At 44.5% G+C, this 121,896-nt stretch overlaps 3 protein-coding genes across 3 annotated transcripts; 2 read left to right on the top strand and 1 right to left on the bottom strand.

The window, feature by feature from the left end:
- Positions 1-50,150: 50,150 nt before the first annotated feature.
- Positions 50,151-62,497, bottom strand: C20H17orf67 (chromosome 20 C17orf67 homolog). Its single transcript, XM_075014835.1, has 4 exons — positions 62,432-62,497; positions 61,612-61,712; positions 52,129-52,248; positions 50,151-50,652 (listed from the first exon to the last, which is right to left on the bottom strand). Exons 1-3 carry the CDS (start codon positions 62,484-62,486, stop codon positions 52,132-52,134), a joined length of 273 nt encoding a protein of 90 aa, XP_074870936.1. The 5' UTR covers positions 62,487-62,497; the 3' UTR covers positions 50,151-50,652; positions 52,129-52,131.
- A 6,756-nt stretch (positions 62,498-69,253) lies between these two features.
- DGKE (diacylglycerol kinase epsilon) lies at positions 69,254-100,736 on the top strand. The gene is made up of 11 exons (XM_075014442.1): positions 69,254-70,255; positions 81,441-81,600; positions 85,924-86,043; positions 87,064-87,207; positions 88,894-89,051; positions 89,429-89,480; positions 91,333-91,446; positions 92,872-92,943; positions 95,159-95,286; positions 95,597-95,708; positions 96,030-100,736. Exons 1-11 carry the CDS (start codon positions 69,798-69,800, stop codon positions 96,219-96,221), a joined length of 1,710 nt encoding a protein of 569 aa, XP_074870543.1. The 5' UTR covers positions 69,254-69,797; the 3' UTR covers positions 96,222-100,736.
- An 8,950-nt stretch (positions 100,737-109,686) lies between these two features.
- LOC142023607 (meteorin-like protein) lies at positions 109,687-121,508 on the top strand. Its single transcript, XM_075014738.1, has 4 exons — positions 109,687-109,838; positions 112,545-112,954; positions 116,099-116,158; positions 121,100-121,508. The coding sequence occupies exons 1-4, from the start codon at positions 109,744-109,746 to the stop codon at positions 121,414-121,416; spliced, it is 882 nt and encodes a 293-aa protein (XP_074870839.1). The 5' UTR covers positions 109,687-109,743; the 3' UTR covers positions 121,417-121,508.
- The last annotated feature ends 388 nt before the right edge of the window (positions 121,509-121,896 follow it).

Raw genomic sequence — 121,896 nt, forward strand, 5'->3', positions numbered from 1 at the left:
GATGTCAGAAGGATCGGAGCCAGAGGTGGTTTGGTAACGGGCGTCTCTGTGTGAATCTCCCTAGACTGCTGAGCAGTCAAGGAGATTATATTCTTAACCGTTGGAGCTGTTTACACATACCAAGCAGCAGTGACTGCCTCTTTGTGGCGAGTTGTTTACATGAATTTATTTTGGGAAAATTCCATTAGACGGGACCAAGATTTTTTCATAAATCATTGAATCTAGCTTGTGTACTGATAAAATCTGGTTAGTCGTTTATTCTTTCGGGCAGTGTTTAGCTATGTGTGTTCATTATATGGAAGGAGTAGCCGACACGAGTGGTATAAGAATAATGGACTGCCTCTGCTTTGCGGTTGTGGACGGTTTGCTTTTCTGGGTAGAACTGTGCTAGAAAATCTTACCCATCTGATACGATTCACTACAGCTACGTCTACACGTGAATGCTACATCAAAATAGCTTATTTTGATGTAGCAACATCGAAATAACCTGTTTCGATGAATAGCGTCTACACGTCCTCCAGGGCTGGTGCTGTCGACGTTCAACGTCGACGTTGGGCAGCACCACATCAAAGTAGGCGCTGCAGGGGAGCGTCTACACGCCAAAGAGGCCCACATCGAAATAAGGGTGCCAGGAAAAGCTGCAGACAGGGTCACAGGGCGGACTAGCACTTCCGGGTCAACAGCTAGCCGCTCCCTTAAAGGGCCCCTCCCAGACACACTCAGCCTGCACAGCACGCGGTCTGCAGAGCCACAGGCACGCACACCCCGTCGAAGCAGTATGGACCCTCAGCAGCAGCAGCAGCAGCAGCAGCAGCAGCAGCAGCAGCAGCACCCAGAGGTCCACACAGCCGCCCCTGCAGGAGCAGTGCTCGCCCTGCTCAATGCCATGAAGGAGTCAGCTGATCACCTTCTAGTCACAGAAGAAGAGGACCTGCCCCCAGGAGAGGAGGAAGCAGCCCCAGACCCTGCTGTCCTCCGCCCCCCTCTCCCCGCTGCACACGCCGCCGGCTGTGGAGCTACCCCACGAGCACCGACCAGTGGGAGCGGCTGGTGCTCAGCAAGTGGGACAATGACTGCTGGCTCCAGAACTTTCGCATGAGCTGGCAGACGTTCCTGGAGCTCTGCCAGTGGCTCACCCCCGCACTGAGGCACCAGGACACCACCATGCAGCGTGCCCTCACGGTCAAGAAACGGGTCGGCATCGCTGTCTGGAAGCTGGCCACTCCAGACAGCTACCGATCCGTGGGGCAGCAGTTTGGCGTGGGCAAGGCCACCGTCGGGGCTGTCCTTATGGAGGTAAGAGGATCCACGAGGGGGGGAGCCCTGGGGGTGGAGGGAGCCCTGGGTGTGGAGGGAGCCCTGGGGGGGAAGTGCCAGACACACCCTGCACACCCCTCACTGGTGCTCTCCCATGTCCTTCCCCTGCAGGTCGTCCACGCAATCAACGCCCTGCTCCTCCACAGGCTCGTGCAGCTTGGGGACCCGGATGCCGCCATCGCGGGGTTTGCCAGCCTGGGCTTCCCAGATTGCTTCGGGGCTCTGGATGGGACCCATAACCCCATCCGAACTCCAGAGCACAGCGGAGGACGCTTCCTGAACAGGAAGGGCTACCATTCGGTGGTCCTCCAGGGCATGGTGGACAGCCGGGGCCGCTTCCTGGACATTTATGTTGGCTGGCCTGGCAGCACCCACGACACCCGGGTGTTCAGGAATTCAGGCCTGTGCCACCGGCTGGAGGCGGGGACCTACATCCCCCGCCGGGAGATCCCGGTGGGGGACACCACCATGCCCCTCTGTGTCATCGCAGACGCGGCATACCCCCTCCGGCCCTGGCTCATGCACCCTTACACGGGCCACCTGTCAGCCAGCCAGGAGCACTTCAACCTGCGCCTGAACCACGCGCGCCAGGTGGTTGAGTGCACTTTTGGCCGCCTCAAAGGGTGCTGGAGGTGTCTCCTCACCCACCTGGATGCAGGCCCCACCAACATTCCCCCAGATTGTGGGCATGTGCAGCGCACTCCACAACCTGGTGGAGAGCAAGGGGGGAGCCTTCTTTCAGGGCTGGGCTGTGGAGGCTGGCAAGGCTGACGTGCAGCCACCCGCTGCCCCCAGTCGCCAGGTGGACCCCGAGGGGATCCGGGTCCGGGAGGCCCTGCGGGCCCATTTCGACCAGGCCGCGGGGTGAACACTGACAGGCCCCCCACTGCACCCCCCCCATCCTCCACAACACTCCCAGCCCCCACCACAGAGCACCCAAGAGCACACCCCCCCACTTTTCTTGCAAATAAAAATAGACCTGTTGTTTTTGAAACCACAAAACAGTGAATTCTCTTATTATTAATACAAATGTATATATATATATATATATATATATATATATATAAAATAGTGAAACAAAAGGGGGGAACTATTTACATGGGGGGGCAGGTATCATAAAAGAACAGGGGTCTAACACAAACTATATACAAAATAATGAGGATATGTACAAAGGGGGGGGCGCCACGTCCTGGGCCCTGCACCCCCTACTGTCCAGCGCCTGGGGTTGGCGGGCGCAACCCTTGCCTCGGCCTCAGCCCTGGCTGAGGCTGGCTGGGGGCCGGGTGAACTGGCAGATACGGCCGGCGGGTGTCAGCAGGCCCCAGGTCCCCCTTGGCGGAAGGCCCCAGGGTGGCAGATGGCGGTGGGACGGTGGGTGGAGCAGCGGGTGGAGCAGTGGGTGGAGTGGGCAGGGCAGGCACAGCGGCGTGCAGCGCAGCATGGGGGGCCAGGTAGTCCGCTATGCACTCAAAAGTGAGCATAAAGGCCCCCCATGCCTCCTGGCGCCAGGCCAGCGCTCGCTCCTGCAATTGCAGGCGCCACTCGTCCACCCGCAGGTGCCGCTCCGACACCTCCAGCTGCCGCCAGAGGGTTGTGAGCAGCTGGGGGTCTGTCGCCGTCCTCTGGTGGTGCTGGGTCCGCCGTCGGCCCCACCCTGGGGCTCGTTGGTGCTCCGCCAAGGGGCTGGCCTGCAGCGATGGCCCCAGTGGACTCTCCGTGACCACGGACACCTCGCCAGCGCTCTCTGGGCCCTCCGATGGTGCAGCTGCGGAACACAGGGGGGGAGAAGAGTGGAGACAGCCGTTAGTGTGGCCCCCAAGCCATGGCCCTTGTCCCCCCACCCCTCTGCTTCTGGTTCCCCATCTCCATCCCCGGGAGATGCTGCTGTTGCTGATGGGTGTCCCACCCCCACCCCGGGCGACCCTAGGTTCCACTCCCCCAATCCCCAGGGATGGGGCACGGCACTGTCCTGCGGGGGGGGCAGGGGCTGATGCACTCTTCTGAGGGACTTGCCACTGCTGTCCTTGGGGCCATGGTCGTCTGGGCATGTGGAGGGCCCTGGTCATGTCTGTTGTCCCCGCCCCTCAACCCCAGGGGTGTGCACCGGGGGGATACATACCTGACGGTCCGCTCCCACGGTCGGGGGACACCCTCTGGGCAGATGCCCTGCTGGAGCTCTGGGATGGCAGAGCGATGTGCAGCCCCCCGTCGCTGGAGGAGAACTCTCCTTCCTCCTCCTCTGGTATCCCAGGGGTGGGCTCCTGGGGGGACTCCTGGGGTGCAGGGCTTGCCTCCAGGGCGGACTCCGCCTCCGGGGCCTGCTGGGGCTCGTTGGCCGAGGTGTCAAGGGTGGCTGGGGGGAGGGGGTGTACCGGGGTCCAGGATGGACCTGAGCTCCCTGTAAAAGGGGCAAGTGGTGGGGGCGGCCGCAGATCGGCTGGCCACATCCTGGGCCCGGGCGTAACCCTGCTGCAGCTCCTTAACCTTACTCCTGACGTGGTCAGGAGTGTGGGCAGGGTGACCCTGGGCGGCCAGGCCCTCGGCCAGCCGAGCGAACGCATCCGTGTTCCGCCTCTTGCTCCCCATTACCTGGAGCACCTCCTCCTTGCTCCAGAGCCCCAGCAGGTCCCGGATCTCGGCCTCCGTCCAGGAGGGGCCCCGCTGCCTCTTCCAGGGCTGGCTGACAGGCTGGGAGCCCTGGCTCCCCTTGGGGGAGGTGCCCTGGGGGTGCTTGAGGGGCTGGCGGGTGGCCATCGCAGAGGGGGCGTGTCTTGGGGCTGCAGGGAGGCGTGCAGGCTAGCCGTGTGTTACTGCTGCTGCCTGTACACGCTCTCAGCTTCCTGCACAGGAAGGCAGGGGGTGGGGAGCTTTAAGGGGCCACTGCACACGGCGACCATAGAGCTCAGGGGCTGGAGAGAGCGTCTCTCAACCCCTCAGCTGATGGCCGCCATGGCGGACCCCGCTCTTTCGATGTTGCAGGATGCGGATCGGCTACACATGCCCTACTTTGATGTTCAACGTCGAAGTAGGGCGCTATTCCCATCCCCTGATGGGGATAGCGACTTCGACGTCTCGCCGCCTTACGTCGATGTCAACTTCGAAATAGCGCTTGCCACGTGTAGACGTGGCGGGCGCTATTTCGAAGTTGGTGCAGCTACTTCGAAGTAGCCGGCACGTGTAGACGCGGCTTAAGAGTCACAGCTCTACTAGGTGCGCTACTTCTGGTTAAGTGAGTCATCACACATGCACACACACCGACACACCCACCCCTCTCCACCTTCAGACAGATGCTGGACCCATCCTGTGTTGGGCTCTCTGTTGCTATGACGAGTTTATCAGGGCTAGCTGAATGGTCATTGCTTCCTTTGGCGAAGAAGAACCATTGCTGTTAGATCCTAAATCCACATGTCAGCTAGGGTGGAGTCTTTGCTGGAAATTACTCCTAGCCCAGGTTTAAGGGTGACATGTACTGGGTAGAGTCATGGGCAACTGTCATAATTGAACTCAAACTGGGAGAAAGTCACCCAATTTGTTTGCATTCATGCTTAGCGCCAAATATTGACAGACTGACAAACCTTTCTTTGAAGCTGGCTCACTTTTTCAGAGGACCCAGATTTCATTCTCGAGTATTGGATAGAAAGAACCATCTTATAATTTGCAACAAAAAAGGTTTAGATTGGACATTAAATTTTCCTAACTGTCCGTGTGGCTAAGCACTGGAATAAATTGTCTAGGGTGCTTGCAGAATCTTCATCACTGGAGATATTTAAGAAGTTAGATAAATATCTAATGGGGTGATCTGGATGGTGCTTGCTCCTGCCTTGGGAACGGGGGACTGGACCTGATGACCTCTTGTGGTCCCTTCCAGTTCAATGATTCTATGATTCTACTCTGAGGTTGGTTTTTGTATGTAGTTTGACTATTCATACTGGAATGCTAGGTACTTTCCACAAAGTCTTCCAGACCTTGCTCTCACTAGCCCTTGCTATAGGCATTGAATACAACTCCAGCCTCGCTAACAATTATGATGCAGTAGCTGCCATCTGTTGCTCTGGATTAAAATAGGCCACCACTTGCCTGGCTAAACTATCACACTCTGACATCTCTAGATTGATGACTATTTTGCTGGATTTGGGGGCAAGGGGATATCATGCTTCCTTTGGGTGATTGTAATGGATGACGTGATGGATGGGGGGGCTGCAACCCCTTTTCGAGACGTCCCAGTATTCAGTTCAGTCAAATGCCTGTAAGGGTTAAACTGAGAGAAAATGGGGTCCCTAAAAATCTCCAGAAAGTATTGGTTAGGTGCCAGGTGAACCAATGGGAAGAGAGGGGGATTTTTAATTAAAGCAGCGATTTACCTGCCTCTGCCTGAGAGGAAATGAGCCAAGAACCAGTTTGAGCTTTAGAAAAGAGATATTCAGGCCAATGTGATCAGGTTAGGATTTTTAATTTGGGGTTTGGTTTGCAGGACTTCCCAGGCTGATGTACCCCTTGTACACTGTAACCTGTAACTGAATCCCAGAGAAGTGATCCTCTGCGTTTTAATCAACGTTTTCTAGTAACACCTGGAAACCAAGAATAGTTACCCACTATGGCTTCTTTGTTTTGTTAATAAAATGTCCTTTTTAAGGCTATGATCTGATTCCTGAGTCCTAGAGGAAGGTCTATGTGTATGTGCCTGGGACTGAGAGGTCCACTATTAAGGAATTGCAGTTTGCTTTCAATCTCTTTCCTAACGGAGGGTTAAGAGCTTGGGGTCAGCCCACAGGGAGACATCCCAAGTATGTCTCCGTGGGTTCTCAAAGGGGGGGGGGGGCTGCACTTGGCAGGTGGCAGCATTTCACCCCAGGTCAGGGAATCTGTGACCTTGAGGAGTTTTTTTTTAAAGCAGAAGCCTATAGTGGCAGGGTACTTTTAAGTTCTTGCAGGCTCCTGCCCTCTGCACTTAAAGTGTCAGAGTGAGGAACCAGCCTTGACAGATGGGGGGATACTTTCTTTTGAGCCAGCTCAGGTTTTTTTTGTAATATCCCAGCTGGAAGAATAGGGGTTGAACCTAGAGATTCAAGGTATGCCTGTGGAGCGCCTCAGTTCAGGGATGTCCAAAGCAAAGTACATCCAAACCCACCAAGTAACCTTGAAAATCCATCCGTAATCATGACCATCATCATTGGTGAGCTTGCAATTGGTCTCTACCACAGATTTACATATGAGCCTGAGATGACTCAGGGGTCTAATCCTGGGTTCACAGGTACACCCACAGTAAGTACCAACATTTCTGAGTGGGTCAGCTGCCTGGCGTGGGGGAGTTAATTCTTTTTCCTTCCTTTTCTCTCCCTCTTCTCAGCTTTGGGGGCAAAGCACTTCTCACAACAGGCCATTCCCTGATGGTCCTCAGACAGGACCTACTTGTGAGCAATTGCTACGTTAGACATCTAAAATTCCCCTGACACTAGAATTCCGCAAGTAGCCAAATCTCACCCTCTCCCCATTTCTTTCCCCCTCCACCGCCCCACACACACAGTGCTGCTCTGAGCCACCTTGTCTTGTGGCCTCCGTGTCCTACAGCAGCCACCTGGGGAAAGAAAAGAACACAGCCACTCAGGCAGTCTTTGGAAACAACAACTGAAACAAATGCAGGCGAAGGGTCTGATCCTGCAACAACTTGCTCAGCAGGCTAATCCTGACCCATCCGAGCAGTCCCATTGAACCCAGTGAGACTGAAGGGGAAGGCAGTGCAGGACTGGGCCCTAATATGAGGTTTAGTTTTGTCGGAGTAAGATTACCCCCTGTGAGTCACTTGTTCTCTCTCCTGCCCTCACCATTTTAAGTCCTGAGAAGGGGGCCCATCAGAACACTGAGGGGCTGGTCTTCTTGCTGAGCAAGGAAGGGGAGGACCCGAAACCTCCCTCCCCCGTGTTTGGTAGGAAGTATTTCCTGTTCACAGCCATGTTACCACATGTGTGACTGAGCGGGAACCTCAGTGCCACAAAACTTCACCACAGGATAAGGAGCCCTGGGCTGTACTCATGCTCCAGAACATGGTCAGAGCTAAGAGGCCTAGACGTGGTTAGGAGCAGAGTTCCTTGCAAGCCCAGCACTTGGGTGTCTGCCCAGGAGAGATTCAGGTCTGCCCAGCTGGTTAGAGAGTGCCCACAGCCATCCCCAATGGGCAGCATGTGTGTCTATTGGTGGTGCACATACACACGTCTTGGTGCATATAATAAAATGTATTCCACCCATGATGGGAACCATGAGCGGAAACACTGGTTAGGTGGGAACCTCCTCACATGACTATAGAAAGAGCCATTGCGGCTCCTCCCTCCCTTCAGGCCTCCATCTGAACCATTCTGCACCCTTCCCTGCAGGCAGCTCCAGCAACCCTGAGCAGGCAGGAATGACCAGTATTTGAGTCCTTTGAAAAGTTTCAGGCAAGGGCCATGTAAATCCCTGAGTGCAGAAGAGCTCATGTGACCCCACTGCTTAATGGGCCTTCCCCCCACTCTAATTTCTTGGTGCTCAGCTTGAATGTCCAACAGGTGGGAATTGGGTTCAGCATCCTAGTTAACAAAGCCATAGTTCTTCTGCCCTCATGCAGAAAGGACTTGGGTGACCCAGCTTTGGTAGCATCCACTGAGAATTCTGGTGCAGATCCAGCCTCAGCACAGGAAGCCCCTCTGAAACTCTCACTAACAGTACCAGGAACCTGCCCTCTATCTCCCCAGGAACATAGTTCGCTCTCTGCTGCCATCTCTGACATCCCCCGACACCCAGTCCAGCACACACAAGTGATGACTGTGAATTAGATACTGTTGCCTCCCCGTGAGGGGCTCCACTGCGCTCAGTAATTGACTGTGCTAGAGAGAGATAGGTGTGTTCCGAGCCAGAGCCTTATAACCAAAGCCCCCATTCGTAAGCAAACTGCCTCATGGCATGTTCTTGTAGCAAGTTAACTGCAAGCCCACTGGAGTCATCTGACACAGCTGAGTAAAACAAACTATCTGTAAACATGTGGCAGACCCAACATTCATATGTAAATGAAGATTGCGGTACACCCATGGCACACGTTCAATATCTTGTGGCAAAATCACAGTGTATCTTTAGCAGATGTTTTAATAACACAGCCCCTCTTTCCCTGCTCTCTCCTACTGTCTCCTGATCCTTTCTCGTTCTGTGCTCTGCTTTTTCTCCCCTTGTTCTGTTACCTTCTCTTGTTTCTTCTCCCACTTTCTGTCTCCTTGCAAGTTCTCATCTTCTCCTGTTTCTCTGCTAGCTCTCATCAGTCACACATCTATCAAATAGATCTTGGCATCAGTCATTTATAGCATACATGATCCAAGATGCAAAGTTCAGCAGTGTTCAGAACTTTGGTTTGGTCCATTTTGGACATGGGGCAAAGTATTTGCTGGTGTGAATTGGCAGAACTCCTTTGAAGTCAATAGAGGTGTGCCAATTTACATCAGCCAAAAACTTGATGCACAAGGAGCCAAAAGGAAAAAATGGGGATGCAGATTTGGATGCTGAATCACTTGTCTTCCAAGTTCCCAGAGGTGTTTTAATCCAGGGTTTCAGTTTAACCCAATCTCACCCTTAACCTGTCCTCAAACGTGTCCCAGATAATGCTGGAATGCAGTCACCTGTGGGATAGAAGGCAGAAACATGCCACCATACTCAAAAGAGAAGCTGTGACCAACGCCACTGGCAAACACTGAAAAGCACCATGAGATATTTTTGAGAACAAGAAGTCCTGTGGCACCTTACAGACTAACAGATATTTTGGAGCATAAGCTTTCGTGGGCATAGACCCGCTTCATCAGATGCTGAAGCAGGTCTTTGCTCATGAAATCTTATACTCCAAAATATCTGTTAGTCTATAAGGTGCCACAGGACTTCTTGCTGTTCTCCAAGATACAGACCAACATGGCTTTCTCTCTGATACTTGTCACCATGACATATTTGACATTCCCACAGATAAACCAGGACCTCATTCAATCTGAAACACTCAAACAGACTGAATGGCACGGAGCTCAGTTAACCTGCCTTCCTGCGATGTTCAGTTGGCTGTGTCAGAATCTGCATCCTTGTATTTTTGGTTCAGTGCTTATGACCATAAGCAGCCCCATATCGCTTACAGAAGTATGGGCTGTCAGCCTCACAAAACTGAGATGCCTCCTGGGGAAGCTGAGGAGTGGTAAGAATTGGAGTGAAAAAAGAACTGGAAAGACATTTGTAAAAAGACAGTGAATCCCTTCAAGCCACGGCCTCCTTTTAGCCCCAGAAACATATGTAGCTAACCTGAGCGTAATCATTTGGAGGAGACAGATTTTGATTGCCCCCAGAGCCAATCAAGAGGGAGAGGACAGGAGGGCCATTTGGCCTTGCCCTCGAGCTCAAACTTTATTTAAACCCTTGTACTGCAGGTGGAGAATAGTCATCTACAAGTTTCCGACACTGTCTTGGGACAAAACTTCTAGCTGAACCCAGGAGTATTCTAGTTGTTGGCCTTCTATCTCAGTAAATCTCCACATTGTCCAAGGTCTTCCTCTTTTGGTGTTTTCCTTGTGGGTTCCATTTGAGAGCTTGACAGACTGTGCTAAATGATGGTTTTCTGAGAGTGTGGCCTAGCCATCCCCCCTTTCTTCTCTTATTTTGAATGTCAAGTGGTTCTTGTCTGGCTCTGTTCCAAAGTGCCTTATTTGCAACCAAGTTTTGCCATTTGATGTGAAGGATCTACCTCAGGCATCTGTTTATGGATGTCTGTAGCTCGTGATTTGAAGACTTTTTGGTATGCCAGGTCTCACATCCATACAGATAGGATAACATGAATGATTCATAGGTCAGTCTGGGGACAAACTCAGTCAAGTAAACAGCCCCCAGAGTTAAAAGTTTTAAAGGTTGGCCAGAGAACTTTTCCCCCATAGGCCAAGAAGGACACAGAGGAATTGGGGACAAAGAGAAATGAGATATTCAGACTGGCACCTGCCCTGCTCCAGAAGTAGATGTTGTCCAATCAGTCCGTGGGAGGGTCGGGTTGGAAGGCCCGTTGCTGGCACAAGCCATAAGGCAGTAGTCCTCACACTTTTTTTTTTCACGGACCACTTGAAAATTGTTGAGGGTCTTGGCGGACCACGTAATGATTTTTCCAAATGTTGTTTGTACTGTGAGCTAACTAATGTAATGCACTTTGGATAAAGGTGCTTTATAAAACCCCCTTCCTAACTAATTTTTATTGTCCTACAAATGAAAGCACATGCCTCATGTTTTCACATCAGTAGAGAGTTCTCCCTCACCACTACACTTCAGAGCTGAGACTAAGAAGGAGGGCTGTCTCTCCTGGTGGCAGCAGCCCTGGAGCTGGGGAAAGATGCCTCATTCTCTAGCCACCACAGCCCTGCACATCCCAAATTCCCTCCACCCTCTCTTCTCACCCTACTACCCACCACCTACTTTCTATACCCCCCCTGCAAGACTAGCACCTCACATTACATGTGCATCTTTTCCAGGATCCAGGCACCTAATTAGCTAAGCCATGCCTGTGAGCCTTCATTCTATCCAGCATGGCTGCCCAGGTGCACACCTTAGAAGGAACTGTCGATGGACCATGTTACTAGAGTGAGCAGACCACCATGGACCACAGTTTGAGAACCTTTGCTGCAGTGATTCCCACCCGTTCCCATAACAAGGGACACTTCAGTGAAACAAACAATTCCATGGTACGCCCACTTTTTTCAGCTGAATCCTTTGCTCATAAATATCCTGTTTACTTACATTACTAGTGGAGCTGCGCTAAATCGAACAATCAGGACTACACTTTTGACCTTGGTACTCCTTGCAGTCACAAGGAGTAAGGGAAGTTGATGGGAGAGTTTATCCTGTCAACTGCCCACTGAGGGGACAGCAAGAAAAATTGATTTAGGGTATGTTGACTCCAGCTACACAAGTCACATAGCTGGTGTTGTGTATCTTAAATCGATTTTCCCCCAGCAAGTAAACCTGGCCTAAATGCTACTGCAATAGAAATAACAATAATTAAGGACAAACGATTACATTCTCCAGCTGCAATCAATAGCTGTCTGCCTGAAATGTTGGTGTTTGGCCCTTCTGAGAGCAAATTTCTGATGTCTCCAAAGTTCAAATCCTCTGAAGACAGGGGAGGAAACATTTTAGCTTTGTAAAGAAGAATCAGACTAAAGACAAGTAACTGCAATAAAACTTGCCAGCAAATGAAACACAGAACTTGCAAAAACCCAAACTACAAAACTGGGGGGAGGGGTTCTTCACAAATCATTTAAACATAAGTAAAATATCTGTAGTTCCTACTGTTGAAATCACCCTAAGGAATAAAAATGCAGTGAATCATGGGTATTTTATTACTAGTTTGTGTGTCTATCTGATGGCAAGCATCAATGGCTTCCCTTACAGAAGGTACCCTGAGGGATTGAAGAATGTGGGGAATAGCTTACTAGTTTCTGTGTCTGTCTAAGGGCAAAAATCCATGTTTTCTCACAGAAGATACTGCTGCAGCAGTAACGCACGGGCAGCACTTTAGCGGCCGTGTTTGACTTTTGGGTGGCAAATTATAAAGCTGGATTGAAATTTCCTCACTGAGGAAATGGCCCATTGTGCCCACAAGCCCTGCTGGGTGGCATGTTAGCTGGCACCTGAGGGGCAGAACCCTTGCCATTCAGGCCAGCAGAGCTGGATATTGCCTGCAGTATTTAAGGATGGGGATATGCTTATTTGTAAATAGCCAATGAAGAGAAGTAAGAGACAGAGTGTGTGTGCCAGGAAAAGAAATCCACAGAGTTTAGCCAAAGGAGCAAAGCTCAAATACCCACTGGAGTCTACAATTCGCACCGCCCCATGGCCACAAGTGTGGTGTTCTGGAATCACCCTGGGTCCACAGTGCTTGACAGAGACCCTTTTATTTCGAGACCACTTCCAACTGGCTCTGCTTAACACAGCATGGGCTTCTGCCACGCCACTCCCCTGGACGCCCTGTCTGGGAAGCTAGCCCACTTAAAGGTACAGTGAGCCCTGGAAGAGAGAGTCCTCGCCCTGGACATCTAATGTGTGACTTCGTGAAGGAGTGTTATATCAAATCACCTCTGATTATTAATATGGCAATAGTGCTGAATCTGGGGCAGAATTGGTGTGCCATGCTCAGCTGGCGCACCTTCCTCAAGGGGCAGAAGTGTGAGCAGCCTCACCATCTGCCAGAGCATAGGCCTGTGCATTTCCACCCAAAGGCTGCAGGAGTTGGGCTCATTCCCTCACAGCCCTGCCCCCCACCCCACCTCCCCCCTAAAGACAAGTCACTTACAAGAAAAGTGGCTAGCCAAGAAAATACTGAACTGGCAAAAACCCATTGTTCCCCATTGACAAAAGGTGCCGATTATAAAAGAGTCTCCAGGGGGCAGCTGTGTTAGTCTGTAGCTAACAAAAAAAAAAAAACAGAAATAAAACCACTTTAAAGATTAACAATTTACTAACTAATAAATAAAACTGTTAGACTATAAAATAGGCTTTTTCTTAACCGATCACTTCAATGTAAAAAATCTGTTGTTCCCATATTTATCTTGTATCATCATCATCATAAATACATTTTGCATTTGTCCTTCCCCTCAGAGCCAAGAACCTGGGTCATTGAGCTGTCTGAATGCAAAGGCAGTGGAAGGGCCACCCTGAGTCTCCGTGGCACATAATAAAGTCCTCCAAGAAGTGCAGAACCTCTAGGGGGCCTACAAGGGACTTCACACGATTCTTATAATGATGATGATACGCATCTTGATCATTGATTGGTTGCTTTCCAAATCACACCCAGAGTCGCAAAATGGCATCTTGCAGCAGCAACAGTATAGCCAAGTCTACGGGACAATTTCAGGTCCAAGACAAGTCTGTCAACTCATGATTGACAGTGGAGTGGACTGCTCCCCTGGGCTCTGACGTCCGTTATCTGCTGGCAAAGCGTACTTGGAGAGGTGTAAAAGTCTCTGAGCATAGCAGGTCGCAAATGATCTCAGAGAAAGTCACTTGCCAATGAGGCAAAAGCTACAGGTTGAGCCTTTCTCATCCAGGACCCTTGGGACCTGACCAGTGCCAGATGAGAGAATTTGCCAGCTCACAGGAGGTCAATATTGTCTAGCAGCATTACCAACACTTCCACTGCTGACTGGGCTTTTAGAAGATATTAAGGTGTAAATTACAGCTAAATAACAGCACAGAACACTGAGAGCCAGGACTGGTGGCTGTAAACAAAATTTATGGGACCACAGGAAACTTGGCCACACCCATTGTAAGGGGTAAACCCAGATACCTAACATCATGCCAATTATGGATGTTGCTGGACAACAGAATTCTGGATTAGAGAGGTTCAACCTGTTCTTTCTCTGGCCTATTCCCTCTGGGTTCTGATGCACTTGACTCTCCACTTTGAGGTTCAAAGATGAGGATGTGGGATGGTGGCTGGTCAAATACAACATCACCCCTAGGGAATGGCTTTCTGGAGAGTAGATTTTTACTCACGTTGCCAAATGAATAGCCCATGCTTTTTATTTAGTTTATAGGTGCTTTGGAGTCCAGTTTGTCTCTGGCTAACAGCATCTATTGTAACTTTGCAGCCTGCCTGGAGCAAGAAGCCCCAGGAGCGATCCAATGAATGAATTGTGATTCAGAGTCTAAATTCCTCCCCCTGCTCCCTTATTACTTGGGAAGAAATAATTTACTTTGCGTAATATGTGCCTGATCAGCAAAAAGGAGGCAGAGTCATGATTCCTTCCACTCATCTTATCTCTCTGTCCTCCCTTCCCACCACTTGTTTGCCATGAGGCAAGTGTCTCTGCTCATCCCCATATCCGCAGGATGTAGTAAGAGCAGAAAAGTTGCTCAGAGGGCTGTGACAATCCATTCGTGGGGTTTTGTACTGCACTTGGTGCAATATGGCTCCATCTAATTTGAGGGCTTTGTGCTACTGTTACAGACATGATAACTAGCACTAAATCCTGACCAGAGGATGTTGTGAAGGCCAGGACTTTAATAGGGTTCAAAAATTCATGGAGGTCCATCAATGGCCATTAGCCAGGATGGGTAGGTACTTAGCCTCTGTTTGTCAGAAGCTGGGAATGGACGACAGGGCAGGGATCATTTGATGAGTGCCTGTTCTGTTCATTCCCTCTGGGGCACCTGGCATTGACAACTATCAGAAGACAGGTACTGGGCTAGATAGACCTTTGGTGTAACACAGTATGGTTGCTCTCTTGCTTGTATGTAAATATCTTTGTGTCTCATGAATCCCATGGGAAATGTGTCCCTAAATCCCTTTGTTGTTTTTGAAACACTCCCCTTTCCTATGCTAGGACTACCCTCTGCACTGAGAACTGTGCCAAGGTCCGCATGGTTGTCTATGTCAGATCAGAGCTTTGCTTCTGCTTACCCTTTCCAAATACCAAAATGGAATTTAAAAAACAATCTGTGTGATTGCCTCACTCCTCCTGCAATGTTTTCTTATTTTTCCTCTCCTTTCATGGAGACATGGAGTGCCTCCACACTCTCATTGTGGTTACTCGCATTTTCCTTGGCTGTTTATGTGAAAGATCATAAAAATATTTGGTGGGTGAAAGAGAGAGATGAAGATCACTTTGGTGGTCTGCTGTAGCGAGAGTGTTTGGAAAGGCTGGAGGTTTTGCTTTTTAATCTAATAAAATGCACAAGCACTTCGCTGACAGAGAGGGGCACACACCAAATTCTGCAGCTTTTTCATATTTTCCTTGTAATTCTTATTTTTTTAACACAGAGGAGTCTGAATGTATCAGGTGCAACTGTAAGTAACCACAAGCAGTCCTGTGGCACCTTGGAGCCTAGGGTTACATCTACACTGGCTGGGACAATAAGCCTGCTCAGGGTTGATCTTCCGCGCTTCAATTTCATGCGTCTAGTACAGATGCACAAAACTGACTTCTCAGGGGCTGCAATCAACCCCTGTGCTGCTTGCAAGATGCCAGGACTAAGGGAGGTCAATGGGAGAAACTCTCCTGTCAGTCTTGCTCAGTATGGACAGCCAATAAGCCAAGCACAGATAGGTCAGTTCTAACTATGCAATTGCCATAGCTAGAATTGCGTATCTGCTATTGACTTACTTTCTCTAGCGTAGACATAGCCTAACAAATTTAAGGTGCCACAGGACTGCTTGCTATTTGTGATGCTACTGACTAACATGGCTACCCCTCTGAGACTGTAACTAGGAGAGCCATGGTTTAATTGCCTCTCACCATTCTGACAAGATTAAGTAAGCCTCCTGATCTGGCAATCAAGCCATGGGCATATGAAATTAATAAGGTTCCGTGAGAAAGGAGAGGGAAGGTTCTTTTATGGGAGGACACAAATGTGACTCCCCCTATCAAAACGGGCAGATACCCAGGAACAGAAACTGACCTTGTGGGTCTTTGGATCAGGCACAGTAAGGGAAGAATAGATCCTCCAAAGATAACAGGCTCACCATCGGGGGATGGGAGCAAAGAGATCAGTTGCCCCAGAGCCCTGGCCCCCTTCGAATCACCATCACTGCACCAGGTGATCTGCGCAGCTCTGAGGGCTTGGGGGTGGAGGGAACGATGCAGTCCAGGCAGCATGGAGGCCGGCTGAGCCAGCCCTGCCCCTGGAAACCAGGACCCCTCACACTCTCCCCAGAGGCCGACGGTGACTGTTGGTCCCAACTGCCCCAAAGGGATAGACGTAAGTTTTGTCAGCAGTTAGTGACTGAAGAAGATCCCTGCATAGCTTGAAGGCTTGTCTCTTTCACCTACATACTTTGGTCCAACAGAAGATACTACCTCATCCACCTCGTTTCCCTAATATACCGGGACAAACACAGCTACACCATCCCTGAGACCTGATTATAAAGACAGACAAATGGAGACTTAGGTGAACCAGCTATTTTGTTCAGGTTCTCAGTGATTCTGTCCAATGTTACTTAAGGAAAGGAAAATGATTCAATATTCTTCATATGAGTTTATTAAAATCAATAAATCTGCACAATTAAAATCAGGAAAACTACTAACAAATGAAGAATTAATACTATTCAGTTGCTTAACTAAAATAAAAATTAACCAGACAATGCATTAGCAAAGGTACAGAATTAATATCAAATCATCAAATCTTGTATATCATAGCACATAATCCATTCTTACAGGCCCTAAACAAAAGTCCAAGAAGGTGCAAAGGAAAATAAAGAGTTGACCCACCACTACCTTTCACAATGGTATTATTGTTTAGCACAGACATACCTAAGTCACCTGAGCTCAATAATTGTGTCCCATGTTTCTGATTCGTGAACTTAATGGCAAAGATCTGACTCCTTAGAGAGCAGAACCATTGCTAGCTCAGCAAGCAGAGAAGCACCCGCAGGGCAGTGTCTAAGCTAGTCGTGTTTTGGGGCTAAGAATCATTGCTGTTTTGGTTTGTGTCCAGGCTAATACCAAAGAGAATTCTGGGAGAAGTCAAATTCCCATAATTCCTTGCAAAACACCCACAAGGACCCTGGGGCTATTTCCAAGTCAGTCAGGCTTTCAGGTACTGAGCAAACAAAGATTTAAATCCAGGGCTGATTCAGTCCGTCAGTCATCTCCTGTGGTTGAGATACTTTGCTTGAGGAGTGGGCAGGGGGGCACAGACTTGGCTGATATTTGAATCCTGACCCAGCACTGTAATCTGGTTCTCTCTGTACTGGAGTCAGACCCAATGGCCTGGATCCAAACCACCGTGAAATTTAGGAAAATTCAGATCGGAAGCAGAATCTGGGTCTGGATTTGAATTTAACAGTCTGGGTTCATCTCTGACAATAAATACCTTACATTGCCCTATATTGATTAACTGAAGCTGGAAAAGCCTGAGGCTGGCCACTACCATGGAGAGGGAGGCAAAATGTTCAGGACAGGGACTCTGGTGTGGGAAGCCCAATGAGGCAGTGCAGTGAAGGGAATACAGCAGCAGAACATATGCTGGTGCTTGGCGACTTTGCGCTTCATCTCACTCAGAGACATGCTGAAAAATTCCGCTTGGAGCAGCCAACTGCATCTGCCCTTGTCCCTATCTGGCAAGCATTAAAATTATTTCCTCTGCTAAAAGACTCTTCACTGAATGGAGAACCAGTTTGGCAGCGAATTAATGCTGTGTCTGGCACTGGAAGCATCAAAAGCCAGAGCAGCTGCTACAGTATCATGTTCTGGGTGAATAAGGGCGGGTAAAAGAAAGCAGAGTGGAAAGCAGTAATTGTGTCTCTAATGTCCCGCAGAATTTGTCTCTTTCATGGACCTAATGGAATGCTGCTCTGAATGTTTCTCTTAATGACTGATTTCAAAACAGGCCACGATATCAGCCAAGAGTTCAGCTGGAAATGATGATGAGTGGCAATATGGATAGTGTATTAGTCACGCGTCTCTACCCACAAGTTCAGAATTATCCCTTGATACTTTATCTAGTTGTCGAGTGTCTATTCTCAGCGCCACCTAATTAGTACCCAGGCAGGCCTATGTTTAAAACACTGCATCAGTATCAATGCTCTCTCCCATCTTTTCCATCCATGGGCAGAATAAATTTTGTTATGTGCACCAAGGCACATGCCCACGTGTACCACCAATAGAAACACATGCCGCTGGCTGGGGGGCACTTTGCTAATCAGCTGGGCAGCACCTGAATCTCTCCTGGGCAGTCACCCAAGCGCTCAGCTTACCGGGAACACTGATCAGCACAGATGCAGCTCAGCTGCTGAAGCACTTTAATAAAAACACTCAACTCTCCCAGGAGAGAGCTCTCTTAATAGCCCAGTTTGTGCATATCCACAGAGGGCAGTAAGTCGCGATACCGGTGGAAGAAGCTCTCCTGCTGACACACTTAGGTTGGCGTAACTACATCACTCAGCTGTGTGGATTTTGCCCACCCCAGAGTGGTGTCGTTATAATGAAGTAATTCTGTAGTGGAGACCTGTCCTCAGTGATGTTTGTCTCATGTCATAATATCATAGTCTTGCTTGATGCCCACTCTAGGTAAAGGAAATAACTGTATTGCTGCCTGACTAATCATTGTAATTTACCTAACCTAATAGTAAAGTTATATGTACTTCTCTAAGCACAGAGAAATCAAGTAGTTTAATGACAGATGTTACCTCAACCATCTTGTCTCAATAACATTTCACAGCATTTCTAATTTACTCTTTGCTTCGACATTTGGACAATAAATACAAGTGAACTTTCAGTTTTGTGCACATAAGGACCATCTTTTTTGCTCCTTATTTCACAGGTCTGGCTAGGCACTGAGGGTGGGCAGGGGAGGAGGGAAGCAGTGGCGCTTCCACAAGTGTCATCCACAAAATAAGCTCCCCCACTTGAGGCGTGAAAATGAAACACCTCTCCTGCTAGTAGTGGTGTACAAACCTCTGGAACTTGCTTCCACACAGAGTGCAAAGGAGCCTGAATCTGATGACTTTCTGGGCATGCCACAGACACCATCTGTTTGACAGAGGTTTGGAAAGGGCTGTGTGCATGTTCCCAGAATATGTGGGGTGGTGGGTGTGGAATGGCTAGCTACCTAGGCATGTTGGCTTGGCTGAACTGAGTTATTGGTTGATGTTGAAGTGTTTGTTTGTTAGCACCATTGGGAAGATTGATTAAGTCATTGTGTCCCTAATGAAGCCCCTAGAGCCTATGTATAGGCATCTAGTTTACCATTTAAAGCTAAAGAGAGAAAATGAACAGTTTTAAAAGTACCTTTGTCTTGGCCTTTGAGTGCTTCAGGAGAGACATCTAGGGCTTGATGTTCAGGGAGGCCAAGGACCAGCTTCTTCTCTTCACTTCAGTGAGATCATCACCTCTGAAAATGAAATGTCTCCAGCTGAATTCCCAAAAAGGGAGGGACCCCAAAGGAGTGAGTAGGGACCTGTGAAACATCATGTAGGGCCAGAGTTGAGAGCAGAACCCAGCTGACTTCAAGGATTCCAGTCTCACCCCCAGATCTCACTAGCTAATGGGGGAGGGGAGATACCAGCACATCCTTCACTATAGGGGTGAGCTTTTGTGAGGTATATTCTGTGTCTAACCCTTTTTCGCTACCATCCACACTTCCCGGCCTCTGACTAACATACGTTTTTTTTATTAGCCACTTCGTCTGGCTCCTCTGGGCTTAGAAAACTATGAGTATTTATTTCAGGAGGCTGTAAAGCTCTTTTGCTGCACTGGCTGCTTTCTGATTCCAGGCGAACACCATCATGTGAAAGAACCTATTCAAAACATCCATCACATTCCCATCCGTGTAATTTATGCAGGCGGGTTTATACTGTAACTTCACATATCAGCTCTCCTCTGTGCCCAGATTCATTTGCTCTCATAGCAGACAGCTGCTAAAGTGGTAACATACATAACACCCATCTCATGCTGGAATTGTATTGTCCCTTGGGGGCAAGGGGGGTTTTGTTGTCACTGCCACAAATAAAAATGCTGACAGAATATCAGGAAGATTAAAAACCTTTGCAAATGTCAGTGCTTCAGACCACACGGGCCAACCTGAACTGTTGCTGAGTAGTATCTTTTTCCTCCTACAGCCCCGCTGATTTCAGTGGGAATATCAATGAGTAGGAGTATCAGAATCTGGCCCAAAGTGAAATTGATCTGTCTGGGCTACACTGCAAACTCCTCACACATGGAATCATAGAACACTAGAACTGGAAGGAACCTCGAGAGGTCATCGAGTCCAGTCCCCTGCCCTCACGACAGGACCAGGCACCATCTAGACCATCCGAGACAGATGTCTATCTAACCTGCTCTTAAATATCTCCAGTGATGGAGATTCCACAACACCCCCACCCCAGGCAATTTATGCCAGTGTTTAACCACCTGAACAGTTAGGAAGTTTTCCCTGTTGAGGAGCAGCTACTTGCACAAGCATTATTTGTGTAAGTGCTTACCACGGTGTGGAAGAGACTCAGTCTGGCCTGGGAAACAATGTCTTTCTAGCTGTCAGCGCACATGCTCTGAGTGCTGAGAATGCAGACCCATTTATGCAAGCGGAAGAATGGCCCAGCACGTTGGGCGCTAACCTAGGCTTGGAAGATGTAGGTTGAATTCCCTGCTCTGGCTTTGGGCAAGTCACTGTGCCTCAGTTCCCCACCTGTAAAGGAGGGTGAATAGCACTTCCTGATCTGCTGGGGTGCAGTGGAGATAAATGCACTAAAGAGGATGAGTGGCCCAGATACCATGGTGATGGGGGCCCAGTTAATGCCTTAGATAGTTTATCTAGCTTGAGTTTCCCTCCGATTCCTTTCACGTTACAGCAGCTCTGCGTTTCAACCTTCTTTGACAATCTTTATAAGTACTATCAACTACCATTTACAGCATCCTGTCAAACACTCTTGAATGGGATGTTTCAATGTGGTGATGCCCTGCTTCACAGCTAACCACTGGGGTGTGGGGGTAAGGTTTCTCCTCTTCCTCACAAGAGCAGAGGCCTTCTCTGATCCATTCTGACAAGCTTCCCAACAGCCACCCAGCTGTTACTGTTTCCAGACGCTGTTTGTCCTGGGAATCCTTTACCCACCTCTGCCAGAATAAACACACAGTTTGCTGGGCTGCTTTCTCTCCCAGCTTACTCATACTTTCCCTGCCATTGCTCCCTTGCCCAGCCTTCCTACTCCCAGCATGTCAAATTAATGCAAATGGCTTGTTTATCCATCCCCAGCACACCTCTTTACCACCATGGGAGGAACCCACCCATTAGGTTCCAAAGGCCAGTCTCCCTGAGCTATAGAAGGTATTTTTTTCCAAAATGTCCAGCAGCAAGGCCCAGGGATTCCTCCCCATGTCAGTGTGCCATTGTCTTAGGGCCTGCTCTTACTGAGGCTCAGCTAGGGCTTTAACTATATGCCTTGAGTAAGGGGCAGCGCAGAGGTGTGCTGCCTGCTGAGAAACAGACAGTGGCACATAGAGTCACATTGCGGTTGCTGGGTTTCCCCCTACTCCTGAGGAAAGCAATCTCTTCCAGCCTGGGCGTGGCAGAGATTACTCCCTGTAGCAGAGTGCTAGTGCAAGAGCACCTCATCAGCCCTTGCCCTGTCAGCTCCAAACAAGGGAAAGAGATCGGGGCTGATGTAAAGGCCTGATGCCAGCCTGAGTATAGGGAACACCTGCGGCTTGACAAGCCAAAGGTTATATAGACTGGAAAGGTGGCAGAAAGATGGGCAGTGAGGGAACTGGAGATCTCCTGGCTGAGGAGTGATGCTGCCTATATACAGGCAAAAAGCCCACTGTATAGTTTAGCACTGCTGGTGGGACAAACTTGGGTGAATAAAGACACAGGTGTTGCACAGCCCTGAGATCTCTCCAAGTCTGATCTGAGAGGGCACCCAGAGCTCAAGAAGTAGCAGGAGGGACTGGTTGCACACCCTGTTACATGCCCTATTCCATCCCCGGTCATTGGCACAGCATGAGTAGGGAATCAAGCCAAATCACCACCCGCTCTCTGCCTCCTGCTGGCCTATTCACCTGCATAAGATGGGGAGTAGCAGCCCCACTTGGTCTCTTCTCCCCCAGTGCATTAGCCTTCTATATGAGTAGCCAGTGCAGGAGATATTTCTCTTGCATGTGCATGGACCGTAAATTATCTTGCCTGCTGATGAGGTATGTTCCAGGCTCAAGCCCTTAATATTGGCCATTTTGTAGCACTCTTAACTACTTTTGCCTTGAACTTGATTAATTTTAAAATGTATATTAAAGCCAGTGGGTTTGGGGTGTATAGTGCCAACCTACCACCAACGAAAAACTCTGCTGGGGTAGATTTTGCCTAAGGAACTGTGAAACCAGCAAGGGTGCATACAAATCCAGATGTAGGACCCAGGCACTGTTGACTGAACTTAAAGCAGAAACTTTGGGGTGTCTCTAGCAAAGACGCAAATCTTCTGGGCTGAATTTTTCATGCTGGTTTAAGGTTTATTACCAAGCTGGTGATGGGTCTCATGGGCAGAGCAAATACTTGGGAACCTACTGCACAAAACAGATGGCCTACAGATATCCACAGGTTTCAACTGGTCTCGCACCTGAGCACAAACAAAATCCAAAGGGGCTTGAGGTCACATGAGCCAGAAGCAATGCTTGGAGTAGTCAGAATAGGCAGTTCTGCAAGATACTTGACAACCACCTCACCAGAAAATGTGCATTACGTCATTACTCGCTGCCACTCATTGGCTTAGGGCACACAATTCCATGTCCATTTTGCATAATCTCAGATGCCAGCACTTCTCCCAGACTGAAACCAACAAAATAAGTTTATCAAAACCCATGAGAACCAATCCTAGGAAGTCACCCAGTGCTACTGATAGTTCTGCTAATCCAGGTCAGATTCTGCCATGCTTATCAATCCTGAGTAGCACCTTACTTTAACAGTAGTGCTGTTCATTTCAAGGAACATAATACTTAGTAAAAGGAGTAGCAGAACCTACAAATACAAATTTGTTTTTCTTGCGGGAGAGCGATAACGTGTTCACTTCTTGGCGTCACCTGGCCATAAATTCAGAGGTGACAGGTACAAATCATGGGCAAATCATCAATAACAAGAATTAAGTATGGCCCTAGTATGAAATCTTCTTGGTGTGCTACATCAGGGCTTTTTCCACAGCTGTTATTTCCACTTGTTATCATTTGGGATGCTGTGATTGATCCTGGGAATTCTCCAAAATGTGCTCCACTGAGAAGGGCAGGGCAACCTGATGTGGTTTTTTTTTAAAGCTGTTTAAGACCCAAACCATTTAAACACAAGAAATAGGGATCACCAAATGAAATTAATAGGTAGCAGTTTTAAAATATGCAAAAGGAAGTACTGGGTCACAAAATGCATGGTCAGCCTGTGGAACTCCTTGCCAGAGGATGTTGTGAAGTCCAAGACTATAACAGGATCCCAAAAAAGAGCTAGATACATTGATGGAGGACAGGTGCATCAATGACTATTAGCAAGGATGGGCAGGGATGGAGTCCCCAGCCTCTGCTTGTCAGGAGCCAGGAATGGGCAACACAGGATGGCTCAATTGATGGTTATCTGTTCTGTTCATTCCCTCTGGGACACGTGGCATTGGCCCCTGTCTGAAGAGGATACTGGGCTAGATGGACCTTTGATCTGATCCAGTATGGCCTTCTTACATGTTTTTAAACAAGATATTTGAAAATCTTTCTACTTTGTTCTTACTGATTAAGTAAGCAAAAATAGGCCTCTAGTAATCCTCATTCGGAAGGGTCTCAAAATGCTTCCCAACAGGTTATGAACCAGCTCTTCAGCTGATGTAAACTGACTTTTAAATCAATGCATCTACATCCATTTAAAACAGCTGAGGATATGGCCCTGTGACCAGAAATTCCTGATTAAAAAAAGATGTCCATTGAATCCTGGTTTCTAATTCTAGTCACAGAGTACCCCTGAAATCCATTTGACAAATTCTGTCACACTCATTCATGCTGATTAGTACCACACTCCTAGTAGAGATGGTAGAATCTGGGTCAGTGGGGCTACCTGTGGAATTAGTTAACTAACTGTGACTAGGGTGATCAATATTATCTTTCTCTGGGGCCAGTGGTCTCATTCTTAGTTACATTGATTACTGTATTGACAGTAACAAGCATCATAAAGTTATTCACATGATAGAATTGACATATATGCAAACAGAAATCAAGAATGATAAAGCACATCTTCTTCAGGGTTTTGAACAGAGCGGGTCAAAACTGACACATTTTTTGAAAGAAAAAAATCATTAAAATGTTTTTGGCATCAAAAACTTGCTAAATTTCAAATGTTTTCAAGCCACTTCCCTGAACTACTCTGTTCTGTCAGTTACTTGACTTTTTTAGGAGTTAATTGCTTTTCTTTGTTGCATTTTATTTGATTTGTACAATCCATAAACAGGTCAGGCTAGGAACATTTAGCGCACACTGAATCTGTTACATGTCCTTTCACATCCAGGTCCAATATGCTGCTTCACATCTTCTCTAAAGTTGTATTTTGATGCAGCATTTCTGTCCTGCTCTATTATATTGAAGCACGAGGCAAATACTGAGGAAAGAAATATTGACAATGTGCAGGTTGAACCTCTCTTGACTGGCACTATTTCATTCGTCAACATCCATAATCTGGCACGATTTTAGTTCACCCACTGACCACTTATAATGGATGCGGCCAAGTTTCCTGTGGTCCCATGAAGTTTGTTTACAGTCACCAGTCCTGGCTTTCAGTGTTCTGTGCTGTTATTTAGCTCTAATTTACCCCTAAATGTCTTCTAAGAGCCCAGTAAGCAGTGGAAGCGTTGGCAATGCTGATAGACAATATTGAACTCTCATAGTCCAGCAAATTCTCTCATTCAGCACTGGTAAGGACCTGTGGATGCGAACCTAGAGGGGTTTTACCTTTAGTAGAAAAGACAGGTCTAAAGCCCAAATTACTTTAAAATGCCACCTTCATTTAAAACACAGTACCCTATTCCTTGAAACTCAATTGGTAGCAGATTTTCATGATGAAGAGTTAGGTAACAAAATGTGAACTTCTCTGCCGGCCAATCCTTTGACAAACTCTTAACAGCACATTAGCCCATGCATACAAGCCCTGAAAGAGGGAATGTCTGCCAGAGTAGAACTTGTGACCTGTGCCATTGGGGGTTCTCAAACTTTTCCATAATGCGAACCACATCTTAATATAGAGTCTTGTCAGCCAGCTCTTTGTGGGCCATGAGCAGCTGGTCCAGAGACCACCACTGGAGAACTTTCAGTTTAGGGAATAAACACTATGGATAAGACAAACTCCATGGACATGTTGCTTTTTAGCAGCCAATCCATTTTCCTTCTTTCTCTGCCTGCTTGTCTACTCTGCTCTCATCAGAGGGAAGATGCTTTCTGGCTTACTAGAAAGCAATAATTCTAGAGGCCAGATGGAGGGACAGCTCTATTCTCCAGATGCAAGAGGGATGTCAATAGGCCCAAGGGAGGCTGAGGGGGAATGAAGATGGGGGTATGTAATTTACACCACCTCATGCATCACCACTGAATTTAGCCCCAAATGATCCACACGCTGAGTAACTCTTGTGTCCAACCAATAGATTTTTACCTGTTTTTATTGCAACAACATAAATCAGGCTCAGGTACATATGAAGACTTCACACCAGTGAACTAAACCTTTACACTGGGGTGGCCAACCAGCTACAGACTAAGAGCCAAAATAGCTGTGGATAGAAAGCAAAGAGCCATATATTACATATATATATATATACATATATGTAGAGAGAGAGAGAGAGAATACATAATCTAGACAGAAATATATTATGCAGCTCAATGCCCTCACCCATCTCCAGAGCCTGGCACCCCCTGCCCTCCACACTAACCCAATCCTCCACCTGTCCCCCAGACCCAGGCACCCCCAGCTCCCTCCCATCCTGCTGTAACACAGTGCTGGCAACTCACCACCGCCACTGCCACACTCTTCTCCCTCCAAGCGCTGGGGCAGGGCACATGCACATGTAGCGCCCAGAGGCACCGAGACCTCATACTAGGGTGAGTGAAGTCTCTTCTCTACAGCCTTGATTGAGAGGCAGCTGGCCTTTAGCTCATGTGGTGGAGCATAGGGCTTTAGTTCCTCTGATTACAAGTTCAATCCCTGGTGCTAGTGACCTGGGTCTGTCAGCATTACACACAGAGCAGTTATGAACACTCCCAGTGTGTCACTCTGAGCAGGAGCTGCATTTCATCGCTCAACAAGCCACAGGTTGGCCACTCCTGCTTTACACAAACCTGGTAGGTGTATAATAACAGAGAGGTACCATGTTAGTCTGCATTCGAACAAAACAAAACAGCAGTCATGTAGCACTTTAAAGACTAACAAAATGATTTATTAGGTAATGAGAGGTCCAAAAAATTGCAATAAAAATTGACAAATCAAATACATAGAATTGAAGGAGCAGGGTGAGGGAATGTCATGTCTTGCCTGAGATATCTTAGGCAAGATACTTAATGTCCACCCCGCCCCTCCAGTTCTGTGTATTTGACCTGTCCGTTTTTATTGCAATTATTTTTGGACCTCTGTTCTATATAACTGAGTCTGGACTGGAAGTTCTATAGATCTGCAGAAGTGGGTCTGTCCCACGAAAGCTCCTCACCTAATAAATCATTTTGTTAGTCTTTCAAGTGCTACATGACTGCTGTTTTGTTCTGGTAGGTGCGGCAGGGCTCTGAAGTGATGAGGTCAGGAAATTTTCCCAGGCCTTGAAGGGATGTGGTGAATATATCAGGTGGCTCTGAGGGTCTCTTACAGGGTATTTGATTCACAGAAAATTTTTTGCATTTTTTTTAAATTCTCTATTGTCAGGGCTGTGACTACAACCCCAACACCCGTTTCCCTGATGCCTGCTAATGCACTTACAGCCTGGGGAGGGTCTGGGTGGCCCATGAAATCTGGGATCTGTGCAGTGTTCCCAATAAGTAGAGCACTTGGGCAGCCTCCTAAGAGAGATTCAGATACCACCCAGCTAATTAGCAGAGTGCCTACAGTGGGCAGCAAGTGGTGCACATCCATAGACGCCTCAGTGCACAAAGTTTATTCCACACACGAGTGGAAAAAATTAGAGGGAACAATGGATCTGATTATTGTTAAGGTGATCTAGTATGAAAGGCATTCCTTATGGGATTTTTACCGCACTCCCATTTATATAACCTCTAATCCTCCTGCTGATTAGGCCTTATGGCTTATCCAATAGCTCTGTTCTAGCTTCGTCTCCTAACTCAAGCTGGATGAACTGAACTGGGCTTTTTCTAGAGCTCCCGCCACACAACCTGAGATTAGATGAAAAAAGCGGTCATGTCATACTTTAAAGACTAACAAAATGATTTATTAGGTGATGAGCTTTCGTGGGACAGACTCACTTCATCAGATCTGGGTGTTCTGATAAAAGTAAACTGGCAAGATGAGAATTTAACAGAAAGGTAGAAAAAAATGAAATGAAAACTGACAAATCAGCTACACAGGACAGAGGGAGGAGGGGCAAAAGAGTGGGGAAGAGGGGGAAGAAAATTACTTAAAAGCAGTCCTATAGCACTTGCAGTTTGTTTTGCAAGGATATAGACTAACATAGCTACCTCTCTGTGACTATAAACCTGTGACTAGACTGAGTCACTCATGTGGGTTGTAGCATATCGCCATCTTGTGGTCCCTAAAATTATCTCTCAGGAAGTAGACTAGGGAAAGACCTGGAGAAAGGATGTTCGAATCAGGATATTGAAGCCTTTTTCCTCCATCTGCTTATCACATTGTTGAGTAAAAGCATTTCACTGACACTAGACAGCCCAGGTTTTCTTGGGAATGCTGCACCGTCCTTCAGTTAGCATGACAATCAGGATTACCATTTAAGAAAGAGGACACCCCTGAGAAGGAGTACATGTGTATCCGTATCTATCAACTCCCATTGTATTAATATGTTATAGTATATCTAGTACATGAATACAGTGGGAGTTGGTAGATACGGATACAGATGCACTCCCCCTCAGGGGTGTCCTCTTTTTGGAAAGGTCAAATATGGTAATCCTAATGACAACAGGCATAAAATAAACCCTTCTGCAGATATTCATTTTGCTGTCCAGAGCATTACAGCTCTGCAGGGGTCAAGAAGTGATTCCTCCATTACACAGTTACATAGTTGGCCTGTCTCATTCCAGTGCAGGATCCTCACTGTTCCTGAAGAATCTCACATTGACCCTTCTCAGAGCAAGAAACCAGAAATGACAGACCACTGGTCTGACCCACTAGGACGAAACTTCCCTATAATGCCAGCATGGACCATCCACTTTTCCTCTGAAGCAGGAGGCAGTTTCTCTGGAATAAGACAACATCAGGTGTCCTTTCACCCTGACTTTTGCCCTTGAATCCACAGATACAAACAGCCACAAGTTTCACAAATACAAATGACTTGTTTTTTTTTTTTAAAAAAAAAGAGAGAAATGGGGGAAAAAAAGCCTCCCTTCTAGCTGCAGCCTGCCTAAAATTAGTTTGGGGTTTACTAGGCGTATTGACTTCATGCTGCGAATGCTGAGTTACTTTCTGTGTTAAAAAAATATTATTGTTTACCTAGCTGTTCTTCGGTGAGAAATGCATGTCTGTTTCTTTAAACGGCGAGAGCTGTAGGCAGACAGAGCGGCTCCCAGGTTGTTTGCCGCCTGTGGGGGGGGCAGGGGAGGGAGCGGAGAGAGATGGAGAAGAGAGCATCCTGTTGTTGAGTAGAAAGGAGACAGACAGATGGACAGACAGCAGGAAAGGGTCCCCCCAGACAGTTGCAAGACGCGCCCTCTCTCCAGCCCCCTTCTTGGTCCACTGCCTTCTCCATTTTAAATGCAAGCCCTGAGTTTTCCCAGCACAGCCCAAGATAGAACAGGTTTATTAGCGACAAGAGATCTTTCTTCAGCCCCACTCTGTGGGGAGCGATATTTCTGTGCAATGGAAGGGTCACAACAGACCCAGGCATTTAGAAAGATTTTATCCAGAAGATGGTATTATGACTGGTTCATAATTTAAGTCTCTGTTTATTTAAGCACTTGGGGGTTTAAAAAACCAAAAAAAAAATCCCCTCTGCATGTCACATCTGTGCTCTGGGAGCATGTGATCTAGATGGAGCAGCATGCTGCAGAGTCACAGCACCAGAGTTAGGGAAAGTGAGTGACTTTTGGATGGGGTTGACATTAGAATCCATCACCACCACCCCCAACCCAACATACACACACAGTCTCATCCTAAATTGCTCTGTCCATTCGAATGAATCTAAAAAGCCAAATGAAAAGCTCAAAATAATGGCTAAATTTCCCTTTCCCTCCCCCCAAAAGAAAATCCATCAATCAACATCGAGGTTCAATCAAAACTCAGCCCAGAGTTCATTCCTATCTTGGTCCCATGAAGTTCATGCACAACTCAGCCTAAGGTTCCCTATTTCATATCCCACCTCCTCCTATCGCAGCCCCATGGGTGTCTGTGTATCTTGGACTCCCTCCAACTAAAGCCCCTGGTGCTCAAAAATTTTGAAGAATGAAGTTCTGGCTCTGGGGTTTGTAATAAAACTGTCAGTCAAGACCTTCTGTGAAGTTTAGAGTTGTGTTTCAAAATCCCTTTGGAATCTCCATATTTTCAAACTTTCTGAGGTCACTTCTAAAGTGGTAGGTGCCTTGTTTTCCACGTCCGAATTTTGAGAGAGCTACTTTTTTGCACCCATGTGGTAACAGCTATTTCATGCATGTTAAATGCACGTGTGCCTGTGACTCAGGGCTCCAGGTACCTAATTTGTGCTTCGATTTGTACAACCAGATAATTGTCCAATTCAAATCTGCATTGTTGGATATATAAAATTGGGTCAGTCATTTGAGAGGTTTGACTAAGATCCGTTTGAAACCATATTCTGGACCAAGTTCTCGACTGACGGGAGGAACAGCAGGCATATAAACATGTGGGGTTCTTCCAGTTGCACAGACTTAACTCCAGTCTTGACTAGATTAAGATATTTTACCAATTGATATGTTGTTGCTTTGTTATTTGTGTTACCCAGCACCTGTGGGTCACTGTGATGGACCATGACCTTATTGCATTAGGTTTTGTGCAGTACTCATACTGTTAGTCTGCTGTGCAAAGCAGTCCAGGTAGTGCTGAGAGCAACAGTTGAGTATGACTAAATTCCACAGACAGATTTGTGTGATTGCACGTGCTCAGCTGTTTGTATAACTGCAAGAGCCTTTGAGAAATTTCATACACGAGTTAGGTATTGTATGTGGGCTTTCAAGCATGTGAATTGAGCTGGGACAGGACACACTGCAGTAACTGGTAATCCCCTGGATTTTTAACATCTACATCAGCTATATAATTTACCCATCCTTGTCCCAATTTTGGTGCATATTACCACTGATATAAATTTAATTGCTAGGTGACTATGGGTATCATCAGGCCTGCCAGTGGAGGGAGCAAAACGGGCAATTGCCCCAGGGCCTAGCAATTCAAAAGTGCCTGGGCCACGTCACCAGAGCACCAAGTGTCATGCTCCAGGAAGTGCTGAGGGCTGGGGGTGGGGGAACGCAATGCAGTCCAGGTGGTGCTGAGAGCTGGCTGGCCCTGCTTCTTGTGCCAGAGGCCCCCCTTGCCCAGGGCTGTTTGCTTCTCTGGATATCAAGAATCTCAGAGTGCACCAGAAGGACAAGGGCTTTCTTGTTATGTTTGTATAGCACCTGCCCCAATGGGGCATCTGTAACAAAAATAAGAAGGAACAAAAATCCAAGCATAAGGGAATGTGAACAAAATGGGTATAAGATTTTTTCTAGTACTTTCCTTTTCTTTCTTTCTTTCTTTCTGCACTCATCCACACACTCACCATGCTGCTTACCAGCCCCTGGTAGGGCAAACACAGCAGAACAGTGCAGCTGAAAATGAAAAGCTCATTGGTCTTGAAACAGACTAATCTTGTCTAGGAGGAAATGAGTTTCTTGCTGTCATTTCATACATTTAAAATTGTGTTTCATTGAGGGCAATATATATTTGAAGCAACCGTATTTAGTGGTCTCTCTTGTCTAGGTGGTTTGTTTCCCTGCATGTGTAAGTTACTGCATGGGCTACAACATTACAATAAATTTCTCTCTTGGCTTAGCTATGACTTTCTGTGGGGATAGGCATCCTACTGCTGGGAACCTAAAGTCAGAGGTGGCAAAGTCACAGGGATGGAAAAGATTAGAGGGAACACTGATAACCAGTCACCTTATTCCTCTAATATCCTCCCCGCATCAGCAGAACCCACATAGCAGGGAAAGCAGTCACTACCTAATCCAAGCAGGCAGTGAGGAAACTAGGAGAAACCTTGGCTCGAAAACCCCACACTCCATACCCATCACCAAGGCCAAAGAACTGATGTAGACCAATTCTCCCAGGAGCAAGGGGGAAGAAGGGACCAGGCTGTGAATCTCAACATCACAATCCTGTTCCTTCCCTACTCATGGGCCAGCATTTCTAAGTGCTACCACTTAACTTTGACTACATTGTATGATTGAAATAAAGGAGTCACAGATACAGTAATGTTACTTGCACTCAAATGGAGATATTTAAACGCAGTACTTCCTCAGCGCAAAGAAGGTGGCTTCTTGTCCACTTAAGGCAGGAGTCAGCAACCGAAATAGCAAGAAAAAGCATTTTTTCCAATTCAGTAAAAAACTCAATAATTCAAGAACCACAATGCATATGAATACAAGGTGGTCCTTAATAAATAGCATCAAACCATACTTTCTGTAACCCCTATTTAAAGAACAGAACACACGCAATGATTTGTAATGTGATACATGTTAACTGCACGACATTCACAAACTTTTTACATTTTCTATTTCCTCGCACTTTATGTGTGTGTTTGTACCACTGTCGTCTTAACTTTCCCTCCAAAACTTTCTATCTCTTTGGAGGAAGCTAGGGGGAGTTATCCAACATTTCATGATCATATATCGTTTATTATTTAGGTATGAGTTGTTTGGTTTTGGGCTTTCAGATGTTCACCATTCATTGAAAATAATTGGCGGGGGGGGTTGTTTTTTAGCTTTGCAATTATAGCATTGGGAGCCACAAAGTCCTTAAAGAGCCACATGCAGCTCAGCAGCTGCAGGTTGCAGACCCCTGACCTAAGGGATTTCAGTTTTCAAGTTCACCCTGTAGCAAGCTCAGTACCTTCAAATGCCACCTATGAAACATTTTCTGCCCAGGAGCCGTTTTAATATTTTAAATGTTTTTCTCCAGAGCTGCAGCAGCTGCACAATGTTAAATAAAAGGCATTTTTTCTCTCTGTCCCAGGGAAGCTCTGAACTCCCAAATGGTAAATAAGGAGGAAGAAAGAAAGAAAAAAAAGTTTTGTTCCTGCCTAAATTTCAAATATTAACACACACACACCCCAAATTCCCTCCAGGGCTATAGATTTGATGTTAGCAAAACTGCCTCTTTTGCTGAGAGGCTCTGAAACGGTCGGGGTTTAAGAATGAATTACTCCAGTGAGAAAGCACATTTCTGCAGCGGGGCTGCTCCAACTCCAATTCAGATCCATCTCATGTTAAACTATGGACTTGTGTCTTGTAACTTGGAACAGTTAAAACAGGCTGTCGAGCTTGCTTGCTTTATTTTTATTTTGCTTTTTGTGGCATTGGAGGGTGAGCCCAGAGTTTTGATTGTGGCGATTGTAAGGGCAATGTAAAGTTATCATCAAAGGGTCTGAATTATGGCAAGCTAAGTCCCTAAGCACACCTCACATACTATCCCAGGGCCCCTCCCATTCTTGGAGTGGTGGTGGGTTTCAGACTTTAGGGGCACTTAAGTCCCTAAAGTCTTGAGACACCATCACCAATGATGAGGGGGCCCTCATCATCAACATCCCGTCCGGGCTGTCCAGCCAGGCCCCATCCATCCGTGCCTCGCCCGACTTACTGGAGGGACCCACAGGGAGGTGGCTTGCACGCCAGCCACCCCAGGGACTGGGGAGGGGGCACTAGGTCCTGCCCAGGGTGGCCGCAGCCCTCCCACATGGCCACCACCCCGGGGCCTGTGGACCCCAGACAGCCACATTCTCTGGGCCTGAGCAGGGGGCCTATGTGCGGCACTCAGCACCACAGACCAGGACAGCATGACAGGCCGGCCAACTGTGGAGGGACCAGGGTAGACCCATGCAGGGAACCTCAGGACATGGGCATCACAGGACACCCGGGGGAGGTGGGGAACAAGGTTCTGTGCCTGAGACCAATGGCCCCCTCTGCTCTCCCCTTCTGTCTCCACAGATCCTGCAGCCAGCCGCCAGACCAGCCCGACCATGGAGGGTGAAAGCGAGAGGCCCAGAGCCTGTGCCGTCCCTGTGCGGGCCACCGCTGGGGTGTCCACCAGTGCCACCAGGGTGGGGAGGAGGAGATGGGAGACACTGCCCACACCACAGCACTGCGGGACCTTTCTGGCGCATTGCAGGAGTGGCTGGCCATGAATTGGCAGGCCTGGGACTGGGTGGCGGCCAACCTTGACCGTGGTTGGCTGCCTGGACCCAACTGCTGCCCCAACGCCACCCACACCTGCAGCCAACCCTCCCGGCCCCATCCGACTATCCCCCATCTGCTGGTTACCCACCCACCCCTAACCTGTCCACCTTTGACTTCCCCAGTCCCCCGGTTGGCCTCCCACTCTCCAACCCCACCCCCCCGTATGCCCTCCAACCCCACCCCCACAACAGCGACCCCCCATTACCTCTTCCACCTCCCTGTAAAAGGGATACCCCCAGCCCCCATTACCTGTTCCACCTCCCTGTAAATAGGTGCCCCCAGCCCCCGTTACATGTTCCACCTCCCTGTAAATAGCTGCCCCCAGCCCCCATTACCTGTTCCACCTCCCTGTAAATAGATACCCTGTAAGTAGTTGCCTTAAGAAATGTGGTTGCACACAAGTATGTAAATTAAAGCGTTTATTTTTGTGTTCTACCTAGTGTCCCCTGTCCATGTGTGGTGGGGGCTGGGTACAGGGTGGTGGTGTGTGTGTGCATGTGTGTGTGCATGCGGGATGGTGGTATGTGTGTGCAGGGTGGGGGGTCACTATGGCTCCCGCTCAAAGGCGTGGCACAGGGCTTCCCAGATCCGCACCCCGTCCTGCTGGGCCAGGCGGCACGGGGCAGCAGGAGGTTGCTCGTATCTGCGCTCTGGCTCAGCAGCCCACCCCTGTACAAATGGCTCATTCTTGGTCTCGGCGAGGTTACACAGGATGCAGCAGGCCCTGACCACTGCTGGGACATTGGCCAGGCCCACCTCCAGCCTCATGTGGAGGCACCTAAAGCACCCCTTGAAGCAGCCAAACGCCAGTTCAACATTATTGTGGGCCCTGTTCAGCCACTCATTAAAATGGTCTTGGCTCATCTGGGTGTGCTCTGTGTATGGCCTTAAGAGCCAGGCCTGCAGGGGGTAGGCTGCATGTGCCACAATACAGGGTGGCATTGTGGTGTCCCCGACAGGCATCTCCCAATGAGGGATGAAGATCCTCTCGGCCATGCGGCATCCTCGCCCCAAGTTCTGGAGCACCCTGGCATCATGGGTGCGCCTGGAACAGCCCACACAGATGTCCTGAAACCGGCCGTTAGCATCTATGAGCGCCTGCAGGACCACGGAGTGGTAGCCCTTGTAGTTTACATAGGCCTCACGACTGTGCTCCGGGGCCCTATGGCAATGTGGGGTCCAGGGCCCTGAAGCAGTTCAGGAAGCCCAGCTCCTGGAAGCCCTTCATGGCATCATCCAGGTCCCTGACACAGACCAGCTGCCACAGAAGCACCTTGTTGATGGCATGGACAACCTGCAAGGCGGTGGGGGGCACGGTCATGAGTGTGGCCTGGGATGCAATGTGCACACCAGTCCACCTCCCCACCCGACCCCAGTGGGGGATGCCCCATCGGTCCCCAATAGTGCCCCTTGCTGGGGCACCCCCCGCCCCCTGCTCCCTGCATACAGTATGAGTGTGACCCAGCCATGGCTTACCTCACTGAGGATGACCCCGATGGTGGCCCTGCCCACCCCGAACGGGTGGCCAACAGATCAGTGACTGTCCGGGTTGGCCAGTTTCCACAGGGCGATGGCCACCCCTTTCTGCAGGGGGAGTGTGGGCCTCATGTGGGTGTTGCGGTGCTGGAGGGCTGTGGCACAGCTCCAGGAATGTCCCCTTGGTCATCCAGAAGTTCTGTAGCCACCAGTCATCGCCCCAGTCCTCCAGCACCTGCTGGTCTCACCAGTTGCTGCTTGTGGGTAACCTCCACAAGTGGCAGATGACCCGGGGGACTGGATGAGGACATCGTGCCCTGAGGACGGCCTCCAGGAGGGTGGCTGTTAGGATGGTCACCCATAGCCGCTGGTGCACAGCAGCCAGGACCTCAGCTAGTGCACCAGCCACAGCCTCGATGCGGGGAGAGGGCAGCTCAGGGTCCATGGGGTGCCGGGATGTCTCCTCATTCCGCTCTCCTTGCATGCCTGGGGACGTGATGCTGGCCCTCAGCATGTACGGGCTGCATCATGGGGTGGGGGGGCCCTTTAAAGGAACAACGGGCGGTGACCCCGGAAGGGCTTGTCTGCCATGCGACCCTGCCCGCAACACTTCCTGTGCCTATACTTTTGAAAGAGCGCCCTAGGTCATGTGGACACTCTTTCGAAATTGCACTTGGGGCCTTTCGAAAGAGCGGATCGCACCTTTGGTCACCATTTACCTGTGTGGATGCTCCCTTTCAAAAGGACAGCTTTCGATGTTCCATTTCGGAAGGCGTCCTTTCGAAAGGGAACTGTAGTGTAGACGCACCCTAACAGACTCTGACCCAAATCGAAGTGGACAAGGAAGGATTATTAGCCCTACGATCCAGTGCTGCAATAGCTCCCCTGCCCTGGGAGCAGTGTTTCCCTGCAAGCTGAGTATTGGGCAGCTGCCCAAGGGAGATTCAGGTGCCACCCAGCTGACTAGCAGCAGCATGTGTTTCTAGTTGTGGTGCACATCGCACATGCCTTGGTGCATATAATAAAATTTATTCCAGCCATGAATGGAAAATATTAGAGGGAACGCTGCCTGGGACTACCGCACAGGAAGAATTATTCATGTGCTTAAATTCTTGTGGGACTGGGACCTAAGCAATGTTGTTTCTAACTTCCAGTTCAGGCTATTTGTTCTGAAATCAGTGATGGTTTGTTGCTGTGGTATTCCAGGTTTTTTCTTCCATGTGCCTTGGTACATTTGACAGATGCTTCCTAAAAACAGTGGAATGACAGCACAAAATAGTGTAGCATGGTGCAGGAAAGCAAGCACAGAATAGCATGGGTATAGAATAGCATGGAACAGATTTTTATGAACAATTCTTTGTAAGTCTAGTTCTTGACCATGTGGCCAGTCCATATATGGCCAAAGATGGTCATCTGACCCCCATGGTTTGCATTCTGTGCTGAAATCTGTCCTTATTTAACCCTAAATACATGTCAGTATGTTTCCGGGAACTTTTTGCTTTGTGAACATAACAGTTTAAAGAACTTTTTTAAAGCCAGCGTAGTTTCATGTTTAGAAGTGTGAGGCACCCAACACATCCTACTCTGAGTAGGGTTCTTTGATCGGTTGTGATGCCGCATGAATGGTAAATATATCCTCAGACTCAGAGTAAATACTCCATGGCAAGTAACTCAGGTCTAAAGGAGTAAATTTTACACAAGTTGGCCACAGACGCCTTGTCATTTCCCAGTAATTAAAGGGTCTTCCATTGGACCTATAAATTTATCACACTAGTATTCTTCCATGACTACAGAAACAGACTGACCCTGTTTTGATAGTGTTCCATTCCCTGCAGATAACAAGAGCTCCATGCTGTTCCTGTGCTTACCACAGCACCTATAAATTGAGAGCAAAACCCTTTTTGGTGCTGATCTCAGTGTCAGTCCTTCTGTTTTACCGATGTGTATTTTTTCTCCAGACACTTGATTAGATCCTCTGCCAGAAAAAAAAAAAAAGCCTTCCCATGTGCTGTCCTAGCTACTCAGAGGCATGGAAACCATATCTCCACGCCCAGCTCACTGCAGTGGAATCCAAAGCAAGCACCTTTCTCCCATTAAGTACACAGCGGGTTACTCAGCGTTGTGCAAGATGCATAACTCCTGTTACAAGATTGTCTGGTTTAATATCTAAGCTCAGATACCTTGGTGTACTTGACGTGATTCCACTCAAATCGCTAGTACTATTCTGGCTTTATCCTCAGTGACACTGAGCCTTGAACTTGCCCCTTATTTGTAGGGCTACACAAGATCTTGTTACATCCTTCCCTTCCTTACAAGACTGAAGGGCACATTTCCCACTGGCTAGCAAAGGGGTTTGTGTCAGCATAGCAGGGAGGGGCATAATTTGAGATATGTTCTGTTGGCAGGTGGGGTGTACTCTCCACACTGAATAAAGCTGAATCTGTAATCCCAGAGCATCATATCACAAGGGATAGGTTGGGGTGGGACACGTTCAGGGTGGGGCCAGAGAATCATAGGATTCTAGGGCTGGAAGGGACCTCAGGAGGTCACTAGTCCAGCCCCCTGCCTGAAGCAGGATCGACCTCATCTAAATCATCCCAGCCATGACTATGTCAACCCAGGACTTAAAAACCTCTAGGGATTGAATTTCCACCACCTCTCTAGCCAACACATTCCAGTGCTTCACCACCCTCCTGGTGAAATAGTTTTTTTCCTAGTATCCAACCTACACCTCTCCCTCTGCAACTTCAGACCATTGCTCCTTGTTCTGTCATCTGTCACCACTGAGAACAGTCTCTCTCCATCCTCTTTACAGCCCCCTTTCAGAAAGTTGAAGACTGCTATCAAATCGCCCCTTAGACTTCTCTTCTGCAAACTAAATAAGCCCAAATCTCTCAGCCTCTCTTCATAGGTCATGTGCTCCAGACCCCTAATCATTTTCATTGCCCTCCGCTGAACCCTCTCCAATGCATCCACATCCTTTCTATACTAGGGAGCACAGAACTGGAGACAATACTCCAGATGAGGCATCACAAGAGCCGAGTAGAGGGCAATAGTAACTTCTCTGGATCTCCTGGAAATGCTTCTCCTAATGCACCCCAATATGCCATCAGGCTTCTTGGCTACTAGGGCACACTGTTGAGTCATATCCAGCCTCTCCTCCACTGTAATACCCAGGTCTTTTGCTGCTGCACTACTACTTAGCCAGTCAGTCCCCAGCCTGTAACAGTGCTTGGGATTCTTCCATCCCAAGTGCAGGACTCTGCACTTGTTCTTGTTGAACCTCAAATTTCTTTTGGTTCAATCCTCCAATTTATCTAGGTCACTCTGGACTCTATCCATACCCTGCAATGTATCTACCTGGCCCCCTACTTTAGTGTCATATGCAAATTTGCTGAGGGTGCAATCCATCCCCTCTTCCAGGTCATTAATAAAGATATTGAACAGTACTGACCCTAGAATCAATCCTTGGGGCACTCCACTTGAAAACAACTGCCAACCACACTGAGCCACTGACCACTACCTGTTCAAGCCTGTTTTCTATCCATCCTACAGTCCATGTATCCAATTCATACTTCCTTAACTTATTGGTAAGAATGTTGTGGGAAACCGTATCAAAAGCTTTGCTTACGTCAAAGTATATCACATCCATTGACATCCCCATGTCCACAGAGCCAGTTACCTCATCATAGAAGCTAATCAGATTGGTCAGGCATGACGTGCCCTTGGTGAATCCATGTTGACTACTCTTGGTCACTTTCCCCTCTTCCAAGTGCACCAAAATGGATTCCTTGAGGATTCCCTCCATGATTTTTCCAGGGACTGAGGTGAAGGCCTTTCTACTTTCTGTGTCTGTGGTTCCTCATTTGATGTTGGCCAAGACGGCAGCTGTCACACCAGGAAGTGAAGACAGTCCTCTGATTTAACTCCTGGGCACTACTGCTTCATTAAAATACTTGTAGTAAGAAACAGGCTTGAAAAATTTTGAAGACCAATGCAAACCCTGATGCTGCAAACACTCCAGTATGTGAAACACATTACTTAGCTGAGTAGTTCTCCTGATTATTGGTACTACTCACATGCATGTGTCCAGGATTATGCATTTATAGGGTAAGATGTAGTCCTGGGCTCTGCTTCTGTGTCTCTTACTGTTATTCCACCTGATTAAACATTCCAGCTGCCACAGGAGCCAGGATGGTATGTGTATTGCCTGGATGTTATGCTTCTGATTGGCCAGACAAGATGCAGACCCCATTCTGATCTCATTCTTACCAGCGCATCTCAGAGGTCACTCCAGTGAAGCAATCAGAGCAGAGCGTCATATGGCTTGAGGATCACTGCACACCTTCCCAATCACTATGCAAGGAATGTTTTCTGTACAAGGCAACTACCTGCCCTGATTATCTCTATCCCGTGTCTTGACCTCTATTCTGCAGTCATCTCACTGGGCTTTAACAACAATAATGTGGGCAGTCATAGTCCACAGGTAGTGAAGGAGATAGGTATCAGTGAAACTTCAGAAGACGGAGAAGATTGAACCTGCCCCTGCCCTCTCTTTTTATAACAGACTGAATTATAACTCCAGGCAACTCAGACAAGTTTGAGGTTTGGGACATCCCTGGACCTGGATGCTCTTGGCTGGATGCTGACTAAAGACTAACTGGCAAACCCATTTGATAAAATAAGATAATTTACCTTAATGCAGAATTTAATTAACCTTTTGTCATTTTTTATTTTTGTACACAAAGAGCCCGGGCCTATATTCTACCTGATAAGCTCATAATCCTGAAGGCATGCATGTGGGTAGTCCCATAATCAGTAGTACTATTCAGGTAAGTAAAGTTATATACATGAATATTTACAGAATCCAGGTTTGTGTTGGTCTTTAAAACTATTCAGCCTATTTCTTATGACCTTCCAGACCTAAAAATCAACTAAAATCTCTGCAAAGTTCTCAACATTTCTAATCATTTGTCAGACAACTCAAGACAAACTATTCTCACAAGTAGTAAAAGAGAGATAGCCGAGCTAGTCTATATACTATCAAAACAAAAAAGCGGTCCAGTAGCACTTTAAAGACTAACAAAATAATTTATTAGGTGATGAGCTTTCGTGGGACAGACCCACTTCAGATCATAGCCATACCAGAACAGACTCAATATTTCAGGCACAAGGAACCAAAAATAGTAATCTAGGTTGACAAATCAGAAAAATATCATCAAGGTGAGCAAAACAGAGAGCAGAGGGTCAGAAGCGGGGAGGGGAGTCAAGAATTAGATAAAGCCAAGTTTGCAAAAGAGATTTTCTAGCTCTTTCTCTACCCCTTAACACAAGTTCAGGTCATCTTCCCAATCTGTGGCTGTTTCTTTAAATTGAGACTTAAAAGCAAAGTCCACTCTTGGCTTTTTAGGTCATGAAAGGATATGGGTTCCCCCAAAGTTTTAGCTAGATTCCCACTCAAGCAATCACATTCCATCAACCTACATGCCCATTGGTGTTGTCTATACATAAAGTACCCAAGAACAGCATAACTGCATTTGGAATAATCTGTCCTTCACAGGCATTGACTCATAGCAGACTGTACAAACTAAAGCTACAAATTCTGAAAAATAACTTTCCATAAACACTAAGTCCAAATTTTTAAATGCATTTGCTTTGGCTATGTTCGTGCCTCTTTTGTGTTTGCTTTTCACAGATGTTCTAGGATGGGATTTTAAATGAATCGAAGCAACCAACTGACAGACTGGCTTTCAGTGGGAATTGGACTCACTTGAAAATTCTGCCTCAAGCAAGTAAGCATTCCTAGTGCAAATACTCATGAAAGGAGAATAATGTCAAGTAGTCAGAGGATTTGAGGAAATCGTGATCTGCACACAGTCCATCTGCAAACAAACTAACATTAATGGAATAAGTTAGTTATGACTTGTTTGTCTAGCACTAGTCCAAAGAGACCCATTAGGGCACATATGAGGCATTCTAGTGGATGGGATTTTCAACTTTGGGGTCATGACCTGGTTCGCTACAATCATGACCATCCTCCGTTTTTGTAGCTAAATGGGAGGAGGTGCTGAAAATAGAATCATAGACTCAGAATACTAGAACTGGAAGGGACCTCAAGAGGTCATCAAGCCCAGTCCCCTGCCCTCACTGGCAGGACCAAGCACTATCATCCCTGTTAGATATGTATCTAACATATTCTTAAATATCTCCAATGATGGATATTCCACAACCACCCTAGGCAATTAATTCTAGTAATTAATCACCCTGACAGTTAGAAAATTTTCCTAACATCCAATCTAAGCCTTCCTTGCTATAATTTAAGCCCTTTGCTTTTTGTCCTGATAAGGAACACAGGTCCTAAAACTTTTTTTCTTTGTAATATAATGTTACAGAATAGCAAGTTTGCAAATCAGTGCTCTAATGTAGTGTTCCCTGTAAGCTGAGTGCTTGGGTGGACACCCAGGAAAGATTCAGTTGCCACCCAGCTAATTATTGGAACACACAGCCAGCAATGTGTGTTTCTGTGGTGGTGCACATATGTTGGTGTGCACAACAAAATTTATTCCATGGATGGATTTAAAAAAATAGAGGGAAGGCTAGTGCTATTTCAGGACTTGTCTACCTGACACCCTGTTCTAGACTGCAGAGCTGTGGGCATGTGCATTGTAGTGCCCTGTAACATGCTCCATGCTAACTGCCCCCTGTTGGCCCTGCCCAGTGTTCCTCCATGTATACCAGCACAGTCCTGTCGAAACACAATAGTGTCAATGCACATTCAGTACCTTTTTGAGTTCACACCATCAGGGTCCACTCAGGAGCGTTAGAACACAACATATTAGCAAGGCCAGCAATTCACACCCCCATAGTCTAGAGTACCGTGCCGGACTGACAAGTCCTAAATCAAGGGACAGCAAACCCTGGGTAGCTGTGCCAATAGCGGCACTTGAGCCGATTTTCATCAGCACATAAGGCAGGAGCTCAGCTCCACCCCTCTTCCATCCTGCAGTCAAGAGCTTGCTCAAAGCCTGTGGAATTGCAAAACACCAGCTAATGCTCCCAACCACCACCTACACAGTAAAGCTCTGCATCTTCATTTATTTAGTAATGAAGCTGTTGTAAGTAGCACTATTAATGACTTTAAAAAGTATCACCGGTACTCGGACAGTACATAGAGGTCAAAGGGTCTAATTTCAGCACGTCACCTCGGAAAGGTTGCTGACCCCTGCCCAAAATCATCTCCACTGTAATTCAGATCACTACAGTTATCCTCCACTTTCTGTCTTGAACCACTGTGTGGTGTAGGAGTGCAGCGCTAAGCAATTGCTCAGCTCAACCCAGGAGTGAGGGGACTCTGCTACCTAGAAAATTATTGTCATATAACGAAAGAGGTTTGTACAGTCAGAGCCCAGACCCACAAGATTTTAATACAAGCCACTAAGAAGGGAGCTTGCTGGATTAGACCTGAAGGTATGTCTACACTGCAGATAGGAGCATATCTCGGGGGTGGGGGGTTAGACAGACCCATGCTAACTCTGCTCTCATTAACATGCTAAAAATAGCAGGGTGGACATTGCAGCATAGGCCAGTTGCCTGAGCCTCCTAGATCCAAACTCAGATAGCCAGTCTGAGCTGCTGCCTATGCCGCAATGTCCACATTATAATCATCTCTAGCCCCTTAGCTCATGCAGAGCAGTGAGTCTGTCTGCCTTAGTTGGGAGACATGCACCCAGCTGCAGTGTAGTCCAATGATAACCTGCTTTGAGATCAGTTGGGAATAAAGGTTTTATGTAAATATGAGATTATCATTATCTTTTAATTGCATAGAACTTTCCAACTCCCCCATCACAAAACAAGAGCCACTTTTACATGGACCCGCCTGACGAGAGCAGCTCTTTCTCAATATGCTGGTTGTTGGTAGTGAGGCCACATCTATACTTCGGGAAGACTGGCCTGGTCATGGTCAATCTTCCAGAGTTTGAAGGGTCTGGTAGAGACATGCAAAATCAATCTGTTTCAGGCTGGCAGTCGGCCCCTGTACTCCTTGCTGTTGCAAGGAGTAAGGAAGTCAACAGAGGACATGCTCCCATTGACCTCCCTCAGGGAAGACAGTCAAATAAATTGATTTGAGATATGGTGATTTTAGCTATGCAATTGCTGTAGGTAGAATTGCATATCTGAAATCGACTGTACTGCCTAGTGTAGACTTGGCCTAAGTCACATAATTTCAGCAGCAGCTGAGATCTTGACTAGGGAAGTTTGTTGTCCGGTAAGAAGGACATGGAACTAAGAACAGGGTCCTGAGTTCTACTCCAATAGTTCTTCCACTGACTCTGAGTGATTTTTGAGCCAGTCATTTTGGGTTGCATTTCCTAAGGGAGTTGGCTCCTTTGAAAATTCCAGACATAATCTTTCTTTTTCCTAGTTCCTTCGTGTAGAAATGGAGGCTAGTAATATTTCGCTACCTATTTCACAAGGATATTGGGACTTTGACTGGAAACTGTTTGGGGCAGAGACTGCGTTCTCTCTAGGTTTTCCATCCGGGGTGGAACAATTTTTGTTATGTGCACCAATGCATGTGTGGATGTGCACCACCAAAAGAAACATGCACTGCCCACTGTGAGTGTCTGTGGGAACTTTGCTAATCACTGGGTGGCACTTGAATCTCTCCTGGGAGGCCAACCAAGCACTCAGCTTACAGGAATACTGGACACAGATGATCTTTTTGATATATGTATGTACAGTACCTGGCATCATGGAGCCTCAATCTTTGACTGAGGCTTCCAAATGCTATCAAAATTTCAATATTATAATAAATTAGAAATATAATCATACCACACTTTGAAAATGCAAAGCTCTCTACTTTTGGTGCTATTCTGCAGCATAGATTTAATAACGGAGTCCTGAAAATGGCACAATGTGAATCCATTCCGGGGGCAAAGATTTTAACAGGAGCACAAAATGGCATCTCTGGAATCTCGTGTCAAAAAGTAAAAGGTAACGGTAAATACCCACAAGCTGCTACAGTTCCCATGCAAAAGGCACAAAATGAACCATTCAAACATTCTTTTTTATGGCATTGCCACTGGCACCAAGATGTGACCAGAGTTAGACCCACAATTAAGCCCATATTCACAGGAATCTTGGATCCAAAGTGGAGAAATGTTTAACCGCTCTCTATAGGTTTGGGTTGTTTAAAGAGAAAAGTGACTTTTTATTTCAGTATCTGAACCCTTTCGGAAAAGGGTGCACACGAAAACGAAAAAAATGTAACCAGCAAAAGTGCCTTTCAAATGAAGTCTGTGCTCCAGTTTGGTATGCAGAAACAGTGACATCTAGTGGCCAGTTTGCTCTGCACACTGGTCTGACTATGCCCTGAATGTGCTTTTCTACCAACAATCATTCCAGTTTCCTGTCAGAGAAGGCAAAATGGGATCAGGAATATTGAGTATAAAACAAGTTAAACAAGCCATAAAACCAAACAAAAACATTGTGTTCATTTCTTGCCTACTTGAAAGTTTCCCATAAGTCTTTCCAAGTCTCTCTTGTGAGAGCTGCTGCAAGCCATCTCTTCAGCTGAGCTTTCCATCGCCGGCGTTGGCACAGCACTCCGCGTTCACCGTCCTTGTTCGTGTTGGGTTTAACTGGGCTAGCAGATGTCCCCTCATTGCTCAGGGCTTTAAGGGAAGGAGTTTTTTGAAAAGAAATGAAAAACGTACCTGCTTTTCTTCCCAATGATAGTATTTTTCAAAACTGAAGAGAAAGGAAGGCTGGACTGAGGTCTCAGACATGAGGAGGGGCAGGAGGGAAGTAGCTTAGGGCAGAAGTCAAGGCAGGTGGGAGCTACAGAAGTTAGGACAGGAGACTCAGGGCAGGGGGGTTTGGAGGTGGGGGGGTTACCAGGGCTGCCCATGGCAGTGAGGGTGGAGCTGCTCCAGTAGGTGGCTTCTCCTTCCTCCCAGAGGGCCAGGGCAATGGTCTGTAGACAGCGACTCCTCCTGAGGTTGTGGGGGGAATCTGGGGCCGCATGCTCATCAGGTGGTGGCTTGAGCTCTACGGGCTGGCCCTGGCCTGAAGCATGTTTGGAGCGTAGCATTCTGGGAACGGTCCCTGGCTTGCTGCTGCTCCCTCCTCAGCCTACAGCTGCTCCAGGGGTTGGGAGCTTTGCTTGGGGGGCAGTGCACCCCCCCATCCTACAGCCTGTTGGGTGTGGGGGTGGCACTCTGCAGGCTGCCCTTAGTTTCCAGCTACCTCCCCCCAACCATGCAAATGGCCTTGGGGGCAGCACTTTGGTAGCCACCTCCTTCCTGCAGCCAGTTTGTCAGGGTGCCCTAGAGGCTGGCCACACTTCAACGGCTGCCCCTTCCCTCTCCTTCCCCTCCTCCTTGACCTACAGGTTGTGGGGCAGTAGGCTCTGGTGACCCCCCCCAGCTGCACCCATGGCCTGCAGATTGTCAGGGGGCAGGGTCCAGGTGGCTCTCCCATCCCTCTATCTTCCCCCCACATGCACACCATGGTCTGCAGGCTATTTAGGAGAAGCCATGCTTGAGGGGGCAGCCCCCCCCCACCAGTTGCCAAGGACATGGCCTACAGACTGCCTGGGGGGTGGGGCAGGTTCTGGAGGCTGCTCCCTCCAACTGCCCACACTCACGGCCTGTGGGCTATCTGGGGGGCAGACTTTTGGGGCTCCCCTCCCTCCAGTTCCCCCCTCCCCGATATGATATGTATATGTTTAGTTCCTAGGCCACATCCTCAGCTGATGTACGTCCATTGACTTCAGCAGAGCCATGCCAATGTGTATCACCTGAGGACCTAACTTCTAAAATCCACAGAAGTAGGCTGAAAATTATCTGTCATCAAAGTTTCTTGACTGAGTTCATCTTCATTGCATTCAAAGTGTCTAACACAAATTATCAAAGTACGTAAAGACACTGTTGTGACCCAGTCTGGTTTCCTCTCTCCTTCCCTTTAGGCTATCACACTTAATTCTCCCCTTCTTTCTGTTTTCTCTCCACTTTTTCCACCTGCTCAGATTTACTGTAAGATTTCTGGTATTTTGTACCTCTCATCAGGCCAGGAACACCTGCAGAGCAGCACCTGTATTTGTCATCAGTTCTGTGTCCAATCCAGTCAGAACCAAAGTCTACAGATGCATGTGACAGGGAGTTCAGTTTAGTAAAGTATTTGGAACTTTGGAACTCCGGAAAGGGTTATGCAGGTTTTGGTTTGTGTTTTAGTGTCAATGTGGGTTGATTTATCTTTCTTCTGCTGTCCCATCCCAGTTGTGCACCAAGTTAATGAAAACTCAGAAATCAGACCATCTATACATGCAAAAGGAAACAGCCCAGGACGTTCCCTCTTAGATAATGGTAGAAGGGCAGTATTCAACAAGCTGAGAATCAGAAAAATTAAGTTCCATTTCTAGCTCTGCTACTGATTTGCGTGTAACCTTGATTGTGTCACTTTACCTATCTGTTGCCTTGTCTTTGCTTGCAAATAGAGGTAAAATGCTCCTTACCTACCTTTGGAAAGAGCCTCAGATAAGAATTACTATCTTGTCTATTATATTTTATTCAAATTTATAACGTGCCCTGATATCCACTGTTACCTGTAAGTTACACGTTTGTAAGGCTTCTTTTTTTCTTTAAACCCTTGTACTCCAGGTGGAGCATAGGTCATGTACAAGTCTCCTCTGCTTCACCCTGTCTCAAGATAATACTTCTAGCTCACCCCAGGAGTACCCCAGTTGTTGTCCTTCATTCTCAACAGATCTTTTCCACATTGTGTGAGGTCTTCCTCTTTTGCATTTTCCTGCTGGTTCCATGTGAGAGTTTGACGGACTATGCTGAATGATAGTTTTCTGAGAGTGTGACCTAGCCCCCCACCCCACCCCACCCCACTTTCTTCTCTTGATTTGAACATCAAGTGGTTCTTGTCCTGCTCTGCTCCAAAGCTCTTCATTTGTGACAAAGTCTTGCCATTTGATGCAAAGGATGTACCTCAGGCATCTGTTTATGAATGGCCATAGCTTGTGATTTGAAGACTTCTTAGTATGCCAAGTCTGACATGCATGCAGGAGAAATTCAAATCCTGCCCCGCTGATTAGCAGAGCATTCACATCTAGGCACATAGAGGTCAAAAGTCAATATTTTGGCTCCCACCTGAGAAAGGTTGCTGACCCCTGATCTGTAACTTCACTGGACTGGCTTTATTTTGTCTCCTGTCAACAAGATTTCAGTGGGAATGCAATGATGGTCCCTGAGTTATCTTGGTGTGATATTTAAGGTATTTTAATGTTTGTCACACTGTTTTCATTCAAAACAAAAAAGCAGTCAAGTAGCACTTTAAAGTCTAACAAAATAATTTATTAGGTGAGCTTTCATGGGACAGACCCACTTCTTCAGACCATAGCCATACCAGAACAGACTCAATATTTAAAGCATACAGAACCAAAATATGCCTTAAATATTGAGTCTGTTCTGGTCTGGCTATGGTCTGAAGAAGTGGGTCTGTCCCACGAAAGCTCACCTAATAAACTATTTTGCTAGTCTTTAAAGTGCTACTTGACTGCTTTTTGTTTTGATAGTATATAGACTAGCACGGCTCCTTCTCTGTTATTGTTCGGCTCCTTCTCTGTTACTGTTTTCATTCACTGTTTACAAGTTTTGTTTTGATGAAGACTATATGTGGGCTACTTAAATAAGCAGATCACTGAAACCCAAAGAAATCTAAACTGATTTTTGATTAAACAGGGATCTACACTAAGGTCCTGCTCAGCCCACAGTGCTATACCACAATATGCAAATTCAAATGCCGCAATGACCTTTAATGATGACATTCTGCACTCTGCAGCTCTATTCGTGATTTTATCTTCACACGTAAAATGTTAACTTGTCACAATATATTATATCACATACACCATTCTGATGGATGATGTGATAAAATATGTGATTATATGATAGGATATGAGAACCCTAATAAAATAACAATATAGACTTATATTTACACAATATTGAGGGATAATACTAGTCATATAAGACCAGTTTAATTTCTCACTTGTACCAATGTAAATTTGGAATAATTCCAACAACTTCAGTGGATGTAAATGAAAGCTGAAATTAGAGCTAGGATAATGATACATCTAACAAGATCTCCACAGAGACTTGCATTACTATTTTCCTGTTTTAAACACCTCTTCAAGTATGCACTTGAAGAATGAGTCATTTACTCTTCAAGTAGAGGACAAATACAGCCATGCCTTCTTAAGTCAGGAGGTTTCCCTTGCATTGGAAGTGATGAGGATTTGGGGGACAAGAGAGGGGGTGCACAGAGAGCCACAGGACATATCCCTGCAAGGGGTCATTCGACAACACCACATGAAGAGTGTTTGAAAGCAGTAAGCAGAGGGAGGGGTGTTTACAGGTGGTAGAATTCAACTCTGAGATCTTCCTGTCCTCTTCCAGTCCCACAGAAGTGGCACACAATGGCCAAAGAGACTGGAACAGCAAACAGCTCCAGTGCTGCTCTTTGCCATTTACTTGTAAGGATTCCTCCCTCCCAGAGCTACCTAATACCCAATTGAAAGAGACTGGCTATTGGGGATTGGATCTTCCTTAATGTAATGTTCTCATGTCTCACAGTTTGCCGTCGCCGGCAAAGAGAGCCGTGGGGCTTACGCCGCAACGAGTAGGAGGGCCGCTGCGGTGCGCCTTGAAGCCTAGGGCGCAGGCCCGGGTGGAGCCGCTGCAGGTGCAGATCTTGGTGGTAGTAGAAAAAATGTCTCACAGTGTAGGTGTAAGATGTAGATTAGTAACACTCTTATCCCTCCCATTGTTTTAGCAGCTCTCCTGTGTTTGCCAGCTTATTTTTCACTAGCCATAAGAAACCCTGTGACAAGGTGCACACACTCCAATGAGTAAAGGACTGCTGGGTCCCCTTGGCTGGGCTGGGCTATAAAAGGGATGGGGAAGCTGAGGCAAAGGAAGCTACCATGGAGTTAGTCTATGTCCTCTGTCTTCCCAGAGGGCTGAGGCTGGAAAGGCCAAAGGTAGTCATTGCCAAATAGTCTGAGTTGAACCCTAAGGAAGTATGGGAAGTGACCTATCGTCAGAACTTTTATTTCTCCTTCTCCACCTAGTAAGTGTGCACATGGGCTTACAGTCCCCTTTCCTTGCTGCTGAGATACATCACTAGAAGCCATGGGCATCGGGTATTGGCCGGGAAAGGCAATGCATTCCCTCAGCTATCTCTACCCAGGCTTCACTGAAGACCCCAGATCCCTCCCCAAGCCTGCTTATGTGGTGGCAGAGGCTGGGGCAGGCAGGATGGGGGCTGTGCTGCATCCCCATTGACTCCTCAGAGCTCCAGGGCCACATTAGCCCAGGCTGGAGGCCAGCAGCCCCCTTGTGTGGGGGAGGGGAGGCTGGGCAGAGGCCCAAAGCCACAGTGGGGGTGGGCCTCAGGCAGAAGGGGTGGGATGGGGCTGGGATGCTTGCCTCCCCAGGCCATGGGGTCACCCACCACACATGCTAGATGCCATCAGGAGGTTCCTCACAGCACAGGAGCCTCCCATTTGATTACAAACCATGCAATAATGCGGCCTGACTTTTTCAATGTTAGAGAATGACGCTGGTAAGATCAGCATTCAGGCTCTGAGGAAATAAGGTTAGGTGACAGGCACAGCAGAAGCAGGTTCATAATCAGCTTCTCCCCAAAAAGCAGCACAAATCCCATAAACAAAAAGGTGAGTGCCACTGAAGAAGCACTTCTAAGTGGAAACAGCTCCTAATTCTTTCAACTTATGCCTAAAGGCTTGGTTCCCAAGAACAGCACAATAGCAGGTGTTCGCATATTCCTTGGAGTCATATGTCCAAGGGAAGGCAGCACATATTTGTTCATTCAACAATAGTGTTGCCTTACCTATTTTAAAGTAGTCTTCATGTCAGAACTTCCCATGCAACCAAGGGACCTGTCCTTTTCTTCCTGTTTTGAATTACCAAATTCTGCCTTCAGTTATGAAATCTTACTGAAAAATCCATGTAACTACATTATGTAACTGAGGCCCCGACGTATTATTTTTGTAGAGAAAGTTTGCTGAATGGTAACGTTATCCCCAGCTAAAGACATATACCCAATCTACACATTTCCTGTCATGCTTTGTCTCAGTGAACAATATGCACAACTCATGTTAAACAGTGAACTATACTTGACCTGTTTTATCAACACACATTGTCTGATTCCACTGTAACAAAATCAATTGTCACTTGATTTTATATGAGCTTTTATTATGACATAGTAGGTGAAATAACTTGCGAGGTTAATGCTACCTAAACATTATGCTTCACTACAATATTATTAAAACCTCAGAAATTCTATAATCCAGATTTTTTCCCAAACCCCAAACAGTGGCAGACTTATCATGCTTTTATATTCCATCTGCATTCATTCCTTTCTCTTAAAGCCTCTTCCTGCTTCAGTATGTGCTAAGAGAGTCCCAAAATAACCATGGATTTGTTCCACCCCATTCTTAAAAGCTTGAGAGAAGCTCTAGTTTCATGCATATAAACCATTAGCTTACATACAGGTTGAAAATGTATAGTGAGCTATATGATTCACTGAAATTGTTTTAAACATGTATGATTACAAAAGAAAGCCTTGCTACATACTAAGATTGCTCACTGTTCCAAAGACATTCAGCTTTATAGTCAGCACATAGCAGATGTTGGATGAACTTCGTCCTGTTCAACATAATCATAAACCATTTTCTCTTCAAAACACCAGGGGAGATCTGGAAAAGAATTGAGGAAATATTAATTAAATAAGTGGAACACAGAAAGACATGTTGACAATATTTAAAATGTACATAGCACTTCACATCTTCTAAATCTGTGGTGTCCATGGGGCTATTTGGCCAGTTGAGTGTGGCTAGATGGCTTGAACAATAAATATATTTTCAGAATAAGGTGGCTAGTTCACTCTGGCAGTAGCCACTAGAGTAGCTACTGCTTCAGAATCGGTTGGACACCACAGCACTAGTTGTACAGCACCATAAGGAGCTACAATCAGTCTCATGTGTTCTGCGTTTTTGCTCTCTTCCTTACAAATACACAAGATAGAAAAAGGAGAAGGGGCAGGGGGACAGTGGGTATGTCTGAGGGAACAGGTGGTCACATGATTCTTACCATGGTAATAAAGTATTTGGCTCAAAATCCCCTACTACATGGGAGTCAGCTGGCGACTGCGTCATATCTCCTGACTTCCCTCTACTCCTTGTCCTGCTCATCTGTTTACACTCTGTGACTATTTGCACAGTACAATACACCTGAGTTGATGCAGTATGAAATGCACAGTCATCCTCATTAAAAAGGCAGCATTTAATAACAATCACACTGTGGTTTCTGACATCCTGCTTCACATGCCTGGTGCTGCAAAGAGTTGGGCTTGTTCTACAGCATCTCAGCTACCCCAGATTTATAGAAGTTGCGCTCTCCTACTGATATAGCACTGTGCATGAGTGCTTATGTTGGTGTAACTTATGTTGTTCAGTTTAGGGCTGTGGTGTCCACCCATTCTGAAGCAGTAGCCACTGCAGTAGCAAACCACCCACATTATTCCAAAAATATATTTTTGTTCAAGGCAAATACCCACACTCAACCGGTCAAAGAGCCACTTGTGGCTAGTGGCTAGGATGCTGGACATGATGGGACTAGTGAAAAACCTTATTTACACCCATGTGTTGCCTCCACTGACACTTGTTGCAGAATGCAGCGACCCAACACAATCTCCTGCTCTACAGGGACTGTATGGTCATGGCCTTTGTCTGAACTTTGGTACCTACAGTTCTGTGCTATAAGGCAGCTAAGCAGTTGTGATATCCAGAAGGGTTTAACTGTAAACTCAGTGATGTCAGCTTTGCCTTGTACTCTGGATATTAGCTATTGAATATCCAGTGTTGTGAAGAATGCAGCATCACCAACAATTTTAAAATCAAAAGTGGTTGTTTTACTCAAAGATTTTCTCTGAAAATTATTCTGGGAAAGTTCTATGACTCGTGCTATAGAGATAGACCAGATGATCACAGTGGTCTCTTCTGGCCTGAGAATCTATGAAAAAATTACATTCTGTGTCACATTCTCTGTAGGCATGAACCAGCATGACTCTCCTGATTTCAGCATATGCCGGCAGAGCATTCGGCCCTTTAATCTGAAGGAATTATGGTGCTTTACAAAGGAGAACATGTACCCGTAATTGGGAAAAAACAAACCCTTTAAATTGGGTGAACCACATTCCTGTTGCAATGCGGGTAGCAGTGTGGATTTAACCAATGCTCAAGGAATTGTTCTTCTGATCTCTGCTCCAGGCGTTGAAGATACAGCATGTATTCCTGTTTAAAGGAAAGAAAACAGCATTAAATTGTGTATTGACTCAATTCTGGTGTAAACCCATTGAATTCAAAGGAATTGCACCCGGTGCAACTGGGCTGAATTTAAGCCAGAGAGTTAAGCTGTGTCATCTTAAAAAATAGCCTGCAAATCAGGTGGATCAAATCTCACCACTGTATCTGAATTCTATCAATGGTCAGGTTAATAGTGGGTTTGCTCTATTATGGACCAAGTTGTTACAGGCAGATGTTTGCATTAGTGCTGAGAAATAAAAGTGCATGAATACTAATAGGCCGTAATACCTCTCTATATCTTCGCATTGCTCCTCTAACCATTTCTCCTTATCCTTTCTGGCAGCTTCCCTCACCTCATTGCATTTCACCCTATATTGCTGTTCTGCCATCTCGGAAATATCTTGGAAACATTGGAATATTAATAGGAAATGGCAACTGAAGCAGATGGAGATCAAAGATGAGAACAAAGTGCTCATGAACAAGGAGAAGACTGTGCAGTGATGGACGAGATATTACACTGATGTACACAAAGCACAGTTGGACTCACACAGAGAGACTGATTGAAGAACTGAAAGAGATGTCTCCACTGAGCATCGAGAACAAGACCGATATTTCAAAGGAGGAAGTAGAAAAAGCAATGAAACGACTAAAGAACAACAAGAGCCCTGGAAATGATAAGATCACGGGAGAGATGATCAAATACACTTGAAAGCATGACTCAGGAAACACACTGACTATGTAATATGGCATGGAAAGAAAGGGAAGGCACCTAAGGGATGGACAAGATCCATGCTAGTGACAACACACAAGAAAGAAAGTACACTGGAGTGCAAGAACTACAGAACAATTGCCCTAATAAGTCATCTAGGCAAGGTGCCGATGATGATACTGACTGAGAGACTAATATCGCAGATAGAAGAACATATAGCAGATGAGCAAGCGCGGTTCAGAAAAGACAGAAATACCATACAGCAGATATTGACACTAAGACTGATAGCAGAGAAAGCTCGACGAAAGAGCAAGAACGTATATACTTCCTTTGCTGATTTTCAAGAGGCATTTGACAGTATAGATCAGAAAGTGATTTGGGCGGTGTTGGAGTGATACAGAGTGGATAGCAGACTGATACAGTTGCTGAAGGATATCAATGACAATGCGGAGGCAGTGGTGAGAACATGCGGGGAGTTGGGAAGTTGGTTTAAAACGAGTAGAGGTATGAGACAAGGAGATCAAATATCACCAAGTATCTTCATCACGCATCTGGAGAGAGCGATGGGCAAGATCAAGGAAGAGGTAGTAGGGATATCTGTGCACAGGAAAAGAATTAACGACTTGAGGTTCACAGATGATATAGTTATCATTGAGGAAGATGAGGAGAAGCTAGCGAAAATGGTGCAGGTGCTAAATGAAGAAGAGAAGTGGTACAGACTGATTAGGAACATTGATAAGAACATATGTAAGAACATAACATAAGAACATAAGAACTGAGTGGAACACAGGATCTGGTCCAAGAGGTAACTATTACAGGACCGCTTGGAAATAGTGACCATAACATAATAACATTTAATATTCCTGTGTTGGGAAGAACACCGCACCAGTCCAACACTCTGGTATTTAATTTCAAAAAGGGGAATTACACAAAAATGAGGAGGTTAGTTAAGCAGAAATTAAAAGGTAGAGTAACGAGTAAAATCCCTGCAAGCTGCGTGGAAACTTTTCAAAGATACCACATTAGAGGCCCAACTTAAATGTATACCCCAAATTAAAAAACACAGTAAGAGACCTAAAAAAGAGCCACCATGGCTTAACAACCATGTAAAAGAGGCAGTGAGAGATAAAAAGGCATCTTTTAAAAAGTGGAAGTCAAATCCTAGTGATCAAAATAGAAAGGAACATAGATGCTGCCAAAGTAAATGTAAACATGTAATAAGAAAAGCCAAAAAAGATTTTGAGGAACGGTTAGCCATAAATTCAAAAAACAATAGTAAAATGTTTTTTAAGTACATTAGAAGCAGGAAGCCTGCTAAAAAAACAGTGGGGCCCCTGGACGATAGAGACATAAAAGGAGCAATCAAGGAAGATAATGCCATTGCGGAAAAACTAAATGATTTCTTTGCTTCAGTCTTCACGGCTGAGGATATTACAGAGGTTCCCAAATCTGAGCTGTCCTTTATGGGTGACAAATCTGAGGAACTGTCCCAGATTGAAACATCATTAGAGGAGGTTTTGGAACTGATTGATAGGCTAAACAGTCACAAGTCCCCGGGACCGGATGGTATTCACCCAAGGGTTCTGAAAGAACTCAAATGTGAAATTGCGGAACTATTGACAGTGGTTTGTAACCTATCCTTTAAATCAGCTTCGGTACCCAATGATTGGAAGACAGCTAATATAACACCATCATTTAAAAAGGGCTCTAAAGGAGACTCTAACAATTATAGACCGGTAAGTCTAACATCAGTATCGGGCAAATTAGTAGAAACAATAGTAAAGAATAAAATTGTCAGACACGTAGAGGAACATGATTTGTTGAGCAAAAGTCAGCATGGTTTCTGTAGAGGGAAGTCATGTCTTACTAATTGTAGTGGGTCAGTATGGCCTCCTGCTGACTCAGAGGCAGAGGAGGCTGTGCAGAGACCCTGGTGGGCGGGCCCGGAGCCAGAACACCAGTGGCCCGCCCCTCAGAGGTTGGGGCCCAGGGCTAGAAGGGCCAAGGGCTGGGCTCGGGACCCATTAAAGCCTGGGCCTCCGGGCAGGGAGGAGGCGCCTGCACAAGCTCCCCGGCACCAGGGGCAGAGGGCTTGTCGCCGCCCGGCCGGGCCGGAGGAGCAAGCCCCCAGCGGCCCCGAGCAACCACGGATCCAGATGCCCCAGGGGGACTACCCAGACTTCCCAGACCTGCCAGGACCCTCATGCCGGTGGAGACCCCACGCCTTGGAGGAAGCCCCGGGCGCAGCCAGACCGGCAAGGGTAAGCAACCACAAGGCCCCAGGAGCAGCCTGCCCCAGAGTTCCGGCGGACCCCTGCAGCCCACAGGCCCAGGATCGCCTCGGGCCCACCGTGCTACTGCCACCCGACTATCCCAATGATACCGACATGAGCGACTGGCCGGAGCCCCCGAAGGTGGACGATCTGGAGGAGACCGACCCCACGGGACCCCCTGACAAGATGGACTGGGACCTTCCCCCAGTAGAGGTAGAGGTAGGAAGTGGCCCGGGGAACGACACTCCCAAACCCATGGCGGTGTGTTGCAGTCTGGATCCCCACCGCCATGGTCGTGTGTGAGTGACCCCCAGGGCCCCGGGCCAGGTCGCAGTGGAGTGGGAGGGCCTGCGACCCCCTACCCGCTCCTTGATGGGCCAAGCCCGTGCTGGGCCTGTGCTCAAACCCTTGTGCTGCTGCCCCGCCCCAAACTGAGGGCTGGGCCTGTGCTTGAACCCTTGAACTGCTGCCCTGCCCTGAACTGAGGGCTGGGCTGGGATTATATTACTGTTGGGAACTGCTGCCTGCCCTGGGCTGAGGGCTGGGCCAGGATTGTATCACAACCGTGAACTGTTGCCCGCCCTCGACTGAGGGCTGGGCCGAAACTGTGTTGCAATTGGGGACTGCTGCCCGCCCCAAACTGAGGGCCGGGCCGGTGTTATAACCCCTTTTGGTTGCCGCCCCGCCCTAGGCCAAGGGCTGGGCGTCCCAGGACTCCTACACTAATCTATTTGAGTTCTTTGAAGGGGTTAACAAGCATGGGGACAGGGGGGATCCAGTAGATATAGTATACTTAGATTTCCAGAAAGCCTTTGACACGGTCCCTCACCAAAGGCTCTTATGTAAATTAGGTGGTCATGGGATAGGAGGAAAGATCCTTTCATGGATTGGGAACTGGTTAAAAGACAGGAAAAAAAAGGTAGGAATAAATGGTAAATTTTCACAATGGAAGGGGGTAACTAGTAGCGTTCCCCAGGGGTCAGTCCTGGGACCAATCTTGTTCAACTTATTCATCAATGATCTAGAACAAGGGGTAAGCAGTGAGGTGACAAAGTTTGCAGATGACACCAAACTGTTCAGGATAGGCAAAACCAAAGCAGACTGTGAAGAACTTCAAAAAGATCTCAGCAAACTGAGTGATTGGGCAGCAAAATGGCAAATGAAATTTAATGTGGGTAAGGGTAAGGTAATGCACATTGGGAAAAATAATTATACATACAATATGATGGGGGCAAATTTAGGTACAACAGATCAGGAAAGGGATCTTGGAATTATAGTGGATAGTTCTCTGAAAACATCCAAGCAGTGTGCAGCGGCAGTCAGTAAAGCAAATAGGATGCTAGGAATAATTAACAAAGCAATAGAAAATAAGACAAAGAATATCTTACTTCCCCTATATAAAACTATGGTATGCCCACATCTTGAGTACTGCGTGCAGATGTGGTCTCCTCACCTCAAAAAAGGTATATTGGCATTAGAAAAGGTTCAGAAAAGGGCAACTAAAATGATTAAGGGTTTGGAACGGGTCCCATATGAGGAGAGGCTAGAGGGACTGGGACTTTTCAGTCTAAAAAAGAGGAGATTGAGGGGCGATATGATAGAGGTATATAAAATCATGAATGGTGTGGAGAAAGTGAATACAGAAAAGCTATTTACTTGTTCCCATAATATAAGAACTAGAGGACACCAAATGAAATTAATGGGTAGCAGGTTCAAAATTAATAAAAGAAAGTTTTTCTTCACACAGCGCACAGTCAACCTGTGGAACTCCTTACCAGAGGATGCTGTGAAGGCCAGGACTCTAACAGAGTTTAAAAAAGAGCTCAATAAATATTTGGAGGTTAGGTCCATAGATGGCTATTAGCAAGGGGTAAGATATGGTGCGTAGCCTTTTGTCGAAGGCAGGAGATGGATGGCAGGAGACAGATCGCTTGATCAATGTCTTCAGTTCACCTCCTCTGGGGCACCAGTCATTGGCTCCTGTCAGCGGACATGATACTGGGCTGGATGGACCTTTGGTCTGACCCAGTATGGCCATTCTTATGTTCTTATGATAAAAAAAAAAACAATGGCATTTAGAGATAAGGAAATAGGAAGGAAGACCAATGTAGGTGGTATTGAACTAGAAAATGTGAAGAAGTTGATCTAGATTGTAAGAAGGAAATAGCGACTAGAATAGTGAAAGCAAGAGCAAGTTTGAAGGAGATGGATAAGATCTGGAAATGCAAAGCGATTAGCTTAGAAACAATGCTGAGTGTCTTGAAAATGGATGTATCCAGGGGCATGTTGTATGGATGTGAGACATGGGTGATAATGAAAGATTCGAAAAGAAGAATATTGGCATTCAAAAGGAGTTGTTACAGAAATATTCTTAGAATAGGATGGACGCAGAAGGTCACCAATGAAGAATAATATAGAAAGATACAACCGAAAGAGAACCTGCTGCAGAAGGTTATAAAATGGAAGCTACAACTATTTGGGCATATTTGCAGAATGAATGACAAACGAAAAATCAAGACCCTGGTACTCAGCATAATGGACGGTTCGAATAGGAGAAGCAGACCCCATGGAGAATGGGTAGATGATATAGTAAATTGGTACAGAGCTAGTCTACAGAAACTAAGCCACTCCGCAACGTACAGGGAAAGATGGAAAGGCACAGTGAGAGAGGCATCAGACACCAATGGGTGCTGAGCCCATGATTATTGATGATGATGATGACGACGATGATGATGATGATGGATACTAATTATTTTTTGAATACACAAACTAAGTTTGGTGGCCCTGGGTATGGACAGGCATTTTTGCAAGAACATCTACAGCAGTCTTCTGAGAAGATCAAGCCCAATCAGTTTAAATCCTGAAATGATTATGGATTATGAAGCAATTCTAAAGGGGATTCTGGTAAGTACTAGTCATTCACTGATCTTTCTTAAAAGATATGTACAATTTTATATTTTTCCAAGTAAGTAACAAGAATTTATTGGTATGACACTTCCCTTGCCCTTCAAAAGGCTAGTGAAATACTGCTTTCTTGTCCAACGTCAAATCAACTGAAGATGTGACTGTAGACTAGTGTATTTGTTTGTGAAAGTAACCCATTTCTCACCTCCCTGGTCTTGGAGAGATCTAATGTGTGCTGAGAGTTTTCATTTCCAACTGCTGAAAATGCACTGGATTTTATTTTGGGGACCTACTAAAAACAAGAGGATCTGCTGCTCCCAATGAAGTCAAATGGGAGGGTTCTAATGAACTTCAGATTATATAGTGAAGAAGAACTGAACTGAAGAAGTGCGTCTTACCCATGAAAGTGCATTACTGTACCTAATAAATAAAAGTGTTACTCGTTAAGGTGCTACAGGACTGCTTATCCTTCCTATTTAGTTTGTGCTAGGTTTGATTGTCCATTAACATTTAAGCGGGATGTATTTTCTCATTAGCACAAAGCTCTGCAAAAGGATGGCTTTGCAGACAAGGTAAAAGAGGTAATAGTGTTTATTGGACCAACTTCTGTTGGTGAGAGAGACAGGCTATTGCATTTATATAGCTCTTCTTCACCCCTGACTGAGCATGAGCTGGCTTAATATTTATACTATTCATTTAAAATAAATTAAGAGAGGTAGGTTAGCAAATATGTTCATCCCAGGGTAAATTTCACTGTGTTCTGTGTTCAGTCTACGTAAGAGGCTTCCAGAGATGCACTAGTGATCCTCTGCACCTCCTGGCTATGTCTATACTACAGCAATTCATCAACAGAAGTTTCTGTTGGAAGAAATCTTCCAACAAAACTTGTGTCGACAGATCAGGCCCAGACACGAAAGCAAGTTGATCTGTCAATCTGCTCTGTCGACAGAGAGCTCTCTCAACAAAATGGCCAAACGGAAGTACAGCAGACAAGGCTGCCCGGTGTCCTGGAAGCCCTGTCTGTCGACAGGGCCTCCACCTCACCCCCTACCCCAGGAGTTTCTGTACTCCTGGGGGAACGAGAGAATACTGACAACAGAAGTGACGTGTTCTGTGTATTTACTGTCAACAAGTGCATTTGTAATGTGGACAGTCCACAAGTTTTGTCAACAAAATGCCAGCCCCTATGTTCAGAGAAGGGAAAATCTCCATTCTCAGTATAGGATGGTATGAAAACTGACAAGAAAATGGGCTTTTTCTTTGGGAAAATTTAAAAGTTTCATCAAAACCCTAAGATGTGGGAGCTTAACAAAAAGTTTTCCTTTACTTTTCTGTGGGATTATCTAGTCTGAACCCCAACATTTCATTAAAAGGAAAAGTTTCAACAGAAAATTTTCAACTAGCCCCAGTGGTGTGGAGGTACACATCTCATAGAGCTAGCAGGGACCTTCAGAGGTCAATGAGTCTGGTCCCCTGCCCTCTTGGCAGGACCAAGCACCAGCCTCCCCCACTTTTTTTTTAATTTATTTGCCCCAGATCCCTAAATGGCCCCCTTCAGGATTGAACTCACAACCATGGGTTTAGCATCTAAATGTTCAAACCACTTGAGCTACCCCCTGCCACGCTCAGTTTTTTATTTATTTATTTATTTATTTTATTTCTTAAAGCCTGATTAGGCTGCAAACCTTTTTATTTAAACTTTCATCCATCACTATCGCAAAAGTCCTTGATCTGGAATGTTGCACTCTTGATCTTGTGAACTGTCCTCCCAGAGTTCTGATGGAGCAGGTATTTTTGATTCCCTGGAAGCTAGCTCTTTGGAATGGGTTGAACATGGTGCGCTACAAAACCATACGTGTGCATCCTGAGTTGCACTGGGGAAAAGGCAAGGCTAGACCAGCTGTGAGCAGAGATGCACTGCTGTGTGCCTCTGGTAACCGTAAAACCCCCGTGCAAGTGTGGACAAGAGGCAGCAGTCATTATTGCAGCTCATTCCTGGGATTTGCTGTGTGAATTTCAGCTGCCCTGGATCACAAGTTTTCTGTAATAGGCTCTTGTGCCAGAATTTATCCAATCCACTTTTCCAGTCTATCTATTATATTTAATAGTCATCATGGTGTTACGGTATATTATTTTGGATGGAATCTTGGTTTCTGCTAATTTCCTACACCTAAATGAGGCTGCTTTGACAGTAGTTTGAAGCCATTATAATCCTGGATGTTGAGGGTCAGCTGTGGAGTATATGACCAGTGGTTTTTTTGCTGTATTTTGCCATGGGGTTTATGACTCCCAGTGTCTCAGGTCAGTGGGTTACTCTGAGTTTTGGAAGAGTCATAGTGCCCAGGTTGATGTGCTGATTCCAGTGTAGGGTACAAAGAAGAGAGCATGTCCAAGTGGGGCAGAGTTGTTAAATCAGCAATCTCTGAGTGCCAGATGGGTTATTCCTGGCAAGTATGCACTAACCAGGAAAGAGAGAAAACTACCAGCCTTCCCCAGCCACATATTCTGTACATGATGGACTTAAGCCTAAAAGGTGCAGAGTACACCTCATGTCAGCAGTCAGCAGGTGGCATGCTGAGCACCCTCAACTCCAGCTAACATGAGGTGTACTCAGCACCTCATCAGATTGAGTCCCTTGTGCTCATTGCATGTGCATGATCTATTGTCCGCTTTCTGGCTTCTGTGGCTTTTAGCCTCTTTGAAACCATATAATTTTAACACAGTTTATTTACTTGGGAGAGAAATATGCAGTAATTTTTAAATGCTGTAAGTAGCTTTTGAGAAGTCTGGGGTTTTAACACACGCCCTGTCAACAGCAAGTAAAATGGAAAGATCCTCTCTGACTTTTTAATTTTTCTTCGGGTTTTTAATGTGCTTACTCAGCAACTTATAGGAAATGTTATATTCAAAAACAATATATACTTTGCTCTAACAAGTAAAGAAGTGTACAGTCTCTTAAGATATAAACCTACTCTTAGTATTTGTAGAAAACAATGGGTGCAGTGAAATGAATTTTAAAGTTAGCTCTGAGTTACCTAAATCTCCACACTGACCACTGGCACCTGCCTCCTTCTCCTGCCAGCTTTCTGGACAAAATGTAAAGGAAGCAAATTCTTTTTTTTACAGCTAGGTTTAATTTTTCAACGATAACATGATGAACTAATCATACTTGCAACTATCAGTAACTGGTTCTATATTTTAGAATGATGACTTATGTAGATTACTGATAATCCCCACACTTTGCAGGGGTTCAAAGTCCCAAGATACATACATAATTAACAGAATGCGACCCAACAGCAGTTTAAAGCATCCAAATGGGTTTTAAAAACATTTTGTTCCATTGTTTAAAAGAATGGTGTTTACAACCAGATACACTGATTCAGTAGAATACTATCTATGCAAATACAATATTAAGCACAAATTGCTTCAGTGTGTCCAATTTTTTAAATAAAAATTAAAAATCACCCTCATTGGCTCATCAGGGAAACCAGCTTTTCTTGGTCTATCTTCACGACGGGTTCTCAGGATTTGTTTAGCTTCTTTTTCAGCCAAAATTGGTGAAGTATCTAAAATGGGGAGGAAAAAGTCAAGTATGAAATGAACGTGAAGTTAATATTTTGTCTTGCAGGTCCAGGGTGAATGTTTTCAGGTCTGATTTTTGTCAGTACACAAAGTGTTCTTTCATTACAACCTCTGCCCAGGGGATACTGCATTCCAGAAGAGATGAGTGCAATTTTAAACCATTTTTACAACAGACTTATACTGGCACTACTAACAATATGCAACATGTACTCAGAACGCCATATTACTACAATTTCCGTCCAATATGACAAAAATATAACTGCACCATTGACCTATTTAAGCAGTTTATTAATCCTGCTAGTTTTTTTGTTAAATGCATTTCTGTATTGCATTACTTTTTAGGGCTTTTTCAAAACAAAGCTAGTCAAACTTCTGTTGAAATAAGTATTAAGACAAAGCAATTGCATTGGTAAAATAGTCAATGGTGTCAAAAATATGACTTTATACATTAAAACATCTTTTAATTTCTCTAATTAATAAATGACTCCAGGGTTGGGCTGCAGAGAGAAAAATGCCTCGTATAACATTAAAAATAAAATTACTGAAATGTTGCAGAATAACATGATATTTAGGTTATTATACTGTAACTGGTAAAAAAAAGAAAATACTAAGATATTGAAATACAAGTTAAAACACTAAAATTATTACCACATGTACTACAGCTCTATGAATATTAGCCAACTTGTTTTAGATGAACTCCTACCTGTAAAAATGGTCAAGATGACTAAAATGAAGACAAAGAGCAGTAACTTCTTCATTTTGATTCTGCTTTCTCTCAGCCTGTTCCAAACTGAATAACACTGACTGAGGTATTAGCCTACTTGAGGCAGCTACGTCAGTCACAGATGTTTGTTTATGCTTTGGCTAATTTGACTTACAGTATGATTTTGACTTTGAAGACATTTGGATTTAAGTTTTGAATATGGCTCTTTTCAGCTTAAACCTTCTCTGTTCGGGTGTGTCTACACGGGCACAAATTTTCGAAATAGCTATGCTAATGGCCATTTTGAAGATTACTAATAAGGCACTGAATTGAATATTCAGTGCCTCATTAGCATTAGGACGCTTCCGGCCACGGCACTTCAAAAATGCCGCTTTCGAAAGAGCACGGCTACATGGGGGTCCTTTTCGAAAGGACCCCGCACCTTTCAAAATCCCCTTATCCCGTTCACTGATCAGAATAAGGGGATTCCGAAAGGTGCGAGGTCCTTTTAAAAAGGACTTTCGTGTAGCCGCACCGAACCATGTGCTTTCGAAAGCGGCACTTTCAAAGTGCCATGGCCGGAAGCGTCCTAATGCTAATGAAGCACTGAATATTCAATTCAGCACCTCATTAGTAATCTTTGAAATATGGCTATTTTGAAGATTTGTGCCCATGTAGACACAGCTGTCCTGAGCAAAAGAAAATAGAAAAGGGTACTATTCCACTGAGGGTGTGTCTACACTTGCATTCCTCTTTCGAAAGAGGTATGCAAATAAAGTAAATTGAAAATGCAAATTGTGATGGAGTGGGGGGAGTGCATGTGTAAGACTCAAGCTGGATGTGTGTGAGACAAGCAGAGCAGCTCCCAGTGGCTAAGGATGACCCTGGGGCTTTAACCTAGGCTGGTAGGTAACACCTCTGCCCTGAACGAGGAGGAGGCAGGAGCCGAGCTGCGTTTGAATCGGAGGCGGCAGTTAGAAGCTGGAAGGGAGAGGGAGCTGGAAGGCAGCCAGCCGGGCGAGGGGAAGCTACACCCCAGAGGGGCACCCCTTGGGCTCCTCTCCCCAGGACGGGTTGGAATGACTGTCTCTGATTGCTGCACTGACTCTTCTGTGAGAAACTGGGCCTCTGTTGCCTAATAAACTTCCTATTCTACCTGCTGAGTGAGAATCACTCCTGCCTGCAGCCAGAGGGTGCAGTGCATGGGGACCCCTGAACCCCATCACACAAATGAAGTATAAATTTGCATATTTGGCACTTCATTTGCATATTCTGATTTCGAAAGAGCTTCTTTGGAAGGAAGAAAGCCAGCGTAGACACTGCTCTTTCTAAAGTAAACCCATCTTTGAAAGAATCCTTCTTCCCTTCATTTAATGGGAGATTCCTTCCCAGATAGGAAAAAGGGAATTTCGAAAACTGGGGGTTCCTTTCGGAACGTCCCCGTCTCCATGGGCAGCGCACAATTCAAAAGCTGCACTTTAGAATTGCCACGGCCACCATTATATTAATGAGGTGCTGCATATTCATGGCAACGCCTCATTAGCATCTGTCGAACCCGCTCATTAATATGCCCCTTCCAAAAGGAAGGGGCTCATGTAGACCAGCCTAGATATTTCACTTGTGATGCTAAAAATCTTTCCATTACATTCAAAATGGCCAGCTATCATTTTAACAGTGTGGTTCAAGAGAAATAGTAATTTTTAAAAAATAAACCTATGATTCTGAGACTTCATTTGTGAGACAGCCATTGAGAGGGTCCCAGGTCACTGTGTCAAAAGGTGCTGTGTACCGCAAGGCTGTGGCCACACTTTCTCTCCCTTTCAGAAGGGACATGTTAATAAGGCAATTTGAAAGATGCTAATGAGGTACTGACATGAATATGCAGTGCCTCATTAGCATAATGGCAGCTGCGTGCGATTTGAAAATGCTGCTTTCAGAACACCCACTGCCTGTGTAGACGGGGGCCTTTCAAAAGCAACCACTGACTTCAAAAGCCTCTTCTTCCTATTTGGCTTTTGGAAGAAGGGGCTTTCGAAGTCACGGAGTCTTTTCAAAAGGCCCCTGTCTACATGGGTGGCATGTGATTTGAAAGCAGAACTTTTGAATCGCCACGGCTGGTATTATGCTAATGAGGCACTGCATATTCATGTAAGCACCTCATTAGCATCATGTGAAGTGCCTCATTAACATGCTCCTTCCGAAAGGGAGGGGTAGTGCACCCATGGCCCTGCAGTTACACGACAGCCCTATTTCAAAATAAGATATTTCAAAACACAACCACACACAGAATGCGTTTCAGAATAGCACCCAGCTGTTCAAAATAGTATTTCTGGACACATAGCACTATTTCAAAACAGTGCCCTTGGAGCCTATTATGGCTTATTTCGAAGTAGCACTATTCTGTGTCGTAAGGTGCATCTACACTAGAGCACTACTTTGAAGTAGCAGGCACAACATAGATATCAAATCATAAAATCACGGTCTAGTAGCTGTGAGGAAAACAGAATACTTGGATTTATGAGTAGACATACATCTTTAGAAAGGGAACCATAAAAAGAGATGCTGAGTTGGAGGTGGGTCCCTTACTGCAAGAAACGTAGTTTAAAATGGAAAAAATAGGAAGGAGAACAGTGTGGATTAGAAAATGTATCTGTGTTCAAGTTATCTGGAAAGGCTATAACACTAGGATTGTATTTTTTGGAAAATAATAGATTACGAGACAAATTCAGGCCACTTTTTCTGCAAATGTGTAAGGGACAGAAAGATAAACTAGGAGGGAAACAGTAGGGCATCTGTTTTTCGCCCTGCTGTTTCTGGGCTTTCCCAAACCCCAATTTCTGGAGGCAGAAAGAGGACAGAGTCCTTTAGAATCCTGGAGAAGGCACAGATAACTTGCTTTAGTGCATGGTTTCCCAAACTGGGGGGCATGCCCCCTGGGGGGACATGAAAAAATTCCAGGGCGGGCATAAGGTTACCCAGCTCCCCCCCCCCCCCCCCCCATCATTCCTCCCATCTGAAGAAGGATCCAGCTTTTGCTTCCGGATCTCAGACCCTGACATTTTATGTGGGTGATCCAGCGCAGCCGCTATAAAAAGCAGGCAGCCAGCAAAAATCCATGTGGAGCTAGCTGCCTCCTGCAAATGAGAGTAAGTGTGGGCTGGGGGAAGGAGGAGGAGGATGGGGTTAGATGGGGACTGGGGGTGCCTGGCCTTGTAGGAGGGCTGGGGAGGGGCTCGGGTGGGTGGCTCACAGGCCTTGCGGGGCTTAGGTAGCCAGCCAGCTTGTGGGACTCGTGGGGCTCAGGTGGCTGGCCCCAGCAGAGCAGTGATCAGGTGGCTGGCCCTGGCAGGGCAGGGCTTGGGCAGCTGGCCCCAGCAGCGTGGGGCTTTAGCGGCTCGGGTTGGCGTGCGGGTGGCTGACACCAGCAGCGTGGAGCTCGGGTGGCTTGACATGGCAGGTGGGGCAGCTGGCCCTGGCAGTGTGCAGCTTGGGTGAGCGACTGGGATTGGTGACTTGTGGGCGGGCGGCTGGTCCTGGCAGCACTGGGCTGAGGTGACCAGAGGGCAGGTCGGCGGCTGGTGGGTGAGCAGGTGGATGGCCCCAGCGGCATGGGGCTTAGGCAGGCAGCTCTGGCAGCACAGGTCTCAGGTGGGCGAGTGGCTGGCACAGGCAGCTCTGGAAGCTGGCATGGGGCTCAGGCAGCTGGCCAGCTGGGGCTGCATCAGGCAACCACAAGGAGCCAAGGAAAAAATTGTGCTTATTTTTAATTTTAAATAATATTTTATATCAAGTTTTTGTGTTTATTTTAAATTACAAATTGAATTTCTTTGTTAAACAGGGGTGGGATGATGGTAAAGAAGAGGTGGGGGGGTGTGAGGGTTTCTCAAAAATCAAAAGTGGGGTGTAATGCCACAAAGTTTGGGAACCGCAGCTTTAGTGCAACACTACTTGGCTCAGCATTGCTTCAACTTTATGCTGGTGATTTCCATCCTTGACAGTAAATCTCAGCACAGGAGATGTGCATAGAGGAGCAACTTGATCAAATGCTGAGACCATGATAGTTTCACATCTTTCATAGAAACCCATTTTCCATCACACAGTTGAAGCAGACCTGAACTGAGCCTACAAACCGAATACCACCCCTATGATAGTGAGTAGCCTTGGGAAAACAGAACATTCAAATTCCATGAAACTGACTGAGAGAAGGACAAACACAAGAACAAGATTATAAACTGAAACTAAAAACAGAGGGAATGCTCGGCGCAGAAATAAACCTTAATTTTATTGACAACTATATAATGGACTTTAGAGAGGAATTTTATACAGTTTTAACCAGTATTTGAATAACCGGATTTCTCAATTAATCTGTATGTGTGACTGGCCAGTGGCTCCTTCACTCTACCATCCAGTGCCCACTGCCCAGAGCAGCTCCCCATGTGGCATGGTGTTCCAGCCAGAGCGGCTTGTGGTGCCCTGCATGAACTGCCCAGAGTGGCTCTCTGTGCAGCATCCCACCCAGAGCAGATTGAAATATCTGGCATATTGGAATATCCAGCAACCTCCCAGTCCAAGGGCTGCCAGATAGTTAAGGGTTTATTGTATCTGAAGTAAGAGAAAGAAAATTTATAATGATCTAAGCCTGCCCACTCAACCTGCAGGAGAGATCCTGTGTTCAGGGCTCCAGACTTTTGGTATAAACCCCCAATAAGCACGATTTCAATTTGTGCTTAACTCGTATTAAATCAAAAGGAGAGCAGCTCCCTGTTCCAGCCCCCGGCTCCCTCTGGGGGAGCGACGTGGGCAGACAGCTGCTGCGGCACAGCTTCTCCCCTGTTTCCTCCAGCTCCCACAAGCCCAAGGGAGCAGAGACCCAGGCCTAGTTCCTGGCTGTCCCCCCCACACCCACCCCAACTTGCACAAAATGCAGGGAGCGCAACCCTTGTATAACTTGGGGGTCTGCTGTACTCTGGCTCGGGGTAAGCAAACTTTTTACGTTGGACTCCGCTTTTCATCCCTGCAATTAGCAGGGCCCTCCAACCTGTGTAATATAATCCAAGCCAATGGAAATTTCAGTTATGTTCATATGAAAAAATAAAACTTTGGCATGTGTAAGAAAATCAGTATTTAAAATGTGAACACTTTATTAATAAGTATATAAATATGAATATATTCATACACTAAAACAGTAATATATTTCAACATTTTTAATGTGATGGATGAGCCTGAGACCCAGCAGTTATCATTCTGTGCCCCCCCTTATGAAATTTCTCACCCCCTGCAAGAGGGCCTGCACCTCTGCTGTAGCCATTGAATTTGGTCTGCAGTTGCTGGCCTGTGCTTGTGTGTGCTGCAGACCAGTGGTTGGCTAGTACTGCCCTGGTGATGTATCTGTGGGCTCTGGGTGCAGGACTGCACTGCAAGAGGTACACCCTGTAACTGTGTGTAGGGTAAAGGCCAAGAGCCCCAGCAAGAGACTTGGTTTATAGCATATGGGGATGGTATCTTGTTAAAGGGGTTTGTCTCTGCTTTGCTTAGATATACTGCATCTGTCACCATAAACTTGGGGTAGGTTCTTGTCATTAAATAAGCTGTTTCTATCTTAGACTCTCTGCTTGCGAGGGTGTGGGGAGAACTGCCTTACAGGCATCCAGCAAGTGGGGTGAGATTCTCCCAGGCCACTGGGTGGGGACTTGAGCCTGTTGGTTGTATCCTTGACAGGAACCCCCTAGGAGCTGAACCCGGCCCTGCTGGCAGGCACCTGGCATTAATAGAAGGGTTACATGTGTGAACAGCTGAAAATCTGCCTGGGCTTTTGCAAGAGCCTGACTACGTGCAGCTTATAAAGCAAAAACAAGAACCGCCAAACAGGCAGCACAGCACGTTGGAGCTGAAGGCTCAGGCACTGATGTTCATGAAAAAAACCCAGGTGTTGGTTTGCAAAAGTCACAGCGCCCTGACAAGCAGGGCTGGATTCTGCCTTCAAATGACAAAAATCTGCAGTGACTCTGCACAGTCACTACCAGGTCATACTGTGGGGCCCAGAGCAGAGCCTGGTCCGGGTTCCTGAGGGATGGAGGTTTGTGGCGGGGAGATCATGCTCCTATGCCTGGGGTGGGGGTGAGGATGGGGGCTGTACTTCCTTTACAGACAACGCATTTCCAGTGCCTGGACAAGAGGGCCTGGGCCTGGGCCTTGCTCTGCCTAGGTGTCCTCCAGGGCTGTCTCGCCTACTTCCCCTCCGCTCTCCTATGCCCCTCCAGGCACGCGCCTCCCGCCCTGTTCTCTCTGCTGTCCCGCCTCTCCCATACATACTTCCTGTCGGCCCCTTTTAGGCCATTTCCGGTCGCCTGCCCGTCTCCTAGCAACCCCAGCAGCAGCAGCCGCCGCTCTCCCCCAGCTGAGGCCTCGCGTCGGGTTCTTCCGCTTCTGCAGCTTCCCAGCCTCATCCCCGCCGCCGCTACCGCTCCGGGTCCCTCCCCCATCCTGTTTCCAGCGCCATGAGCCAGCCGGGGCAACGGCCGCGGCCAGAGATTCTTCTTCCTGACTGAGCCGGGCATCTCTGGGCGCGAGCAGGGGGAGCTGGTGGGGCGGAGCTGCTGTGAGGGAAGGGGGTGTCCAGGGCTGGGGTGGGGGGAGGCGATAACAAAGGTAGGTTCCTAATTCCCTCGCAGTCATCGCTCCGGGGAGGGGGTAATTATCTGAAGGTGGGGGGGAGGGGCAGGGAGGAGGTGAAAGAAACCCCAGGAGGAGGAGGGGGTTGTTAGAGGCGGATGGGGGTCGCTGTTTCACCGGGTTTTCATGGGATGGAGAATGAAAGCCGGACCTGATGGAAGAAAAGGCGGGTGAAGTAAATAAGGGCTGGAAAGGGCAGGGTGTTGTAGTCGTTAGACCAAGTCTTGGGCAAGGACTTCTAGGTGAGTTGAGGAGAGGTTAATTGGCATAGCTCCTTTAGGAGGAGGGAGGGAATTAATAGGAGAATAAAGCTATTTATATGGGTGGGAGAGTGAGGCTGATAATTGTTGGGAGCAGGTGTCTTGCAAGAGAAGAGGGCATGTTCTGATAGTAGTTGGTGTATGAGGCCAAAAGGAGAAAGAGAGGGTTTCAGGATAATGCCAGGGTTGAAAGAAAAGTAGAGGTTAATTATCATTGTAACAAATATAGGGCATCCAGTCTGATGAGCTGTGAGTCAGGCTTCGTGGGGAAGGGAGCATAATAATAATAGTAGAGGAAAAGTTAAAGCACACAATAGAGGATGGTTTCTAAATCCACCCACAGGGTCTCCGAACTGGGACATGAGACCCAAGTTAGCCCTACTTGTCCTGTTTAATTTGGCCATTTAGCTAGGGAAAGTTAAACTCCAGAAGGAATGGAAGGGGAGGAAAACAGCGGCCCTCCCTCCTCAGGTGTCTTTGCGGACTGGAGTTTGGCTCTTTGGACTCTGTGCTCAGTGATCCTGCCAGTACTGATCACCTTGTGGTGCAGCGTCCAGCGATCCCGGAGGCAGGTGCTGAGGCGTGACATCTTCCGCAAGAGCAAGCATGACTGGCACTACACAGACCTCTTTGGCCAGCCCACCTACTGCTGTGTGTGTGCCCAGCACATTCTCCAGGGAGCTTTTTGTAACTGCTGTGGACTGTGTGTTCACGAGCTCTGTCTCAAAAAGGCCGACCAGCATTTCCTCTGCAAGGAGATAATGATGAGGAGCGATGGTGAAGTCCACACCTCGATGGCACATCACTGGATTCGAGGCAATGTCCCACTGTGCAGCTATTGTGTCATATGCAAGCAGCAGTGTGGCACCCAGCCCAAGCTCTGTGACTACAGGTAGAGTGCAGAAATGTGCCAGAATATGTGGGAAGTACAGTATCATGTCGTCATTTTAATTGCTGTTGCATTATTTGGTCCCCTGGCTGCTAAATGAAATGCCAAGTAAGTCTGGCAGATTATTTCCCATGAAGCTGTTTTAGAATTTCTCTCAGCTTTATATCAGTGCGACTGCTTATGAGCTAAGGTGCTATTCAGCACAGGTAAAGGTGGGGGAATGGAGTCATAAGTCAGGGGCAAAGCATAGCTCACTATGTCATTTATTTTATTATTATTTGAATTACTATGGGACCTACAGCCCCCAAGAATTACATCTGCATTTTGCTAGCGGTTGTACAGGCATGTAGTCAGGCTGTGCCTGCTGCATATTGTCAGAAGAACAGGCTGCACCTTGTAAGCAATTTTCAATTATTTAACATATTTACATTCTGAGTAGTCCCACTGACTTAAATGGAACTACTCACGGTGCATGAAGTTAAATAAGTGCACAAAAGTGGGCAGGGTCTGGGCCTGGACTTATGAAAAAACGTGGTATAAATTAGGCAGGTAAAGGTACAAAAGGATTTAATCTTAGTAAAGCTATATTGTAAGCCTCCTGGGGGCAGGGACTCTTTTTATTCTGTCTGTACTATACATACATCAGAGTCCTGGTCCATGACCAAGGCTCCTAAATGCTGCAATATTAGTAGTAATAATGCCTTATGAAAGCTAATGGAGAATTCTTAAAATGTCACCCATTAACTTATTATTAAGTTTATATTATAAATATCAAATCTAAAGTTGTCTAAGTACACTGAAGTTGATTTCAGTGGGACTAGCTGTAGCATAAAACACACGTGAGGAATATAGTAGAATTGGATCTGTAAATATTTATCCTCATGGACCAAGGTCTTTTTTCAGTTATTTCCCTTTAAATCTGTTGACTTCACTGGACATAACTCTGTCTTCACTTCACAGTAACAGAGACAAGAATTTGGCCTCTTATATGTACTTCCATCATTCTATGGGATTTCTAGAATTAAATCCTTGCTCACACCAAAATCAATGGGAGTTCTGCCTCTGATTTAATTGAAACCATGATTACAGACACCAGTGTCTTACTATGTATGCCTGTGTATTGGTTTTGTCATGTGCTGCATCTTCTAAATTATGCTTTGAGTTCTTGTGGTCCATTTTGTAGCTGTTTATTGCAAGGCTCTGTTTTTTCCTAGGCTATCATGTCCAAATATAGTCATATTCTGTGGGATGGACAGGTGCCTGCTGCTTCATATTTATCTGCTCAGGGACTTTTCTTGGGGCAAGCTAATTAGAAGAACCACCTTAAGAATCTGTTGCTAAACTCTGAAAATGTAGAGCAGCATGAATGAATAATCAGTTAATATATTTCTATGTGTAAAACTACTGTTCTTCCACTGTTGTACTCTCATTCAGCCTTGGCTGCCATTAATTTAATATTGGTTGCAGCACTGTGTGACTCATCTGCAGTTTGTAACATAATTTGTATCTGTTTCCCATCTTTTTTCCTGTTTCTTTGCACTCTAGTGGAATTTGTGTGTTTCTCAAGTTTTATTGTTTCTTCCAAGTTTTCGTGAAGTAATGTATTTAAAATGCCTGCATAGTGCTATAATTAATTATGCCTGGCAATTTGTAAAAGAATGAAACCCAAATGGTGTACAATTTCAGTGATATATACACTGCAATTCAGAGAGATTACACCAGAGGAGAGAGAAGAGAGGGGGACACCAAAAGTAAGATTCAGGTAATTTGTCTTCCATGGTACACATAGTGTTCTTTCATTTTTCTAAAAATAATTAGTAGTGTGTTGGCATTTAGGAAAGAGTGAGTCATTGTTGAGGTGATGGTAGCAAAAAGGTGAGCTTTTACAAGGTCTCAAAGTGAACAATAGCCTTCAAAAATATTCTGGCAGTCAATTTATAGAATAAAGAAAATAGTGTTGTACAAAACTGGCATTTCATTGCTAACTGCACTGTATGAACTCTTTCAATATAAAACCTACCCTAGCAACAGATGGGCTATGTCTAGACTCGAGGATTTTATTGACAAAACCCATGGAGTGTCCAAATCCCCAAGGGCGTTCAGTTGACAGAATGCAGCGCTTTTGTAGACAGCTGTACCCCTCTTGTCATGAAGAAGGCCTCTGTCAACAGAGATTAGTCCACAAAAAGCCAGTATGGACATTCCGGGGGTCCTTCTATTGACAGACAGGGCTTCCAGGACCTGGGGCAACCCTGTCTGCAGTGCTTCCAGTTGGCCATTTTGCCAATAGAGCAGCTGGACTGCCTGGGGGCACTCTGTTGACGGAGCAGATTGCTCTTTCAATCCACTTTGGTAGTCTGGCAGCAATCGGTCAACAGAAGTTTTGCGAGAAGGTATCTTCCGACAAAAGCTTCTGCTGACAAATCCCTCTGGTCTAGGCATAGCCATGGATGTTCTTGGAAAACCTATACTGTCTTTCTAGCTTCATATCTGGGCATTGGAATTGTCTTGCACATTGTCAGGAGTAGAGTGAGCTACACAGTGAAAATTTTTATGTATGGTATTAACTCTTAAATTAAACCTATTATTACAGCGTGGTTGTATTCCAACTTTTCTTAGGTACCTGCTCTTAGATAATCTTTTCAGCAATTGTTGATTGCTGCAAAAACAATGACTGACTTCTCTCTTGTTTAATTAAATATCTTTGATACATAGATGTCAGTAGGTGCATATGAGGGTAGAGAAAGCATAATCATAATTTTACAAAGGAATTACTTCATCATCATCATCATCATCATCATCAACCATGGACTTAACACTCGCTGTCTGATGCTTCCCTCGCTATTTCCTTCCAGCTTTCCCTGTCCAGTGTGAAGTGGCTTTGATTCTGTAAACTAGCTCTGCACCAATCTACACCAATCAATATCATCTACCCATTTTCTGTGGGGTCTGCCTCTCCTATTCAAACTGTCCATTATGCCAAATAGCAGAGTCTTGACTTTTTGCTCGTCAGCCATTCTGCAGATATGCCTAAATAGCTGTAGCTTCTGTTATATAACCTTGTACAGTAGGTTCTCTTTCAGCTCTATCTGCCTATATAATTGCTCATTGGTGACCTTCTGATTCCATCCTATTCTCAGGATCTTTCTATAACAACTCTCGAATGCCAATATTCTTCTTTTTTAATCTTTCATTATCACCCATGTCTCACATCCATACAACATGCTGCTGAGTACACATATTTTCAAAATGATCGACTTCGTTCTTAAGCTAATCGCTTTGCTTTACCAGATCGTATCCTTCACCTTCAAATTTGCTCTTGCTTTTGCTATTCTGATCACCATTTCCTTCTTACATTCTAAATCATATGTCCTGTTGCTGCCCGGATACATGAACTTCTCTACATTCTCTAGTTCAATCCCATCTACACTGATCTTTCTTCCAATTTCCTTATTTCCAAATACCATTGTCTTCGTTTTATTGATGTTTATAATCAATCCATACTGCTTCCCTTCCTCATTTAGCACCTGCACCATTCTTGCTAGCTTCTCTTCATCTCCTCAATGATAACTATATCCTCTGCAAACCCATTGTTAATTCTCTTGATCTTGTCCATCGCTCTCTCGGTGCATGATGACGATACTCGGTGATATTGGATCTCCTTGTCTCGTACCTCTACTCGTTCTAAACCAACTTTCCAACTCTCCACATGTTCTCACGACTGCCCCTGCATTGTCACTGATATCCTTCAACACCCGAATCAGTCTACTATCCACTCCGTATGACTCCAGTGCTGCCCAAGTCGCTTTCTTATCTGTACTGTCATATGCCTTCTGAAAAATCAACAAAACAATAATAGATGTTCTTGTTCTTTTGTCGAGCTTTCTCTGCTATCAATCTTAGTGCCAATATCTGCTCTACGGTACTTCTATCTTTCTTGAATCCTGCTTGCTCATCCACTAGATATTCTTCTGTCTGCTATCTCAGTTTCTCCATCAGTATTGTCATCAGCATCTTGCCTAGAAGACTTGTTAGGGCAGTCATTCTGTAGTTCTTGCACTCCAACACACTTCTTTTCTTGTGTATTGTCACTATCATGGATCTTATCCATTCCTTAGTTGCCTTCCCTTCTTTCCATGCTATATTACATAGTAGGTGTATTTCCTGAAGCATACTTTCTCTGCTGTATTTGCTCATCTTTCCTGTGATCTTATCATTTCCAGGGCTCTTGTTGTTGTTTGGTCTTTTCACTGCTCCTTGTACTTCCTCCTTCGAAATATCGGTCTCACTCTCGATGGAGCTATCTCTTTCAGTTCTTCAGTCAGTCTTTCTGAGACACTCAGGTTCATCTGTGCTTTGTACAGATCGGTGCAATATCTGGTCCATCACTGCACAACCTTTTTCTTGTTCACGAGCATCTTGTCATTCTTGTCTTTTGATCTCCATCTGCTTCAGCTGCCACTTCCTGTTAATATTCCTAATGATTTTATACACTTCCCTGGTCTTACACTCACTGTAATACCTCTCTGTATCTTCACAGTGCTCCTCTAACCATTTTGCCTTATTCATTCTGGCTGCTTTCCTTACCTCATTGCATTTTACTCTGTATTGCTATACCACCCTCTTGGAAACATCCTTTCTGATCCTCAACACTCTCTTCTTTTGAACTAACTTCAGTGTCTCCTGTGTAATCCACATCTTACTGATCTTCTCTTCTTCCAGAACCGTCTCCTCAGTTGCTTCTAACTTCAGTGCCTCCTGCGTAATCCACATCTTATTGATCTTCTCTTCTTCCGGAACCATCTACTCAGTTGCTTCTATCGCCATGGCTATCCCTTCGACTCTCTTATATTCCTGATCTTCTCTTTAAGTGCTGTTTTGTACACATTCCCGATTTCTTCCTTGCCTACCCTCGTCACATCTCTTTGTTTCTTGAACTGGTTCTTATACTTTCTCTTGAGTTTCATCTTGATGATTGCAGTCACTAGACTATGGTCCAGGTCCATATCTGCTCCTTGGAAAGTTTGGCACTGCTGTACTGATGTTACCATCTTCTTATCAAATTATATCTATCATGTTCTTGTATTTCCTGTCATTTAGTCACCATGTCCATTTCCTCTAGTCCTTCTATTGGAATCGTGTGTTGCAGATCACCATTTCATGCGCCATAGCAAACTCTGGTAGTTTCTTGCTTCGTTCGTTTCTTTCTCCATATCCAAACTTTCCCTTGACTGTCTCCCAACCTTCATTATCTGTTCCGACTTTTGCGTTCCAATCTCCTCCAATGGTCAATGCATCTCTCTTCAGTATCTCCTCCAGTGCCTTTTGAGTCTTTATAGACTAGGTCAGTCTCTTCCTTCATGCTATCCGAGATTGGTACATACATCTGAATGACCAAGATGTTGAATGTTTCACTTCGAATCTTGCCACCATCATTCTCACACTCATCAGTTTGTATCCTAACAGTGCTCCTTTAGCTCTTTTGCTAAGAAGGAATCCGATTCCTGCCTCATGCTTCATTTCATTCCCTGACCAAATGACTTTGACCTGGGCCTTTCTCTCGGTGCTGTCCAACACATCTCTGCCAGTCCAAGTATATTGCATCAGTATTGCTCCATCTTCTTTCAAAGCAGCTTTAACTTTCCATTCGCCCACAGCGTTCAGACGTTCCACGTTCCAATTGGTAATATATTTGTTTAGTTGTAATTTTCTTTCAGAAGCCAAGTTATTGACCCAACCCCAATCACTCGATTGGTATTGCAGACCTTGTTTATCCGGGCAACATCTGAGCTGATGCCTTTTATCAGTTAGTCATACTAGCATCAGATTTCATTCATATTGTTGTTTTATGATCAGTGCATTGGCACTCATCTGACCAGCCCTCCTCCTTTATCCAGTCTTGGGACTGGCATGGAACCCCTAGGAGCATCGTGGTGAAGTTAAGTACTTCTTTCCTGGATTATATTTGCTGTCTATTTTTATCCAGATCTTATGTGATGCTTGGTAAGCAGTACAGTTGCAGAAGAGTAAACAACCAACTCGGAGGGAGGGGGAGAGAGAGAGAGAGTGTGTGTGCACACATGCATTGGAGGACAGAATTCATGGCCAGCAATGAAAAGAAATAATCACCCATGTGGAATGCCAGTGTCAATGGCTGTATGAACTGGATTAAGGGAGGGACTCCAAAAATAGCTTCCACAGCTGCTTAAATCAGGTTTTTGTATGTAATAAACCAAGATAAGGCTTCTGCAGAGAATTGCATCAGATATTCTAATATTTCTCCCTATATATTTGGTTCTCATCAGGACATTTGGTAGGAATAGGTTAAATACCTGAACCACTATGTGCTACCAGATTTTTCTGCTACAGCTTTGCATAATGTTTAACAATGTATATAGAGATTAGTATTTAAAGGAATGCTCTCAGGTTTGAAAACTGATATTGTTCACGAATATATTTGCATCTTACTGATACTAACTTATTCAATTAAAAGGCACTTTTGAAATTAATTTTTTATTAGATGGCTTTTTTTTCAGTTAGTGAAAATTAATAGAGCTATTTACAGTTCTGTTTGTAGTCACTTTTCAGGTTTTTAGTTCTGCAGATTTGTGTTGCCAGCTATGCAAGTGAATATTTATGTACTTATAGCAACTGTTTCTTTTAGAATTGAGGGGGGAAAGTTAATGTTTCCACTGGTTTTAAATTTTGTAAAAGTTCATTTTACAAAATCCTAACTAAATATTTGGCCAGACTTGAGCTGATTGAGTAGTAGATATGCAACACAATCTTTTTGCTTTGCTTAATTCTACAGAGAACAGTTTTGTTTGTAGAGAGTTATGAATATGTGATATGTTAATATTCATCAGTGTGGTATAACTATAGCTGGCAGACCTTTTTTCAATGAGTGCACAAAAATACTAGGTTTTTTTCCTACTTGATTAAAGATATTATATCTGCTCTGTTTTTAAATGGATGTAAGTATTGTTCCAGGATGATGTTTTGTCAAGTTGTCCAAAGTCTGAAACATATCTAGTTATATTTAGATATCTATTTAAGCCTATTCTCAGTTCCTTGGGAATAAACATCTTGACTTACTGCACACTCCATGCTGACAGTGTTCATGTATTCCAGCCCAAAACTGCACTGTGCAGCATGCAGTCTATTTTTCACTTTTTTGTATATAGAAGCTAGGCACAGAGATGAAAAGCGAAGAACTTTATTGTACGTTAGCAGTTTTTCTATATTTTGCCTGTTCAATTGTCTTGGCAGGTGCAACTGTAAATGAGTTTCAGAAGTAAGAAACAACAGTAAAAGTTGGGCTTTCCAGCTATTAAATCTTCATTACAGGAATAAATGCAAAAAAATCCTAGATCTGTTTTCATGTATGGTAATGATCCATGGTTTTCTCTACTTCGTGTCACTCTGGGTGTAGAAGTCCAGTAGAGGGGAGATCTGATTTATATAAATTGTTTGATCAGAAAATTTGTCAATAGGGAGGAGGTCAGTATTATCTAGCAGCATTATCATCACTTCCACCACTTACAGGGCTCTGAGAAGACACTTAGGGGTAAATTAGAGCTAAATAACAGCACAGGACAGTGAAAGCCTGGACTGGTGGCTGCAAATAAACTTGACAGGATCACAGTAAACTTGGCCACACTCATGATAAACATCTCTCTAAATAAAATCATGCTGGGCTGTGGATGTTAGTGAGGTTCAACCTGTAGTGCTTTGTCCAGTCTAGTTTTCATGTGCCAAGCTATTTTGAGAAGGACTGGGAGGTTTCTACTGTTCTGTCTGATTTTTTTTTTCTTAATTCTATCTCATTAATACTTTTTCTGTCTGTCTTGAATATCAGATCTAATAAATTCCATTAAATTCAAAGTTCTGTGCACCAAAAAGCCAAGGCTATCCTCAAATGAGTTATTAGTCCCACAGTTCTTCCAAATCTGCTCTCTCAGTTTATCAGCTCCACTGCTTTCGACCAGTTACAATATTTCATTTCAGTGGTGGTTTAGCAGTTTTGGTTTTTTTTCAATTCACATAGGGTGCATCTACACTAGGAGCTAACTTCAAAGTTAGGCACTACTTCAAAGTAGCCTGCAGAGAGTCTACACACATTTTTAACTACACACAGTTAGCTTCGAAATAAGGGGAAATGTGTGTAGACTCTCTACTGGCTAACTTTGAACTTAGCTCCTAGTGTAGATGCACCCTATGTGAATATATAAAAAAGAATTGCTAAACAACCACTGATGAAATATTGTAACTGGTAGAATGCAATGGAACTGATAAATGGAGAAAACTTCCAAATCTGCTCTGAGTTTAACTTCGAAGTCCTTACTCCATTCCTGGGCATAGAGTAGTGCCCTACTTCGAAGTTTAGCTTCAAAGTAGGGTGTACATAGACGTTCAGCTCTGAAGCTGCTTACTTTTTTTGTAGGGTAGACACAGCCATAGTGTTCTGCAGTCTTATGTTGCAGCTCTACAATTGTCATTATGAACTTTCTCCGTTACCTTCATCTCTCTATTCTCCCCCCCCTTGAGATCACCCATTAAAATACAAACTTTTCTCAAGTTCTACTTTATCACTTGAGTCCTCAGCACTCTCCCAAAGCTTCTTTGTGTTTCTTGTCTTTGCTTCCCTTACACTGGGCAAAATTCATTCTTATGCAGAAGGTCCACGCCAGGCCAGGTACACTATATAAAAGCCTGCACTAGGAGGTTTAAATTGGACTTTACTGATGCATTATTCAGATAATCCATCCGTTGTTTGTCTATTGCTATCTAACTTTATTATGTTGAATAGTAACAGAGAGGAAGCCGTGCTAGTCTATACACTATCAAAACAAAAAGCAGTCAAGTAGCACTTTAAAAACTAGCAAAATAGTTTATTAGGTGAGCTTTCGTGGGACAGACCCACTTCTTCAGACCATAGCCAGACCAGAACAGACTCAATATTTAAGGTGCAGAGAACCAAACACAGTAAGGAAGAAGGACAAATCAGAAAAAGATAATCAAGGTGAGCAAATCAGAGAGTGGAGAGGTGGGGGGAAGGTCAAGAATTAAATTGAGCCAAGTATGCAGACGAGCCCCGATAGTGACTCAGAAAGTTCCCATCATGATTTAAACCATGTGTTAATGTGCCGAATTTGACTATAAAAGCCAGCTCGGCTGTTTCCCTTTCCAGAACGGTGTGATAATTCTTCTTCAGTAACACACATACCTTTAGGTCATTGACAGAATGCCCCATTCCATTAAAATGTTGACTAACTGGTTTGTGGATCTGGAGTGTTTTGATGTCTCTTTTGTGTCCGTTGACCCTTTGTCTAAGGGAGTTAGAAGTCTGTCCAATATACAAAGCATCTGGGCATTGTTGGCACATGATGGCATATCTGATGTTAGTAGAGGAGCATGAGAAAGTGCCCGTGATTCTGTGAGTAACCTGGTTAGGTCCAGTGATGGTATTTCCAGAGAAGATATGTGGACAAAGCTGGCAGCGGGCTTTGTTGCAGGGAAAGGTTCCAGGACTGGTGTTCCTGGGGTATAGACTGTGGCTGTTAGTGAGGATCCTCATGAGTTGATCTGCTGAAGTGGATCAGTCCCACCAAAGTTCATCACTGGATAAATAATTTTGTTAGTCTTTAGAGTGCTACATTTCTGCTGTTTTGTTTTGTTGGAGTACAGACTATCACGGGGATTATGCATTTTAGAAACACAAGTTTTTCTAAATCTTTTTAACACTTAATCTCTATTATATTGCTTGTTCAGTTATTCCAGATTTTTGCTGTGGGCCAAACACTTGATTGTGTTTTCATTTTTTTCTGAAGCATCTTTCCATATTCCTGGACAACCTGTTATGAAGTTTCATAGTATGTATTGAACCTCTCTAGTCCAACACCCTCAGGACCTAACTGGTGCTGAACGAGAGAATTAGCCAAACCATGGATGGTCCATATTGTCTAGCAGCATTACCAACACTTCCACTGCATACTGGGCTCTTAGTTGTAATTTACCCCCTAAATGCCCTCTGAATAACAGCACAGAACACTGAGAGCCAGGTCTGGTAGCTGTAAAGAAACTTTATGGGACCACAGGAAACTTGACCACACCCATTATAAATGGTCAGCATCCAGCTATCTAAAATCATGCCAGATTATGGATGTTGCCAGATGAGAGTTTCGGATTTGAGAGGTTCAGCCTGTATCAGGATTCCCCCCAGTCAGTCTTATGCCTGCTAAGGTTTCCCCTATTTGAGTGGTTTGCAAACTGTGGGTTGGGAGTTGAGTGCATCACAACCCAGTTTTAATGGGGTTGCCAGTGCTGGCATTAACTTCCCCTCCTCAAAGAGTCAAAGCTGAAGGACAGCAGGACTGAAACCTTTGGACTTCCACCCTGGTGGCCCTGCCTGCAGTGGCAGGGCTCAGGCTTTGCCCCACACCCTTACCCTCAGATCACATCACGATTATTGTTGTCAGAAAGGAGTTGCTGTGCAATGAAGTTTGAGAACCTCTGTTCTAGTTTGATTAATTTAAAAGATCTTTATAGACCATGCTTATTTTCTTCTAATAATTGAAGGCAATTAGGTTTTTCTCTAAATTAGAACATTTCTAATGAAATGTGTAAGTGCTGCTGATCAAGTAATTTAAGGCAAGCTTCTGCACTCTTATTTCATGATCCTATTGCTTAGCTGGTATGGTATTAATATATTTTATGAAATGTTTTTGCAGAGCCTTACGGAAGCAAACAACCTTTCAATCCAAACCTTTGGTTAGAAAACAAGTTAAACCACCATCTGAACTCTTTGGCTATGTCTACGCTAGAAGCATATGTTGACAGAGTTGTGTCAACAGAAACTTGTTTGATAGAGTTGTGTCTAAATACAAAAACAGATCAACAGAACAATCCTCTGTGTTGACAGAGAGCAGCCAGACAGCCTGGCCCTCTGTTGACAGAACAGCTGACCAGAAGCTCTGAAAAGAGAGAGCTGCCCGGGGAACTGGAAGGCCCCTCTGTTGACAGAAGTGTCTACACTTGCTTCTGTTGAAAGAAGCGTTATTCCTCAAATTTTCAAGGGATAACTGTTGAGACGAATGCATGTTGAATGCTCCCTGAGTTATGTCGACAGAAGGACCCTTCTGTCAACAAAACTCTAGTTTAGATACAGCCTTTTTGTTTCTGTTTTCAGGTGCATTTGGTGTCAGCACACTGTACATGATGAATGCATGCAGAATACTTTAATGAGCGAGAAGTGTCATTTTGGAGAATTCAGAAATTTAATTATTCCACCATATTACTTATCCGCCATTAATCAGATGCGTAAAGATAAAAGAACTGATTATGGAAAGGTAACTGCTTATCTTTTTTTTCAATAATACATAATTCTAAATATTAAGTAAATGTAATTACATTGTTGGTTATACACTAAATCTGTATATGAATATATAAATGCTTAGTGTGTTGCTTAGAATTGTATTATCTTATTAACATCTTGGCTGAGACTGAACAGAATTCTCACAAGTAACTTATGGTCAATTCCCTTTTTATATGTTAGAGATTATTAATTAAGCCTTCAGCAAAATTTGTAAACAGAACTATTTAAAAGAAACGTTTTCATGCTCCGAGTAATTACCATAGATATTAGAGAGAAATCCTACAAAGTTTTGTTAAAGGGATACATGATAAGAATTAGCCAGTTTAGGAATAAACTTCAGTTGTACCCCCAAATTAAATACAATGAAAACAAACTGACCCTTCAAAGAGGTACAGCTGTCAAATAAAAATATTTTCTGTGTACCAAAATATAGTTTCTTGCATTATGCAAAGTTTCGACACTCGCAGTACTTCCATGAGTTTCATGGTTGGAAGACTGTACCTTGAAAATCAAAGACTTAACCGATTTAGAGACCATCGTGAACAAGCAGCTCAGTTCTACATGAACTCCCCAGAGAGATGCTATGGCAAAAGAGCTAATAAGATACCTCGTATGTATAAACAAGAAAATAGTTAATAAAAGAGAAATGAGGTGAATTTATTTCTGTATACACCATTGGTGAGGCCCGTACTAGAACACTATGTACAGTTCTGGTGTTTATGGTTTAAAAAGAATGTTGAGAAAAACAGGAGAAAGTACAGAACAAATCCACAAAAAATGATACAAGGGCTGAAGCAAATGCCTGACAGTAGGAGAAGTAGAGCACTTAAATTAAGGCTGTGTCTACACTACATCATAAACTCAGTTTTAAGGCAGTTAGCTCAAATTTACAATGTCACTGTCTTCACTGTGAATGCCATTAGGTCAATTTTAGGGAATGCTAAGGCCAATATTATTACACCCACAAAGTGAGTCAGTGTAGCACCAAGTTCAAATTTAAAATGTTGGATTAATGCTAGTGTGGAAATGGCAATTATTTATATTGATTTTATTGGCCTCCAGAGGTGTCCCGTATGTATTCCACAATGCCCCAGGGATGTCCACTCCGGCCACTTCCATCTCCACTGCTCTCCAGGTGTGCAGGAAGTAAGAACAGGAAACCCGCAAATCTGAATTCAGCACCAGGAAGCCTGGGAAATTGAAGTGGGCGTCTGGGCCCATTTTGAATTTCTTTATTATCAGTGCGGGGATCGCCTCGACCCATGGAAAAAATAGCCCCAACACAAGATGGTGGCTTCCTACCTGCACAGGACATAACAGAAGAGGGCGATTTTTTTTTTTCTTTTCCTAGTGCTGGCGCCAGCCCCCACCCCACTGCCCCACGTGGCAGCTAGGCTGTGGGGGGCATGCTTGTATGAGAGGCCAAGAAAATTATTTTCTGCAGTTCATATTTATACAGGGGCAGCCACCTTCTTTCTCCCGCAGGCATCATGCAGTTCGGGTCTGTCCTCCACTCAGCTACATCACATGACTAGCCCCCGACCCAATAAAAGCACGTGCCTGCAATGCAGTGCAGAACATGCTGCCGGACACCACCATGTCCTGTCTTTTGTGTGTGGTGAAGGTTCTAAAGGTGGGAAAGATTTCCAGGGGCTGGCTGTTGCCAAGGGAAGTCTTCACCCCATGGCAAAGATTTCGGGGACTGCCTATCTTTGCTATGTTTTTGGTGTGGCAGCACAGGTCAGGGGCCTGGCAGAAAGCCTATGAGGGGACCGTGTCAACAGGGCCCTCAACTACACCCCACCTCCAGAGAAAGCCCCTGAAGGGATCTGTCCCTTGAAGGGACCATCTCAACTGGCCCTTCAACTACACCCCGACCCTTGATGGTATGTGGGGGGCCTGCCCCCGCATTCAGGGTTATTCAGGGCTGCCCCCCTATTGGAGAGAGCCCCCAAACAGAGCTGTCACCTCAAGGGACCGTGTCAACTGGTCCCTCAGATTCCACCCCCACAATATAGCATGAATGATCGTACCAAAGCAAGCTTCAGAAATTTGGCTCCATTTCAAGAGAGCACTTTTTGTTTTCAGTGAACTGAATTGTTTCCGTTATTATTTGCAAGGTGTGTGATACCATACATATTGTGCTTTCAAGGGCGGAAAAGTAGCTGAGGGACCAATTGAGATGGCACAGTCACTTGGATACCAGGGCACAGAGTCATTCTGGCACGCTCATTGGTTGATCAGACAAAAGTCATACCTAAAGGGAATCATAATAATGCAAAGGTGTTCTTTCAACAGGGAAAATCAGCTAAGCAGCCAGTTTACCCCTCTGAAGCCAGCCTATTTGGTTTTCTTTTGCCTGGGATTCCCTACTTTGACTTCTTTCCTTCTGAAAAAATGGCCATTTGCTTTCCCCGGGAGGGGAATGAGGGCAGTGCAATGTGGGAAGATGACATCACATACCCACAAGCACTTGCAGGGTACTTTTTTTTCCCATATTGCACCAGCAAAAAACCCAGAATGCTATGGGTCTGAGGGAACTGTGGGATAGGTTCCCACAATGCACTGCTGCAACAGTCAGTGTTTGGCAATTCAGTGTGGCAGCATTAACTTGACTTTGTGGGGAGGTGAGGATACTCAAATTCAAATATATAAAACCCAGCATTATAAAATCAAATTTAATAAAATTGAATTTATATCATAGCGTAGACATAGTGTAAAAAAGAGTAACAAAAAGAAGACTAAGAGGTAATTTGACTAGTATGGAAGAACCTCACAAGGAGAAAATACCTGTACTAAAGGGTCTCTAATCTTGTAGAGAAAGACAGAACAACAACTGGTGGCTGATAGCTGAAGCCAGACAAATTCAAAGTAAAAGTAAGACAGATGTTTTTAATAGCAAAAACAATTTAACCATTGTCACAGACTGCCAAGGAAAGTGATGGATTCTCCATTTTCTTGATGTCTTCAAAACAAAACTGGATACCTTTATGGAAGACTGGGATTAGTCAAACAAAAGATAACGAGCTGGTTACAGGACTAACTGGGTGAAATTTATTGGCCTATGATCTACATGAGGTAAAACTAAGTCCAGTGGCTCATTCTAACCTTAAAATCTGTTAATGATTTCAGACCTGTTTTAGGGCGCTTGGGATAAAACACAGGCAGTTCAGAATTTTTTTTTACCTGAGGTACCTGCACCTACCCCTTCAGCCATTTACAGGCTACTGTGCTGTTTACGCCACACGCAGCAAACCCTTTGTGCTCTGAGCTGAGCTTGGTCGATTCCAGAAAGCAGAGCCAGCTCCACTCCAAGCTGAGTAGTTGTAACCTTGCTATCCTCACTCCAGTGCAGGAAAGGAGACAAGTATCGGAGGGGTAGCCATGTTAGTCTGTGTCCGCAAAACAATGAGAAGTTCTGTGGCACTTTATAGACTAACATAATTTGGAGCATAAGCTTTCATGGGCAAAGACCCACTTTCATCAGAAAGGAGAGTTCTTGGATGTAGAAGTGCAGAGTAAACTTCCTCCCTGCAGGCTGATTACATGGGTTAGTTGCTGGATCCTGCCAGGAAAGTTGGGAAGTGAGGGCCTATGGATTGGCAGAGGGTGTGGGGAGAGCATGGCTGTGGGAATTGGGATGGCTGCAGGAATGTTCCAGTAGAGAAACTGGAAGACTGGAAAGTGAAACTAGGGGGGAAAGGAAGACAGCACTTGCATTATTGTGTATGATTGCAGACTGAATTCTCAACCAGTATCTGTCACATGCATATGAGGATATTCACAGGGGGAGAGCAAAAACCGGAAGACAGACAAAAAAGGCAAAATTTCCTGCTCTTCTAGAGCTTGGTTCTGACTAATGGTATTTGAACACTTGCCGTTAGCAATACTGAAAACATGAAATTGTTTCAGAGGGAAACTTGCACACTTGTCTAAATTTGATAAAAGCTATTTGTAGAAATGTTCAACTTTGTTAATTTTCTGTATATTTCCACTATTATGGAAATCTGTGTTTGACAAAACATACAAATTAAATTATTTTTAGTAGCTCTATTTTGACATGACATAACTTGGAGTACTACAGGTTGGAATAAGTTGTAAAATTTATGACCCTACCTGTGTTCCTTGTTTCGGTACTCACTCTAAAAGGGGAATTAGCCTCTTTTTATCTAAAATTATGGAATAATTCATTTTTTCCAGTTTTTGTGTGAATGGGAATGAAGTTGGACTTCAAAGCTCCTTGTTCCTTTCAGGTTTGTTGTGTTTGTGTACATAAGGAATTTTTCTTTCTTTGCAGTTGGCATCCTCCTATGGTCAACATTGGACCCCAGTCATAATCCTGGCTAACACACGTAGCGGAAACAATATGGGTGAAACATTGTTGGGAGAGTTTAAGATTCTCTTAAACCCAGTTCAGGTAATTGTGGGGAAAAGCCATAACTATGTATTAAACTAAAGACTCAATTAAAATCACTAGCATTTTGTTTTTATATGAACAGGAGCTTTTTAAGTAGTTTGATAAAAATCTCCAGCTAAGGACACAAATAAGGACACAGTTCTCATTTGAAGAATAATGGCCACCAGGATTTTAAGCACAGGTTTGTAAAGGCAACTTAAGGAGCTTTTTTTCAAACAGTGAGTTTGATAGGGAGCTACCTCTCACTAAGGTTTGTAGCAGTAAAACGGACAACAATCCCCTCACTACTTTTATTTATGTAAGTCTCCTCTTCATTCAGAAGAATATGAGATTTTTGAAATCCTAAATAAAATCATAACTCTTATTCTTTTCACTGTGTGATGCCTCATGTAACACCATTAACAGTGGCCACTGTCTGGTGCAGCAGTTCTTAGTAGACTGTGTGTTGATCTGATTGTTCTGAAATGTTCTAATCCTGGCTTTACTCGTGAAGATGGCAATACAGCTGGCTGTTTCCCTGTGTTGCTGCTTTTTTCTGTGTTGCCATTGCCCCTTAACTCAAATGGGAAAGCAGAGGATGCTCTGATGTAATGTAGCTGTTCCTGGATTTCCTGACTACACCTTAATTCTCTTCCTCCAAAGTTCAAAGCAAGAGCCTTTAGAAATGAAGGTATTTGTGTTTAAAAAAAAATAAAGTGCTTAATAGTCTCAATGAATTAATGTTCTTACAAATTGAATTTTTAAACTGTTTTTGTTTCATTACTTTTGATTCTTACAAAAGTGAAGGATTGACATTACTGGATGCAAAAATATCCTACGTGCTTTGTTAACATGAATGTTCACTAAAGTAACCACTCCCGTGACTTTGAGTGGGATTTGATCTGTGGTATGTCCATTTGCCATCATAGCTGACTGGAACTTAAGATGATCAATTTGCATCCTGATATATGAAAGTGAAAATGTTTGATCTGTGGAGTAAACCCTTAACTGACAGAAATTTTCATTTGTATTTGTTCATAGGTTTTCGATCTGAGCAAAATTTCGCCTGCCAAAGCACTCCAGCTTTGTACCTTGCTGCCTTATAATTCTGCTAGGGTACTTGTTTGTGGTGGGGATGGCACAGTTGGCTGGGTCCTGGATGCAATTGATGAAATGAAGATTAAGGTATTGTGTTTGAGTGCCTTCACATGTATTGTGATGAAATAAGTTTTGTAACTGGCTAAAATGTAAGCCCTAATCTCTTATCTCAATATGGGTCATTCCTGCCTTTGAATAAACCAATTAAGAAAAGCATTTGCAAAGTAGCTTATGTACAATAAAGAGATACAGACTTTGAACTTTTAATTTAGAAACCATTTTGCTTGCAGCATGTAGTTTATATTATGTGTTCTTTTTAAGCTGAAGAAAGATTTATTTTGCTGTTAAAGGCATTAGTATAGTAAGAATCTTCTGCTCTGGCTGCTAATTTATCACCAACAGCATTCAATTTCTGAAACCACCAAAAATAACTACAATTGCCAGGTTGTGATTTTGGTAAGCAATTAAGAGACATATGGGGGAGGAAAGGGGGTTTGCACACAAATGTTTGAAATTCACAGTCTTCCTGTTACTGGAGAGCAGTGGCCAGAGCAGAGCAATGAGAGGGGCATTGTGGGTTACATATGTGACACCTCTGGAGGCTAATACAGTCAATGTTTAAGATGTGGCACTTCCACACTGGCCTTTAATCGAACTTCTGAATTTGAGCTTGATGCTATACGCATCAGGTAACTGTGATTTTGTAATCTCGAGATTAGTGCTCCCTAAATCGAGCTAATAGTATTTACAGTGAAGACAGTCACGTGGTAATGTCAAGATAACTGCCTTAAGTTCTAATTTATCTCGTAGTCTGGAGACAGCCTGTCTTATTAGGCCTTGCAGAACTAAGATACTTGAAATGGTGTGAGCTGGATTTTAGTCCCGCTCATGCCTTCTTAGCAGAGTTCTTGACAAAATGTTTTGCTCCTGAAAACCTGCTATAGGGACTGGAAGTACTTAGATATTCCTCTGAGGGCAGGGCTGTAAAACCTTTATTATTGGTGGTAAGTGAAGGGAAACAAAAGCCTAACTTCACTCTCAGGCTGTGTTGACATTTGCACTTCATTGACAAAACTCTTAACATTTAAGGATGCTTAAAAACCTTTCCTTCCCCCCCAGCCCTCCCCCAAAAAAACAAAACTTTACACAGCAAATGCAAATGTGAATGCTGTTTTGTTTGCAAGAGCACTCTCCTGCCAACAAAACAAAATCCTCTTATGGGGGATGGAAATATTTTATCAGCAAAAATGCCAACAAACAGCCTTCATATATGACTGATTTTAGCCACAGATGTGTTGGCATATTCTCAGAAACCTGGCTGCAGGGCTAATACTGAGACCATCCTTTTTCTTATAAACAGATATTTTCAAATTAAACAACAGTACCCATGCTGCCACTTTCTGCAATTACTTCTCAGAGCTGAAAACTGAAACGTCGCAACAGCTCTGTGAAGTAGGGAGAAATGCCAGCTTTACAGAGCAATAGTTAAGGCAAGACGTTTTCCTGAGCGGCTGCTCATTTGGGGTTACGTGTTGTTTTTTGTGCATTTGGTTTTCGCCTAGTTTAAAAATTCCACCTTTCACATTTTCTCCATTGCAAGTGCTTAGACTTGACCTCTGTCATGCTTACAGTACCAGCTGTGCCCCTCTGTAATAACCATGGAAGCAGCTTTTCAGTTAACAGTGTTCAGCTGTCTTTAATGCTTCTGGGATAATAGGGAAAGAGAACACTCTAGAAAACAGAATTTTTAAATGTGGTATTTCTGTGTGACAGGGACAAGAACGGTATATTCCACAAGTTGCAATCTTACCTCTTGGAACTGGTAATGACCTGTCCAATACATTGGCTTGGGGTGCAGGTTATGCTGGAGAAGTCCCAGTGGAACAAATTTTACGAAATGTAATGGAAGCAGATGGAATTAAACTTGACAGGTAAGTAACACAGGTGAATCCCACAGCACCTTGACTGTTTTGTCTGAGCTCCAGAAAGCCTTGCCCATTACCCCAGTGACAGCAGAGTTTTGGTAAAAAAAACACAAACAAAGCACTAGAAGGTAGATGCTGATGTAACTGCTTGAGTGGGAAACTAGGGCTACTGGATGTCAGAGTTGGAGGAGCCTCTGTTGGCTATCTTCTCCAGTGCTGAACCTTTAAATAATTAACCAAACATCTGAATCTTCTGAGGAACATCCATCTTATGGTTATAATTTTTTACATTGCAGTTGTTGGTTTCTTGATTTCAGTTTGAGCTTCATGTGAGTAATTCATCTTCTGTAACTTGACTAACCAATAGCCTTTTGATTTTTCAGATGGAAGGTTCAGGTAACAAAGAAGGGATACTACAATTTAAGAAAGCCAAAGGTATGATTTCCAAACCACTTAAATGTGGCTCTTACTAGATGTTTCTATTAAATATTTGATTTCCTATTTGCGTATGATTTTTAAATAAAATAAATTGCTTGCCCTGAGGGTTGCGTAGCATTAATACAGGTTGGACCTTTCATAGTCCAGACATCTATAGTCTGACAACATGTGTCGGGTATCCCCATTGTTGCTCAGCAGCTCTTCCCCGGCCCTTTCAGAACTTCTGGAGTGCCGCAACTGGCTTACTTATGGCTCTCAAGCTCAAGGGGAAGTGGGAGTAGTGGGCTCAAGCGAATGTTTGGGGAAGGAGGCAGGGTAGGTGCAAAGTCCCACAGCCAGGAGCTCAGCCCAGTGGCTGTGGGGTTCAGTGCCCTCCTGCAGAGCTCTTCAGCCATCCTGCCTCTTCCCCCAAGGATCCCCCTCTCCTCCCCAGTCAATGCCAGCCCTTCTGCTGTCAGTGGAGTGAGCCCTGCAGTCATTGATAGCAAAAGGGCCGGCACTGAGCTCCCCAGGTTTGGCAGCTTCCCTGGCTTGGGACCAGTCAGATCCTGAGGGTGCTGGACCAAGGAGGTACAAACTGTACTATGCTGATACAGCACTTCTCGTGAGAAGATCTCAAAAAGCTTAGAAAGGGAGTCAGCCTCATTGTATGTGTTTTACAGATAGAGAAACTGAAGCACAAGGTGGTGAAATAATTCCCTGACAGTTGCGCAGCATGCCAGTGACAGAGCCAGCAACAGAACCCAGGTTTCCTAAATCCCAGTCCAGTGCTCCATTCGCAGTATGTTAGGAAGGGAGTTGGAAGATTTAGCCATAAGGGCATTGGAGCATTGAAAATAACTGCTTTGTTGATTGGCTGATACAGAAGTGAAGCTGTTATGCAACTTTACAGCAGTGTTCACAGGAAGACTGCAAATCATGTTTTGCCACTCTGGAAAGTTTTAGGCAAAAAGATGCAACCATGTGGTGCATAGAAAAGATGAGTGACCTGTCCATGAAGTTAGTACGTACTTAGAAGAGTGATCTAGTTTCACATCAGTTTTTTACACTTTCGTGACTGACATCAGTAGCGTCCCCGCCCAGTCTCATCCGTGTGAGAAAAGAATCAGACTCTAGTGTCATGGATGTGGCGGGGTTGGAATAGTGTTTGGGGGAGTTGATTTGTGACTTATAACAGCATAAGCTGAAATTCCTGTCGTACAGTTAATTAAAGCTTAGAATTGTATTTATTTACATTTCCGTATAGTAGTCAGGCGGTGTAACACCATCATCTGGAAAATGTTGGGACCCACAGAAAGAGAGCGAGATTCACAGTGTCTTTACTAGACATTGTCTTTGCTCTTGCTTGAAGACCTGGCATTCAGAACCTTTAGCCTATTTTTTAAAAATACCACAATGAGCACTGAATGTGCCAAAAGACACATTTTCGTATGAAAGATACTTTGAAAGCAATCACAGGGATTTCCTTTTTCCTGAGGAAGTCAAAGCTTTGAGAAGTTGATATCTAAGAAGTCAAGGTTGAGAAGTATGAGCAAAAAGCTCCAGAAATCCAACAATAATTTTTAAGTGGAGACAGCATATTCATAAGTGCAGCGAGTCAGTGGAAGTCTGACTATTTTAATTTCATGGAAATAATGCTGTTCTGTAGTGTGGGTGCTTCTAGCACCTGTGGGCAGTTATTGTTACAGCACCTGTATAACTGAAAACCTTCAGCCAGTTCTTAGGAAATAACCATTTTATATTAGCTACATCAGACTACACACTCATCACTTCCAATTACAAGGCTTGCAAATTACTAGGATTTTGTGTTCCTGTCTCCATGATTTTAACTAGAGCTCTTGTCCCACAGGTGTTCACAATGAACAACTATTTTTCTATAGGACCTGATGCTCTCATGGCTCTCAACTTTCATGCGCATCGTGAGAAGACTCCCTCTCTGTTTTCCAGCAGAATTATTAATAAGGTGCGATTGATAAAATAGCATTTCCCACTTCTTGCCAAAGATACTGAAATGTGTTACCCTTTAATTAAAAGACTGTTACTAGCCTCCATCAATTCATGCTAGTGTTTAAGTATAGCAGGCGTCAGCAACCACCACAACAGGTGCCAAGAGGGGCAACTGAGCCAATTTTCATTGGTATGTGAGGTGGGAGCTCAGCCCTGCCTTTCCTCCTTCCATGCAGTCAGAAGCTTGCTCAAAGCCATGCTGCCTGTGAAGTAACAAAAGACCAACGAATGCTACCAACCACCACCTAAACAGTAAAGCTGTGCATCTTCATTTATTTATTAAGGAAGTTATTGTAAGCCACTGTCAGTGACTTCAAAAAAAATATCACCAGTACTTGGACAGTATATAGAGGTCAAAATATCAAATTTTGGCATGCCGCCTCAGAAAGGTTGTTGGTGCCTGTTCTACATAAAAGTATGAGACAGACTTGGATTTGGGGTTGGTTTTTTGTTTTACGTTTCATAGCAATCAAGCTAAACATTTTTCTGCATCTTAATGTGAGCTCGTGCTTTACTAGTGTCTTGTTTTTTTCTAATGTGTATTTCCATTTTTCTTTTATTTTGTCGCTCAATATCATGGTTCTGTATTCTAATACTTGGACTTCCATGGAAACTGCTCAGGCTGCTGACTAGTTGCGGCTGTGACTACTGCTGGTCCCCTTGCAACCTTGAAAACTTCTCGTTTAGCTCCTGGAATTTCATCTTCCTCATTCCACTGACCATTCAGCCTTTATTTCCCATGGTCAGGAACTTCATTTTTCTTCAGTACATCCTGAGATGCACTGGCATGTTGGTCTACTTTGGAGGGAAACCATTGTCTTCATCCAGCCATTTTGCTGGCCCACCACCATGCTGCTGTTGATCTATTTACCACTCCAGATCCCCAGTTTGTGCAGTAGTGGCTAAAAATATAGACTCTAGTACTAGCCGTGGAACATGTTTCTTAGCTCTACCTCCTCCCATTTCCCACCCATTTTAGAAGAGATCCAATCCTACAGCTCTTGTGGAGCAGTTTCCATGGAGTCAGGTGCATTTCCAGCCAGGTTCCAACTGCTTGGGTTAGTCTCTGCTTCTGTTCTTAATTGCTTGCAAAGACTCTTAAATATAGTTTCCTTTGTGGACCATTTCAGTCATTTGTACACATGGAAGAATTTGAGCAATGGCATTGCCCAATTGTATTTAAAAGTACAGTGTGAATTTTATTTTAAAAGGAAAAGCTCTTACTTGCACTGGGTAATAATGTCTAGGTAGTCCTCCTTTTGAAAACTTAAAAGCAAAAGGGATACACAAGTATCTCATGTTAAATTAGAATTTCAGATCAACCTCTTGCATAATTAAATTACTGTGTTTCTGATACTGGTTTCTCTTTAACTTTTTGTAGGCTGTTTATTTTTTCTATGGAACCAAAGATTGTTTAGTACAGGAATGTAAAGATCTTAACAAAAAAGTTGAGGTAAGGTACTTTCATGGGTTAATTCACTTTTTTCTCTGGGGCACATACATCCCACCTCTCTCAAAAATGTAGGCTCCTAAATAGAAAGGCTCTGGTACAGGGGTCTGCAACCTGCAGCTACAGAGCTGCATGCGGCTCTTTGAGGACTTCTGTGTGGCTCCCAACACTATAACTGCAGAGGAAAAAAAAATCCCTCCTAATTATTTTCAGTAAATGGTGAACATCTAAAAGCCCAAAAATGAATAACTCATATCTAAATAAAACAAAGCAGCAGAAATGTAGCACTTTACAGACTAATAAAATGATTTGATCGGTGATGAGCTTTCGTGGGGCAGACCCACTTCATCAGATCAATCTCATTTCCAAACCAGACTGACATTTGTAAGTACAGAGACAAAAAAAAAAATTGCAATAAAAACCGACAAATCAGATAGGATTGAAGGAGGGGATGAGGGGTGGGGTGGGTGTTTAATTGTCCTGCCTGGGATGAGGAAGGGAAACAGTTCTTGTAATGCGTGAGGTAATTTGATTTCTCTTTAAAGTGCTACATTTCTGCTGCTTTGTTTTGTTGCAGTGCAGACGAACATGGCTACCTCTGTTACTATTTGTATCTAAATAGTAAATGATATGCGATCTCAGAGTTGGATTAATCCCCTTTAATATGTACAGTGCATTGTGGGATATGATAGTGTATCTGTGTTTTGATCACATTGCTAATAAAGTCTTGATTTTGAAAAGGAAAAGGCAACTTGAGGCGTTCCTGCTGTGAAGGGCAACATGCATTTTAAGGGAAAAAAAACTGAAATTAAACATGAAATAAAATTATTGTAATTAAAGTGGGCTTGGAATGGCTTCGAAAAGAGTAAAAACAAAGATGAAAACAGAATTTCACTACCCAATCCTTTGCATTCATATTGTTTACATCTACACTAGCGAGTTTTTTCAAAAAAGCCAGGGCACTTTCAAAAAAATCTTGCAGAGCATCTACACACACAATGCATTCTTTCAAGATTAAATTGGAAGAATGCGGCACTTTTTCTGGTGGTCCTCTTCTGCTCCCAGATGAGGAAGAGTGCCTTTTTCCAAAAGATTCTTTCCAAAAAAAAAAAAAAGCGTGTAGATGCCCTAGGGGCCCTTTTTTGAAAGAGCAGTTCTCTGTGGTGCCAGATTTTCCGATCCTCAGTGTTTCCTGGCCTGCTCTTTCAAAAGAGCAGCAGGGGTGTGGACACTCTCTATTGAAAGATCAAATTTTCGATCTCCTTTTTTGTGTGTAGTCACAATCTTTCAAGAGAAGTTTTTTTACAGGAGAGATCTTCCAAAAAAACTTTTTTTGAAGGACTGCTGTGGTGTAGGCATAGCCATTGATATGGTTGCACTGACCTGAACTGCCGGCAGCAGTATGCAAATGGACGCTTATTTGCTTGTTCGCTCACTGGCAGATGCTGCCATCAGCACAAACAAAGCTGTGTAAATGTGATTCTGTGGTGAAACCTCCCCTTTGTCAGCAGCCTCTTATGCCTGACTTTTTCCAGGCATTGTGTGTGCACTATTCCTAAAGTAGGGGTTCCAAAAAAGTATGGTTTGATGTTATTTATTAAGGACCCTCTCATTGCGGCTCTTGAATTATTGATTTTTTTACTGAATTTGAAATAACGGCTCTTCTTGCTATTTTGGTTGCCAGCCCCTGCTCTAGTAGTTTGTATAAATAAAAGAGGTCTAAGCAAAGTAAATCTGAATTTCCACTACTTACCATCATAGAGACCTCTTGTAAGCAATATATGGTTTGCTTTCCTTTTGCAGTAATAACAGAATTAACTTGTGTCAGTGGACTGTTCAGGATTTATTGTACGATATCTGGTGCCTGATCCTAACTCCATTGACGATTCCCAGTTACACTTATGGACTTTGGATTGAGCCCTGCTGTAACTAAAATCCCAAGATTAAAGGTGAAATTTAGTTGAGTGCAAGGAACTACACTAGTCTGAGTTATGTAATGTGAACAGTTAACAATGGAAATGGATGGTGTAGAATATGGGTTCCCTATTATCAAGTAAAAATGTTTTCTTATATGTTTGTTTGTTTTATAAACACCAGTGCTGATCACATGGGACCAATTCCCATTGACTCCGTGGGATGCGCACCCTGATGCACAAAGAGAACTGTCACATGCCCTTTCCACCCAACTTGCTAACAATCTGTTGTGTATCTTTTAAAGCTAGAGTTGGATGGTGAGAGAATCGATCTTCCGAATTTGGAAGGCATCATTGTCCTGAATATTGGATATTGGGGAGGTGGCTGCAGGTTATGGGAAGGAATGGGTGATGAGCCTTATCCCCTGGCAAGGTATGTAGTGTTCAAGTGTTACAATATATACTTTTTTATTACAGCATAATAGCAAGTAGGCTAAAGTAAGCAGTCCCATGAATCAGAGGGTTTACTTATTAGTAGGAGCTGCAGACCTTGGCAACAAGATTTTATAGAGTGCATTGAATATGTTATGCAGCAAATAAGCATTACATTTTAAGCTGACGTACCTTATCGATCAGCTTCATTATACTTTTATCTATTAATACAAAAACAATGAAATTTTATGCAGTTATTTCAGTAGTGGTCACAGCTGTTTATAGTAAATTTCTCCTTTTCTAAAACAAAGGCATGATGATGGACTTCTGGAAGTTGCTGGTGTTTATGGGTCTTTCCACTGTGCACAGATTCAGGTGAAATTAGCAAATCCGGTTCGACTAGGACAGGCACACACTGTGAGGGTATGTAGCATTTATGATTACCTTTGACCTGGTTTTTGAGTCAGAGTGACATCTTAGGCACTCAGCTACCTAATGATATCTTTATCTTCAAAAGCTGCAGTCTGTCCATCTTTCTTAGAAAAGTTAATTGGCACTTAAATTGCACCCATATAACTCCATGATGGGTACCCTATACATGCATGTAACCAACAACATGCTAAGATTCTTTACTGGGAAGCTGAAACCTTGCTGTATCGGTATATAGGCAGTCATTGTAAATCAAATATCCATGCTTGTTGTGAACTTCTATTGTTCTGTTTATGTTCTTTTATTTAACACCAGCTGATTTTGAAGAATTCAAAGATGCCAATGCAGGTGGATGGAGAACCATGGGCACAGGGACCCTGCACTGTTACCATAACTCATAAGACACATGCTCTAATGTTATATCACTCGGGTGAACAAACAGATGATGATGTTTCCAGTATGTCTGAGCAGGAGCACACAAGGGAACAGACAGATGAAGACATATAGATTTTGAAGAATTTTGCATAATATATTAATCAGTTTTCATTAAATAACTTGGAACATTTAATATTTATTTATCTGTCTCAATAACTATACCTTTATGCACTAAGGTGTAAACTTTTTGTGAGTGACAGAGGGGTTAAAAAAAAAAGCCATGTTTTCAATATTAATGGAAAAAGCTCAAGGCTAAATTTTAGCAAAATGCTAAAAATCTCACCATAACTTAAAATGGTTAAAACATTGTTTTAGTATGTCTTGAGAATACTATTTTCTCTCTTGAATAAGTGGTGTGTCTGACTCAATTCAACAAAATACTTTAAGGTGCGCATAAAAGAAATATTGATATGATCTTGGGTAGTATGATCATCTTTTAAGACCTGTATTACAAGCTTGTTTCTTTTGGTGGCTATTAGCAATCCTTTAAAAACTGTTAAGATAACTGATCTTGTCGCATGAGTAGCTGAAATTATAACATGGCAAGGCCATCTGTACCACCTCATTGATCATATATGTAAATATGATCTAATTTAGTAAAAATGTATTATCTGCTAAAACAAAGAGACTACATGAGTACATTTTACTTTCTGAGTAGGTCATGCAAAGTGAATAATTTTGCTGGATTTATAACTTTATCTCCCATTTAAATTTATGACACCAAAAGAGCATTATTACAAACATTTGATACAAAAATTCAGTATGTATAAACATTCTGTTTAGGTAACCATCAACATTTCTCAAGGTAAATATTGATGTAGTTGAAGCTTCTCAGGTTAAAGCTTCTCAGGTTTTAAAGCATCATGGCCATCTCAGTAAAAATCAGTATTTGCTCCTTAGTTATTTTATTAGCAAGTAACTTAACCCTGCAAAAGAGCTTGAAGCTAAGGAGTAAACCTGTCACTTTTGACTCATGTACTGAAGACCATCACCAAACAATAACTGAAAGTACAGGGGATGTGTGCTGCATATGTTAAGCCCAGTGACAAGTCAAGGAAAGAGTCTAAACACTGGTTTTTGGTTTTTACCTCTTTTTTTTAACTCATTTTACCCCAGCGTCCTCAAATAAGTTTCCTTTTGTTTGCTGTATGCTAGTTTAAAGGGCCACTGTCAAGTAGGGTAGGGTATATTTATAGGTTTGGTAAAACAATTGCAGTTTTACAAACTCTTTAAAGGAAATAAAAAAGAGATTTTGATGGATTACCTAATGTTAATGAAAATGTTTGCTTTTAAAGTTTATTTAAACATGATCTTACAAGTTTATGGAAATCAAACATACCAGCATTGTATCAGTGCCTGAGAGACCAGGAAATTTTAATTCCCTATGCTGAGTGAAATGCAAAAAGCAAACAGTTTATGTGGTAAAAAGTTAATTACATTTTTTGAAATTCTTCTTTTTAATAATCTTTCATGATTAAAAAAATTTTTAACTTGACAGTGTCCCTTCTTAAAAGTTTACATGAAAGATTCTAAATACTACTGACATAAGTAAATTCACATTTAGACAAATCTGAAAGGTCTTTATTACGTATGTGATTAAAATGTAATGAATTGTAAATGTTGCAAAAATATAAATTTCATGCTTAGTAGACTTGTATACCTCCTTTTGATGTTCTAATTGATCATGTAAGTGCACAGAGCAATCTGAGTCATAAAAGTCCATATAAAGGCAAATTAAAAATAGTCGAAGATATATCATGTTACAGAGAGATCCACTATCCAAAACTTCAGTTAAAGCTGGCTTTAGGTTATACTAGCTAAAAAATCATTTTCAATTGGTAAGTTTCTATTTTATTTATTTATATTTGAATAACTTATTCACACTTATTTTTTAAAAAAAAGTATTTAAGTATCCTTATGTGCTAATGTTTACAGACAAATTGTAAAGCTCTGGAAAAACAAGGTATGTGTTTGGAATGCAGATAAGTTATAAAGACAATGACAGGGTTGCTTGACCTGTACTTTCAAATTGTTGGAGAGTAATCTAAAGTTTACTTGGACATTCAAAAGATATATCTCAATACTCATAGGCTCAAAAATTGTTCAGAAGTTAGAATGTATGAATCCCCAACCTACCCTTAAAACAAAGTTTACAACTATGCCTTTTCCCTTGTCCTGTGGAGATGGTAGATTGATCTCGAGAGACAGTGTGGATTTTCAGTGTTTCTCAGTCTTTTTGATACCAGGGGCCAGCTTGCTCCATTCCTCAGCTGTGTCAAGGGAAATCTCAGGGACTAGCGCTATTCCACAGGCTGAGCACTGAGAAACACTGCTCTGGATGAACGCACGATAGGTGGGCTGGAGGCTGTTTCCCAGTTTGTTCGGTTCATGGCTGGAGGAAGGAAACGTAGGCACAGGTCCTCTGAAAATGGGGTATTGGCTGTGGTACTGTGTGCAGATGAGCTGGATTTGTCCACTCCCTGTAACTCTCTGAGCACCTCTCAGGATCTGGCACCAAATAGGTGAAATGCTCTCTGGGCAACACAGATCCCCGACTAGCTTTGGTAGTACAGAAAGAGAATAGGCAGTGAAGATGACACTTCATCTGACACCTACTTAGTAATTTTGGAGTGCTGCTTTCTGAGGATGGCCCTATTTGTCTCAGCCAAATAAATCATCTCTGTTTGTATGCTGATCCTGGGAGGAGAATTGTACTGCATCTGTGAGCGATTAGGTATGACTGGATAGTTGAGGGCATTAGATGGGTAACAGATGTAAGTATTGTATGCTTGGAAAGCCTTTCAAAACATTTTATTGGAGTATTCGAGAAGATTGCACTTGCTATAAATTTTTATCTCCAAATCAGAGATGCCACACCCAGTTTTCCTGCAATTGTGTATAGTCGTCTGCAGGACAGAGGAATTTTTAAAACCATAAATGTTAAGGCTTGGGTGTAAATACATCAGGTGAACACAGTAACCTTGCTGTGTTCCCATATTACCACCCGTTTTGTTTTTTGGCTTTTTTTTTTTTTTTTTAAATTTCTCTTGCTTGGCTGTTTTAGTTGAATCAAAACTTTTCAGTTCATCACAAATTCAGAATCAGATTCTGCTGTGAATTTCTCTCTGTGCAACCACTTTAGTCTGCCTCTAGAAGTTTATAAGGCATTATCACTTGCCCACCACCATTTTTAATTTGTATATAAATTAAATAGACATTTTCACTTTTAATAGTAGTTGCTCATGTGCTGTTGTAGATTATCGCTATGAACCTGATAAAATTCACATTTTAAAAAAACTGGTGGTGGTAGAAAAGAAAAAGCACCTGATACAATTTTGTATATTGATTTATCCTGATATTTTTAATTAAAAATAGCCATTGACAAATGGAAACACAAAAATATTGTAGTACATTGGCTAATCAGAAGAGGGTGCTCTTCTATTGAAATTCATGCCCTAGCATTTAGGATTATATAAATTATGAATACATGTGACTTCTCAGAGGTGTCTCATAAGCATGTTAAAATTAATAAAACGTACAGCTGTAGAAATATTCAGATATTAATTTAACAAGCATTCAGAATATTCATAAAGCAGTAATTCTAAGCTATTTCGAAAATTTATGGCAGCATATGCTAATGCAACTGCAGACCGCACAGTTCTTCTATTTTAAACCCTTTTCCTGGATTTATAGCCTACAGGTGAAAATGTTTTGGGTGGGCTTAAACTTGCACACGAAGCCTCATTATGAAGTGAGCTTTTTTGTCTCCCCTCACAACTCCTTTGCTTATTAACTTTCACAACGTTTATATTTATTTTTTTTCCTTAGACTAGCTCACAGGTTAGAGTAAACTTTTTTATTGAACATGCTTCTGTATTCTTTGGTCTTCTGCAACCTGTTTGTGTTTTTTTTTAAAGCAGGGTTCCAAGTCCAGAAGGTGGGCCTGGCACCCTTTCTCTTTTTCCCCTGGAAATAAAATAGTTGGAATCTGACAATAGTTGCTGTTCATCTTTATCTTTTCTTATAAGAAATTGTGCTCCTTACTGGCTATCAGATATTTATAATCAGATGCATACTATTGGTCATGTGTTTACAGCATACTCCAGCACAGTACCCAAAACTGCCCACAATGAGTAAAAAGCATGGTCCGAATACTTTCCAATGCACTGATGAGGCTCCTGTTTTAAATGGACACAACTAACTGAAAATCATGTGTTTTTGTAATCTACTAATTGTTCTGGATTGCATTCGCTTCTCCTGGAGTAGTGGATGCTTACACCTTTGAAAAACAGGTGTTTTTTCCCTGTTTATATTTTGAATGTGATCATATAAGAACATGACTGAGAGAATGTGATTTTGATAACAGCATGAAGAAACCATGACTTTGCAGTCACTCTAGACAGGGCAAATCCATGTTAACAGACCAAGTCCTGATTCCAGCAAAGTCAAATCCCAGTTAGCTGTCATGACGACGATGATGATGATAATGAATAAAACTTGCACTGGTCTCCTCTAATGACAGTCATGGTTCAAAAAGCAGTCTTGTAGCACTTCAAAGACTAACAAAATAATTTATTAGGTGATGAGCTTTCGTGGGATGGACACACTTCTTCAGATCTGGAAATTCTGAAGAAGTGGGTCTGTCCCACAAAAGCTCATCACCTTAATAAATTATTTTGTTAGTCTTTGAAGTGCTTCAGGACTACTTCTTAGTTTTGTGAAGATACAGACTGACACAGCTACCTCTCTGTAACTACATGGTCAAGACTGTCAGTATTATGTTAGCTAACTTGATTTTCACAATCATATTCAAATATGATGAAGATGCTCTATTTTTTCCGCACAACAAGGGAAAGAAAAATATACGTACAGTAAACTCTTTCATATCCAGTATTTTGTTATCCAGAACTCTCACATAACTGGCATTTTAACCATAGCCATAAGTAAATTGTAGTTACATTTTCCATAAATACAGTAGAGTGAAAATAAATACAAATAAATACAGTATAAGTTTACAATGTACAGTACTACTGTTGGTAAATAAAGTATTCTGCATAGGTCTGTTTGTTTCTTAATATGTAATCTTGTTTTTCTTTAGTAGTAAAATGTGCCTATAAAATGAGTAAAATTGACTAGGGCACCTGGGCAGTTGTAATATTAGAAACTTCCTGGAAATTCACTTTTTTGTAATTGAGTAGTTTTTAAGTTCTTTGTATCTGTGTAATTTAGAGCCATTTTGAGGTCAGTGGACAGTACTGTGCTTATATTTACATTTCATTTCAGTGCAGTTTTTTCTCCTGTGTATACAAAGTTGCCTCGTGCTTCTTTTTTAAATATATTATTAGACAAGATATGTTTTAATAGGTATAAAATGTAGATTGTCCCTGGTAAGTCTAATGCCCTTTTTTTTTTTATAGAAATCTATTTGCTAAGGAGAGAGTGCTGTTTATTTTCATTGGATTTTATGGTCTTTGCACTGACCGCTACAAAGACATGTGAGCTTGGTTAAATTTTAACACAGAGAGGCTCAGGACCTTGATTATTTTTCAGTCTAACAATTACATTTAGCAGTATGCTTACAGTGGTCTTCAGTGAGGTAAGCAGGCCTAGTTGAGATCCAGAATAGCCTCCTTACAAAGTGCAAGTTACAAGCTTTAGCTGAAAAAAATATATTGTCTATATATTGTTCCACAGCTTTCAGCAGCATTCAAAATGTTAATGTACTACATGTAGAATACCTGATTAGTGAAAACATTCCACTGTTACTTAGTTCAGATGTAAGAGTAACATTTATGAAATCCCTTGAATATATACCGTTTCTTTTAATTGCACAGCCTGACTGCAGATTTCTTTGTTTAAAAGTGTCAACTAGAAATAATCTAGAATGCTTTTGGATTTAGGGGGATTATGGCAGCATTTTAAGTACCATAGTTAATCCTAATGAATGCGAACTATCCATTTAAAAAATGCTCTGATCTCGTTCTGAGGCACTGTAGCACATTGTAGGGTAACAAACACCACTTGTTTGGTAAGAACAGTACTTCCACATTCCATGGCCATGTCTACACTAGCCAGAAACTTTGAAATTGCCATGCAAATGGCCATTTCAAAGTTTACTAATGAAGCGCTGAAATACATATTCAGCGCCTCATTAGCATGCGAGTGGCCACGGCCCTTCAAAATTGATGTGGCTCATCCAGACGGGGCTCCTTTTCAAAAGGCCCTGGCTACTTCAAAGTCCCCTTATTCCCATCTGCTCATAGGAATAAGGGGACTTCAAAGTAGCTGGGGTCCTTTGAAAAAGGAGCCCCGTCTGGACGAGCTGCGCGGTGGCGAGCCACGTCAATTTCAAAGTGCCGCGAGTGCCCACATGCTAATGAGGCGCTGAATATGTATTTCAGTGCTTCATTAGTAAACTTCGAAATGGCCATTTCGAAGTTTTTGGCTAGTGTAGACGTAGCCCATATGTTTAAGGGCCAACCCGGCAAGCCCTGTCCACTCAAAATTCCTGTTTGTGTCACTGAGTGCTGAATAGTGACTGATTCCGGGATTGGGGTCCTTTGGGCTACATATTCAGATGGAGTTAGTCAGCATAGCTCCATTGAACCAGCTAGCGCTAGGCTGTCTTACACCAGCTCTAAGATTTTAGAAGTCTGAATTACCTTCATAATTTAAAACTACATTTTGTTTTTCTTTACCATTGTCCTGTTATGTGTCCATATAGTGTACAATGGTCTTTACATTTCCATGTTCAGAGTTGTTGATTTAAAATGCTTGTGTCCATCAGACATGACATACTAATTATTGTATTGACTTTTCTTTAAAGAGAGAAAGGAAACTACTGTTGTTAGGATTTCAGTCTGTATCTTCAAAGTTCACATCCCTCATCAGGCATATGTCTACTACTAATTCACGTAGTTCTCAGACCTCTAGTCATGTAATCTTTATAGATTTTTTTCATAATAAAACACAATGTTTTTTATTTTGTAGCGCATATCTTCAGTATGTATAATAGAAATAACTACTCAAAAACCATATACTGAATACTGTAAAAATGTGAATGTCAAGAGCTGTAACTGTGAGTTAGCCCTAGTCACTTAAATGATATTTGTCAGAAAATACCAGCATATTGAAGGTTTACAAAAGCCTTTCTTTAGGTTAGAAGTATTCTGCTATTGTAGTGTTTGTATTCAATGTGCATATGCAGATTCGGAAATTGTACTAAATAAGAAACAAAGAGCTTGTTACAAATTCAAGCTCTGGGTCAAAATGCTGAATTTTGTAATACTTAGGGTTCTTTTTATCCTGAAAGAGTTATGGGTGGTTAGTGAGTGGGGAATCCATCCGTTTATGCAGAAACATAAATTGGTGCCTCATTTTGCACATTAAGATGTGACCATAGAGGCAGACCCCACAGAGAAAGGATAGATGATGTAGTAGATTGGTGCAGAGCTTGTCTACAGAAACAAAGCCACTCTGCACTGGATAGGGAAAGATGGAAGGAAATAGTGAGAGAGGCATCAGACACCAACGGGCGCTGAGCCCATGGTTATTGATGATGATGATATCAGTAAGGTGCCCAGGAATTAACAAAGGCCCATTTCTCCACCACCAACTCTTCATGCGCTCTCCCTACAAAAAGAAGACCCGTTGTGTATCCACAACTCCCAAGTCCTGAAGTTTGGGGGTTTTGCTTTTGCTTTTGTTTTTTAAAAAAATAAAAGACCAACCAGCGTGATGTTGCACCACTGAAAAGACAGAAGATACACTTACATTTTCCTTGCTTATCAACAGATGCTTTTTAACCTCATACGTAGAATTACTTTTCTGCTTTCAAAAGGAAATGGATAAGCTACAAGGGGACGGGGGGAAACTTTTGCACAAAACTCTAGTCATAGAAGTGGGGAACTCATGGTGTATCTCCACACAAAATGCATTTTGCCGACAGAAACAAAAAAAAAACCCTGTGTATATGTGCCCAGGGGACCCTTTTGTTGACAGAGGGAATCAAAAGATTGATCTGCTTTATGTGTAGATGCAATCTGTCAACAGAAGTTTTGTCGGAATATCTCTTCTGACAGTAACTTCAGTAGACTACTTCTAATGCAGATGTAGCTAAGCAGTAACATGACTTTGGAAATTATTTGTGGTCAAACTTTTTGCTTTATTTTTATGCACTCTTTTGGGCTTGATCATATTCTTCTTAAGCAGACAATACTGTCATTGACTTGAATGGGAGCTTTTCTTGCCGAAGGAATATATGTTTGGTTGCTCTGACGGTGCACTGACAAGTTTTTGGTTAATCATTGCATGCAAGTGTTTATGTATTTTGTTGAGAAGTAAAAAAATACTTGTGCAAGCATCCGTTTATAAGCAAGCGTAAATTCAAAGTAACTGCAGGGAAGTGAGCAGAACTCAGCTGATTTCAGCGGCGTTACTCAGATTTACGTCAGTCAGTTACATGTCCTGCTCATTTTTATTACTTAGAAGAAGCATAGAAAGTAATTCTTCTGAAGGAATGTCTGCCTCATATCCCTTTTAGATGTTGCTAAATAAATAATAAAACTGTTTTCATACCACTGATTCTGTTGCTGATTTTTGTATAGCATCTTTCTGTTGTCTTGTTGGTCTGTATTGTGTTTCTCTGTATGAACTACACTGAAGAAAATGTGTGTGGATTAAAACATTTAAATTCATTTTGCTTTTCTGTGCCATTGTCATTCACAAAACTGAACATCAGCTTTCAAAATCTGCAATAAACTAGTGAGCATCTGACACTTCGGTTTCTGTGTACTTTTTTGTACTCTGAAGTAAAATAGGTATTTGATCGAGTTCATAGCAGTCAGGCTAGATCTTAGACCAGAAATTCTTGTCCCAACCTCTAGCCCAAACTGTCACTGTTGGTAATTGTTCAGGTTGTCTTGATTTGATTTTAAGAGGGGTCACACCTTTAAAAATGCCACAGTAACAAAGGTGGAGAATGAGCTTTTTCTAGGAAGATTTTTATTTAAAAAAAAAAAAAAATCTTATACTGTTTTTAAAGGGCATCTCTTATAGTTTGGTCTTTGTTTAATAGGTACCTTCCGACAAAACTTATGTCGACCAATCGCAGCCAAACTGCCAAGTGGATCGCAAGAGCGATCTGCTCTCTTCACAGAGAGTGGCCGGACTGCCTGATGGCTCTCTCACCAGAATGGCCAACCAGAAAGCACAGCATACAGGGCTACCCAGTGTGCTGGAAATCCGCTCTGTCGACAGAGGGCTCCTCCGGAACATCCAGACTGTCTTTCTGTCAACAGACATCAACAGAAGCATTATGCCTCGTGGGGAGCAGGATACAGCTGTCAACAAAAGTGCTGCATACTGTCTATTTACTGTCAACACAATGCCTTGCAAATCTGGACCCTCCTCAGGTTTCATCAACAAAATGCCAGTTTTGTCGACAAAACCCTCTAGTGTAGACATAGCTACAGAGCACTGCATGTGTTTGGCCATTAAATGGGTGTTTTGTGTTACCCAAAATTAGGTCAGCTACTAGGCTTAGGGAGGACTAATGACCCACCAGAGTTTGGTAAAAAGCAACATGTTTATTACACTGTTAACTAAGCTCAAGAAAAGAGGGAGAAGTGGGGGTCACATTCACATTCGCATATCCTACTTCCAAGATAGACTTAGTACAGGTGCTGTCAGGATTCTGCGAGGTAGGTTTCCCACATCTTCGTGAGGTATGGAATGCAACGCGACAGACCACTAGCCAGGCAGTCCAGGCGAAGAGCTTTCCTAGGAGGTGCAAACTTGTGAGTGTGCTCCCAGCACCTGGCTCCGACCCCTTTTAAGGACCTGCTCCTGCTCTGGGGCTAGAGATGACTTGGCTATGTCTGTCTGGTCAAACCCCACCTGTGGCAGCATCCACGCATGGGGCATGTGATTGTTGCCTGATCAGGGTCTCTGCTGCATAGGTGCTGCGTGTTCATCCAGTGGACATGTGATTGCCACCTGATCAGAGTCCCAGACCCTTTTTCTACCTGGGAGCTGCTCACATGCCAAGAGAGGGTGGCAGGGAAAGCCATCTCACAGGCATCCAATGCAAGACAGGAGCGGGGAGGTGTAACACACTTTTTAGACATACTGCTGCTCCTACAAGATTTTGCTCCAGGTTTTGAATGATAATGATGATAAACTGCCAAGTCTTTTATTTTTTTAAATAAGAATCTCAGGTCTTTCCCACAATATTTGAGACCTAAATTATGCATTTTTATTTTAAATACAAAAACTGTGAATTAAGCTTATCCCTCATTTCTTACCTATTGTTTACCAGGGTTACAATTCTGAATTTCATCCGTGTCAGAGACAACAGTTACTTTAATAACTAGCCACCTCTAACCAAACTGGAAATTTCAGGGAAGAGCCTCATCTGGCGTAATAGCATAGTTCAACTGAGGTTAAAAAAGCTATGCTGCTTTATCCCAGCTGATGATCCAGTCCCTTGATTTTCCCAGGAAGCTCGTGTCAGTGTGCTTTGTTTTTATTTTGACTAAAACTGGAGTGAAGATGATAGTCTGAGCTCCATTGATAAGTCCCAGTAATATAAAAGTACACTCAAATCCCTATATCTATATATAAGTGGTGCTTACAAAAGGATGCCAGTTTTCAGGTAGATGTGGGAGACACTGAACATCACCACAATGCAAGATTTCTATTAATGGTATAGAGTCTTTAAGCAGTTGCTTTCCAAACTGTGTGATTTTGGTCAAAATGAAAATGAAGGAATCACAAACTAAAAGGTCTTCCTACTGCATATTTACTAATGACTTTAGCAGGAGGAAAAATCTTGATTTGCTTTTGATCAGTCTCTGAAGAGCAACCCATTCCTGGTCAATGGGGGCCAAGGATTTGTAAATCCATCTCCTGAACCAGATAAGGTGGTGGTGACCTGCGTTCATATGAAGGAGACAAAAGAGAAAAAAAACAAACAAACTCTGAGGACAAGTCAATAACGTACATGCTGAGCTCTTGGCAGAGCGGGAACGCTGGGAGTCTCGGAGGAGGTTCAGAGATCAAGTGGCTCAATGCTTTCTCCTGATGGCAGCAGATGGCCTGGTTTGGGTGTGGAGGCTTTTGCGACTGAATAAATCCTCCTACAGGGCCACTTCATCAAAATGTCAGTTTCTTCCCAAGTCGTCTCCTTTCTGTGTCCACACCCTGACTGACTAGCACAAAGGCTGGCAGTTCTAGCATCTCAACTCCTATACTGAGCCTTTTAAAAGACTATTTGCATCTTGCTTTTTATTCCGGATGGGGTCAGGTCACACATACATTCAGCAGTCCTTCCATTAGATGCCTGAAACAATCGTTTCACACAAGCTTGGCCATCATTATGACACTCATTCAAATGAGATCTTGTTCTGAGATGCCTGTTTTTTCTTTGCCTTGTATTTTTCATGTAACATGCTAAAGAGAACTATAGCTCTACAATATGCAAAAAACACAGGATCCACTGCACAAAACTTTCTCCAGGTGGTGGAGAGCACTATTCAGAACCTCACAATGCTGAGACTACAGATTTCAAACGAGTGCATATAAATAATCAAAGTAGTGGAATAGTCAGAGTGCACAGACCTCTTATTTAGCGATCTAAAGAGGAATTCAGGCACCTATCTTTTCATACATTCGCTTCTTCAAGTTCTCACCATGTTGCTCAAAGTCCCTTGATTTCTGGAAGCCTTTTATTATTACATTTTGCCATGTAGTGGGAATAGCTTGTGGCAGAAGCGCGACAGCCCCTTGGCTCGCTGCATGCAGACACGGAAAATGTTCTGTTAGCAGCAAGGTAACAGATGGCATTGGAAGCTTGGTAACCATAAGCCCTGTCTTATTGAGAAGAGGAAACAATCCCATACACATCCCAGTTCATTGTCCTAAGCCTAGTGCAAAATTGCAATTCCATGCCTAACTGCTGCAGAAAAGCCCCTAAGTCTCTCACACCTGCAAAAGAGCAGCTCCCCATGTTGTGCACTGAAAATATGGAAAGGGCAATGCATATAGAAATCTAATTATTGGCTGGCATAGCCTGGCTTTTAGCATGGTAATCACAGGCCCCCTCATGCTTTTCTGTGCATGGCCCCCTGAAAGGTAATTGTGAAAGCCAACGCTAAAGCTATTGAATTTCCATCCATCATGCAGTGTTTGCTTTGACTACGTTGACGTGATTATTTTTGATTATTCTTACATTGCAGTGAGACAGGGTTATTACTCACTTTAAACTATGTTAAGACAAAAGGGGATTGGCTCCTGTAGCCAACCAGGCTCGGGTTCCCCAGAAACAAGGCTGCACCCAGAAAGTGAGTGCTATATTTGGTTTATTGAAAGTGCGTGACACCCGCGACGGGAGCCCCGGAGATGCCCCAGTCACCAGTGGGGGGAAATGCGATGCGTTGGAGCTTCGCTCGGGGAGAGGCTCTGTAACAGGCCTCCTAACACTAGCTGATAAAGCTGAACTCATTAACATAAGATTGCCTAAAATTGCCTATGCGTTTCTTATCACTATCTCTTATGGCCTACTGCCAGTGTAGCCTTGAAGTCTTGGCAAGCGCACCTTGTTCTGCAATAGTTCCCATGGCAGTTATTTTGCAGCTTTTCACCTTGCACAGACTGGTCTGTTTAGATTCTCCTGAGGGGGTCAGACTGCATTCCAGACCATTACAATGTCTTCTCACACCTTACGGCTCCATAATGAGAGGCAGGGAGAGCTGAGAAGGGGTACTTTGTGGGAGCTGTTGATGCCCCCCCTCCTTCCCATTGGGCAACACAAATGCTGCTATAAAAACCATTCCTGGCCCGTTTAGGGCTGGCTATGTGGCTGGAGTCAGTCCCTTGTGCTCTGCCAGGATCAGGACCTGGCATAGCTGATTTACATCCACCAAGGTGCTGCCCCTTGGTTCCTAAATCTGCTTCCCAAAAAAAGACCCAAAGCCATTAGTGGTTAGCAAATCTTGAAGCCCAAGTGCAGCGGCATTGGCAGCGCCACCCTGGGCCTCAAGTGTGGCTATTCCTATTAGCCCAGGCCCGGCCTGTCTGAGCAGCTGACCACGAAGGGGTGCGGTCTGGACACAAGCTGCTGGGGGATAGGGCTGGAAGCAACTTTTGGGGGGAGCGCTCACTGCTGGGCAGGCAGCCCCCTTGCACCAGCTCCCCACAGCGGGTTGGGGGGGGGGCCCATCTAACCAGTGCTGCTGCCGGCCCTAGCTGGGGGAGGCAGGCACAGGGACTGGCATGGTGGGGGGGGCTGCAAGTGGTTCCATTATAGCCAGTTGGGTTCAGTACCTCTCAGCACCGCCCCCACCCCAACCCCCTTGCGGGGAGGCGGGGTCCGACACCTGACCGAGTGGCTGGCGCCCCGCCCCGTTGGGCCGAGCGCGCCCCCAGGGGCAGGCAGCCCAGTGCCAAGGGGGTGGGGGGGAGTGAGCTAAACCCCCGCCCCCTCCGGCCCGGTTTATAACGCGGCAGTCGCAGGCCAGGCGGCAGCGCCGCTCGGGGCTGCAGCCAGCGCGTCCCGCAGGGGGCCGAGTGTGGCCGCGCCCCTCCCAGCCCCCAGATGTCCCCCGGCCTGGCGGCGCGGCTGGTTGTAGCGCTGCTGGCGCTGAGCGCACCGGGGTCCTGCGCCGCCGATCGCTGCAGCTGGAAGGGGAGGTGAGCCCGGCCCGGCCCTGCGCGGGCCGCTCCCCTCTCCCGGGCGGCACTGGGGTGTGTCCCGCCCGGCGAGGGGCGGTGGTTGGGAGCCGCGGGTAGAAACATGAGCAAACTCCCCGGGAAAAGCCACAGGAGACGGGATGGGGGGGAGGGGGCATTGGCTGCTCTCCCCCCTCCCCCAGAGCATTTCCCTCCGCGCGGCTCAGCTGGAGGCGGGAACTCGGGCTGTGCGATTAGCAACTCGTGAAACCCACGGGCGGGCGCGCTGGGGAGACGCCCAGAAACCGCCCTCTTACAAGCGCCCGGCGGGCAAGGGCTCGTTTTAAGTGAGCCTTCTAGTGCAGGGGCCGACGTTCGCCACCCACACTTGCTCACTAACCGTGGCAAGCTGTAGTGACACGAGGCAGTGAAAGAGATGGCCCTCAATGAACAAGTGGCTCTTCTATCTGTGGCAAATGACTGAAAGGTGCCAGTCTGATGGGAAAATGTCTAACGTCACCCTTTTGACAAATTGTTTTTTTGTCATAATTTTTGAAGGAAAACATGGTTTGAGGTCTCACAAAAAGTGCTCTCCTTTTTAACCAGCGGTAGTAATACAGCGACTGCGCCTGACTCGGATCTAAGCTACAGGTGTAATCAAAAGGCAACTGCCTGACTTGCATTTGTAACGCCAACAGACCCAGGTCACCAGCACCAGGGATTGAACCTGAGCTCGTAAGGGCTAAAGGCCTGTGCTCTACCACATAAGGTAAAGGCTAGCTCGCTTGCAGGCCAGGCTATAAAGCAGTGACTTCACACACCCCTAGTATGAGGTTTCAGTGCCTCTGGGTACCACACATTGATGTAAACCCAGGGGAGCAAGATCAGAATCAGGGCCAACCTGTGGCTCTTTGCTTAGGAAAACTGTCCAATAGTCACTACAGGGAATGTCTTTGATGTCCACCTTACTTAGGTGGCTTCTAAGTCCCATTTTCAAAAGTGACGTAGGCACCTAACTCACATTGGGAGTTGCTCCGAAGGGCTGGATTTTCAAAAGGGCTCAGTTTTGATTGAACCCTGCTCCCGTGGAAAACAATGGGAATTTTCTCCTGGTTTGGAATGGGAACATGAGCTAGGTCAGTACTGAGCACTTTTGAAAACTCCACCCCGAATCACTCGTGAAAGGGGACATAAGCTCAGCATTGAAGTTACAGTTCGGGCTCTGACACCTAGGCTAAGGAGCAGGCAGCAGAGCCCAAGCTCCGGTTTCTGTGTGCTAGCTTCACCACTGTTCTTAGAGCACAGACAGAAGCCCCACTCCACTGTGTCATCTCAGCCTGGGAGACTCCTGGAAACAAGCTATGGAGACCTACTCCGCAGCATGTCTGAAATGTTCCCCTAGCACTGTTACTGTACCGCTTGTCCCAGCCACCATGTAACTACTAGGGAATGCTAAAGATCTGAAGAAGTTGGGTCTGCTCCATGAAAGCGCTTCACCTCATGACTGCTGTTTTGTTTTATTAGCATATAGATTAACATGGTACCTCTCTGTTACTAGGGCAATAGTGAAATGTAGTAAAGGTTGAACCTCTCTAGTCCAGCACCCTCAGGACCTGACTGGTGCTGAACGAGAAAATTTGCCAGACCACGGAAAGTCAGTATTGTCTAGCACATTACCAACACTTCCATTGCTTACTGGGGTCTTAGAAGACATTTAGGGGTAAATTACAGCTAAAGAACAGCGCAGAGCACAGAGCCAGGGGTGGTGTCTATAATCAACATTGTTGAAACCATGTGAAATTTGGCCACACCTATGATAAGCAGCCCTCTGGCTAGCTAAAATCATGTCAGATTATGGCTGATGCCAGACCAGAGAGTGCCGGATTAGAGAGGGCCAACCTATAGTAATAATCATTGATCATAGATACAATGAATCTATAGCCAGTGGTTCCTGTAACAAAACTTTTGATGCACACTGCTGTCTCCTCTTGAAAAACAGGGAGAAAATAGACTGTAGAGAGGAATTCAGATGCCAGGAGCTAGCAGAGCCTTACAGATGATCCAGGATGTGTCTGACTTCTGAGAATCAGTTCTCTCCCACTTTCATGTACAAAGGAAGGGGATGGTGATTTATTGGGTGTGTTAGAAAGCCCAGCTGAGATGGGGGTCTTGTTCGGACTGGAAGCTGGCTGTCCTGCAGTTGATGTCACACTTATAAAGAGACAGTCTCTGTCTGGAGGAGCTGGCAATCTTAATACAGGTTCGACCTCTCTAGAACCTGACAGGTGTTGAATGAGAGCATTTGCCAGACCATGGGCAGTCAATATTAGCTAGCAGCATTACCAACACTGCCACTGCTGACTGGGCTCTTAGAAGACATTTAGGGGTAAATTAGAGCTAAATAACAGTACAAAACACAGAGCCAGGACTGGTGGCTGGAAACAAGCTTTATGGGACTGTTGGAAACTTGGCCACACCCATGATAAGTGGTTGTCTGGCTAACCAAGATCATGCCAGATTATGGATGTTGCTGTATGAGAGAGTTCCAGCTGAGAGAGGTTAAACTTGTACATTAGGCTGATGGTGGGAGGTAGCGGCAGGGAGTGCTGATCACACAGCAGATTAGTGATAGGTCATGGAATGACCCCTCTGGGATGACTCCCTCCACCCAGTGCTGCTCAGGCTTTGTTGATTATCAAGGGTGCCTGTTTGGTCTTGTCTTGGCAGTGGTTTAAGCAGAGAACCCCGTTCCCGCACAGTGGAGCAAGTCCACCTCCGCTGCACCGAGGGCTCCCTGGAATGGCTCTACCCAGCCCTTGCCCTGCGCGTGGTCCTGGAGCCCAACCTGTCGAGTAACCAACACACCATCATCTGCATCAAGCCAGCACATGACTTCCAAGGCGCCAGCATCTACGTGGAGCGGGCTGGCAAGCTGCACCTGGTGGTGAGTGAGGCCAAGGCAGTAGGGCTGCACCACGTGTCCTGCTTCAGCACCCACCCGCCACAGCGGGTTGCCCTTTTCCTGCAGGCCAGCCCACAGCGGGACATCAGCCGTCGGACAGCCAGCTTCCAGTATGAAATGCTGAGCAACCAGAGCGTAGCGAGGCCTGATGGCCAGCAAATGGCCCTGGTGGAAGGTAAGTCTTAGAACTCCCATGTACCCTGATCCTGGAAATGGATCTGTGCAGGTCAACCCTGCAGAGCTTGAGACACTTCAGTAGGGTTCCCACGCTGCAGGGCTCCATCAAGAGGCAGCCAATCTCATGCATGGGGTTGGGAGGTCCAATTTGCAGGAGAGGGAGAATCCCTTACCTGTGAGACTGAACTTTGGCCCCTTGTTAGTGCGGCACATGGATCATGAGAGATGGACCCAGCACAGGGTCGCTCGATTTATGCGGGTTCAGTGCTGCAAGAGGGAATTCAATCCTGGCCCCATATTTGTCATCTAATTTAATCCCAAGAATTACTGGACCACGTATGGTGGGGGCGGGGGGGCCACATTTTTAAAAGCATCTAAACAACTTAGGCTCCTGCGTCCAGTGTTCCCTGCAAGCTGAGCGCTTGGGCAGCCACACTGGAGAGAGACGAATGCTACCCAGCTGATTAACAGAGCACCCACATCTGCACGCAGCCAGCAGCATGTGTATCTATTGTTGTTGCCATCTGCACATGGCTCAGTGCGCAAAAAATTTATTCTGCACATGAATGGAAGAAGTCAGAGGGAGTCAATGGGAGGTAGGCTCCTTGTGATGGGAGCCCAGATCTACAAAGCTTAGGTTAGAAGACATGATCTTTTTGAGGATCTCGACCTGAGGTGCTGGTTGGTTTTTGTACATGGACTTTAGGCTCCTTAGAGTGCTTTTGAAAATTTTACCTCAGTTCTGTTCCCATTTGTACCCCAAGAGGCCACTGAAAGTGACAGGGAGGCTTCTCTGTTCTACAGGATCAGCATCCAGCTGTTGCTGCTGTGACCCACAACCTCAGAAAGGGCATCAGCTAATCAGATCTTCTTAACCAAGAGCTGGCATGCAGACAGTGTCATCAACCTGTGTCGCATTGGCTCAGGGCTGGCTGGCTGTAAGAAAGTAAGATGGATTAAAGGAGCCACCACAGCACTTTCCTGCTGTCCTCTCCCCTTTATTAGACTGCAGGGGGTGCGGGGAGGCTTAGTTGGATGTTCTGGCAGTAGCTGCAGAAATATACTTCCTTAAGGGCATACTTCTAAAGAGCTTGGCACAGTCAAGCAGTGCCTGAGAGGGACAGTTCATATAATTAACAATGTAAATCAAAGTAAATCCATAATGAAATAATCTTTATTTGGAACAGAAACTGACCGATTTCCCAGGGGCATGGTGACAAGGCAGGAGCAAATATTACATAGGCCTAAGCAGGTGTGAACATCTGTCTGTCCTAAATTTGGCATGGGCATGTAAATTACAAATATGGGTTAAAGCTCACTAGTCCAGCACCCTCTCATCCAGCAACATCTGTGATCTGGCATGATTTTAGTTAGCAAGACAACCATTTAGCATGGGTGTGGCCAAGTTTCCTGTAGTTCCATAAATTTTGTTTACAGCCACCAGTCCTGGCTCTTTGCGTTCTGTGCTGTTAGTTAGCTGTAATTTACCCCTAAATATCTTCTCAGAGCCCAGTAAGCAGTGGAAGTGTTGCTGCTAGGCAATATTGACCTCCTGTGTTTCAGCAAATTCTCTCATTCAGCACCAATCAGATCCCTAGGGTGCCAGACGAGAGAGGTTCAACCTGTACAAAATGACTAAATATTCCAGCTTCTGTACTAGCAAGGGGCAGGTCCCAGAGGGAAGCAGATTTTGAGGCAGGGATTTCCAATGTTAAGCCTGCAACTCCCATTGAAATAATTTATTAGGTGATGAGCTTTCGTGGGACAGAGCCACTTCTTCAAATCATAGCCATATGAGAACAGCCTCAATATTTGAACAATATTTGACTCAATACTTGAGTCTGTTCTGGTATGGCTATGATCTGAAGAAGTAGATCTGTCCCAGGAAAGCTCATCACCTAATAAATTATTTTGTTAGTCTTTAAAGTGATACTGGACTGCTTTTATGTTTTGATAGTATATAGACTAGCACGGCTATCTCTTTTTTGCTATTCAACTCCCATTGAATTTGAATAAGAGATGAGCAGCTAACTTCCTTACAGCCACTTGGAAATCCCAACCATAATGCTCTTTTTTGAGGCCTCATTCATTAGAACCATCCTCCTCGATCCTCTGATCATTCTCACCTGAGGTTTGTCTTTCATTTTGAGGAAATAGGCGAGCTGGCTCCCAGGTTATCACAGCCCTTGTCTCAGACAGGATGCAGTGTAACCGTCTGACTGAGTCAGGAATTCTGTGTTCTGTTTTTGGCTCTGCTGCTCATTCAGTGTGTGACTGTGAGTAAGTCACTTCTCCCCAGGAGATTTAGATAGTTAACATCTGACAATGCCTGGGAATTCTCAGCATCCTTAGTATAAAATACCCCAGGATTTCAAAGCAATGGTTTCTATGAGTACTTCTTAACAGAGTAGCACTGCAGCATTCCCAACAATGAATATAAGTCACTCACTGGATGGAGGGGTCTATAGAAGTGCAAAGTATTTTAACTGTTGCAGTGAGCTGTGGGTGCTGTAGGCCAGTGTTCAAGGCTTCCAATGGAATTCACTGTAGAAATGAAACAAGAATCCCACCTGGAATTCTTGACATTTTTCAGGGGTCAAAGTAGATGGATGAGTAAAGTACAGGTTGAATCTCTCTAATCCGGAATGCTCTTGTCCAGCAACATCCCTAATCAGGCATGATTTTAGTTAGCTGGACAACCATAGATTGTGGCTGTGGCCAAGTTTCCCATGGTCCCAGAAAGTTGGTTTGTAGTCACCAGTCTTGTCTCTCAGTGTTCTGTGCTTTTATTTAGCTGTAATTTATCCTTAACTGTCTTCTGAGGGCCCAGTGAGCTGTGGAGGTCTTGATAATGTGATAGAAAATATTGATCTCCGGTCCATCAAATTCTTTCATCCAGCACCAGTCAAGTCCCCAGGGTGCCAGACAAGAGCAGGGCAACCTGTATGTGGCAAGTACCAAGGTTTGCTGCTCTACCTCCAAAACCAACTGAACTGAAAAATTAAACAACAGAAAATATCCATTTAGGACCTGATCCAAAGGCTACTGAAATCAATGGTTCTGGCTGCTTCTCTCCCTCACTTCCCCAGTCTGTTAGCAATAACTAATTTATTCATGAGTAACTGGTTCTTTGGTTCTTTAGATATGTGCCGTCCCTGTGACAACACAGAGCTCCTGATGGCCATTTGCAGCAGCGATTTTGGTAAGCAGACTTAAGGGAAAAACAGTCTGACGCTAATTATGCCTGGCTTATTTTCACTTATTTGCCTTTTCTCTAAATGCCTTGGCCTTCTTGCTCATCAGTCCCAGATCTTCACTTGGTTGTGTCAAAGCCAGAGAAAATGAAATATAAAAAGATGGGAGACGTAAATGCTGCCAATCAAAACTTGCTAGTGTAGATGTCAGTGTGTGCAACTTGGAAACTGAAGCCAAAATCAGAAACCATTCCAACTCTTGCATGTGACAAGATCACAAGATACATTTATAATTGTTCTTTGTACATTATTGTCAGTCTGGTCTTTTTTTCATATGATGCTCTCAGTGAAGTTTACTATACAAAGCACAAGTACACTCATATGTTCTGCAAATAACAAGCAGTCCTGTAGCACCTGAAAGAATAAAAAATGTATGAGGTCATGAGCTTTTGTGGGTAAGACCCACTTCTTCAGAGCTCCCGATTGCTGATGGAGTCAATTGTTTGTACCTTAATCTGAAAAGACTGACCCTTTACTAATGATACCATCTTTCTGCCTCAGAATTACTAAAGCCTTTGAGAAAACAAGTGGATTAGTATGCTATAAAGTAATAAATAGGGATAACAGTTAATATGATGAGGTAGCAAATGCTTTATCATTTTTGTTTCATCTTGCAAAAATCTTTACCGATCTGTTACTTGTCTCTTTTCTGTAACTGTTTTTGGCTTTATTGCACACAAAAATTGTGCCAAATTAATTTCACGTGTCAAGTTAAAACCATACAAGTTCCCTAATGGGGATACAGTTAAATATGCCTGTAATTGGCAGAATTCAATATTTATTCAATTTTTTTCATAATTTCAGCCCATAATACCAGCGTTTATATTTAAGCTTTTTCAATTTTTATCCATTTAAATGGTCACTTGTGTGAAATGACACATTTTAAGTTTATTTATTTTTAATCAGTTTAAAATTTTCAAAGTTGTGAGAAATGATGTCATGATAGTTATTAAAAGACAGGAGCTGTTGAGAAGCAAAAGTTAAAGGTTTCTGACTATTAAAACACAAATGGTCTGTCACATGTCAGAACAGCCAAAGAAAATACCCTTACATCAAACTCTAAGTTCTCAAGTCACGGGTTTTAAAAACTTTCTACCTATAAATTTTGATGATCATGGATGGACCTATTGTGTCTGGTTGTGTGAATATGGTGAAAATGACATTTAACAACGATTACATTTAATAATCTATTCCTTTCAAGTCCACTTAGAAGCTAGAGCGGTAATAAGGCATCTTGAGATGAGTATAACTACAGCCATTCTCGGGGTTGTCCTGGTTGAACTCTATTAGCATCATATATACCTACTATATCAGTTCAATACTGAGTGTAGCCAAGGTCTTATAATTAGTGTGTATTCCTGTGCCGTTCATCTTTCTTCTTCATTTGAACTAATTGATGCAGTCTTCCCCAATGTTTCTACTTGATGAAGTTCTCAGTTCCCATGCAAACAGCTCTCCCTCTGCACAGCCTACAGCCGCAGAGACTGGCAGATGTGGAGGCCTAGGACGCACAATGGGGGGGCATTTCTACTCAGAGCAGCAACAGACCAGAAGAAATAGCCCTTTGAACAGACTCTATTTATGGCCTGACTTCCTTGCCCTCCGCTCACAAATCGCTATCATCAACTTTTTTGATTAGAGAAAATAGCTGCTAATGAAAGTGTAAATGACACCAGGCATGAATGGGGTCTTTATGGTGGTTCTGAAGCCAGAGGGCGTCAGTCACTAAGCCCTGAGTTGGGCAGGAGCAACTCTGAGCAACAGGAACAAGTGCATTACAGCTTGTCAATAGACTTGACTGCATCTGATTAAAGATACTCTCACAAAGAAGGAGATGGAGAGTGGAGCAGAGACATCTGTTGTGCTAAGCCTTGGAAATGAAATTAGCTCAGCAAGTTCCTGGATTTTTCAGAAATAAGCTCTTTGTGCCCCTTCCACTAATGAGAGCATTATACCCAAAAGAAAGAGCTACATGCTGGAGATTTTGCAAAGTTCCAGCTAAACGGGTAACCTCTCCTTTGCTGAGGGGCTGTTAGCAGAATGGGTGTGGGTTGTTCTTGAGCCTTTCCTGTACTTTTGGATTCAAATTGAGTTTGTTCTTGAAGAAATGTAATAAGTCAGTTCCCATTGATTGTTGGGGGGCATCACTTCACACTGTCAAATCATAGGCCTGAGTTTTGCAGCTGTGAAGTGGATGTAGCCACACGTATTTACACATTTCACCTCCAGTCTATTTTTATTTCCCAAATCAGTTGTGCTGGGTTTTTTAGGGGGATGGAGTTGTGTGCAAATGGCATGATTTAAATGAGGCTTAAAGAATCCTAGGGCTGGAAGAGACTTCAGGAGTCATTGAGTTCAGCCCCCTGCCTAAAGCAGGAATGGAGAAGTATTCTGGGGAAAATGGAGGGTTCTGTCAGTAGGAGACACAATGAAGTGTGGCTGTACACCAAGCTGTGTGGGGAAAAATCTGATGTTTTGTGGCATGATTTTCTGGAGTAGACCAGACCCAATTCTACACCTCAGTCTACTAGCATGGACCCTGCACCCACAGGAAGCTGCCCTGGGAACCATCAAGTGTGCACTGCAGAACACAACCCTCCTCATAGCTAGAGCACTGTGTAATAACAAGAGCCCTGTACAGATACATTTGTCTCCTTGTCCACAGCTGCAGAAGTGATCCCCAGAAAGCTGCATCCACATATATCCATTGATATAAAGTGGATAGCTGCAAATTTGCAGGCTTCTAAATACAAAATTTATGTCTGCAGCCGCAAAAATGAGCCTGTGAGTGCCCCAGCCACACACACAGGTACGGATAGCTGTGGATATAAAGCAGATTCCCATGGATGTGCAGGGCTCTAGTAATAACAGTTCCCTCTATTTTATTTTGACCTGCAGCCCTAGTTTACACGGGGCTAGATCCTCAACTGGCAGAGCTCCATTCATGTCACTGGCAGCGGCACCAACAGCTGCTGTGGGTCTTGGGAGGGGAGCTGGCTGCATGCCCCACTAGGAGCAGGGCATAGGGCATTCAGCCCTCAACACTGCCCAGACCATGGTGCTGGGCCCCTGCCCATTCCCTTAACAGCCTTGGACAGCTGGAGCAGTGCAGCTGCGGCAATTCAAAGGGGCCTAGAGCAACTGCCCTCTTCACCGCCGTCTCATCAGCAGGCCTGGTCACTGGGGCTGTGTTGATTGATTCCAGCTGATGATCTGAACCTAAAGTATCAGCCTTGTTCACTAGCTTTTAATTTATTTTTTGTACCCAAAACTCTCATATTAGGCAAAATATTTTTTTAAAAAATAATCGAGTGCACTATAGTGCTTAGGCATGTGGAACATGGCTGCAGAGTGATTCTGATGAAGTCACATCAACAAACTCGTTTAAACGAGTCTCCTGTTCAGCTTGTGATTAGGGGGAATTTTTGATTCAAGGCTGATATCTGCCCCTAGGTACCATGTATAAACGACACAGAGGGCGTTAGTTTCCAGTTTTTTTCTGGCATGCTGCGCTTCACTCATCTTGGTGGTTTCCTTAAGAAACCTGAAATAACACAGTACAGCAGCAAATCAAAATGCTTTGTGTTGCAAACCTAAAAGATAAGAATCAGTGCCCTAACAAATGGCTCTCAGTTTGGTAAAGATGGAGCACCTGGGGTCTACTGGGTGGGTCTCAGAAGGAAACTGTTTCCACTGAAATTACATGGATGTGTATCAGAGCAAAGTTACCACTGGCAGATACCCAATAAATTGTAGTGTAGCCAGAGCTGTGTTCGGAGTCCTGACCACGTGACCATGGTGTGATGGCCCATGAGAGGGTCATTTGTTTGGAACACAGTCTGAAAACAATTGGGGCACTCTTGAACTAGACTCTGAGAAGGAAATTGCTCTCCTTAATCTCTGAGGCTAGGACAAAAAGTGGGAGGCTTCAAGTGCAGCAACAGAGGTTTAAGTCAGACAGTAGAAGAAACTTTCTTAGTGTCTGGGTAGTTGAGCACTGGACTAAATTGCCTAGGGAGGTTGTGGATTCTCTGCCTCTGGAGATATTTAAGAGCAGGGTAGACAAACCTCTGCCAGGGATGGTCTAGATCAGTGGTTCTTAACCTCTACAGCAGCCTGCCCCACTTTGGTTCTCACAATATGTTCTCGCGCCCTTTATCAAAAATCAGTAATGGAGATGAGGGGCCAATATACTTCTAAATGCATATTAAATATATGTAAAATAGTTTTATGTTACTACTCACCGCAAATAATAGCGCAGCAGGCATACAAAAATAGGCAAGTACTGCCCAGAGATACTATGGAGTTTTGCTGTGGGAGTAAACTGTAACCGACGTGCTAACAATTAGCGCCCAACTGAATTCATACATAGGTTTGATGAAACAAAGTAGCTGTAATTATGTGCCTGTGCTTCATTTGTGTTTTCGATGATTTACCTTCTAAAAAATCTGGCCTGTCTCGCACCCGCAGAAAGGGCATCACACCCCCCAGTGTCTAGATGGTACAGGGTCCTGCCATGAGTGCAGGAGACTGGACTTGATGACCTCTCTTGGTCCCTTCCAGTTCTAATATTCTACAATGGTGTGTTGGTGTGGACTATCAGTCAACTTCTGTGTTATACCCCAGAAGTGGCTGCATGTCAGCAACCGTAAGCCCTGCTCTCAACTGTAGTTAATGTTTGTACAGGGATTCAGAGCCATGTGTCAGAAAATGATTCCTTCTAGCAAGGAACCCTAAAGGAACCATGATGAACTCTTAACAGGAGAGCAAGCACCGAACATTCATATACCAAAGTTTGTTGAATGAGCAACGTCAGGCTCTAGTAGCTGAAATCTTTACTTGAGACAGCTGTGTCATAACCAACTCAGTACTCATGTCTTCCCATCTAGTGGTGAGAGGAGCAATCCAGAAGGTTTCCCATGACCCTGAAAATCACATGTCCTGGGTTGATGTCAGCGTCTGGAAAGTCTACAGGCAGAAAACGAGTATTTTCCGACAGGAGGAAGCCACAGGCGAATGGCGGGGCCCCATAAAAACCTTGCTGCAGTGCAAGGTGAAGGAAGGTGCTGGCGATTTCCTGTTCACGGGCAATGAACATTTTGGAGAAGCTTGGCTGGGCTGCGCCCCTAGATTTAAGGACTTCAGTTCTGTTTACCAAGCAGCTCAAGAAAGGGGAATAAACCCATGTGAGTTTCAGTTTAGCTAAAATGCACATCGCAGGAGAGCCAAGTAAAAGGATTTCCAACGGATACAACTCAGGCGTTTTCAGCGAAGGCTGAATACGAAGGGTTCACTAGAACTAGGGCTGGGAGAGCCTCTTGGTACTCTCTGAACCTCTCAAACGAGGACAGGGAGGCCACAAAACCATTGAGTGAACTGTGTTGCCTTGTAATTCAAATGCAGATGGTTTTCCTGCCGCCAGCATTTTTTAAAAGATTGGATTTTCTCCCCTCGCTGAAGAGAGTCTGTGCTCTGTGTTAGAGGTAGGACATGCCTCACAACGTCTAGGAACATCTCAGGGGATAAGCCGTGTTAGTCTTTGTCTGTAAGAACAACAAGAAGTCCAGGACTCCTTGTTTTAATGTCTAAGAAGCCATAAGAGAGCATCCCGTCTCTACTGAGTTTTTCATTAGCATTTTTCTCCCCTATTTTCCACCACCTCTTGTCTTTTTTCACTCTGTGCTTC

Source organism: Carettochelys insculpta, chromosome 20 (assembly GCF_033958435.1).
Source record: "Carettochelys insculpta isolate YL-2023 chromosome 20, ASM3395843v1, whole genome shotgun sequence".
NCBI lineage: Eukaryota > Metazoa > Chordata > Testudines > Carettochelyidae > Carettochelys > Carettochelys insculpta.

Coding starts and splice junctions, on each gene's coding strand:
- C20H17orf67 (XM_075014835.1), bottom strand. CDS start 62,486: ATGAAGAAGTTACTGCTCTTTGTCTTCATTTTAGTCATCTTGACCATT. Junction 61,713..62,431: donor CATCTTGACCATTTTTACAG/GTAGGAGTTCAT, acceptor TCCCCATTTTAG/ATACTTCACCAATTTTGGCT. Junction 52,249..61,611: donor TCCCTGATGAGCCAATGAGG/GTGATTTTTAAT, acceptor TCCTTTAAACAG/GAATACATGCTGTATCTTCA.
- DGKE (XM_075014442.1), top strand. CDS start 69,798: ATGGAAGGGGAGGAAAACAGCGGCCCTCCCTCCTCAGGTGTCTTTGCG. Junction 70,256..81,440: donor CCCAAGCTCTGTGACTACAG/GTAGAGTGCAGA, acceptor TTCTGTTTTCAG/GTGCATTTGGTGTCAGCACA. Junction 86,044..87,063: donor TTCTCTTAAACCCAGTTCAG/GTAATTGTGGGG, acceptor ATTTGTTCATAG/GTTTTCGATCTGAGCAAAAT.
- LOC142023607 (XM_075014738.1), top strand. CDS start 109,744: ATGTCCCCCGGCCTGGCGGCGCGGCTGGTTGTAGCGCTGCTGGCGCTG. Junction 109,839..112,544: donor CGCTGCAGCTGGAAGGGGAG/GTGAGCCCGGCC, acceptor TTGTCTTGGCAG/TGGTTTAAGCAGAGAACCCC. Junction 116,159..121,099: donor CATTTGCAGCAGCGATTTTG/GTAAGCAGACTT, acceptor CTTCCCATCTAG/TGGTGAGAGGAGCAATCCAG.